This window comes from Solenopsis invicta, chromosome 3 (assembly GCF_016802725.1).
Source record: "Solenopsis invicta isolate M01_SB chromosome 3, UNIL_Sinv_3.0, whole genome shotgun sequence".
Taxonomy (NCBI): Eukaryota; Metazoa; Arthropoda; class Insecta; order Hymenoptera; family Formicidae; genus Solenopsis; species Solenopsis invicta.
Window position 1 is genome coordinate 27,374,377 of NC_052666.1, and position 132,623 is coordinate 27,506,999.

Consider the following 132,623-nt stretch of genomic DNA (forward strand, 5'->3'; position numbering starts at 1 on the left):
TACTTTCATTCTTGCAAATTTGCGAGGTCATTTACCTCGTATGTAAAATTGGAAAAGGTTATCAATTGGTTTGTCTCGCCAATTTTTCTCTCTTCGTCGCAAAAAGAGAAACAGAAGGCCACCATCAGAAATTCGTATTCGAAGATGTATTTTGAAACTGTTTCTTGTACGTTTCACCGACCTGACTGTTTTGCATAAAAACCGGCCAGTTTCCAAAGAGTTAATGCGTTAAATTTCACGGCAAATAATATTGGATAATGATAATAACTATAACTACGTCTGGACGAACGTAAATTAGTCCACAAGTCTCCCAGCATCTCGAATGTAACAGGATACAGCTCCATAACATTCCGACCGAATCCTACCACCTATCGGATCTCCCCTTTGAAATATAAAACGCTAGAAATGCAGGTCGAAAAATGTAATGGTGGCCTTCGGGCGTATCTTCTAGACGATGACAGAGTCTCTCTCTCTCTCTCTCTCTCTCTCTCTCTCTCTCTCTCTCTCTCTCTCTCTCTCTCTCTCTCACTGAATAACATCAAAGTTCAACAACAAAGTATTCATAACTTAAGAAATGCTTTTAATATTTTAATACTTTCTAATTACTAGTTGATTATTAGTAAAAAAATAATTTATTCACTGGAAGAAAAAATTGCTGTAATTACTGTAATTCATATTTATTTTCGGTGCCAACTATATTATTTACAATTGTTTTAACTATGCGAATTATATTTACTAATTATTATTACTACGTAAATAGTAAGCAAATGTTAAAAAACAGTTTTCTACAACTGTGATTGCATTTGCTGTATAAAAATGTTTATTTTACTTCTACCGTCTAAATGGTTTACTATATAATATTTAAAATCATATTTAAAAACATTATCATAATTTGTAGTGAAATTTTGTTATATACCTTGTCAGAACTATCAACACAAGGTTATTATTAACATTACAGCAGTAATAATTATTAAAATAGAGCTCCTAATCATAATTATTTTCCCATACAATTATAGTCACAAATACCGAACATTTTTTTCTCAGCATACATTTCTAGGAAGAGTCGTAGACTTATACCTAGCGATCACCTCGGGCGAGTTTCTCAATGGTAAATAAAATTGCGAGCGAACCAACGGCGAAGGTAACTATCGAGGACACCGCCGAGACGTTGTCAACCCCGATCGGCGCTTCTTCCTCGTGAGTGCATCTCATCGAGACAAATGGGTCAACGTACGACAGCTGACTCAAAGCGGATGAATCATCGTGGGCATCGGTTGTAGCCATTCGTCCTGTCGTACCGGGCTCTCGCTTCGCCTCTCGTACTTCGCCCCGAGAGGAGAAATTGTAAAAAGGAAAGAAGCAGAAGCACGGCAACAAAAGTTACGAAGCACGTGACTGTCAAAGTGACCAAGAATAATCACGTAATCATCTCAAGTGCACGTTACGTTCGACAATCGCCTTATCGTTGCTCACAGCCTTCGTTCTATGTCAATTTATAAGTTACGTTACATTTTCATCTTGCGCTACATTGATTGTATAGCGTTTCTAGAGAAAAATAATAGTGAAAAAAAAAACCCTATAAACATTACAATATAATATTAAGTAATGTTCCTGAAATGTTATATGAATATTATATAAGAAGTAAATAATATTATATAAATATTATATGAGAAATAAATAATATTATTTACTTCAATATTTTAATTTATCGGAAATATTATAAATGTAGTAACAAGTTTATGAATATTTTATACATAGTTTACATTAATTTTTAATCACAGTAATATTCGTAAAACATTTTCATGATATTCTACGGATATTGAAATACTATTCCACGAGTATTATATAAAAACGGACATATAATGTGAATACAATATTTCCACAATATTAAAATAATATTAAAAATATTGAATAATATTCTCGGAATATTATTTTAATATTATTTTAATTTTTAATAATATTCGTACAATGTTGTGGCGCTTATAGGAAAATAATAATAATTTAATTTAACAGAGCACTCTCTACTTCTGCTCTTCTGCTTTTTGTTTCGTACGTGTATTGTGTATATAAGATTATTGTATGTTTCTGCCAATCTCCTTTTCTCGAAACTTCAGGCAAAGCGAGCTGGTTTCTCTTACTTTTGAGAAATCATCTCGCGCTGCACGGCGATGTTGCATCTTTGAAAACCGTGTGCCTGCCCTCGCGAGATGAGGTCGGAGCATAAAATATCCTCCGCGGTCTCCGCTGCGGTTAACAGTTTGCCTGATGCTCCTCTTCGCGTTTTATACGAAAAATCGCACGAATTACGTTATTGGAATTTTATCGCGCATATAATCTACATGTATACAACTCGTCGCACATTAATGTAATGCGGAAGAAAGATGTAAATTAAATCGGTCCATTCACAAAGTATCAACTGGAATGAAATCGACATGCTCGTAAATCTTCAGGTTCGAAAACTCGTTTGTATCGTCGCCGATATTCCCGCGTGTCGCAATGATAATTTTAATTAAAAAATCATTTTGACAATTTAAATGAATATTTACTTCTCTACTTTGCATTCAGCAAACGAAATTAATGGATAAACTAGTAGCTCCTTATCTTTGAAAATCTAACAATTGACAAACGTAGAAGTATTCTACTTTATTTAAATAGAACAATTTTTTGTCACTGATAAAAAATGCTCGTTCGAAAGTTGGATGACTTATCCAAGCGGACGAATCTCGGAAATCAGGCTCCGGATAGGAGTCCAAGAATACCGAGTAGTCCAGATATCATCGTCGAATTTAGACAAGCGTTGTCTCGACTACCGAATACCTAACGGTAGTTCGCGATTTAGATGAAACGGAGCTTATCGACTATGACTTTAGTATCACAACCGCGCTTCAACATTAAAATTATATCAGTTTTCTCTTTCTCGTTAAAAAGGCGAAATTCGAAGAGTAATTTCCTGTCTTGAATTCGGGTCAGATTTTAGCTGAGATGCGAGAGCCCTACGTTACTACAGGTTGAGAATATTATTCCTTCGGGATTACGTTTCCAAATATGACGGCGATCGCGAGATAAGAGCGAGGAGAAACCGACCGTGCCGAGTACGACCATGACAAGCACTCCGCTGATCTCGCGACGAATTCCCGACCGCGGAACAATGTAATATACGTCGTGTGTGAGTACGCAGGAGATCGCGCGGAACAATGTGCGGTCCCGGGTCGAGGGTACATACGTAGCGGAGAAGGAAGACGAGAGGCAGAGCGAGGACGAAGAGGGAGACGAGGGAGGGTACGAGAGAGTCACGCACGTACGCCAGGGCCTTATCGTCGCGTTCACATCCGCCGACTCGAGGCGAATAGAGAGAAAGCGGAGAGGGCGGACGGAAAGGGAAAAAAAAATGCCGGATTCCCAGGATCCGCGCGGGCTCCCTCCGGGGGCGGCGAACGCGCGTACGCCAGTAATGCGGAAGAGATTTCGTGCGGGTTAACTTCGCCAAGTGTAGACTCGAGAGACCGGCCTCTACCTACACGGCCAATTTGTGCACCGCCGGCGCTCGTTGATTAATGCGCGACGCAACGTATCGCGGTAAGTTACGAGAAAGAAAGAGACGTCAGGAGCATCCGCGACGATCTCTCTCTCGTGAGGGAAAACGCCTGGTTCCCGGAAATCCATATTGTAATCTTTGCCTTTTCGTTGGTAATTGCGAACAAATGCAACCATTCCGATCGCTATCCGACAGCTTCCGAAGCATCTTTATGCTTAAATGAAAATTACAGAGTTTGCTTATGAGAAAGGAGCAACAAATGGAAATAACAGTTTTGATAAAGTGTCTAAAAATTTCTGAAAATAATTTGGATGGACCATCAAAATTATTTTCAGAACTGTATGCAGATAAATTTTTAGATACTTTAGCAAAACCGTTCTTTCCATGTCTAATAGAAAATAACAAAGATAATCAGGAAATTAAAAGGGAGAGATTGTTCAGGATACGATATCTCTCTATCTTTAGCCATTGAGTTTTTCTATAAAATTATATCACAATTAATATTTGGGTTTTCAATTGCTTGTACGACTAATGCTTAAATAACATTATTGAAATAGCTTAAGGTTCGTTGTCCATTAGACTCGCCCGTTCGATACTTAACGACAATAACAAATAGCGACTCGATTATTCAAAATGTGGCGTACGAATATGAAAGATGCGCAATACCAGGCGAGTCGCCAGGAAATGTCGCAGGCGGTTCTCTCTCTCTCTCTCTCTCTCTCTCTCTCTCTCTCTCTCTTTCTTGCTCTTGCCGCGAGCTTGTACGTTTTCAGGATATCTAATAAAGCTGACGCTAGGAAATATGTTATGCAACTTATGTGTAATGTGACTCTTTCTCCCCGTCTATGGCTAGACCCAGAGCAGATCCTATCGGTTTCCGAAGGTTGACGGTATCGCACCGCAAAAAGTAATATACCCACGGCAACTAAGTCGGGTCTATGGAGTAGCGCGTGTGTCGCTGTACATCGCATTAATGTCAGCATGCAATATGATCATTCGTAACCGTAAATTATGTTACGTTCTCACGTTTTTCCGACAAAATTGATGACTACTGTGATCACGCGATATCTCCGATCTCCGGGTGCACTTGGCAATGGAAAATAATCTTAAAAATTTTCAGAAAGAATGAAAGAGCGTAAAGCTTCCTTGCAGTTCTATTATACGTCGGTGTTTGTAGTAAGCAGCTTGCAAACGTATTGTTATTAATTTAAATGTTATTGACTCGTGAAAATATCTAAGTATTATTAAAGGAACGCCAGTGAATTTCTTTTATTTGTCGCCGTAGGCAACGCGAGCGTCATCAACGCGCTTCCCCACGGCTAAAACCTCAAAATGGCTTCAATCTATCGACTAGCTAATTAAATAATCCTCCTGGACGTGGTCGCGGCTCGTAGACGGTAGGAACAGGTCGATACATCTCATTGTAACAGGATAAACAGGAGTTGGGACACGGCGGTGGCTCGAGAAGCGACGACGAGGCTGGGTGGACAAAGTTGGAGGACGAAGGAAGCCGGAGGAAGAGAAGAAACCAAACGGTGGGTGGAGGACGAGAGGACGAGGACGAGGAGAGAAGAGACCGGGGGGACTTAGCTTCGGTTCGTGGGCCCACCGGCCGTTGGAATCCGAGATCGCGTCTGATCGCAATTAAGGCTCCGCTTCGGCTGCGGCTGTGAATATTTTATTCCAGTCGTTGTCTCCCTCTCTCCATCTCCTTCCCTCTTTCTCGTCCCTTCCCGCGCTCCTTTTCCCTTTTAGCTTCTCCTCTCGCTCCGAACCCTCTGTACGCCGGCAGTGTTACACACCGTGCACACACCACCGCTCCTCCGTCTCCACCTCGAGACAACACACTCGGATCCCTTCCTCGTAATGCGGAGGACCGCTCCATCTCCCTCCCGCCCGTACCCGCCTACGTACCCCCGGGTTGGGGGAGGCACCCAATTCGAAACGAGCGAATTTGAATACGGCCGGCCAGGTCCAGAAACAATGGGGACATCGGCGGACCACACGGGATGCGAGCAAATGGTCGAACAACCGCGGGACATGCGTTCGGGGAAGGATTGCTCCTTTTTTCCTCGAGGCCGCGAACTACCCACGAAACTATATCACTGCATTGGTGCTAATCACTATCATCAACTATCATCAGAGTGGCTCTTATCATTACAACCTATAATGTGTTACCTCCGATGTTGGCGGCGTTTGTGAATTCTTTTAAGAAATATTTAGATATTTGAATAAATCTTGCCGATATCACTTCAAAATAGAATTTAATTGATTTAATTATTTAATTAATAATAAAGCAACATTTTCTTCAAATAATTAAAAAATTCTTATCATAATTCTCATGACTTACTTCGACTTTCTGAAAGATTTCCAATTGTATTTTCCAACATCTTTTATAACATAATACGTCAATACGAGAAATGTAAGAAGAATAAGCTGCATTTAAATTTCATGCAGCCGCGTTTGTCTTCGACAAATAAAGTATCCTACAATCTCCCTGCATTTCGATATTCAACGAGGACCACAAATTCGTTATCGAGGGAGAGGTCGGTAATTCGGTGGTTCCTCGACAGGAAGGAAAGGACGAGAATCTCCAAGGGTACGCGAGAGAGACAGAGAACGAGAAAAGGAAGGAGCTTTTGTGAAATCGATACCGGGCGAAGATGGTATCGGGCGAATCCAACACGTGTAACGTACTACCGCGCCGCCAGGACGAAATCAAATTTATTTTGCTGTTATTTCCAGCGAGCTGCGGAGCCGCTGGTCCGCGAGGAAATATGGGAAATCGAACTTTCTGGTAAGCATCGCATCGGGAGAGGGGTCTTCAGGTATATTACCGCGGATGTAAGCGGTTACATCGCGATAACCGATGACGGCTGACAGTCGCTTACGAGGGCTGAGAATCGTACGAGAGCTGGAAATCTACTATCCGCACTACAGTCTGATAGAGTAATAGTAATTTAAATTTTAATAGCAATTTGAAAGTCCGGAAAATATTAAACGCAAAAAATCTGTACTAAAAGTATTGTCAAAACGAACTTTGTGAATTAAGTTTGTCGTAAAATTTTTTATAAAATTCCTAAAACGGCACAAAACATTTCAACAATGCTGCAGCAATATTGCAACGTTTAAATAATATTGCGAAGAAACGTTGAAAATGTTACTACAACATTGCTGGAATATTCCAACTATGTTGTATGGGTTTTTTTTTCATAAAAACTAATACTGTTAGTTTTTACGGGAATTTGCGATATTTTGCTTTAATATATCTCCAGGTAATATTGATTTCTCAGAAATTAAACATTTTTATCGTGACAAAATAAGTGCCTTCTTACGACACGACAATTTATAGACATGCTGAAAAACCGCATAATCGAGTAATCTTTATTTACCTAATTTCCTATGTGAGCGAGAGAGCGAATAAATGTATATGACAAATACATTGCCGAATTCCCGGTACGTTGCTGATTTACGACGGACTGTGTCGCGTCGAGTATCTTTTCCCACATTCGAACGAAAAATTATGTGCGGTTAGCGCCTGCAGGAGGATGCGGCTATAACCCACGGGAAACGTCTTACGGTACGGGAACGTGATGGGTCATGTGAAAGACGGGGATACCTGTCGGGTTCATGGGGTGGTCCCGTGTCACGAGTGATCGTCCGAGGCGAGTGAGTCCGGGAGAGGGCCAGTCACAGGCTCACTGTCGAGGACCACTGCCACTAAAAAAGACAAGAGATCGTCCAACGGGGACAACTCATGCGGAATCGCTAACGAGCCGAGCGGACACCCGAACGATGGATGGCTCGAAGGACCAGAACCTGAACTCTTCGGGCTTCGATATATGTCTCGAGAAAATTCCACTTTTTGGCGCGCCCCTTCCCTCCTCCCCCCGTCTTCCCCTCGGCGGAGGGATGCCTAAAATATCTCGGGGCTTTCCGCTTCCGACGCGTTGGAGAAATATAAGAAATAAGATCTAAAAGACGTTTCTAAACAACTGTTGTTTAATACGTTATCGAAATTATTCGAAAGGAAAATTATTTAACGATAAGGAAGAATTGTAAGAAGGGCAAGATTTTTTTTCATTAATAATATAAAGTAAAAACAAAGCACGAAACTAGAAAGCCTGTGTCACTCATAGCGGTTCTTCATGCCGACTAATAATTTTTTTTAATTTTTAATTTCCACAATTTCCAACTCTAAAAACTGCGCCCGCGTGGAATTCGAGAGATCCAGGTTCTAACCCTGGCTGAGATGTTATTTTTTTGCAATAAAATCATTTACAGTTTTTCTGGCGAGGAGGGGTATTATACATGCTTCTTATAGCATTAATATTACTATTCTAGCTTCATGACTACGTTTCAAGTCCGAATATGCGACGCGCAGTTCGAGTTGGAAATTGTAAAAATTAAAAATTACAAAATTATTATTCAGCACCAAAAACCGCTATGACTGACACAGGTCTTCTAATCTCGTGTTTTGAATTTCGTCAGTCCTATATAACGGACTAACGAATTATTGTTTAATAACAAAGCAATCAAGAAAATAAAATGCTCAATTTTTTTTAATACTTGAATACAGTTTATACATGTTCGGGCTGAACAGTCTCTTATAAGAGTTCAATGTTTCCACTTTTTTTATCAAAATTTTTAAAAATTTTACGACATTGCAAAAATTGCAAAATATAAATAATTCCAAGATATAATTGTGATACACACACACAACCGCTTCGAAAATTCGATCGAGAACTTTGATACGGCGAGCGTGCCGTTGGTTTCTACCGCAGCGTTTGACGATTTCCGAATCGGTTTCGATGTCTCGAAGATTATCGCGTGACTCTGGCTGGAGTTTGACCCCGGAATAACTCGGACGGAACGTACGGATGGGCCGTGGTGGGACAAGAGAAATGGACAGAGGGCATGGACGGGGAGAGACGGGGCAAGAGAAAGAGAGTGATACAGAGTCGATGGAGGCGGTTCGAGATATCAGATCGAGTCCGAGCTTCAACGAGAAAGGGAGAGAGAGAGAGGAAGAGACCCCGAAGAAAAGATGGCGTGTCGGCTGTAGGAAGGAGCCGGTAGCCGGTAGGGATGTTCTGGTGGGTGAGCACAGCGTCCACCATCGCTACCACACCGATTGATTGCTCCGATTGCTTACATTCTATCGATAAAGCACCAGCAACGAGTCAAACCAAAGGGAGGCGCACGTTCCTCGAATACCTGCCGCGGGTTGTTTCCTAAGTCGTTTGCCTCTTCAGCGTACCTTTGGTGCCAGTGATTGCTGATTGACGAGAGAACGTGCCGAAAGATGAATATCATTTCATTGTAGACCGCGAAAAATAATCGCTATACTTATATTTTTCAATTTATTTACAATATCGGAATATTTGATTAATGTGTCAAACATATGTGTCTTAATATAACAAAATATATATAATTATAATTAAAAACCTAGACTGTTTTTTTTTATTCTTTAATCTGTCGTTAATAAATTAAAATATGTAGCAGCTGTATATTATAATAAGACATGTATTATTTCATCTTATCGTACATATAAAATGAAGAATTTCAAAACACGAGACTAGAAGGTCTGTGTCAGTCATAGCGTCTCTTGGTGTCAAATAATAATTTTTTAATTTTTAATTTTAATAATTTTCAACTCAAACTGCGCGCTATACATATATTCGTCGGACTTGAAACACAATCACGAAGTTGGAATAGTAATATGAATGCTATAGGCATATATAACGAAGAATTTTAAGTTCACCAAGATTAACGTCCCTCGATAACGCATTCGCGCGAAATTTATGTGCGTTTCGCATTGTAATAATACGTTGTATAATTATCCGTCGACCGCATAATTAATCAGTCGTACATTATAAATCACGACTTCCCGTCTTGTCCGCGTTTCGCCGACAATTTTTCTTAACTGGGTTTAAGCCCAGGGTGTCCCGGTGCATTCGACGCAGTGTATAATGATGGCACCGGTAGCCGAAATGACATATTTCGATTCCGGTACGATCGAGCACCTTACCTACCGTGTTGTCGCTGCCAAGGAGTACAGTGATGGATCGGTTGGTTGAAGAAAGGTCTTCGGTTATATGCGTATACGGGGAATACCTTCGTGAGAGGAGAAGGTGGTTGTGGTTCGGTGTTAAACCACTGTCAGTGTCTCTCGTTGCAGTCTCTCATGGCAATTTCGAGAGCGAGTATTTTCGAGCGGGTGCCCGTAGCAGCAAACCGCCGCGTACCTAATTCGCCCCCTCCCCTCCCTCCTTCTCCCTTTCGTACATATTCTATCTTCAAAAACTTCCAACTGTCTCGAGACGCGCCAAAGTCTGAAGAAAAGAAATGCTGGGAGGATCAGAATCTGGGGAGAGTGATCGATCACTCGGACGAACTTGCGCGCGCCGAAACGAAGGATGGAAGTTTCACCCGGTCATGAGATGGCCGCGCGAAGACCCGAAACGTCAATGCAAGAAATCACGAAAGAAGACTCTATTATCGTTATTTTTTTTTACGTGAACGTATGCAGAATGTAAATGAATAAGTGTCAAATATTTCAGGAACGTGTTCCCATCGATCAAACATTAAAAAGAGTTTATACAAACATAAATTTAAAATGCTTGATTTTTGAGATAGAAGAAGTTTTATTATGAGACAGTAGAATATCTTGCAAATTGATTTTATGTTGAAATATCCTATCTGGAAAAAGTGCATTGCATCGATACTTGAAATCTCGAAGTTTATCGTAATTGTCACTTTTTCGATGTGCTGATTAGTTCTCATACAGCGCTTATTTCGTGAACGGGGCGTGTTTTGACCATGTGTATTGAGGGGTTAATAATGTAATATTCAATTTGTAATTTGTATGAAATTATGTAATACTAGAAGCTTTGGAGCGCACGCCTGTTTTGTCTAGTGTCAGAATAAAGCATAAAGTATTTTCATATCCATTTTCCAACTTTATTTTAGTATTTTTATATGCAGAATAATTAGTTGAATTATATTGCGTAAAAAAACATATAAATCTATTTTTTTTAATATAACCTTTATATAATTAAAAAAAAATCAATTCTTAATTAATGGAAAATTAATTTTTCCATTAATTATCTCTTTTCAAGCCATACAATTTTTTCATTTTCTTGTCAATTGTTCAAGTTATTCCATTGTTTCACAATAAAATTCCTTCTATTTCAAAAGCTAAACAAACGTTTAGTTTTCTTTCTCATGTTCATATATATTTTATTTTAATGTTTGATCGATGGGAATATACCTTTATTTAGCACTTGTTCATTTACACTCTGTATAAGGAAATCTTCTTGCTAACTACACGATTTTTTTTTATTAATTCAAGATACGTTGAGCCTTGTGTAAATTCCAATTTAGGTAATTTCCAATCTATAATATAATATCTATAATATAATATCATTCCAAAGTGATCGTGATCGTGGAATACGTAAATCGACATTAACGACATTAAAGGCATTAACATCCGGGCATAACGAGACGTTACGTACGTTAGATAAAATCACTTGCAAGCTGGCTACGACCTTTAGCTAGACATAATGCAGTTATGCGCGCGATGTGAGCGAGGGGATAAAAAAGATTCGTTCGTCCTTTGCGATACGTCCTTCCAACTCCCGACGCGACGCAGCGATCGGTTAGGCGAGAGCGCGAGATCCCGCGGAACAATGCATAAACACACCGGCACGTGATGCATTATGCATGCGTGCGCCCTGGCTTTTCTCGAGCACGGCGCGATGGGAGTGTCGTCAAATCAACGCCCCATCCGTGTCGTTCACGCCTTGCATGGCCTTCCAAATGTGGTTTTCAATCGTAATTACGACACGTTGTACACGCGCGCGTCTTCCTGCCCTCTCGCCGAGGCGGCGAAACGAATGTCGGAGGAATTAGTTACCCGAATCGCCTGTCCGGTCTTTGATCCCGGCACTGTCTTCCTACCCTGTGCTAAACAAACGTGATTCTAGCCGAGCCAAGGCCGAGGAATTCACATAAAATGTGTGACGCTCCACGTGCCGTAGAGAAAGAATAAATTATTCACGAGATGTGGCAGAAAAATGATATGTATGCGCGCTGAGAATGGCGGTTTTCGTGTAAAATTAAACGAAGAGCGATCTTATTACTTATGCACCACATTAAAGACAGCGCGATACTTCACGAGACGAGAGCGTGTCGCTTCCTTGCGCGTAGGTAGTATTAAATTGCTCGCCGCGCGTTTCGGAGCTTCGGGGATATCCAAGTCACGAAACCAACAGGCAGGAAAGAGCCCGCGAGCAACGATCAGCGATCCCGAGGCAGCCTCGTCCCGGTGTCCCGAATTACATAACAGTGACGTTTGCCTCGTTTATACGAGTATTCTTACAAGAATGACTTTGGATTATGTCGAATCTCGTCTTACCCCGCGGGAGACGGCGCCTAAACGGTCAAATTACAACTCGGACAAGGCGATGCTTGCAACGCGCGAGAGTCATCGAAATCGAAGTCTAGGTCCACGCGGCACGGGAACACATCTTTCGGGTTTAGATACAAACTTTCTCCCGGTGAGAGCGTTTTATTGTTCGCGTTGGCCATTTAATATTTTCCACCGCCCGTCACGGTGGCCTCGGTAAAACATGCACGACCGAGAAATCAATTGCACAACAGACTTAGATATTGGTATCAAAAATGAAAACGTTTCGTATTATTGCACGTTTCTGAATCGATATATAATCATGAAAGTAATTTATATTACAATGATAAACGTTATTGCCATCGAATTGTAGCTTTTCCCTTTTCACTCTGAATGCAACTAGCTGTTTCTCACATTTATCTGAATGATAATCGCGTTTATTAGAACGAAAATAAAGTAGCCACGTTTGGCGCGAATACGAGTCTGAAACTTTAAGAAATGTTTCTTGCAAATCGCGAGAAGATCTGTTCACATTCTCAAAAATTTTATTGGCGTATAATTCAAGAAGTTGATATATGTTCGGAAACTTCTCTCTCTCTCTCTCTCTCTCTTAGATAAATTTCTCTAAGATAAATTTAGACGATGCAAGGTCCTGCGTTTCCGTTCTCACAGAGGACACGTCTTCCCGATGTGTCCCACGAAATAAAAACGTCACCGTCGTCCAAACTGCTACCCAGGAGATCGTACCTCTTGAATCGTGAGAAGCAAAACGAAACGGTGCACAACTCGACTTCATTAAAAAAAAACAGTCGCGTGTCTCTTCGCATAAGTAGTCTCGCGATTTTTCATTATCGACATAACATGACAAAGCGTTGGAAAAGAGCGACAATTAATTTAAATTAAAGTTACGAAGATTCTTCACGGACTCAAAGTATTGAATGCTTCGGAATTATGGGGCAAAGTATCCGAAGAGAGAATAACATTTTGGATTTTTACTAAAAACAAAAGTGTCAGATGTTATTCTTGAGCGTATTCTTGAGATGATATTCGATCGAACTAAACGATATTAAAAAGTAATGACAATCCAATTGTCATTGATATATGCCATAAAAAAATGTAACGTAATAAAATTAAGTACAATGGAGCCAAGAAGAACCAACAAAGTGGCAGGTCGTCCCGACACGTGTAAGATGACTGTCCTAGCGTATCAAAAAGTATTCATGATCATCGATCCGACGTTCGGACGGGGCCACATATGAGTTTCTCACGTGTCGCACGCATCGAGATTCCTCTCCCGGTTGTGAGGTAGAGAGGGGAAGGATATGAAGGAGGAGAAGGAGGGGGAGGGCGCCTCCTTCGTAACAAGGAACCCCCCGTGGACGAACTAATTCTCCCGGATGACTCGCGAGGCTACGGCCCTGCGGGGGTCTGAAACAATGCGCGAGAAACGGCCCTTAAGGCCCCGTAAGACTTACAAGCCGCCGACTACGGCGTGCTCCTCTCTCCGAAACTCGTCGGCTATTCGCTGAATCACCTTCTGGATACTGTGCGCGAGATGCGTCTCGCGGATGTGTAGCAATGTGTAGAAGCGACCGCGGAGAGAGATCTATCGGTGGATTCAGCGAGATCATAAAACTCTAGCTCGTGGAACGAGTCCCTGATAGTGACGCGTGCAAATAATCGTCGATAGATGAGAATCTAATGAACGAACGCATTCACCTCTGCATCGATCCTATTAACTGCAGTGGGCTGTTTGTGCTACTCGAGAGATGCATACAGGAAGTAGAAGATTCTTTTTTTAATTATTTAAAATCATCTAATAAATCCAGAGGGAATCTTATAAATTACGAGTTTAGTTCGTTCTTCTAAATCTTTTCTCTAAAATAATATTATGAACAAAAGTAAAATTTCTATTATCTGGCTAAGTAATAAAGATAAAAGTCTTAAATCAAATCTCTTGTAATTGAGTAATTAGGTAACATAAAAATTTGTCAACTCCGTGGAACGCGACGTTCGCCCAAATTAACTGCAGTTTGAACGTTCTTGATCGTCATTCGTAGCCATCGCTAATTCCGCGTGTGGGAGATTGGACTAAAGACACCTGCCCCATGCAGAGAAGTGCATTGCCCTAATGGCCCACCTTGTAATTACCATTGTTCCTACGTGACCACCTCTTATTGACGATATCGAAAAAAGGAGGAGCACGGCGCGATCGATCGAACGAATGGCGAACATAGAAATTCGATTCCGCACGAATGAAAGTCAAACGGTATTCTTGGCGCATCGAACGTCAATGTCTGTCTTGGAAAGTGCACAAAGAGGTCGAAATAGATGCATTCGAGGCTCTACTCTATGATTCACTCGCAAACAATGCTTAACGGTACGATCATGAGTTGGCGATTATCTAAACAAATAATTTCTCATCTTATGTATAAAGGGAAGAGCGAGACTTATTAAGTGTAAGGGTCTCAACCTTGCGGAAAGAGTTGAATGGACCCAGACGGAGCGGACGATAGATTAAGGATTAATAGATCGTCCGTAAAAGAGCAACTAGTAATAATGAAGATGAGCTTAAGGACGCCCAGAAATGCATATTCCCAGACCTCTCCACTCGATCGCCAAATGTCGAGGGTAGGTCCAGGTTCCAACAAAGGGTGCAGCGTGGAGCCTGGAAACTCGATACGCGCACCATTCCGCCGCGTGCTCGCCTCTCATAGAGATTCTCATCACGTAAGGCGCATATGTACCTACGTTGTTCTAATCGTGAACGAAGATCTAGCCCTCTGCGGCCTCATTGGGGCCCAGTTTTCGCCGAAGCGGCACCCATCGGTCCTTCGACCTTCGCTCCGTATTTCGTCGCGCCGCGTCTCGCGCGCACGTCTCTTCGTGGTCATGGCACAAACCCTATGGATATATAAGATTCTCATAATTCTTCAGGACATGACGGGCATGACTCATTGATGTGACCAGACATTTCTAACTCGACGATGCGCAAATCCTCTTAACGACATATGATTTTTTAGTATTATTTTCGATTCTCATGAGAACCATTCCTCGAACATAACAGCGATCATTTCATCTTATTTATTCCTTCCCAAAGCATAACAAAGATAATGTGTTTAATGAAGAGAATTTCCAGATATAACTGTACCGCATGAAATAAATTGTCATTTTTATGAAAATGATTTTATATCATAAAATGTAAACCGACGTCTATCCCACTATCTAAAATGGATTATTACGTAGAAACTAATATATTTTTAATATTACTACACTGCTAATGTGACAACGGAATTCTATCTTATTTGAAATAAATTTTTTTCTAAGAACGTTACAGAAAATTTTATTAGAGCTGGATTTTATATTGCATAATTTCAGTCATTCAATACGTTTTTCTCCTCACAAGAAAGATCGAAGGTTCAAGCAGTTATTATCCGCGAATTATTCCGCAATAGTTGCAAGAGAAACGTTAACATTTTACATTTGTATGTGCGACACGTTTCCCTCCTGCATTCCTCTTATTTCATTCTCTCTTCTTTGTTTCGCTCTCGCTCTGCCTTTCCTTCTCGGAAGCTACGGAGATTTTGACGATAACGGGGTAGATTCAGCGGATCCACGTTCGCCCCATCAGCGATCCATAAATCCGACAATTTGTCCGGTCCGTCCGCGGTGTTTTGATCGAGGCCGATTCGAATCTGAGCGGGCCCCCACTCCCGAACTTCGCCCGGGACCAATTCGGCATGGGGCGGCCGCGGCCTTCGCATAATTATGCCGGATACGAACGTCGATATTGCATGTCAACGCGAGATTCGTCGCCCGATTGAGAAGTTCAAAAAGAACCGACGAATTCCACGAAGCGAATCAAAATGACGAAAGTGCAAGAAGAAACTGGACATGTGTATATTTTTCTCCTTTACCGCGTATCTTTTCTTTCGCGCGCAAATTATGGCACGACGACGTGCCGTAATTTTCCGCTGCGAGATAAGGAAGGAGCCAGCGCGGCCAAACGCTGACAATCGTTTCGAGAGCGTGTCGGCGACACGAGGCGCGTCTCTACGGCATTATAAAGCGGTTCACCAAAATGGCAGCGCGGTCGCTGAGGCGACCGCGCCGGCCTCTGCGGCCAAAGACGCGGTCCCTTTGTAATGCCCCGCGTGGAATTCCAGCGTCAGAAAAGCTACTCATAAGATGCTGCTGGCTCATACGCGCGGTTCCCCTCCCCCCCACCGGGGCTTCTTCGTATTTTATTAGGAAGACCTCCGCGACATAGTCGGCGCGTTTTGACGGGCCCCCGCGGATCGCATACGAAATCAAGAAGAGCCCGGCCTGGCAGCGCGCGCGCCACAAAGAGAAGTGCCCTGAGTTTTATCGCTCGGGCCACAGCGGCCCGGCGACCATGTAAATTATGCGTTACTTTCGGCCACCTCGTTAGGCATCAATTTCTGTCATCCCGACCGTGCGTCTTCTCGGTAAAGCGTACTTTCGGTAAAACTATCTCTCGCGACTAGTTGTCTCCCGAGGTCAAAGACACTAGAGATTTACGCAGAGGGGGTTGCCGCTAATTAATGATGACAGCAATCGATTAATTCAATAGAGGAGATCTAAAGTTTGTGCATTTGGACACACGCTACATGCGGGTAATATCTTTATTTGGCCTCGTTTAGAGCATAATTATATTAAATTATTCTTAATGATAAATCGTAAGCTTTTATTGGTTAAGAGCATATTCAAAATCTGTTTTTTTTTTTAGTATTACGGAAAAACAAGATCTTTTATTTGTAATTTATCATTTGATTTCATCCTCTTTTTCATGTATTTTTCCAAAATTGCACAGCAAAAATGGTATCAAAAATTAGTATCAAATTGATACTAATTATTCTATTTAGCAATTATTGTTATTTATTAAAAAAAAACTGTTTTCTCACTTCTGAATAAAACAATGAAAATCTTAAATATAATTTAATCTTTTTTAAAGAATTGAATAATCTTATCTTAAAATTCTGCATAATATGTTTTATACTTTTATTTCAATATTATAATAGACATCTAAAGAGCACGATACAATTATTTTGATAATAGTATTAAAAAATTTTTGTTTTTGAAGCTATTGTTATTTTTCTATCCTATATTCTTTCTCAACTTATGAAAATTATTGCTGAATAATAAGAATATATTTTTTCTTATACAAAAAATTATACAAAATTTTTTATGTAACAAGTGTCTATTTAAGGCCCTATGCACAATAGAGAAACACCAAATATTGGGAATAGAAACCAAAATTTTAGAATCAGTTTTCTTAATGAATATCAAACGTAACACACAATAAATACGAATAAATGTGTTATACAAGATGCAACATAACTTATTATTTATCTCTAGTGTTCACCGAGAAAACTGTTTCTAAAATTTTAATCTCAATTCCTAATATCTAATATTTCCTCCACTGAGCAGAGGGCCAATGTTACATAATCTCATTTCAATAACTAACATTGAAAAAAAATAAAGATATTCTTAAAACAAGCATGCTGTTCATTTTCTGTGTGCGAATGTGGAAAACTAGTGAGGAAAAATAACGTTCCAAAACGCGTGGATTGATATCCATCAAGAGGTTAAACGTTAAACCAGAGGGGGTGCAACTTGGCCGAGAAATCCGTGTCCTCGCTTCGACGACGGCCATCGGCGACCAGATCAGGGGGAGGGTCCTCGCGATCCATAAAGCCCGCGTATACATTATTTACGTAGCTTCGATGGCCTTGGAAAACGCTCTGGTCCCGCGTGCGATAATGCGCGCGCTAACGACTTTATCGCGTTATAGCCGGCCGCTTGCAAGCTCGCAAGCCCCGCGAGCAAGCAAACGAGGAAGGAATTATCGATCCGAGCGCGCGCGCGCGCGCGCACGCTCGCTCGCGCCCGCGCGACCGCGGCGTGGAGCACCGATGGCGCACGCGATAAATCTTCATAGTTCCTTCTGACACGTTTCACGTGGTGGCCGTAAGCGTTATCTTCGCCGCATGAAATATGTCGGAAACGCTTTTCTTTCACCGCGCGAATATTGCAAGCTCACGCTCGCCCGCGCGCGCTTCGGCACGGCATATTCGCGAAATGGCGCGAAGGGGGTGGGGGGGAGAGGGTGAGATACGCGGCGAGGTGGAAAGTCGACGAGGGGAAAGAAAAAAAAAAGGAATGGACGCGAGATTATGCGGCACGTCTGTCTTCCGACGACTGATCGATAGTACATTAGTAATAACTTCATTTCGCGTACAAACACACGAGGACACACGACATCGCGTGTCGCGGCCTCCGCCCTCTCCGCGCGTAGTAGTACACCCTCTTCGTTGCGTTTTACGCGAACGTTCTATTTAATATAAACGTAGCTTTATTCCTTTCATTTCTCGACCCAGTAACTTGAAACTTTATCGAGATATGTACATCGCAAAGTTGTAAGCAACTTAAATTAACTGGAAAAACTTTTCCTTAAATGTGCCTTATAATTGATGAAAAATAAACCGTTTGAATTTTCGATCGAATATCGGGGTTTTGAGTATATCAAAGTTTCGGGAGGAGAAAAAATGTCGAAGGAACTACCATTAACCATCCGTCTGCAATCTGGCTCTCTTTTCAGCACAAGCAAAATTTCACTATTTAAATTTCAATTTTTATTAAATAACCGAGTTAAAAGAACTAGTAATCAACTATTGATGGGCTAACTCAAGAGTAACCGCGGTTGTTGGTGCGTAGAATTAATTTTATTAATTTAAAACGGACCGCGGTTACTCTTATTAGCCCATTAATAGTTGATTACTTGACAATTTGAGAGTACTATACTTTGGTGTCTTTTATTGTAATTAAAAGAACTACTTGACAATGTAATAAAGATGTTGAAAAGTATAACTCTGAATTTTTTCAAATTTGTTGAAAGCCTAGAACAGTAAAGAGAACTTGAGCTGGAGGGACGAAAAATGTAAATTGCAAACGTAGGATTAAAATGGTGTGCTATTTGTCAATTAAGCGTTACTATTTAATCTCTGGAACATTTAACTGTTAACTATATTTTTGGTTAAAAATTTGAAGACCAATTCTTTTTCTATTTAAAAATTAAAAACTCGAGAAAAGTTACACACATTTTGTAAAAAGATAACCACACAAGATAACCACTCGAATATCAACGACAACTTAATAGCGAATATATCGTTATTATGTGGTAAATTGGTAGTTAATTAGCCTTTAGCTCCTAATCGAGTACATTTCTGCATGTTTATCACGTTTCTCAGAGATAATTTCACGGTTCAAGTAACCGAAAGTGTAGAGAAATGTGCCTGCGGTAAAAACTGCGGCACATCGCGGAGCGTACTTTTTAGCAGCAACCTCACGGTTACGGAGCGAGACGCCCGTAATTTGCCGGCACGTCATAAATCGACGAGCGCGACCCGGGGAAGGAAAATAAATTTGCACGAGTCGCGACGCACAAAAAGTCACGAGTATCCGTGGCCTCACGCGAAAAGGAGGATCGTTCTCTCTCTCTCTCTCTCTCTCTCTCTCTCTCTCTCTCTCTCTCTCTTTTTCTCTCATCGCGGTAATTTAATAACGTACAGCTTGTCGTTGCCCTATCGCGTTACTTCCGAGACTTATGCACCGCGACGACCGCGAATATGCATCGACCGGCGTAGCGTAGAAATTTAGGTGCGTGCCGCGTGGATATACGCGCATCCCAACGAAGAGTCGGAATAATGTTCGCGAACAGCTAATGATTCTCGCTCGCTTGGTACGATATTAATGACTACGCGCACGTACCCGCCTCAGTAAAAAACTGCAGAATGTTATCGGAAGCGATTATCGAATAGTTGCATCGATCGTCGACTAACGTGAAAAATATTAAACCAAGATTTTATCGCACTATCAATTAAAACTGGAACATCTACATCGTGCTCAGAGGAAACCGTTAACGTTCTAATTGCTCGCTGGAGCGAACTCTTGTTTCCATTAGACATATTAATAAAACTTAAAAAAGTGTCGATCGTTTCATTACTACAAGTCATTTCAGCTGTAACGAGATATAAAAAAAAAAAAACAAGTATCGCGTCGAGTTAGAAATCGGACGTGCGGATGCTTTCCCATCCGAAGAGATTTCGCCTCTAATGTTCTAATAATTCTTTCTCGGAGACACACGCGAATTTCGTCGAGCCGAAACAAGGGGATTTCACATGCACGGGCCCGTATAGCAAACGTTTAATATATAAATATGTAAATAATGCGCTGTGTGCCGCGAGTATCTCCCATGCGGCCGGGGACCAGCCGGTGGCAGTTAACTTATGGCAGGGACCAGGAAGACCGGCTACGGTTTGGTCATCCATAATGGTGTCCCTCGCTGCGAATCTATCGTCACGTTTCAAGCTCTCGTGCATACACAGTTGCATTCCCGATGCAATAAATGTCCCGAGTCACTTAGTACCTCATCCGGTTGATATTCAACGGCGCATTAATATCGAGACGTCCCTCATAATGCGATATTTAAAACGGATCCTCTTCCCTTTCCTCTCCGCGGCCTCTTCTGCCATTATAAATCGAAACCTATATTCCAGATGGTAAATGCCTTCGCCTCTGCTTCATTATGGACAAATCATAGCTTTGGACTGACTCATTGCGGGAATGTAAAAGGAGGAAAGAATTTCACGAGCGTCAGGGAGCTGGCGCGGTGATAGCCTCATTCTATCAAAACCCAGCACTTTTCCTATCGAACATGTCTGATAAGCGAATAAAAGGCGAAGTCTCGCGTGAGTGTGCGATTTGCGTGACGTTTGTAAGCACTACTGTCCGGCCCTGACCTATTCTTAGGCTCTACCCGAGTTTCGATCGTACTTTTAGCCAATGGAAGCTCGCGATTAAATATAAAATATAATTTAATGCTTTTCTATTCTACGCTCAAGAAATATTTCTCTCAGGAAAATCAACTGAACTCTGAATTCAAATAATAAACGGAGATGGAATTAAAATTAATACTGTTTTCCATTTCTCTTTATCAATTTAAAAATCGCAAAAGGTAACATCGAGAATAGCTTACACCGTGAAAAAGTGTAATTTAAGAGTAAGGATAGAAGCAGGCGAAAGACAGTCTTCGGTCTCGAATCGATGCGTCGAATTGTCCGAGGATCGAGAAGGAATCGACAGCGGTTGACAATAGTTTGGCCAGCACGAGACGATCCGACGTGCTCGAGGAGTCCGAGCGAGGGCCCAATAAAAGGTCTTCGACAGTGGATGTGACAAAAATGAATTGTTATATTGTTTTAACAAATGAAGGGGGAAGGAGGGAGAATGAGAGAAAGAGAGGCCGCCACTCACCCCGTTCCCTTACGTCGGGACGAAGAAAGCGGCCTCCTCTTTTTTTTTCTCTCCTCCTTCGCCCGCGGCCTCCTCGCCGTATTATGTATCTGGGCCCGCGCTCCACCCAGTCATCCCGATCTCCTCCCTCGCCACCTCTTTCTCTCGCTCCCTCCTTCTGATCCTTCGGCTAGTTTTGCGGAGCGCGCGCGAAGCACGTGTTTTGCCAGTTCCTATTGTTTCCTGTATGATAAATGACCGCGTGGACCTCTCGCCGAGTCCAGCCGCATACGCCTCGTTTCGGCCCCGCGATGGCTCGATAGATCGCGAGGGAAACGCGAGATCGCGTTGCGAAACTCACGGAGAATGCGGGGGCACATTTGGCATGACTAAAGGGAAACTTGAGAAGACGAAGTAGAAACGGTAATAATGTCAACTGGATGACAAGTTCTTCTTACTGCAGACATGCCATTCCTAATTCGATGTATCTAACGTATTAATGATAACGTACTCTTAAATCACGCTTTTGTAAATTAATGTCGATTTAATACGGCATTATGAAAATATACCTATGAAAAATAGTAAAGTGAAATTCAAGCTTTTGCTACTCTGACAGAAAGATATTTTTTTTTCAATGAAAAAAATACATTTTCTTAAAACCATATATTTTGAGTATATTTGCAAGTATATTTGTATGTTCTATTTAAGTAAAAATATTTACTTTTAAGTAAATAGACATGTTACCTTAAGTATATAATTTTGTATTTTTACACTTTTTACATTTAAATAATGATAACGATTTTATAAGTAAATTAATAATATTATTAAACTTGATTAAACTGTTTTCTTAGATTAAAAAGTGTGGTTATCTTGAATAGTCCAACAGTAAATATTTTCTAGAACTGCAAGAGAAAATTACACGATTGGAAATTATTTAATTTTATTTGTATAAATATTTTATTTAAGAAATTTTTAACTTGACTACAAGTAAATAATTTTTTGTGTTAAGTCAAATTTTTTTGTTTTGAAATATTTTCTCTCAGAGTGTAACAAAATCCCATGAGATCGAATTAACTACATTGTGATTAAAGATTAAAAGATCTTATATACAGATGACTTAAGAGTACTAAGAATATAACTTTTATTGCAAAAGCAGAACTGATTTTGCAATATCAATTGATTAGCGAGATTCTATTCAACGATATGTTATATATCGTGCGCTGCGATCGGAAGTCTATTAAAAAAGACATACGTTATTATATTCAATGGACTAGCAATATGGCTCGTCATTTTAATGCGGCACGCGAAAAGGCAATCTGCCGGTTGTTTTAGAAAAATATGGTTCGCTCGAAGAACTAATCGATTATGCAACGCAATTGCATGACACGGGCTATAATTGTACGTTCACAGTATGTCAACGAAAAAATCATACCTTTGCATAACATATTGTACGTATGCAATAAAACATTTTAATTATTACGCCTACCTAAAATGTAATTTTGCAGATAACGATTTAAAGAAGAATTTTTTAATTTTTTGATAACATTTATATTAAGTTTAAAAACTTTTGTTAAATTCACTCACCGAATATAGAGAGACACCAGTTGAAAGATTGTATCTGAAACATACAAAATATTATTTTTTTTATAACAACGAAGATAAGAGTGAACAAAATACGATCAGGCTTCTTAAAATCACGAACATGCAAATATATATTCTGCAATTTCTTTCCCAGAGAGGAATAGATATCTATAGACGTCTCTAATCGATTTAATTTGTTATGTTCTCCCTGGATTATTATTCTTCTCAAAGATTTTCGAATTAAAAACCTAAAAAAGCTTTCAAGTAGCTGAAAACTTACACTATTATGCGACAAATTATTTTCTTGGCACAATGTATATTTTTCTAGAACGATGAACCCATAAAGTAAACACAAAAACATTTCTCAATGGTAAAGACATATAAAGCTCGATTTCTTAAAGCTCGTTGATACAGGGTTATCTTTTGAAAGGGGACAAATGGAATTGGTGAACAGAGTCAGTTAAGACTGTCGACGGGAGCGGATCTCAATGCACCATCCGATCCACGGGAATATCATCGCCGGCGATAGCGTTAGGGCTGCGGGCGAGTCTCTTTTTCTTTTCGCGATTGGTGCAACTCGACGTTGCTACTGCAGCGGGGAGTCGCCGTAAAGACTCGCCGCATACAGAGACGCGAGCGCAAGCCACGCACGTAAACCACGCTCTGCTGTACATGTATGTATGTAAGTTGGTAGCTTCTGAAATCCGTGGCTGATGCGGGACCGATAGTGTTGGGACGCCCAGCGGGCAGTCTCAGCTACCACGGCACCCAAGGATCTATAGTCGTGACGAGAATCCACGGACCATTACAAGCTGAACGATGGACGTACGCGCTTCGAGATTCATTTCTGCCGAGAGAAGGCTCTCACGATGGGAATATTTTGGTAAATCCGAATACGCGCCGCATCTCTCCTCAATCCGTTCATCGTCGTGATAGCTCGAAAATGTGTGTGTACCAATCAGCGAAAAAATTTTGTATCCCAAGTAACTCACTTCCACAGTCATAACAATAATAAACAAAAAGAAGGGGATTGAGATATAATTCTATAATTAAATATAAATAAAGGAACCAGTCCGAACAGCAGTATCTCTTCTCAAAATAACCGATAAGAGTTATTATAATGTCGCAGCACATATAATATTGTATGAACGTTGCTGCAACATTACGTATCAATATTTCTGAAGCGGACATTTTGCCATTGTTGCAATGTATCTGAAACATTGCAGCAATATTTTGCCATGTTTTTCGCAGTATTGTGTGCCATACGAGTTAGATTAATTTTAATAGTATAACTAGCGAAAATTATTTTGTTTAGTTATATTATTAATATGCTCGCGATTGAGTATATTCATATGCATTGGCAGTTGTACCGTGAGAACCGAGCGGATCACTCGTGCCTTACGAGCGCGCATAAATTTAATGGGATTAAGCGGGGCGATATTTAGTCAGTATAACGTCGAGGAGCCTCGACAGCTACCCTCGGTCATCCTTATCTGCGCGGCCGCATCTGGCATGAGCGGCGAAAGAAAAATGGTCCCCGCTCGATAATCAAAAACGGTAGCTACGTGAGATCGCTGACCGGATTTCGCGAGAAAAAGAAAAGCGGAAGCCCGGCCTACGATTGATAGCGGCACAAACTCACGACATAATTCAAGCTCGCGCATGCCAGTGAAATAACTTCTTACTCTTTCGATCTTTCTGCTTAATATATCGAGATTCTAATGTATCACGAAGATAGATAAGTGGAGAAACACGTATGACCAGAACGTAACGGGGAAAAGTCGCGCTCGGTGACGAGGCAGCGCAGGGATTCAGTTCACGTACCCGAGAATGAATATAACCCGTAAAGCAGCGCGTGTTATCGCATCGTCATTGTATCCCGGGCTTCCTCGTTTCATCCCAGATGCGTTTAATGCGAGGAAAAAAAACGGCCGCGCCGTTTAAGGAAACGCGAAATTCGTGCCGGTGCTGTGTGTTGCAAGCGCGTTTCTACGACGGTCAGCTAATTTCGTGACGCGGAAACCGTGTGCGTGTGTATATGGATTATTATCAGAGGCAATATTGTTACCGGAACGTTTGTTAAACTTTATAACGCGCATCGTAAACTCGCTCTCCCAGCGACGGGTGTAACAATCTTGCGATGATCGCGCGACATCGCGTAATATATCGTGTGTAACTTATTAACATAATAGCATAAAATTAAAATGCGCTCCGTTAAAGCCATTAATCCCGTTTAATGACATTTATCGGCGCATTTATTAACACTTAGACCACTTGTAATTTATCGATCAAGATATACGTATGAGAAACAGCTAGTATAGATAATACGGACGCTAATAAGATAGCGGCTTGTTGAAGCGTCGAAATGATTGGCACGAGACGTCGCGCGCTGCGCGAGCAAGCCCCCGAAAAATCATCGGTGTACACTCGCGAGGGTAATATTATAGTATCCGCGAGGCCCGATCGACAGGATTGGACACGATAAATCTAGAGGGGAATTAATTGCCGTTTGGTCCTGTCCGGTCTGGGTCCAGTCCCCGGGTCCCATGCACCTCTCTTCGCTCTTTTACGTTCTCTCTACCTCGTCCTTTTCTATCTTTCTCTCCGTCTCTCTCTCGCCGATTCCCAGTCTCACATTCTACGTCCCCCCCCCCCTTTCCCGAGGCCCGCCTCGCCTGCGACTGGTTGACATCCTACAAATAAAATCAGCTCCAGGAATGCTCGCGACGACACGGGGTCTGTGGGACCTCTCAGAGACTTTCTTCCCCTCCGTCTATCTCTGGAGGGAGAAGGAGAGGACTCGAGCTGGACGTACGCAAGTGGGACGAGGACTACGCTGGGACCCCACGGCATGAGACGTAATATATGGTAACCTTAAGACAACAGTTTGGTATATCTTTAGGTATACCTGGGGATATCTCGTGCCCCGTACCTACTTTCGCCGGTATATCCACCGCTCCACCCTATACGACACGCTCATCGGCGTGTGCGTGAGTGCGAGCGCCGTTTCCCCCTCGCATACGCGAGCAAAGACGAACGAAAAGAGACGCCCGAACTTGTTGCAACTTCGACCGCACCTGAGTGGTCAGCCACCGATCGCGATTCTCTTATTGTCGCTCTTTAATTTAATTGTCGCTCTTCCAAGGCATCTAAGCCTCTAAATGAATTGCGTAACACTATTTCGCTAGATGATACTACGTTGTACTATTTTTAAGGATGCTTTGGCAATATAATACAAGTTAAAAGTTATCGAAATTTAAAAGCTGAAGGTTTTTTTAGGTTTATTCTTTTTTTTCCTAATCAACAACAAACAATTTTGATCACGGGATTTTTATCCTAAAACTAGTTGCAAAAAAGAAAACAATGAAAAATTTGATTTATATAAATGGTTTTTGCAGTGAAAATTACTATTTTGCTGCAGTTTTAAATAAATGACTTTTAAACGAATAAATGGATCTAAATGAATTTTTGCATAAATATTTATTAGTTTTATTATTAAAATATGTAAAAATGATTGAATTGATTTAATTGATAACGCTATTTTCCCAAGCAAATTTGCAAATAAGTACTGCAAAACACAATTTTTATGTAAGAATCAAGAATAAGCAAAAAATAAAACTTTTAAATCAGTAACAAAATATATTGTTAATAATAATTGAGACCGTGGGACGCTCTATATTTTATTATAGTTACTTGCATCTGCGCAAAGGAAAAAAAAAGAGAATTCACAACTGATTGAAGACGAAGAATCGGCATAATTGAAGAAGGCGAGGGAGGAGGGTGGCGCAGGGAGACAAAAGGAGCGCTTCTCGTCGCGCTGGAACGACGCGAAAAAGAAGGACCGAAGGCGGGAATGTTGTTCGGTCGCGGAGTTTGTCACCGTGGAACGCTACATTATACCATTAAGGAAGCCTGAAATAGCAGCGACGGCCAGCTCGAGTTTTACGTGCCACATTTGCCACGAAGACCGCGTGGAGTCCGCAAGGTGATTTACAGTTGACTCCGGACCGTCGTACGTCAGCGAACGAACCATCGACGCCTCTTCCGCAAAACTACGAATTGAATGTAGAGAGGTGAGTCAATCACGTCGTTATCGCTATCGAACGTTTCAATTTTGTTTTCGGCGTAAATTAGTAAAAAAAAAGCGATGATATCGAGAAGCTTAAGCGGCTATACGGGATTTTATATTCGGTATAGAAAAATCGTGCGGGAGCCAGCGCGATCGGCATTCACGGCAGGTTTATTCCGACGGGATTCCCTCCGTTTTCGCAGGACGCGACAAAAAATCCATCATACGGCGGCGAGACGTGGTGCCGACATGCCACACATCCAATTATCATAAAACGCTCCAGATGCTGAGCCCGCGGTTATAGCGACGCGGCGGCTTTCTCGTCGAATCCAGGACTATAAATTCTGCGTGCGTCCGAACGATACGTCCCTTTTAGAGCCGCGGACCCGACTTTATTCGTGATTCCCTCGGCGGAAGAACACGGGTTTTAAGGTGATCAGGCCCGGGGCAGATTCGATCGAGCTCTGATGGATTGACTCGGTGCGCCGTGTTAACGAACACGGTGGTCCCCGCGCGCGGCAGCGGCGGCGGCGACGGCGGCAATCGCGGAGAAAAAAATGTTGACGTCTCATAGAAGAACTCTCATCGAGATCATAACGTAATTTGTAACACCTCCGCCCGCGCTGCTCTATCGCTCAACAAAATTTCACTTCACCGTGATCGATCTCCGACATGTTTCACGCTATTGATCGATCGCTTGGCACAATTACGACCCTGTCTCTCTCCGCCAACTCTCGTATGTTTATTATAATAAAAACACACTCGAAAATATACTCGACTGAGCCATGTAGTTCGAACATATCGAATCGTTAAAATCATCGAAGAAATTGACCATTTCTGCAATTATTCTATGCCAGTATATCAGCTTTTAGGCTGATTGTTTCGTCTCCGGCTAAACTATGTGACAAATTATCTAATGGATAAATGTCTATGTATCTACCTGCGCGCGGATAATCCATTATTAATTCGTCACGTACATTATTCGATAAGATGAAACAATCGGCCCTTAATTCATATAATACGCTTTCAAGTAATTTTTTAACCGACATCGTTAGCGTTTGTGAACTCGTGTAACATTATTCCCAAAGCGTCGGAAACAATACTCTTTTCGCGAAGTAATGATTTGCGTAGAGGAGGAAGGTTTCCCGGTGATGAGTCATCACCGCGCCTTTACGCCGAAGAAGCCACACCGCGTCGATTCCCCGATTCGATGCTTACCTCACAGTCGTACGTAAACGGGCACGTACACCACCACGGGAGCCTTAAAGACCGCGGTGAAGCCGATACTTAAATCACTCCGGTCACTCAGCCTCGCGGCTCAGATTGATGTAAGGCCGTGTTTTACATTCAATTCAATTGGGCAAAAAACTGCTATCCGCTGGCGGGACGCGGCGGGCACCGCGTTCCCGATGCCGGCGCATTGTGCCGACGCGATTCGCCCCGCCGTCCCACCGCCGTTCCCTTTGGGGGGACCGATCTGCCTTCTTTCCATTTGTGCGGACTTTCCACCTCCGGCTCGGTGCAAGAGGTAAGAGGCCGCTCGTTAGAACTGTCCGCGGCACCGTCGACACGAAATTGTCATTATCTATCGCGCGCCGCAGAGCATTCGCCGCGGAACACGATTCTTCCCTTTTCATCCCTTCGCCTTCTCCTCGCGGCGAACCGTAACCATCGAGACAAGGCAAACCCTTTAAGCGCCGATTACTCACGAAGATGAGAAAGTATCTGCCTTATCGCGTGTTGTGTAAAATAAAAACTTTCTTATTTTGTAACTTATATCTGAGCTGTCGATTGAGCCTACTTGGGACTTAATCGCATCAACCGTTGAGAAACGATGATCTCAAGGACTCCCAAGTCGTCGGTTCGCGAATAAAGGTAGTACACCGTAGTCTCGCACTTGACGCGAGACACTATCGTATCTCTTGATTGTGTGTGAAAAGACATTGTATATACGTGGAATTAGAAGAGAGCGAAACGTGATGTAGATAATTTTGCGTTTTGCTTCGGAAATAAAAGGTTTTGGAAACATTCGCGCTATTTCGTTATCTTCCTCAAAGATGAGTAGATAAAAGAGAGATGCATAAATATTTTGAGACAATTTTGCGTTAATGATTGTTCGAAATTTCTGAAAGAAATTGTGAGACATTATTTGTTAGATCGCCATTTCTCGGGTTCTAAATAAACGATTGTGTCACTCGTGACGACGACCGTCGGAGGGTGCACCTTGTCCTGGCTATTTCCTTTTTTCTGCGTGAGATCCTAGAAAGGGACAGACGCGCGGTATTTTCCTATCGGGATCGGATCTACATAGGGGACATTATTCTCAGGACGACGTCGTTATTCGGTATGCGGGATTCCACGACGCCGCTTTTGACGTAAATTGCGAGGAGCGCCGGTCACGTTCCCGCTTTATTCCGCCGTCGTTTGCGTCGTCGCTGCCGAAGGACGTGCAGACATCCGACCATCGTCGCAGGACGCACGTGTCCTTCCCGCTTCGGTCTAGTCCACGCCCCGAGGACGACCAAGCGGCTCCCTCAAACCCCTTTCAGTTCTCAAGCGATATCCCTCGGAAGTGATACACTTACACGGCGACTATTATATTTTTTAAACTTAGATTTTCCAAAGATTATCGGTGGATCTGGATTTGAAAACGTGACGTGTGCGCTAAACGGTTTCCCCAGAGATGCAATAAATTTTATATATTATAAAGTATTCTCCCGCGAGTTTTAATAAAATCATTTTATTTCTAAAACCACACACTAAAAGCATAATATTTTCCCAACTAGACGGATAGAAGAAACACGTGTTGTTTAGACATGCAAAAAAAATTAGGATGGATCTATATAAATATTATTTTAAAAATGGATCAATACTGCCTAAAACAATCAGATATTGCTTATTAGACTTAGTATTAAGTGTTGATAATAATATTTAATGATATGAAAATCTAATAAGCAAGACCTGATCGTTTTAGACAATATTAACCCATTTCGAGAATAGTAACATAGAGATCCTCAGTCCTAAACTTTCCGACAGTAGCGTTATGTCTACTCTTACTCCATTTCGTTTGCATCGCGCGCGTTCACGAAATCTTCCATTTTCAAAACAAAATATGGAATTATCTACATCATGTTTCACTTCATTGAGCGTGCATTGATTCTTTTTCATGCAATAATTGCAAGTCAGCGTCTTGGAAGTCATTAATGATATTGCATCCGAATTATAATGAAATCGTGAGGCGATTAAAAGTGCGCTTATGCATGATTTGTCACTCCGGGCGACAGATTGACGTCGCGTAAGATACGAGCCTCTTCTAATCAGATTCGTCGACTGGTTCTTTCGCTACCGATTGGAAAAGAAGAAAACGAGACGGCCGCTAATTAGTGATTCCAAGAATCGAGACCGTTTCCATCCGGCGATCTCCTGCGTGGATCAAATCGCCAAAGGAAGATAGGCTTTTCGAAGGTGCGAAGGGTCGAGAAGAAGTGCGAGGCATTCAAGAAATTCGTCGAAGAAATCGATAAAGCGTGCATCGACTGTAAAATATCTTCTTCACTCTATACGTACGCGCATCAGTCAAAATTTAATAATTATCTGTATTACATACAAAGCCGTGTTAGAGCTAACATTTTATTAGACTTATTAGAGAAACGAAACTTCGTGCGTGTCTAACGAAATCAGTGTTTTAAAATATGTGTAGAATATTTTCTTAATTCAAATGTATTATAATTAAACGATGTATTTCAGTGTCAAACATTAAAAAACTAAGGTATTGATTACGGACGTGGAAGAGCTCTCCTGATGTATTAAAAATTATTCCTAGAGATAGGAGCAATTATATGACCGCTGGTCCACATGGAATTATACGAGAAGATGAAATCGTCATCCCGGGCGTCAATCTGTCTCTGATAGTAGGTAGACCCCGTGAAGGGGGACCAATGTCGCGGCCACGACATGAACACCCATTTTCAGGCTGGGGACGAGCAGCATGGGAATAAAACAAGGAGGACACTAATTAGCGATTCCAGGAACCGAGAACACGAACCGTAGCTCAGCACCGGACCTCTCTTCTCCCGTTCGTCGTCGAGGTCTACAACACGCCGTGTTGAATCCAGCTGGTGGGACTACGTGGTGTATGAGAGAGGCTCGGGGATATATACGTCGGGAGGAGGAGGAGGACGGAAGATCGAAGAAGGAGAGAAAACCATCCGAAACATTCGGGCCAACCATGAGTGTCAACTCACGGAATGCATTACCCTTGACCCCCATCCTCCTCCCACGTCCTTCCTTTCACCGGTCGGTCCTCTCTCTCTCTCTCTCTCTCTCTCTCTCTCTCTCTCTCTCTCTCTCTCTCTCTCTCTCTCTCACACGAACTCACGAACTCACCCTTGTCATCGAGAGAATTTTCCCCGGAATTCTTACTGCTCGTCGATACACCGAAATTAATGACACGAGTATCCAATGACCGACTTGAAATCTATACGCGCGATGTAGATTGAATTCACGATATCTAACAATGCTTTGTAAAGCGTTTAAAAAAGATCAACTTCTTGTTGCTTGCTTTTTAGCAAATGCAGAAATTGCTACTTTGAAATAGAGACAATTTTAAAGAAATAATATGAATGAGCAAAATAACAAAAACATTAACTTTTTACTATCTAAAATTGATAATTAATACTACAGACCAACGGATTGTACTTCGATCTTTATACTTTCGAACTTAAATGTCACATGCACAATAGCGAGAACAATAAAATTTGTCGTGAATTTTGAATACACTTAATGATTTTACTGAAATTTAATCAAACATTTATTTATTGCAGAATTATTATATTCTGATTTGTCACCATAAAGGTAACAGAATCATCGTGCTTTCAATTTACCGTTTTTCTTACAGTGATACAAAATTTCAAGAATAGCCTCGCGAAATACATCTCTTGTAGCACAATGCATCAGTTACGCGTGCAAGTCCGAAAATAATTTGGTAACGCAAAAGCGTAATGTCCATGCAATTATATATGAGGAAGGAATCAAGAGAATTATCATAGCTGACAGCAGGAGAATTGAAATCTTTTTGTACTCCCGTCAGCTTAACGATCCTCCGTGATGTATCGTTGCGAGCTTATTGTATCGCGCTGATATAAAACCTTCGAAGTCTAAACGCGTTTATTTATTACGCGGACAACAGTTATGATTACATGTGGATATTACACCTTCATTAATCAATGGCGTCATTTAATTCAATTAGCCGTTTTGCTTCATTTAATGATATGTAAATTGAGTCTCTCGATGAATAATCCACGAGACATTCGTCATTTGCGTCTCAGAAGAGAAAAAGTTACATCAAACCTTTTTTTTTTAAATACACGGCGAGATTTCTCGAATCTCTTTGCGACACTAACGGTACAATGTTGACGAAAAACGCTAATAATACCGTAGATAAAATAGTTAGGATGAAATAATAATTCTGATCTTGTTATTCGCGTCGAATAAAAGAATTCCTGATACAAGTCGGTTAGTAAAGCAACTCAAAGGCCAACCGAGATCCGTGTGAATCGTTTCGGGTAATAGTGTTATCAGACGCGACTCGTGTAGGACACGATGTGTTTCTGATACCAGGACCGAGCTACCTGAGCCAAAAGGCACCGAGAGAAGTGTTCGAGCGACGCATCATTTCGAACAAACGTAAAATAAATACAGACTTTTTTTCCACTCAGATAAATAATTCATTAACTAAAATTATACTTTCATATTGCACATATGTTTGTTTTACAAATATCTGTATGCAAAAGTATTTTTCCCAAACAATGACTTTATTGGGATAATCTGTAAAGACGTGTTATATAATCTTACACATAATGTGTTTTATTTTTCTCCTTCTATTTTATTTCAATTTTCATAAAATGTAAAGAAAGGGATATCAGTTGCACATATGCGGGATTGACAAGTTAATATATTTTTTAACTAAGTTTTTTTAAATTAAGTTAAAATTAATGGTTTGTAAAATTAATTTAATTACGTTAAAATTAAATTAACCCAAGTTAATTCAAAAATTAATTTTGAAAAATATTATTCATATTAAATTAGAAATCTGTAAATTTTTGAAATTAATTATTCAGAATAATTATAATACGAATCATCAAACAAACTTAATATTTTATTCGTAAATCAAGTTTATATTAAATAACAAAGAAATATTGTTTTATGTGGGAATTCTTTTTTTATATATTTTTTTTATGCAGTTAATTTTATAAAACTTAATAAAAAAGTTAATAAATAAAAATTCACATGTTTCAAAAATAACTAGTTAAAGTCCAAAATTAAATTTAAGATTAACTACGTTAAGTTAAAAGTTATTAACTTTTTAACTAGTTACTATCCAATCCTGCGCATATGTTTATAGACTTCTACTTCCTATTTGCTCACAGTTTACAGATTTCTCTACGTATATACGACTGTACACACGAGCCCCGAGAATTTCTTTCCCTTTCTCTCTCTTTCTCTCTTTGTCTCTTTCTCATGTACACGAAGTCACTAAATTCGAAATCCCGAACTGGTGAGGGTAAAACTACTGACCGGATCCAAGAGCGGTGCGGCGAACGCACGATGCCACGGCAACCGTTTCATTTAATTAAGACTTGTTTTTATTTCTGGTAAACTCGTTCGGGTATTTTAGGAAGCGATCTGCTCGGCTGCTTACCTCGCCTCGGACACTACGTTAAATTAATTTATTGGCTTGCCTAACACAGGTAGTAATCGCTACGTCGCGGACGCTAATTCGACAATGCGGAAAATCGCGCCGAGCAAAAAAAGAACAACATAAGGCCGGTACTGATCGTGACGCGTGAAATTTACACGAGTTAAGCAAATTCCACTTTGCTGCGATTTGCTGTTACCCGTTCGGTTTATCGGAAAATCAATCGGCGTGTAAATGACTGACTGTTCCGCGCTGGTATAATACGCGCGCGAGTCGACTTTACAATGCACAAGATTATTGATTTGGACACTCGAGCGCACGCAAGAAGCGTTGCGTTTATTCCAACGCGTTATTTGAACAAATTCAGACTTTAATGACTTCCTGTTTGTTCTCATCCTTCTCGCGACGCGTCGCGTATCTACAGCCTGAAGGAATACTACTGTAATAATAGCAGCATGTCGCTTTTATTTAACGTTTAATGCTCGTTGAGCGGATAGAATGTGAGAGAGCGGAGCGCGGCCCGGAGCGTTATTTCTTCTTAATAGTAATTCTAGAGTAGCAGCGAAACTGGTTATGGCGGTTACGGCGATACATAAAGAAGAACTATTGGATTAATAATCACCGGCGTGCCTGCTGGGGAATAGCTTCGCGTTCGTTTCTATATCTCACAACGAGATTGTCGAACAGTCTCGTAAAGAGTAATCGTCGCGTACCGATGTAAGAAACGTCTCTCTTCGAGATATAATCTTTCTGGGCGTTATGAGGGATTACGTTGATTTTGACTAGACAGATATAGCGGAGCAATTATATCTCACTCCTGGTTTAGATTGTTAACAGCAAAAATAACGAAAAAGTAAAATAAACGCTACAATATTCCTAGAATACTATACGAATATTATTAAAAATTAAAATAATATTAAAGTAATATTCCAAGAATATTATTCAATGTATTTAATATTATAGAAATATTGTATTAATGTTATATGTCCCTTTTATATAATATTTGTGGAATATAATGGAAACGTTCTACGATTTGAATATGATCAAAAATTAATGTGAATTATTATGCATAAAATAATCATAAACTTTATAATAATTACATTTGAAAGTTATAATATTCCCAATAATTTAAAATACTGAAGTAAATAATATTATTTATTTTTCATATAATATTCCTGTAATATTGTCAGAAGTAGATATATAACCACCTTTCATTAATATTATATAATATTTCAGGAATATTATTTAATATTAAATATTATTGTAGCGTTTATAGGGAATATCAAAAGTTTCATACAAATGCAGATGCGATTGAGGTGCTAATAAATACATTTTGGACTAAAATTCAAATATTTTTACAATCAAAATATCTTATTGATCATAACGAGATCTTAGTGCTAATACTTATTGTGATTGTATGTACCCTTTAAAGTTCATGAAACTATGCGTCGAATAAATTTTCAATCTTAAAACAGATAAAATATTTTTTGTATGAGAAGCGTTTTTCGCAAATGTTTTTCCCATCTAAGTTATCGCTCCTATAAATAAGCTTGTAGTTCACGCATTCATTGATCGACGTGCGCTAGATTGGTCAACGACCGACTCAAAAGCCTGCGATAAGGCAACGGGAGAACACTATTCGCGAAAGAACTTTTCTGGCGGAGGCAGTTCTCTCACGTTCGCGGGCGTTAAAAAGCGTAGAATTCAACTTGCATGGTGGTAGGAACGGTAGAAAAAAAAATACGAACCGGCGTCAGCGCGCGCGAAACAATATCCATCCGCGCCTCTCGGACGTGAAATACACTGTGGATTATTGCCGCGGTAGAAAGGACAGTAGAGAGAGAGAGAGAGAGAGAGAGAGCATAGGGAAAAAAGGAATAATGAAACGGAGACAAAGAGGACGATAAAAAGACGCGGCAGTGAAAGGACGCGAGAAAGGTGAAGGAGGTGGGAGGGAGACGGAGACGGATCCAGAGAGGGTTGCTCGTAGAGGTACCCGGGGCCAGGTACCCCCGATTCTGGGAAACGTGTTCTGCCAGCTTGTTAGGTGTCCCCAACAGTTCTCTAATATATGACTGGCACTCTCTACCCTTTTTCGAGAGAGGCGGACGGGAGAGGGCGAGAGGAAGAGAGAGCGAGGAGAGGGCTAGGTCCACGAGAGAGCGTCCAGTTAGAATGCCATCGGGCTTACCTGCACTCACGATCGCGGCGACGTTCCTGCGCGCCCGCTCGTTCCGGTCCCCGTTGTTTTACGGCGACAAAAAAAAGCGCGTCCTCCTCCTCCTCCTCCTTCTCCGTGCATTGCGCGATAATTAATGGACCCGTGCGCAGCGAGAGAATCCGTTCTCCGTCGATTTGATTGATGGTGGCTGCTGGCGATCCTTTAAAACGGTCACGTGGGTCGTGACCACGATACCGCTTCGGCATTTGTGCTTGCGCATCGCTGGAAAATGACGGACAATTGTTTCTTATTGTTACGCTCGAGAGTGGACGTGTACCGTTAAATTAATAATCTGTTAATAATGTAATCGCAATTTAACGTAATCATAAGGAGCCGTCAATCAGATGCTTGGTTGTCTAAAATCATTTCAGTAGATATGTTGCACACGTTTGCTGTTTAGCGAGAGAGATTCGGAAAAAAGGAAAGAAACATTAATGCACGAGTTCTTAATTACGTAATCGAGTTATTGAGTCCGAGAACAGCTGACGGACTCGTGTAGAAACGAGCGAAGGCGTTTACGAGATCGAGGAGCCGCGCGGAGGGACAAAGATCTATCGATCATCGCTGAAATCAATCGGCTACTCCGCGCGCGCTTCCCGACGAGGTCGACGATGTCTAGTCATAACACCATTGTTTCAATGACCCGCTGCCCCGCCCAGTAGGTGGCACCAGCCTTCACATACTAATGAGCCAACCAGTTTCAAAGATCATCAACGCACGCTAGCGGAGAGACGAGGTGTTGAGAAGGCCGGGCCTTCCTCTCGGGACAGGAGGGTTATCGTGATTCTTGTGAGATTTTCAACAAGTCTCACAAGCGGCTACACCTCCCGCAGGATTTGCAGCTCGCAGCTACATTCCCGTCGATCTCGGCTACATCAAAATTGATTTATTTGTTGTCCTCTTTGATCGTGATTTATCGGAAAAGCGACGACAACGCGGTAAAGGAAGTGACTTCCAAGTATCTAGAATATTGTCCGTTCCATTTGGAACGCCCAAATCGATACCGATCAACCGAGAAGTGGTCAAAGAAGTACAAAGTCAGCTGTCATTGAAAGCCTATCGCCTAACAAGTATCAAAGCGATGTGTTATCGCGAGATGGGGCAAAACGACGAGTGACGAGAGGCTGAGGGGTAGGGGGGCTTCATCGAGGCGGGCTTTAGGGGGTCCCGACGTAAACCGATCGATCGTACGTGCGAGGTATCGATACCGGCTGGAAATGAGGCAGCTCCGTGACGTCCGTAACATCCAGCGTGAATGAGGCGCTAACGACCAGTGATTACCACGCTCGCACGCGGGCCTCACGACCGTGCACTGCTGTAACGCACGCACGCACGCACGTAAGCACGCACGCACGCACGCACGCGGGTCGACGAATAATCACGCGAGTAGGTGAGGATGTCCATCAATCCTGGGCCGCGCGCTAAGCGCGGGACCTCCCGCGATGTTTCTCATCTTCTCACCGGGCCCGACGTGGGGCGTCGGTCTCTCGCCACCCCGACGAACGTCTCCGAAGCTCTCTCTCTCTCTTTCTCTCTCTCTCTCTCTCGGCGTGAGGGAGAGGCGTCCGTGGACTTCTGACAGGACGGACGCGCGAAATCAATGAGCCACCAGCGGCTACCACATCGCTCGAAGAGCGAAGACGCGTGCGAAATAAGGTGCATGGTTGAAAGGATTTATAACGCTCGTAAGAATCACTCGTAGAGATCAGCAAGACAAAGTGAAGAGTAAAATGAGTACAGAGTAGGTAAGACCAATAATCTACGACTAGTGACATTTGAGTAATATTTTAGTTTGATGCGTTTGTTTGTAAGGTACTGTATTTGTTAGCATTATATTATTATGGATGTAGCTTATGCATCTCGATCGAACAATCGTGGATCAAAGATGTTTTGGCTATACAATACCAGCTGAAAATTATCGAAATTTGAAAACTGCAAGTTAATAGGTTTATTCTTCTTTTCTTCTAATTAGTGACAAAAAATTTTGGCCGTGAATAAATTTTAAACGAGATTTTAAATAGATCCAGAACAAATTTATACACGAATATGTTTTATCAGAGTTTTATTAGTGGATGTAAAAAATTTGATTTAGTTCGTAATGCTACTTTCTCAACAGATTACAAATAAGTACTACGAAACGCGATTTTGCGTAAGAATCGAGAGAAAACAAAAAATTTAAATAACTTTTCAACATTGAGAGAATGTGCTCAAATTTTATACAGATAGATTTTATAAAGATACGCAAACAACAATAAAACGATGTGTGAAATTTTTATATTTTTGCTAATGCTTTGAAATGTGACACATCCTTAAAAATCGCATTACATTCGAAGTAGCTGAGCGTATCGAAATTTCCAGCGATACAATAGGCCCCACTCATGATTGGCGAGAAATTCTTTCAATCGACCTACTGTCCGCCCGTAGATTCGTGAACCACCTGGGGTCTCTGTGCTACATCGGTGAAAGATTAATACAGACCCGTAGTCTCTTAAATTAATATCTACCGTTAACCAATACCTTTCACAAAACACGTTACTTCGCAGCTCACGGCGAAATTCCATTGACAACCCGTTCCTCTCGCAAAACAAATTTATAAGCAGCTTTAGAGACACAGAGAGAAAATACAACACGTACTAAAAGAAAAATCACTTCAATATCCCTAATAGTTTGTGGATAGCAAAAGCACTTCTGAACTACAGTTTTCCTCCGCAAGAGAAAAAGATGAAACCCGAAGCAATGCGAGTAAGATTTTCTCAAGTTCGAGACGAATGTTGCGATTGATATATTCTCAGGAGCAAAGATGTAATTTTGAAATTATGCTTTCCCCAAAAGAATCACTTACGCTACTTTACGTAACAACGTAAAGATGCGCTTGTAGATTTAAGCACAGCGTGGCCTATCGGTGGCGAATCCGACGCGACGTTGTAAAAGTGAAATTACATCGGGGCAGGTAAGTCGAAGGGGATCGAGACGTAAGCGCAGGCATATAATGCGCGGGCCTGGAAGTAGACAATGGACACTTACGGGCCGAGAATGCGATAACTCTATACGCGATCGGACGAGGAGGCGAGAAGGAAGCGAGGAGGAGGAGGAGATAGGGAGAGAGAAAGAGAGGAGGCGTGGAGGATCACGATTTACCCATACAAAATCGCGCCGCGCGCGTACCGTACACGACGGTAATCAAACCCATAAATCCGAGGCATAACCAACCTCTGACACAGATTCTCTGCCTTTTTATCTACCGCGGTCCGCCTGTGTGCTCGGTAGTGCATCGCCGATTCCGCCTGATAAATCGTTCGTTTCGCACTCGTCGAGCCATTTCCTTATAATTATCGCTTCCCTCAAATATCTCGTCTCGCTCGCCGATAGCGGTAGCGAGATACGTCAGACGTGTAGCAATAATTATTTATAAATATACTTGTTATTCAGAAATTTTCTTTTTTTTATAAATATGCAAAATGAAATTTTATATCAATGGAAACGAATAGTCGGTATACATCGTTTCGTTACTGTAAAATAAAAAGTTACAGAAATTATAACTTGTATTTTATTAAGATATTAATTAATTTATTAAGATGAGAAAATATCTAGAATCACAAAGTTATGGATTGTAATTACGGAAGGGATATAAGCTCGACGAGAAAAAAAAAAGTGCATCGCGAATGCGTTGCCGAATTTTTTAAAACACTGTGGTTACGTACATAACTATCTTTTCGCTTCTTTTTTTTCCCCGATATTTACGATTATATGCTTTCGCGTTCGAGGAAGAGTCCCGGGAATTTTCGAGTGGCCGGTGCAGGCTCTCGGCGAAGTCTCGAGCGTCGTCGGAGCCGGTCTCGGAGTGTACTTTGTGCCTGGCGAGAAATTGCAGAAGCTTCGAAGGCTCGCTCGTACATCCTCTCGCCCTAGGGGCGAGAGAAATCCCCCAACGTGGCGGGCACACGGCGCTCGATCGAGCGAGGCTGCAGCATAACATTAAAGAGCGAGCCGGGGGTTCTCTCGAGCGCGGGTTAACGTTTGCGTTCGTCGTCGTTGCGAGCCTTCGGCGGCGAACCGACGCCGCGCATCGTTGCATCGGCGGTGCATCGCCGCGGCGCACGGCGCATCGAGGAGAGGTGCGCGGGGTATGCCTGCGTGCGCTCCGTCCGTCGCCGCCGCCGCCGCCGCCGCCGCCGCCGCCGTGTGCGCGGGATGGGCGTGGTGGTGCACGGAGCGCGGCTATCGAACTGCTCTATCGCTAATAAATCTGCGGCTCAACTAGAATCTGCCTCGAGTTATACGAGGCAGCGGATAACGACGGATCGACCACGCCGAGCCGAGCCGCGCCGCGCCGATCCGTCAAAAAACTCCGCGCTGCCATTTTTCTGATCGTTCTTCGACCGGCCGATGCGATGATGCTCGATGAGGCTCTGGGAGTTGCCTTCATTATTTCACAGGCTCTCTCCCTCGATACAGCGAGGCGAGCCTTCGACGCTCCTCGCGATCGATTGTCGAGTCACCGATTTGCGGGAGAACACCCTTAAGATATTGTATATTTTTTTCGTTTCTGTTAATCCCGCGGGGATTTATCAGTTTTATGCAATTGAGTATTGCACTGAATGCACATACAGATTTTTCATTTAAATGCTCACAGTTGGAATGCGATATAAATGTAAGTTTATTGTTAAGTTTTAGTTTTCTCATTGTTATGGGAAAAATATACAATCTTGTAGGAAAATCAATTAAAAATAATAAAAAAATTCCCTTTTCTGTAATTTTGATGTGATCGGTAATTCATAACAAATATTGCACTTTGATGCGACTGTAAAAACTGGAAACACGTACAGCAATTGGACGTTCCGATCACTATTAGCAGTACTAGCAGAACGAAACAGATGATACAACGTTAAAAGACGTACCACTAGAGTCATCTGTTAAGAACACCTGTAAGCTGTAGAAGCGCAGAGACATTAGCACAGACATTAGCAAAAAGAAGCATTGTATCCTGTCCCGCGGACAAAATTAAATACACATATTATTAAATTAAATTTTCAACATCGATGCCGATCTATCGGCGAGATTAAAATAAAACGAGACGATAAGCGAACACGTTTCTCGTCTAACAAACTGCGGCGAAGGATCGATAGCTGTCCCAACTGGAAGTGCTGCGCTTATAGCGTTAGGAATAGAATTCGCGGAGGGATCAATCGGCGCGTCTATCGACCCGAATAAATTAAAAGCGGCGCGGCGTAGCGCGCGGAACTCGTTGGATTTGTCATTGATTCCTGGCGGACTGCGGGTCAGGGTAGCACAACGCCTAGGAAGTGGCTGAAACGGTTTTGTGCCAGGACATCAATACTTCCACGAGCCGCACATTACCCGATAATAATAATGGCTATACCCGCGACGCGAATTACGCCGCGAACGTTATTACCCCGTGGCTCGCCCCCGGGAAAATCCCTCGCCTTTGATCCTGGATGAAAGCGTCCAGGCTGTCAAGGAATTCAGAAACGTATATCTGACGTTATCTCGCACATCAAACTTTCTACCATCAAACGCTCGAAGCGACGCTATTGATTCTGCGTTCGCTATTGATGCCATTGCAATTGCATTCAATCCGTCTCGATTCCCTCGTAAAAAGGACTTCCGTCATATTTACGTAGCTTAGTTGTGATTGAAAAGAAATCGAGGTCATTTGACTCTATGAAATTAATGGGAGATATCTGTTACGATCGGCGTTTATAATGGCGCGTGTTAAAGTGTTAACTGAATCGATGCCTTTATGTCGAGACGATCTTTCTCGCTTTCCACGGAGGCGGAGGTAAATGGAGCCGGTAAGGATGACGATATGTTCGAGATGAAAACGTCTTCCGGTAGCATCCGGGCGTTTCCGCTGCGATATTGCCGCGCGGTTGAATGCCGGCAAGCGTTTGTGTCGCGGCAATTTGCGGGACAGTTGGTAAGAAACTCGAGGCGATTGTCCCGCGGGTATTAATTGGCATTATTACCGTGTTGTATGTAACGCGAAGGAAATCGAGCGTGACGATCAATCGAGACGATTTGCATCACGGATAATCGCGCTACGCAGCGAAATACTCCCGCGAAATTGACAAGAACCTAGAGCACACAAGACTTTTTAAGTTATTCGAAGATATCCATTGTGTCATTAATTACGCGCATCCGACATGGCCTAAATTAAAGAACGTTTAAGCGCGAAACAAATTCGAGATTTCAGGTTGCATCGTCGGATATCTTGAATGTGGGAGCGTGTGCTCCGAGCGTACACAAAGTTTCTTTGCGGAGAGAAGCGAGCAGAAACAAAGAAGGGATAAGCATGAAATAACAGAAAAAGAGGGCAGAAAGAGGCGGAGGATAGGGAAAAATGAGGCAAAACTGTATCGGAAGATAATAACGGGTTATGCGGTGATCGGGTCCGTTCACCGAAGAAATGGAAGAGCACGATGCAACCGAGACACCAGCTAGATGCAGTTTGATGATGCTTCAGAAAAAATCTTCTAGGCAATAACTTATTTGTATTTTTTGCCTGTACACCTGCATCCTACCACGTTAACCAGGAACCTTCCCTAGAAACGATAATTACTTGCGCCGGCCGTGATATAATTAAGCAATATTTAATAGATGGGCGTTAGATCACCCCCAATATTTAATCAAAAATTTCTCAGCGCATATCGATAGCTTTCTACGCGGAAAAAACGATTTTGCTGAACCCTATAAGCACGCAATATTCTTAGAATATTATTAAAAATTAAAATAATATTCCGAATATTGTTCTATTTTTTTTAATATTATTTTAATATCATGGGAATGTGTTAATGTTACATGTCCGTTTTTGCATAATATTCATGGAATAATATAAAAATGTTCTACGAATATTATTTTTGTTCAAAAATTAATGTGAATTATGAATAAAGTTTTTAAACCTTATAATTATTAAATTTAAAAGTTATAATATTCCTGATAATTTAAAATATTGAAGTAAATAATATTATTTATTTCTTCATTTAATATTCATATATTATCAGGAGTGGACATAGATATAACCATTTTTTATTAATATTTCAGCAATATTATTTAATAGTAAATAAGTTTCTAAAAATTTAATTGGACACAGATTTGAAAATAATTCTGCTGGGCCATCGAAATAATTGCTGCAAAAAGTTTTGACATTCTAGCAGTCAGATTGAATGTCCAACTAATTATTTTGATAAGTTAACAAAATTATTTTCAGTATCCAACTAAATTTTTAGATACTTTAGCAAAACCGTTCTTCTCGTGTCAAATTTGGGGCAATTAGAAAGAGTCAAATTTTTTTCTGAAAATCTACCAAGCAGTTCAATTGCGACGTGGCAACATTAAGAACTTAAATTAAATTCAAAATCTGAATGTATTCGGTCGTCAGTGGTTGATCATACGTGCGAGAGGTGCCAGCGTAGTTTTCAAATTCGAAGGAGAAACTTTCGTAAAGAAAAAATTTTCAGGGCCAACCGCGAGTGACGAAACTATTCGCATGCCGAGTATCGCGTTCGCGCTCGCTGTCCGGAGCCAATAAATTTTTCACATAACCTGTACCAATAAAATGAGATAGCGGGAGTAGAGGAGGCATCGACGCGATCCTGAAACAACTATACTTATCGAGGATCGTGCCTCGCAGGGTCTGATGGAGCCCCGCGTTTTCAGTCCCGCTTCTGTAATTACTATCTTCCACACGTATATATAGGGATCGTTGCCTCTTTTACTCCGGTTCATGCCAAAAAACCGAAAACTTTCGGTTCGCATCGCACTGGCAATAATCGCGCGATTATTTCTCTTCTAGCCGTATTATTTCGCATTACCGCAAATTCGTCTAATTACATCGCAGCTGTATGGAGTAACGATAGCAACGACGCGACACGCCCGTATAGCTGTCCTCTCGCATTCCGAAAGTAACGTCGATATGAAGGAATCGTTATCCCGGGTTTTTTTTTCCCTCCCCTCTCTTGCGTCCGGTTCCCCTATACCGACGATCGTGATAAAACCATCGGACAATAATAAACAATGCGTGAAACGACAAGTACAGTCGGGCGACCGGGGGCATTTCGCGAGATGCTATCGTGTCCGGGACTCAGCCCCCGGTAGCGGAGCGCAATCAATCATTCGAACCGGATAAAATATAAAATACGGTACCGAGGCAGGCCGCGATGTGTGTTTGCCGTTTTATTTATTTGCACGGTCATGCAAGCTACGCGGAATTAACGTATTTTTTGCACGCGACCTCCTCGCCAGGATGACGGCGGGTCGATCGCGAGCACCGACCTAAGCTTTCGTTATCGCCGGCGCATTAAACCGGCCGCAATGAATATAATAATTTTTTTTTATCCCCCGCGCCATATTCGTCGCAGCCACAATTTTACCTGAGCGTGACGCAACGACGTTTGAAAAATAACCGTAGTTAAAAAGGATCTTTTTATAGAGAGGCGAACGGAAGATTACGGAAGGCCGGCTGTCTTCGGACATGCCGAAACGCTGCGAGAGGAGCACGATGGCGATTCACATCGCGTGATGGATGGTACTCGCGGTATCTTGTATCGTGGCATATCGTCGCCACCGCTCTTGCTTATTAAACTGTTCGGTATTTTTCGTGGACGGGTAACAAGGCAATGTCGCACGCTCGTGCGGGAAGAGGCAGCGCGAGCGAGCGGGCTGAACGAGGAAGATCGATGCACACACGCCCGTGTGTGCAACTCGGGACCGAAAAACTTTTAATAAGTGTCATCTTTGCTACCGAGGTAGTCAACAGTCGCCTCGTTATAAATCGCTGCCGTTCGTGTCTTTAAGCGCGCCCGAAAAATTATCTGATACGCTTAAACGACCGGACGAATGCGCCACCAGAACGCGCGTCGCGTTCGATTTTCCAATCGCCAAGAATCTCGAAGGTGTACTACTTCTTACCCGTGCAGAGGAAAGTCGCCAATGTTAGCTCACCCCTCTTAAAGCGGCACTCCCCTATTTCTCGGAAGCTATACGGAAGTTGCATTGTATTAATACTGATCTGCTTAGATAATTAAAGAATTAAAAATACCCATAGTTTGTACATACATAACTTTTTTCTATATAAAATCTGCTAAAAACGAATTCTTGAAAAACGAAAATAAAATTTGCATGATTTTCTCTTGCATAGTTGAAACAATAGTGAGCATATTGCAATATTAGATCATTTTATATGTTTGTAGCTTCCTAAAACTGTTTTATTTATTTTTGTTTTATATGTTTCTCGTAATGCGGGTTGAAACATAAAATCGCTGTACAGCGTAAAGTGGACCACCTTCTATGAAAATATATTATAACTACGAAATCTTCAATTACAATGTTGATAGATGTTTCATGAATTTTTTTATATTTTCAATATCTCAAGGTTTTTTGTTGAACATTTTCAACAGTTTTAGAAAAATAAATCGTAGGACGCAACGGATCTACTAATAAGATGCAAAAAAACGTGTATAAAGTAGGAAGATTCAATTCTGGCTTTTTGATTTTATAAACTTTGTTGTCTAGGACATCAAAATATATTTTATTACTTGGTTTATCAATTTATTTTACAGTTAATTCTTTGAATTCTTTTCTTATGAGAGACTTTGTTTGAATTATGCTATTACTGCCTAAGGGTGTCAGTTTTGGGACCCATTTTCTCAGACGCTCTTTTTGGATTATATGGTGCAAAAACATTATATTACAAAATACGAAATAGTATTGTAAAAACGACTATAGCATCTGATAAAAGACACTTTCTAGTTTGTACTTGTGTTTTTAAAGTTTTTAGTTCTTGTTTAAGAAATATTATTCAAAAACTAAATAGGGTGCGGATATTGGTGACTTTCCTCTATTTATTTCATATTGCATCACTCCAACATTTGATCGACGTAGATCTGCTAGTTCTTCTTCTTCCACCGTAAGTTTCGTCGGATGAAAAAATCGAACTACACGGATGTTTGCAGGTATTATATTTTCACGATAAAATTGTCGTGATCGCTCGATGATTCCAAGTATTTTCGTATTTGTGTACGGCAGGTGGTAGCGATTATTACACTCGTACGAGCAACAAAATATCCTCGGGAGAGAAGCGCCTCGATCTTATAGTTCTCCGCGGACACGCAGTACGAAACGGATGATTGCGCGCCGCGAACGCAACAGATCGCTACGTTATTATTTTCGCCAGTTATCGAATTAGATGTTGGCTTAACGGGTACGTATAGCGCAGTCCCCGCATACCCGTCTCATAGGCGTACGTACACGCGGCTCACTGCCAACTTCTAATTCGTAGAGCCTTCTCCGTTACATTTGAAAATGTTCAACAAAAAAATATTTAGATATTTTGACCACCCGAGATAAGCATTTCAATCACATTGAGAGCAATGTGAAAAATTCTGAACGATTAAGATACAGCAATTATGACACACACGCACACCTTGCTAGCTACGTTTTAATGCGCGTGTAAGGCAAAATAAAAAATTGCATTGCGTGCACAAAGAGAAACGATTTTGCTAAAATATTTGAAAATTTAGTTAGATACAAATTTGAAATTAATTTTGTTGAACCAAAATAATCATGGAAAGCTTGAGCATGATGCGCAAGGCTGCAAGAAGTCTTTTGACATTGTAGCAACTAGTTTGAATATCTGACACAATTATTTTGATGGTCTAATCATTTCCAGATTGTACTTAGTTAAATTTTGAAACGTTTCAACACACCAGCAAAATCGTTCTTTCCCGCTATGTATACCCGCCATCCAATCAGCAGACAATGTTTTTTAAATGTTTCTTGATTATAACGTTTTCTAAATATTTGAAAAGTATTGTCTGTTGATTGGGTATCCTGGCAAAAATACGATGTTTACATTAAAAATTTATAAGATGTTTGCTTACTATTATATTTAACGTTCGAAAAGTGTTGTATGTTATGGGAATGTTGCAAATGTTAAAAGGTGTTATAATAAAACATTCTCCGAACATTAAATATTCATAAACGTAACTTAAATAATTCCATGTTTAAATTTCCATCTCATAAAACACTTCAATAAACGTTTTAAAATTCCAATTAAACATCTACTCAACACTTAAGCAAACATCTTAAAAATTTTCAATAAACTATATACTATTTTCGCCAGGGCATTATACCATGTACGAAATGATCTCTAAACACAAGCAAATAATCCGCAAATTCGCGTGTTACTTATTTATCCTGAATGATCCATTATTCAGAAATGTTAATATAAAAATTAAAAAATTCGATCGAACTAGGCAGTCGTCTGTCTTTAAATATTCAAATGGCATACAAAGGACGAAAATCATCGTCCGAAGACGGTCGAAAATGATCAGTATCGTCGTCGGTGGCAATGTAAAATCATCGGCGAGCAAGGGCAAAACGCTTTCTTCGCCGGAAGGAAAAGCGACGACACAGCCAAGTCCGGTTTCTACTGGTCGTCGTCGTGAATGTCGATCGTGCTTTATGTCGCCCCTTTTGCATAAACGCGCTCAATTTGATCGACAAGACTGTATAAATTATGCCGATTCAGGAACGTAGCGAAGATGACGCCCATGGGCTCTCTCTCTCTCTCTCTTTCTGTCTCTCACCTCCCTCGTGTATTTCTCCCGTCCCTCCCTCTAATGTTTCAGCCCTCCGTCTCTCGATTTCTCTCCTTCTTCGCCTTGCCACGAACGCAGAGGAGGCATCCCCCAAGATTACGGCTCCACTCGTTACTACCTACAACGTACTTACGTTACTTTTAGAACTGCTTATTACTGTGATTACCGGCGCATAATGCGGCGACCAAGCCGTTCTACAATTTATTATTGAATTGCTATAATACGGACTGACCGGCATTGCCCGACGCGCTGACATCGTTATATACACGTTGTTGTGGAAAACGCGTAACGCGATTCAAGTTTCTCTACGCGCAGACAATTCGTGACAACAATTTTAATTATTCAGAATATTCCCCGTATTCTTAAACAAATTTATCATTGGTCAATTGGCCACTTAGAAGACAATGCAATTTGTCGCAAGAGTTTTAGTATTAAATATCGTCATAATTAATTATTAAATTTCAAAGTAGTTGAACTTCGCGTGGAATTAAATGAGAAATAAAATTTGGCTATTATACTTATAAAACAAAAATTAATTCGCCAAGTTTCATTCTTCACATCGATTGTAATTCTAGAATTATCTTAACATTAATTGCAGATTTATAGAATAGCGTGTTATTTTAAAAATTAATGCAATGACACGCAATTTGAAACTGTGCATACTTAATATTCTATTCAATATAATTTAAAGAAAGAATTTATTTTATAATGCGCGAGCAAAGAAGCTAAGAAGCACAGATTAAAGGGATGCAACATATTCACTTTTTTTTTAATGGAATTCTCTAATTAACATATTAATGAACACATTATCATTTTTAATTATATTTTATTGTAACTACGTTAATGAACTTCCTAATCAAATTTCCAAGCAATATAAATCGCATTCGTCTATTTTCTTCATCTATTTCAGCTTGCTTTTTCAATTGTAGTGTTGCAAAAAAAAGTTTTTAATCTAATATTGTATAAAACATTTAACGAAACGTTCTTTACTCCGTGTATATAACCGACAGAATGTTCCGAGGAATTTTTCCTCTTCCGACGACATGAAATGCGGAAGAGGATGCCTAAGGCGTGGACTCCGCGAATCGTACACGTGTATACACGCGGAATGAAACACACGCGCGTACACATGCATACATAGATGCTCGAACGCACCGGACAAAATGACCGGTCTGGCTATCTATCCGCCTATTTCGATGCTATTCATTGTTACTTTCATGCGTGATTGGCCGCACTCAGGTGGTTACAAAATAACACATCCAAATCGAACACCGTAAGTCGCGCGTGGGGAAGCAGGCTGATTTCTCAAGTCATGCTACATTATATTTTCTTGCAAAGTGTACGTGGCGATACATACGAGAACAATCATTCGAATAACACAAAAATCCATGGGAAATATGAGACATTTAAAGAATGTTTAAAGGATTTCAGTAAACTTTCTCAACCAGAAATAGGTGCGAAAGAAATAGGTGCGAATATTTTAATTGCTATAATACTGTCTTTTTAAAAATAAAAAAAATGAATGAATCAAATAATTTAGTACTAATTATATTATAACATTATAATTTAATAATAATAATATTGAACAAGACATAAACTTTCACAAACAAATGTAAATTATAATTGTTAATTTTAATTTTAATTGAATCTTGTAAAAGCAAAAAAATATTAGATCTGTTTAATATCAAAACATTTTCTTTTTTAATTATAATTCTAAAGAAGTTATCGCTAAAACGATAATATAAATTATGATATGATAAAAATAATTTGAAATCTTGCTAACTTTAAGTAAAACTGGTTATGTAGAAAAAATCTGATTTTAAATAATTAAGTATTTGAAAATTATAATTATTAAATAATATACGTATAAAAACTTATTTTTTATGAATAATGATTTTGTGCAACCAGAAAAGAAATAACACTATAAATTATTTCTTTCAGCTATTTGAGTTTTTGTTACTTCTTAAGAATTTAAATATATATATTTGTGAACACTATATATAAAAGAGTGCATTTAATAGAGCGAACAGATCTCGTATGCAATTTCGAACAAACTTAACTGACCAATCAACTCCAATGTGGAAAGAAAAAAGGAGAGATGGACGATACAAGTGATTCAGCTGAAAGGAACAGACCTAAAGCATATGGTGCACGTGGTATCATAACCTCCAATTGAGTGCGTTACCATTTGAAGCACGCTACTCGAAACAGTTACGGAAAGTTTTATAATTTCTCAACACGGGATACAATTTTAAGCGGTAAAAATGTTGCGAAGACAAGCACGATTACGTCGAGAATATCTGTACAGAAAATCCGTGCAAGAGAAGGTGAAAGGTATCCAAGAGAAAAAGGATAAATTGAGGCAGTGTTTGGACGAAAATGTACCGATCCATTCGGATCTGAGATCAAGCGCGTTGCATGTGCAGAGGAAGATCGAATGGGAGGACGCCGGTCCGCAAATGGCAATAGCCATGGGTACGGAGATGGGCGGTGGTGCCGTGGCAAACCACGAGGACGACGAGTATCGCTGGGCCGGCGTGGAGGACCCGAAGATTGTCGTCACGACGTCCCGTGACCCGAGCTCTCGGCTGAAGATGTTCGTCAAAGAGCTGCGTCTGATATTCCCAAACTCGCAGCGGATGAATCGCGGTAACTACGAGATGAAACAGCTGATCCACGCTTGTCGTGCCAACGATGTCACAGACTTCATCATCGTGCACGAACACCGAGGTGTACCTGACGCTCTGGTGATATGCCACCTGCCGTACGGACCGACAGCCTACTTCACCTTATCCGGAGTCATAATGCGACACGACATACCTGAAATTGGCACAATGTCAGAGCAATATCCCCACTTAATCTTCCATAATTTTAAGACAAAACTAGGAGAGAGAGTAATGAGCATATTGAAGTATCTGTTTCCTGTACCAAAGGAAGATAGCAAGAGGGTGATTAGTTTTGCTAATCACGACGACTACATATGTTTCCGACACCATACATATAAGAAGACTCATGGAAAGAACATCGAATTGACAGAGGTTGGACCACGCTTTCAAATGAAGTTGTATGAGATCAAATTAGGAACTCTGGACACTGAATCAGCTGCTGATACAGAATGGGCCTTGAGACCTTACATGAATACAAGTCACAAAAGAAGATTTTTATCAGATGAAGATGGTTGGCAAGAAGACAATATGTAATTTAATACTGATCTATGTTTATATCTCTGTATATATCATTTCATTTTTATAAATTTCATAAAATCATATTAATATTTCTATATTAATACATTCCTGACTGTATATATAATACTAGATATATCAAAATCTTTGAAAGAGGATGTAAATAGTAATATGCAATATATAAAAGATAGAAATAATTGTTTTAGTATTATATTTAATATCATTCAATATAACATTTTATCATAGCATCTCAAATAGTGATAGAATATTATATTTAATGATATTACATTTCATTATTTAAAGTAATGATATAAAGCATGTATTTTATAAAAACTTTATATAAAATTATTACAGTTCTTTTTGTATATTGAAAAAAATAGTAAAATTATTTTTGGATTTTTTAATTTTAGGAATAATCTAACTTTGAACGTAATATTTATAAAAGTCAAACATGATATTTTAGGTATTACATTTGTTTACACAATAACTTATTGTATTTGATGTAAATAAAGATATCATTTAACTAGAGTTAGCCATTTTATCATTTATAGATGTTCAGTTCACATTATTTTGTACAAAATTTTATTTTACACATCTATCGGATAAACTATAAATATTTATACTTTAATGGCATTTATATAAGATTAAATAATTTTATATATACTTTAACTAAATTAAGTTAAAGTAAACGGCTTATAAAATAAATTTTGTTACATGAACCAAAAACTAACTAGTTAAGTCACGTTAAGGTTAAATTAAATTAAAATTTAATTTTGAAAAACATTCATATTAAATTAAAAATGTGTCAGTTTTTGAGAAGTTAGATTACTCAAAATACATTATTTGGATTATTAAGCAAATTTAATATTTCTCTTTATTAAATTTATATGAAATAACAAAGAAAAATTGTTTTTATGTGAGAACGTACTTTTTCTTTTTTTACAAGTCTTTTTTTACATAAATTTTTAAACAGTTGATAAATTAAAGTTTATGTGTTTTAAAAGTAACTAGTTAAAGTTAAAAATTAAATTATTAAGAATTAACCAAGTTAAAAATTATTGGTTTTTTTTTAACTTTGTTTTTTATTTGACAAATTTGACTTTTAACTTTAAATAGTTAATACTCAACCCTGCATTCATATGAGTGACATGTTTATTGTTTATCCAATAGATATACATGTATGTTAGCAGCATATACAATATACGAAAAATTTATTTTTAGTTTTACAGAAAAAAATCAAAATTTTCTCACATACCCCTAGTAACAACCGCCGCTTTGTTCATCATTGCCAATGTTCTCGGTCTATCTTTTCCTAGGTTTTCTTTCTCTCATGCCCAATACTTGATAACTTTTACGTTTCCTGAGAAAAATGTACCGCAAACAGCTAGAACATAAAATTTGCCGATGAATAAGTGAGTCCTGCCGTTGGAATGTGTAAATGGCGGCGATGCTCTAGTTGCAGATTGCAAAAAAATGCGCGACCATGGGAGACAAGAATTTCATCGCATACCCAATTAACAACCACATGACAAACGAGGATCTCGATCCGGTCGTCGATTCCCGCACAAATTTCGTTTCTCTCGCTCGATTATTAGGTAATATTCGCGATCGCGATGCACGAGAAAAGTTTCATGCCACCAACAGAAACTTGTCGAAACAGGCGTCTCATTTGAAGTTAGTTGCGCGTGGGTGGGAGAGGAGGGGGCAAGCGAATTCCTGCAGGGGGTGCCAATTCTTTTATGACGAGTCTCGTGATAAAGATATTTCATCGCGTATCACTTGTTAGCAAAATTCGATGCGACAATCAAAGACCTCGAGCCAGTCCTTAATTCCTGCACAGATTCCGTTCTCTCTTTTCCGATTATTAGATAATGATCGCGATTGTGCGACAGGTGAAAAGAGTTTGCGATTACCGCTACTGGTGGAAACTTGTCGAAATTAGCGTCTCATATGAAGTTAGTCGCACTCCTCGAATTCGTAAATATGGCGATTTTTTTATGACAATAAAAATTCGCACGTTAATAAAATGCATAACTGTGGAATGAATAATAATTTCATTTAATTCAATCAACAAAGTCATTTCAAATATTAAAAATTATATCTTATTTTTTAATTTTTAATATTATTCATTTTTATTTTGTACAATATTAAAGTTATATACATTAACAATTTAATAATTTGATTACTTCTTTTGTATCGTTATGTAATTTGTAATAATAATAATTTACATTACTTGTATTCAAAGTTGGGTGTAAGTTAATATCTAAGCAAATCATGATTATTAAATTTTAATATTTATTTTTAAATTAAATTTATATGAAATAACAAATGTTGTCATTTATGAGAATGTTATTTTTCTTTAATAATCTTAATTTTTTACACCGATACATTTCTGATTCAGAAAAAAAGGTATAAACTTTAATAAACTAAAGTTTATATGCTTCAAAAATAGTTAATTAAAGTTAAAAATTAAATCGTTTAAAATTAACCAAGTTAAAAATTATTTGCTTTTTGACTAGTTATTACCCAATCTTGTATAAACGTAATTTAGAAATTTACGACATAACCCTAATTGAAATATCGCGCGCTGCGCCGACTCGTGTTTCGTGTGTAAGCATATAGCTCGCTTTTTGTTTTCGCAAAGTCCACGTAAGTAAATAACGCTTTTTACCGTTTTCTGCACGGAGTGCAAAGCGTATCGGCGGTTGTCGGTAATCATATTTTTGCGAAGTTTCTCGTGAGACCCAGCCATCAAAGTATTGTTGCGCGTGAAAAGGCCGATTGAACGTAGCGCCATGAGTGCGGAGAAGCGCGGAGTCGCAAAAGCTGCTGGCGCGCGGCGTCGGTGGCCCGGCGCGCGCGCACCGACGGCATCTTGGCAGCGGAAGGACGCTATGGATGTGTTCGGATCGTCGAGATCACGCGTTCAGAAGGGTGACGGTGAGCATCGGCTTCTTTCTCCCGCTGCTGCGGCTGCATCGGACAATAGAACTGTTTGCTTGCTCGCTGGTATCGCTTGCGGTGAAATCGCATGACCTGCCGCGCGTACGTAGACAATCGTCTCTCTCGGAGTTCTCGCCTGCAACGTTCATCTGCGTTTTGGCGTTATGTATACGGGGCGCCAGCGCCTCGGCGTGCGTGACGGATAATCGTCGTACTAACTGCGCGCCGTACACAAACGTCACGAACCACTGTTGTTTTCATTCAGTAATACGGAGTTTCAATTATGCAGAAATCGATTTAGCCCTGGTTTACGTGCCGGGTCACCTCTCTCTTTCTCTCTGTTTCTGTGACACTTTGAAAGTATGATCACTCCATTTCCATATGCTGCTTGAGCGTTCTTGCAACTTACTGCGCAATATCTAACGAATGGACGACTTGTTGAAGTAAACAATTAGATTAAGGATGTACAAACATCTGGGAGCTTTAGTCACCTTAAATTTGCTTACGTCTAGTTATCACCTTCTGTCCATCGAGAGTTTAATAGATATAATTGTTTTTCATAAAAACGTAACGCAGAATTCTCAAAGAAAAGAGGCGAAGAGAAGTGAAGTGCGAGTTGTACTACGACTGGCTGCCCACACCTTTAGTAGCTGATACGTTTGTAGCCTGCATAGAAGTAGTAATCTCTATACTGTGTCTATCCTGACTCTATAAATGTTTAAGCCTGGTAGTTAGCTATTGCAAAGTACATTGGAACCTTTCTTTTTTTTTGGCAAGGTGCAGTCTGCTTTATCTTTCAGATCTAGAGGTCACGGGTATTTCCCGTAGTGGCCGCGTGAGGAAGAAGTCTTCTAAGCTCGTTGACTTCGAATCTGACGATCTTACGGAAAATAAGCTCAAGCGACAGAAGGCGCAGCAGATACAGACTCAACAACTCCTGGATCAGTATGAGGTGCAACAGCAGATATCGCCTGCGCAATCTAGCCAAACGGGTAATGTTGGACAACAGAGAAAAAATTCGGGCTCCAATCATGTGCAACAAAGGCTCAAGATGGTGGAAACCATGTCTGACAATGAGGGACAGTCCTCCAGTTCGGAATCTGACGATCCCGCCGAGATAAATGAGGAAGAGAGATACAGTATGGAATCTGGAAGCGACAATGAGGTAGATCCTCTTATGATCGACGAAAGAGAAATGGGATTCAGGAAGCTAGAGCCACCAGCAGGTCAGGAAACACCATCACAAGCAAATAGTTTATATATGCTTGAAAAATGTAAAAAAAAGTTGATTATTAAGGATGGGAAAATTATAGGCAAGTCAAAGGCACAACGCAAGGATAAAGGGGTATGTAACTAATGAGGAACAATTTCAAAGAAGGGCCTTAATCTTTTGATATTTTTAGAAAACAAGATTTACTGCTTACATGCTATGGGCAAAGAAAATTAGACAAGAACTGCTAGAGCAATCTCCTTACATGGGTATCTGAGCTACATTCTTTTTTTTTTTTTTTTTTATAAGCTGATGAATGCATGCGATATTGTTTATTGATCGTTGCTATTTGTAGATTTTGCGGCAATTTCTAAGCGATTAGGAGAGCTGTGGGCAACAGTACCACATCTGGAAAAGTATAATTGGCGCAGACGTGCAAAGCGCTTAGCAGCAAAACCTCATTCTTTACCAGCAAGTAAAGATGAGCCTGTTTGGAAAATGCCACCACCTGCCTCGCGAAAAAAATTCATTAATAAAATTGGTGGGTTTATTGGTTTTTGTATATAGGCGATGTACGATATTTGTATGTTATGTTATATGGTAGTTTCTCCGCCTCTTTCTCCGTGTGCATGTTGCATTAGCCAAAAATATCAATAAAATATATATTTGTCTTGTGAGATTTTTGTAGTTATATTTTGGTTTGTCTCTCCCGTATGCATGTATCTCATTTAAACGTTGGGTACAGCATTAGCAAATTATTTGGTATACGTTGTATTTCAGGTAACGGGAAAGAAACGAAACCCACTTCTGCAAAAAAAACTATTCAGCTCGGCGTGCCGTCTGTCGTTGGGAACGTTCCAGTCTCACCACCATCGAATCGCACTAGTAAAGATCTAGTTAATGAGCCTGTGATAGGCACAGGAATGTACAAAGTCGTTGGAACGCAGCCGATCGATGTTGCGGCCCATCTCAAGCTACTTGGTGAGAGCTTGACGATCATTGGAGAACGTTTGAAGGAGCACGATGGTCAAATAGCTGTTTCCGGCAGCCTCTCTGTTCTACTGGATTCATTGCTCTGTGCCTTAGGTCCGTTAATTTGTTTAACGCAGCAATTGCCAGAAACTAATGGGGCTAGACCAGAAACACTTTCCCAAATGCTCGACAACATTGCTTATCTTATGCCTGGTCTTTAATGTACAAAATATGTTTATAGGAACATTCGTAATAATGTAAATACTTGTATAAGAAAATAGATATAAAAAAGGGATAGATTATATGAGCGTGAAAACAAAACTGACATTCATTTACTAAAAATTTAAATTTCAAATACACAGATTCTCATTATATTTCGTCTATGGTCAAACAGAAAGAATTATGTTTTATATAAATAATATATTTGTATAAAAGTAATAATAAATATTTAAATAGTTGTGCATTACGTAACTAACTGTACACAGTGTATAAATACATCACTATTGTTGCTCTGGTAAAATGGGCGGGCATGTACAAAATAGATTCTTATCACCGTATATGTCATCTATTCTTCCAACGCTTGGCCAAATCTTGTTGCTTCCTTTCACAAATGTCTAGAAAAATGACAAATTTATTATTAATTAATATGTTTGATATAAATGCGTATGATGCTCGTGAGAAACTTACAGCGGGAAAAGCTGCTAACTCTCGCGAATATGGTCGATTCCATTCGGTCGTTACCACTTGCTTTTGCGTGTGAGGTGCCAATTTCAAGGGATTCTGTGCAATGTCCAGTTTTCCTTCTTCGATGTCTGCAATCTCCTTTCTTATGGCTATCGAGAAATACAAACGTAAGTAAAGAAAAATCGATATGGAGATTTCAAGCGATTAAATTTTTTTAAAACTTACAGATTAAAGAATCACAAAATCTATCCAACTCAGTCTTATCCTCGGATTCAGTCGGTTCTATCATCAAGGTACCGGCTACGGGCCAACTCATGGTGGGCGCATGGAAACCGTAATCCATCAATCTCTTCGCAATATCAACAGCCTCAACGTTGGCAGTTTTCTTGAAATCTCTTACATCTAGAATGAACTCGTGCGCGATCAGCCCAGTCTCACCCTTGTACAACGTTTTGTAATACTTCTCTAATCTCTTGCTCATATAGTTGGCGTTAAGAATAGCTACTTGCGTAGCTTTGCGTAAGCCTTTCGGACCCATCATCTTGATATAAGCCCACGAGATCGGTAGAATAGCGGACGATCCGAAAGGCGCGGCCGATACGGCACCGAGATTCTTCAAGTCGTTATAGTCGTCGCCCAAATTTACTACGGGATGATTTGGCAGGAAAGGTATAAGATGTCGTTTCCTATAAATTATTTTTTTTATATACTCTGACAATGTGTAAGATTATGAGATTAAAACAATTACTTACACTCCAATGGGACCCATGCCAGGCCCGCCACCCCCATGAGGAATGCAGAACGTTTTGTGCAGATTGAGATGCGACACGTCGCTGCCGTAATCACCGGGTCGACACAAGCCTACTTGAGCATTCATGTTGGCGCCATCCAAGTATACCTGCCCGCCAGCATTGTGCACCATGTTGCATATGTCGCTAATCGTTTCTTCGAACACACCGTTCGTCGATGGATACGTGATCATCAGGCACGACAGCGTCTTCTGGTATTTGTTGATCATCTCCTTCAAGTGCGCCAAGTCAACTGAACCGTCTTTTCGCACGAGGATCGGTTCCACCTGCATACCCGCCATTTGAGCGGATGCGGGATTTGTGCCGTGCGCGGATATCGGAATTAAACAGACTTGTCGATGCTTATCGCCCTTCGATTCGTGATAGCATTGTATAGCCCTCAGACCCGCGTATTCACCTTGCGCTCCGCTATTCGGTTGGAAACTAATTCCGTCGTAACCGGTGATCGCGCATAGATCTCGCTCCAATTCAGCGAATAATTGTTGGTATCCTTCGGCCTGCTCAAGCGGAGCAAAAGGATGTATGTCTGTGAAACCTTTCAAACTGCAAGGCATCATCTCCGTCGTTGAATTCAACTTCATCGTGCAAGAACCCTGATAAACATTAATATTAGTAAAGAGGCAAACGTACAAGTATAATATTTTTGAAACAAAAATTATCACCAGTGGAATCATGCTATGCACGAGAGATACATCCTTGTTTTCCAGAGATTTCATGTATCTAACTATTCTCGTTTCCGAATGATGGCTATTGAATACGGGATGTTGTAAATATGAAATAGTACGATGAAAATCCGACTTATCCAAACTTTTCGTTAGGAAGTTTTCATCTTTGACCACTTCTTCAACCGTAATGTTCGCCGAAAATATCTTGAAAAGATCATTCACGTCCTCCGTCGTCGTCGTCTCGTCGAGAGATATTCCAATCTTACCGTCGTTAAAATATCTATAAATTTCGTTCGCAGTTTATTGATGAAATTATAAACTATTGTCATCTATTTAGAAAAGTACCTTAAATTTATTTTAGCCTTATTCGCATTTTCCTTTATCGTCTGGACAGAATCTTTTGGCGTTACTGTAATGGTATCGAAGAAGTAAATGTTATTTATCGCATTTCCAGCTACCTCCAGACCCTTCGCTAAAACTAGCGTTAAATTGTGCACTCTGCTTGCGATATTTCGTATTCCCTGAGGTCCATGATACACCGCGTACATCGCGGACATGTTAGCTAGCAACGCTTGTGCGGTGCAGATATTGCTGGTGGCTTTGTCTCTCCTGATGTGCTGCTCGCGCGTTTGGAGAGCCAGCCGATAAGCGTCCTGTCCGCTGGAATCTCTCGTGACGCCTATCATTCTGCCGGGCATTAATCGCACCAGCTTCTGTCGGCATGCGAAAAACCCGGCATGGGGCCCACCATACCCGAGAGGCACTCCGAAACGCTGGCTGGTACCCACGCATACATCGACGCCAAAATCACTTGGCGGTTGAAGCACAGCTAAAGCAAGTAAGTCTGTGGCAGCGCAGACAAGAGTCTGTAAAAGATGACATATGACTGCAATGTTTATGTTAATAATTATTTATAAAAATTACGTAGCAATTTTTTTTTTCTGTAGAAATATTTATATTCTTTATTGGCACATAATATATAATTTTTAATATCATACCCCATTAGCGTGCGACTTTTGAACAATGTCCTCGAAATCATGAATGCAACCAGTTGTATCGGGATATTGTATGAGAATACCAGCAATATCGTTCCCACTGGTGTCTACTTTAAACACATCTCCGACTTCTAGCGTTAAACCTAAGGATGCGGCGCGTGTCGCGATAACACTAATGGTCTGAGGATGCACTCGGTCGGAGACAAACAACTTTTTTCTTTTATTGTGCCTATATGCGAGCGCCAGAGCCTCCGCTGCCGCTGTTCCTTCATCCAACAGAGAGGCATTCGCCACTTCCATCCCCGTGAAGTCACATATCATGGTTTGATAATTCAACAGGCCTTCGAGTCGTCCTTGCGAAATCTCGGGCTGATAAGGAGTGTATTGCGTAGTCCTATGGCGAAATATAATGAAATTGTTTATACGACTTTCTTACGCTTCTCGATCAATACATATTTATCAATTTTGTTTAAACATTACTTACCATCCAGGATTTTCGAAAATGTTACGCATAATCGTGTGCGGTACGCAGCAGTTATGGTACCCCATGCCTATGTAAGAGCGCCAAACATAATTCTTTTCAGAAATTTGTGTGATTCGCTTCATTAGGTCGTACTCAGCTGCAAAAATAATTTATATTAATTTTCAATTAATTTATATATATTTATAAGGTATCTAAATAAAGTCTTTAATTTTATTTTTTATAAATTTTAAATAGAGCTTTAAAATTTCATTTTTTTTAACTATTAAAGTGTTAAAAAAAATTATGTGGACCTTATTCATCTCTTATAGTTGTTTACAGTTTAAAATTCCAATTATTATTTGTGTTGATTTGATATTATTGAAAAAAGGATGATATGTAGTATTATATAGTATTGCAGTATGCGAGACGTATCAGAAAAAGAATTTAAATATAGAAGTCTATATGAAGGCATACGATGAAGCCTATTTAAGACAAACACGTGTAAACGAGAGCAGACGCACGAGATTGAACTGTGACCTAAGATAACGATTTGTGTGGAGGGTTATCAGTATTAGGGCAAGTTGAATCGGAAAGTCTCGTGACTGTCACGTTTTCGCGGAATGACCCGTAGTTATCGTGCTGTATCTTGCAAAAAAAAATATATTTTGCTATTTATATATTCTGAAGAGAAACAAGATTTGCAGACAATAGAACAAAGACCTATCGAGGAAAATTACTCACTAACTGGCTCCTCGAGATTTAAATCTCCTTTGCGAAGAATCGTAGCTGGTACTGCCGTTTCCGTTAATTCATCAAGACTCTGCAATATTGCATCACAAATACAAAAGTTAATCCAGTTACGGTACATAAATATTTTCATTGTTTAAAAGATAAATGATTTCAGAAGCAAATTACCTTAAATCCAATTAATTTTAACATTTCTATCTGCTCGTGTTCCCTGGGTCCAATGTGCCTCGCTTGAAATTCCTCCTTTTGTGGAAGCAATTTATTCATGTTCTGTTTATTCTGTAAACTACTTAGTTGCAAACCACGCATATGTTGAGCCACAATATTGTGCTTATTTAAAAGTCTGGAACACCTTGCCATCTTTAAAGTGTACTGCATCGTATCTTTTAATAATAAAACGTGCACTTGGAAATTAGTAAGAATAATTAGACTGCGACGCTTAATATTTAATGCCACGGTCACTTGAGTATCTCCTTAAGACTAACAAGTGTTAAAGTTGACGGAGGTTTTATACTCGGGATAGAGATATCACACAATGATGTCACAACTCCTGATTACAGCTTGAACTCTGAGTCGTTCGACATCTAAGACAATATTGAGAAATTATTTTCGTCGTGACTATCTCATGACGCTGAGATTTAACGTTTGATCTAGTACAATCTAATGGAATTTTTTACTCGACATATAAACAAATTTTATCTTCATTTCACAAATGTTGTGCAACATAAAAGTTCTCGTGTAGCACAAAATAACTTTATTATAAGTCTGTTAATTTAATCTAGTCTAATTATCGATTTAGTATATTAATATAATTCAATTTCACATTTGAAAAGAATTACAATAAGATAAACAAATATATATTTCACAGATTTTTATTCATGAAGTTATTGTAAACATTTGTAAAATATTTCTATTTAAATAAGGTTTACGATTGTTTCCTTATAATAATGGTAAAATACTTTTTAATATTGCTATACTATATATACATTTACAATTTTAATTAATTTTAATTAAAAGAATAATTAATTAAAAACTTAAAATATAAAAATTTAATCGCGGTAAACATCTCATAATTAATTATTAATTAAATTAATTGTTTCTGATGGATATAGGTAAAATTAATCGTAAATTTTATTTCATAAATTTATCCTGATTTTGCGTAAGTATCTTAGCGGACGATTTAGCATCCAAGAAAAGTGCATTGACTTCCTCAATATCCTCCTTCTTAATGCCAGTTCTTTCATTGACCTTTGCTGCCAGAGCCGCAGGTGTTAGAAGTTGCACCACATATCTCAGAGTAGTTTTTGTGCCGAGTTCGCCGAGAGCGGACAGAGCTTCGTCATCGATTTGCAGTCCTTCCGTGACAGCTCTTAATTTTACTATCTGTTCGATTTCTTGTCTAGAATACGGAAGAGTTCTTATGATGAGAAGACGGTCTAATAAGTCGAGAGGTATGCCGTGTGGAGAGACGATGTCTTCGGTTCCCCTTATCACGCAGCGGCCACGATTCGTAGCGAAAATGACGATCGGCGCTATGGCACTCTCCAACGCGCGATGCAAATAAGTGAACGTTTCTATATCCAGCATATGAACTTCATCTATGAACAATACTCCTGGCACCAATTCAGCAATGCCTTGGTCGATATATTTATTCACCACTTTGTTTATCTCTTTCCGCAACTTATCTATAAAATGATTTATTTTGAATTAGATATATTTCTAATTAAATAATAATTGAACATATTCCTAAAGTATAACTAAATCTGAAATGTAAAATAAAAATATTAATAATAAAAGCTTGTCTTCAGTTACTTGACAACAAACAATATTATTTTTTTAATTTATTACAACTTGATAAATAGAGCTTATTATTTTTTTTATTTTGAGTTTTAGATTCACTTTCTAAAATATTGACAATTATGAATTATCCTGTACAATTAATGTAAGTTGGCGAGTTTTTTTGTTACCTGTAATTTCAGTTTTCTTAGGTTTCATCAATTGTCCCATCATGGACATTATGTCCTGTCCTCCCTGTGGTTTGGCATTGGCTACATCTAAATCGTGTAACGTTACATCTTGAATGACTTCCTTCTTTTTGTGTACATCACCTTTCGGTAAAGGAACATATTCCTCTGCTTCAAGGTCAAATTCTGTGGCAAAATTGTCACTTCGACCTTGTCTCTTTACCGCTCCGCTATTGGCTTCAATGTAGATTACATCGCCAGTTTCCACCTTCTCTTTTTGCAAAGACTCATATATGGAAGGGTCCAGTTTTAATTGTTTTGTGCCTTTGGAGGTCTTCAAACCAAGGACTACGTGAGACACAGTTTTACCATAGCCACCCATAGGATTCTCCGTTTCGACAGGTGTCAATTCAGTGACTTCACCCTCGTACACTTCTTTGGTCTCTTTGATCCTCAAGCCAATGGCTCTCCTGAAATTCTCCATGAGGACCTCGGTTTTCTTGATCTCCGAGCTGTAAACCTCTGAGCCCACCATAGGGCAGAAAGGCACTTTGTTACCGAGTTCTTGAGCGATGGCGAGCGCTATTGCAGTCTTGCCTGTGCCTGGTGGACCAGCCAATAACACTGCACGTCCTGCCATTTTCTTTGATTTTATCATATCGACGACAATGCCTGCGGCCTGTAAGAACAACCTTATATTTAGTGAGTCTGTTGTAACAAATTGTAATTTATTTGGAAAGTAATTAAAATTACAATTAAATTATTATAACATAAATGACTTAAGCCATCCCTAGATAGTCATGCAATATTTGGATATTGTACAATATTATTGATCGTCTGGTGGCTATATTGAATTTGTTTTGAATTATTTAAAGAAATATTGTACAATATTATTGATAATCTAGGGAGAAAAATACAGAGAACTGTGAGACGCGTTCTCTGATGACACAAAGACCTATGCATTTTATTTTATCAAGATTCCAGAAATTGGAGTTTCTAAATATCGTTCAAAAATATCGCATAACATAGTACAACAATACAATCTTTGCTGGAGAACATCCCATGCGATACTCGCCGCTTTTGAGAAAACTAACCTCTCGTGCCATTTCCTGACCGACGAGGCCGGCTGCGCTCTGGATGGCCGTGCCATTTTCATCGAGTCCGAGCCCCTTGATATGCGTGTGGGCGGAGATTCTCTGGGTCTTAGCAGTGCTCTTCACTTCCTCAATCTTCATCGTTAAGTTATCTTTCAGCAAAAATTAAGCGACGCGAACCGGCGACAACAAGCACGTTGCCAGAGCTATGTTTGATTGGATACGGTCACCTTTCCCTCTCCTCACCGTCGTTAGCCTTCTGATCCCTGTTAGTTTAGCTCAACAATTAACAATGATCGATATATTTGTTTACTACCTTGTTTATCTCTTTCTGCAACCTATTTAAAGTTATTTGTTTCTAGTTTTAGATGTATTTATAATTATAATTGGACGTATCGTATACTGAAGCGGAAGTAGCGTATGTGTAAACCTAGCGGAAAACGAACACGCGCAGCTTGCGCACTACCTTACGAAGCATAAGCATGTTTATTGATTTGCTCGTACGGCTCAATTATTTGTGACAAAATTGAGAGATAAGCTCAAAAATAAGGGCTACATTGTTAGTTAAAAAGGATACGATCGCGTCTGCAGAAAATAAAGGCGCATTCGCGAGTTGCCTGTCAAAAAGTCCGCGTCTAGGCGATTAATACATTTTTTGTAAACTAGATGTCTCATGGGATGATGGTTTCTCGTGAGTGCCACAGTAATACTGATTCTGTATATAAGAGCACTCTAGAAGAGCAACCGTCGGGTCTGATGCACCTGGGAAAAAGCTAACGATAAATCGTAACCTTAATTTGAAGTTGCCGCTAATTTCGAGTACCGTTCAACTATCTCAGCCCTAGGTGTGACGTCGACCCACTTTTGCTTCGACGTACGTTTTTTAATTCTCATTTATTTTCAAAATAAGCAATTATAAAATAACATCTGCAAATTTAATTTTAATTTTGTTTAATGAAGATTAATTATAATTACACTCCACAAAACATTTAACTTTTAATTATAACTTATTCATAATTATGTTACATTAATTATATAATATTTAATTATAATTTATATTATTTATAATAAAAATTGTAAATAAAATTAAGTAAAATAATTGTTTATTTAATTATATATTTGATAGAATTTACATAATAACCATGATTATTGTGTAGCTGGACGTTTTAAAATGAGGAACCATTTGAACAAGTTGAGTTAGAAATAACAGTTTAGTTCAGAAATAATAAATAAACGTTTATTGCAATGCAGATATTAGCGGCTTACAAAACTTATACATTATTAAGTACTGCAATTTATTTCTTTCAATTCCTTTGATTCTGTGTTTTTTAAAATGGAATCACACTTTATACAGAGGCTTTGTTTCCCTGTCTTCAAATTCCGGTACTATCGTCTGATTATCTTTCATCTGAAAGGAAAAATTTTTACATTAAATATAAAATATTGATGAAGAGATATCACGCAAAAGCTGAACTTACTTTGACATGAGCGTATAATATAATTCCTACTAATGTCAGAGTTATACCAATGACTTGATTTATTGCTAATGTTTCATGAAAAAGTAATGAGCCTCCCAGCAGCAGAAGGCAGAACTTGGAATGTCCAACCATATTATATCTGAGCATTTTGTTAAAGTACATAAAAGCGAGTTTGCCGACATCTTGTAATATAATATTAATGCAAGGATACGTTAAAGGTGAAGTCTTTCCTATGATCCAGTAGGAAGTTAAATTCACAAAGAAGGCAACCACACCTGACAATATCACCATAATCTGTAAACAACATGATCATTCGGTTCAAGATCTTCAGAAGATTCTTGAATCTAATTCAAACACGTACTATGTCCAACAGCGACCAATTGTGCGTGAACGTCTGTCCAACTGGCTCCAAAATTGGAACAACAATCAACAGCATAACAGCGGATAACGGTGCTTGATAATATAACAACTGCATTGGATCCATCTGGAACTCCTTCTGTTTTCTGTTTATCATCTGTAAAAAAACATAATAAATAAAATAATCAGACTGTACGCTCGTACCTGCATATTCCTAGAATTTGTACATAAACTCTAACTTCTATCTTCATCAAAAATAAGAGATAAAACGTACAACTTGATATAGAGATGTTACGAGTACTCCTAGCGCCGCATAAATGGTTCCAATGACATTGAATTGTATGTCGTAATAAAAATTGATGACGACTCCTAACGTAATCGGTATCAGTGTCAGTTTAACTAGCGTGCTAAAACGCTTCCTATAAAATATTATTTGCATCACTATCACGCAGGGTGTCGTCAGCATTTTCGCCACCTGATAAGTGCCGACCGTGTTATGGGCTAAGCTCAGGTTCGTCAGAACGACGAATCCACAGAACGTCATGGCAATCAACACCATTTCCTTGATGTCGATATCCTTGACGCAAAAGACATCCAGTTTCTCGCAGATTATCAAGCCGACGAACGTCATTAAGAAATGTATCATAGACAGCGTGACGTTCGGAAAGAGGGTGTGAATATAGAGCCATTTGTTCAGGAGCACAATAATAATCGAGAAGGCTATATTTAGCGTCAGGTAGAACGCGGTGACCACCTTCTTGTTCATCTTTGGAAACCCAATAACGTTGCAGCTGCGAAAAATCAATTAATTTCGTTAACGATAACGTTAACAACGTTTAGGATATCGGGTTACATCTCGCACACGAAGCGCGCACGAATCCTGGCTAGAGAATCATTAATAATACTATGACCGCTCCATTTGGGTTCATTTGTTGCTCCATCCGACAATCACATAATTCGCATATGTCGAATGATGTGCCATGTCCGAATGCCTCGATTATCCGCTTGCCAATCATTCAACATTTCAGATTACCGACCGCGACATCACGGAGCAATCACGGAGGACGCCATCATGCAAACCCACGTGACTTTTTTCATGATTATAAAGCGGGAACACACACTCTTGCAATAGATTGCGTTCAGAATAAACGTCCGGGTTGGTCCGGGGGTGCGTACTACGATTTCTCACCCGACTCACCGGATCCGGTTATTTCAATTTGAAAATGAAAGCGGCCAATGAGAATGCGAGCTCCACGGGAGTGAGACTAGAGTACTTCACCACGAGATGGCAGTGTTTCGCCTTTTTTGTGCGTCAAATACAGAGCTTTCATTTCTCCCAATTTCTCCTAATATATGTTCTGTGAATAGAACACGAGGCGAGCGCCAAAAACCGTTCGATAACCGCTCAAATATACGGCGGTTTTTTCTGTGATGTAAGTTGACGTACTCGTTTTAGTGTCTCCCTGAAAAGTATCGGAATATGGTAGAGTTTCCACTGGGGTATCGCGAAGTCGTACCGGATCAAACTCTGCCAGAGAAATGGAAGGAAATCACTCTGAACACAGGTAAGCGTGTTCTAACCTCCAGTGGCTTGGTTCGACCGCCCGGCAAAATGAAATTTCGCTCCCGACGTCACACAAAAATGCCGCAGGGAATAGTACACGACAACGCGCGAGCACAACACTCGCGGAATAATGTATTGTGTAGCATTCGCGAGTCGAAGTATCAGTTTTTGTGCACTTGTCTAACCTCCGTGTGTCTCACTCATTTCTGCATAAATTAATTTTGGATTTTTAACTCCGAAAATTAAGTGACACACGCGACTAATTTATGTGTACAAACATGTATGTCAATTTGTTGCATTTTGATAAAATTAAAATAATATAAAAATTATATATTATTTAATCAGGGTGAAAGTTATTATAATATATATTTTTTTAATTTAATTAAAGTTAATAACTTATAAAATTTAGTTATATTAAAAGTTTTGTTAAAACTAAGTTAAGTTAAAAGTTTTGAAAAGCATTTTTTGATAAAAAACCAATAGAGAACGATAGTCTATCACAAGAAAATAGAATTCTATTGTTTTGAATCAGGTTTCTTGTGATAGACTCTATTGTTCTTTATCAGTTTTTTTTATCGGGGTTTTATTATGTTATGTGTAATTTTTACATGTAATTTTACATTGTATTTTTTTTTTAAATTAGAGACTTTAAATAACAAAACAGTTACAATATGAATCATTAAATAAATTTAATATTTTATTTATAAATTAAGTTTACATGAAATGGTGTTTTATGGAAATTTCTTTCTTTCTTTTCCATAGATAAATTTGTAACCTGGGAAAAAAATTAATGAGTTCAAGTTTATATATTTTAAAAGTAACTAGTTGAAATTAACTTTTTTAAAATTAACTGAATTAAGTTAAAAGTTAAACAAACTTTTTAACTTAACTATCCAATTTTACATTTAGTTACATATAATTATATAAGATTTATAGTATATAATATTTAAAAATAATAATATATAATTAAAATTAAAATAGTATATTATTCATTAATTATTATTGCATTATTATATTAATTAATAATTAATTATTCTACTATTCTATTATTCTACTATTATCCATTAACAAAGTGCAGATAATAAAAATCTTATTTTTATAGGTGGAAGCCAAAGTACACTACAAGATATAAAAGTACCAGAGAGGGCAGGTGGCTATTCATACAAGGATTCTTCTAAATATTTCACTCGTAATCGCTTCATTTATTGGCGCATTTACCATGATATACTTGAATTGGTCGAACATAGCTTGGACATTAATCTTGCTAACTGTCGTGTGAGATACAAATTTACAGACACTCCGATTCTAGATGGAATTTCCATTCATGAGACAGTTAACTCTGTCGTTATCTTGATTGTCACTGTTTCCAGTGTTCACAAGCTTTCCTTCTCTCATCCAGATAAGATCCACAATCAAGTATGCACAAATTTTATTACAAATAACTTTGATGTCTATTTTATTACCAAGAGTTATTAACAATTATTTTTTTCAAGGAAAACCTATTGGGCACATACACTGACCTTAGTGTACAATCGATATTTAGCGAAGCCTCTGCACAAAATGCCAGAGATCCTCAAACATTTCATATTATTTCTAACGCTGGAGCTACGAGTAAGAATATAGCCTTATACAATACTTATAACAATATAATAAATTTACTAGGCGCTCACTTAACAATGCGTTTTTCAGATTCTCCAGTGCCTCATGCAGCAGCTTCGTGGCTTACATTGCCGCAAGAAGAAGCATTGTTCGCTCTCGCGTATAGTTCGGCCACTATATTACTCTTGAGGCTTGACACACTCACAGGTTTTGTGCATACCAGCGAACTGAAGCAAGACTCTATAATGCCCAAGTTCTTAAGTGGCATAGCCACTGCGTTTAGAAGTCGTAATACCGAAGCTCACGTAGCTATGTCTCTTATTATACACAGTTACGGCAGCGACACGTATCTGTTTGCGCTATGTCGCGAGGGCAATGTACGTGTATGGTCTTGCAACAAGACGCAGTGTATAGCCGTGACAGATGCAGCAACCGAAAATCGTATGGTTTCACAAGGTGCGCAAGGCCACGTCTTAAGGAAAGCTTTGGGAAACGATAATGAATTGTATCTTGGAACTTTCTTAAAATTCGGCACAGGATGCGAATTCAGCATTCTTAAACCTGTACAGGACAACGGCATATTTAAGTTTATGAGATTATGTACGTTATATGCGCCGGATGTGAGTACTTTAATTAATATATCTTTCCGTATGTTATTACTATGAAACAAACGTAACAAATTTATATTTTTGCACAGCAACACCTGGTAGATTTTGCATTTACACCAACTAGATTGTGGGCAGTGTGGAGAACTGTGGACATGGATGCGGTGGCGGTGACGCACGCACAGTTACCGTTAACACACCGCATTAATCCTGAATGGGAAACCACGATCTTGGAGCAAGCACGCGACAGAGATTATATCATAACTGAACCTGGAACGGATCCGAGGGAAGCATACATTAATTATATTTTTCACCCTGGACAGTTTTCTTTGACGGACATCACGAAAGCTCTGAGCATCTATAGGAGATCGAATGTAGTAGCGGAAATGACATTTTCACCAGCCGTTTTAAAAGAGAGAGTGTGTATGGCCGTGGAGGCCGAGATGCAGGCGGAAGTGATGGATTATGTGATTATGGACGAGGATTATCTCGAGATCGCTAATCGATGCTGGTCGAAATTCTACTCGTGCGTCGTTCAATATCACGCCAATGGTACTCGTCCCGTAGGTCTACTTTTACTGCCGAGCGTTTATGGCGTTGTGTTATTGAAGAAATCCTCGTTTTCGCTTCTGAGACCTATGGAAGCCTTGGAGCATTTGATTCTCTGCAATGATAAGTCCTATATTTCTCGATTCAAAACAACGCCTGTTTTATCGCAAGATGAAGACACGTGCCAAGATCTAATTATTCTGATGTCCGCATTGGTCATGTTGGGAGAACAGCTATCTGAAGAGACCAAAACGGAAATCGAGAGAGAATTGTACCATCTAAGGAGTCCAGATATCATAATCGACGATTTGTTATCAAAATTGATGTTGGAACCTGACGATCCGGTGAGTATTTTAATTAATTTCTATTCTTTTTTCTTTAAAGGCTGAAAATCACTCCATGTAACGCATGCACTGTTAAAAACAGCTGTCGGATTTTGATTTCCAATCGGAGCTTTGTCACAAATTGAGTAACGTTAAAGACATATCAGGTGCCATGGCTATGTTACTGGAAGCTTTAACGTACGATCTCGGGCAGCCGAATAGGCTGCAATTCGAAGACGATCACGAGACTTCAAGAGTCCTGTTGAACGTCAGTCATCTGTTCGGCAGTCAGCTAGGAATTTCCGCAGTAGCAGAAACCATAACGCAGATAGCGCTCTTGAGATTTTCCATCTGCAGAGATTTATTGATGCTGCAACAACTTGTATTACTGCGTCCCGAAATATTTAATTCCAGATCTTTGCATACTATAAGATCGTCGTTGGCACCAAGAACCGTTGTACTTACTCAAGCTTATTATGTCGTCACGTGGATATGCGAATCGACGGCGACGTATACTCCTTCGCAATCTTTACTGTAAGTCTTATTGTTTTAATATTGGTTAAAAAATATAAATTTATTTCAGATTATCATGCAATATCTAAACAGCAATATAAAAATTAAAAAAGCTATCACATTTCAGTGAATCCAGCACTCAGCGTCTTTCAACTCTTAAACTTGCTGATTCGCGAATTAATGTTGGACAGAGACAGCATCGATCTCTCTCGCTGTTAGAGCTGTTTATTCATAGCAGTGGTGCGAAACATGCTCATATTCTGATGGCTCAAGCGAATATGGATCCAACGACTTTGATACCTTGGCATTATAGTATGCTGACGCATGTGACGCTTATCGCGCAACTTGTGTATCCTTTAGCAACGATTTTAACACAATTTTTATATCAATAGTTTTTTATGTCAAGTCCAAATAAGTTAAAATTCATTATCTCTTAATATTTTCTTGAACGATGCAATTAGATGGCCAATATCCGGAAATTTTATCTTTCCCGAATGGTTACTCTCCAGTTGCCAATTCCTGCTTGTTCAGGAATACGTGAGACTTCTGAACACGTGGTGCGAGTGGAACAGTGCTTCGAGAAAATTTATATTAGCGGTTGCCTTACTAGAAATGGGAGAGATGCAAAAAGCGTGCGATCACTTTCTTCGTGCTTCCAACGGGATATTGACCGACGTGTTTTTAGTGGATGCCTTACTCAATTCTAATGTAACGTCAAGAAACAAGGATCTAGTTCATTATTATCTGAAAGTTATCAAATTATTTGAGGAACACAATGCGTCCGATTGTATTATAGAGATTGCCGAAACGGCCATAGCAACTGCCGACGCGGACGATCTGAATTTGCCTACGCTTCATTCCATAATATTCACACAACATTTGAGTCTGGGTCATCATAAGGAGGCTTACGATTGTTTAAGTGTAAATCCAGATCCTGTACGCAGAGTTGATTGCTTGCGGCAATTGGTCGTTACGTTATTCGAGAAAAAATTGTTAATAGATTTAATTTCTTTTCCCTATGTCGATATGTACGACGACCTCGAGAGAATAGTGGAAGGTAGAGCCAGAAGTGTCGATCTTATGGAAAACAATTATTATAATTTTCTGTACAGTTTCCATGTCAATAAACAAAACATGCGGAAAGGTGAGTTTCTCTTTCTAAAATATATTTTTTCTATAGTTAAGTATATATATGTACATATGGGTATCGTTGCTATATCGTTCTATTATATTTTTACAGCCGCATCCATAATGTACGAACAAGCTATGCGTTTGAGTCAAGAGCCTCACTCCGCACCGATTATAGCGAAACAGGCGCAATGTCTATTGGCGTGTATTAATGCTCTGCATCATGTGAGCGAAAAGTACAGGTGGATTGTAAGGCCTGTAATTGATCAAAACATTTTTAATGACGTAAACTCATCGAATCCACAGAAGAAGAGAAGCGTTGATGGAAGAGAGGTGTTGCACTACAAGATAAAAAAACAAGTCGAAGTTCTCGAATTGAATGACATCAAGAAGGAATATTATATAGTAGATGCAAGATTAAAAATATCGAAAGTGAATTCGGAAATGCATATAGTTGCACATACTGGTAAAAATCTTTTAATTATGTAATTTATTCTTGCAAGGAAAATGAAAAGTTTTATTATAATTTAAATTTTGAAATTATTTTGAAAATATGTGTATTTATATTTTTCAGAACTATCTGATCTTATCGTCACTTTATGTAGCACTGGTTTGTATGCAACGGCGCTGCACTTGTGCGATGAATTTAAAATCAGTAAAGCCTCTGTACTGAAAAGTTTGACTTCTCAGTGTATCAAATTGAGCCACCGCGAGGATCCAAATGCTTGGGACTGGCTAATACAGAATGATATATTTGGTATGCATTTTTATAATTTTTATAAATTATTACTTTAGAATATATATGTTTTCCAAGGGTCTGTTAATAGTAAATATTTTTTTTCCAGATATTGGAATATCTAATACAACTATTACAAATACCGTTTGGAGACTGTTGGAGTACTTCACATTGAAGCACGAAAACAGCGATAACTGCGAGCTACATAGGGCCGTTGCACAAAAATTACTACAGGATGGAGCCTTTCTGCCACAATGGTTATTAATATCGTATAAGGTAAGTGTTCGAGATTATATCAGTTCATATACTATGTCTACATTCAAAAAATATATTCAAAAATATTGTAGAAGCGAAATGCCTCGGAGCTTCTTCGTCTCATGCTAAATACTGGTCGATTAGTGGAAGCTAGTGACTTGGCGGTAGATTACATTAACGCGGTATTAGGTAGCGGTCAAGAACATTTTGGTCTTAAAATGCCATTAGTAGTTACCGCGCCGCCTACTTGGTTACCGCTTAATACCATAGAAGTACTGTTGAATGAATTACAGCACTTGAGTAAAGACTCGGCTCACACAGAGGTATAATAAATGTATATTTTTAAGTTGTATATTTATATTAATCCCATAATTCGTGGTATATGCTGAGATTTATGTTTTAGAGCTACGAGAGATTAAATTCAACGTTAGAGAAATACTTGGAGACGGTAGAACGCGTTTCGGAAGACATGATTAAAATGAAAATGATGAACGAACAATCCTAGTAGTAAGTAACATATCTATTTATTCAATATATGTAATATTGCCATAAAAATTCTTGTATATATCAGTTGTGAATTCTTAATTCAATGTATATGTATATGGAAGAAGGATGTAAGATATAATAGTCAATATATAAAATTATTTGGTATAAATGTATTAAGTATAAACTGGATCATGATTAAGCGACACTATAGTCGTTAATATGATAATAATAGTGAGCATTGCCGTAACAATCGCGGCTACTGTATGAGGACATCGTTTGAACAGTACCTGTAATTGTGGTTTAAAATTTCAAATTTTAATTGAACATTAATTTAAAAAATGATAATTACAATAAATTCATAAACATTACCATTAGCAAAACAACCACTGCAAGAATAAAAATAGATCCAACTGGTAGCAAGAAGGATGCGGCCCAATAAGGTCTCATTTCAGGTTCTATAAAGAAAAATAATTATTACTTCAAATTCTTGCACTAAAAAATTTTATTTTATGAAAAATGTTTTAATACATTGTTATATTTTTATATTGGATGCTCACCTATGCGCCAATTTTGGTTAAATCTATTATAAAAGACAGAAGGTGATTTGATTGTAATACTATTATATTTTGCAATTACAGAATCAAGCAAACTTTTTGTATCTATGGTTCGTGTATCATCTCTCAACTGGTCTCCTGCGATGTACATACTTATGTCAATTTATATTATTACTGCAGTAACTGAAACAGTATAAAAAAGTTAACATTTATAATTTTTCAAGTTATTTTGATTTTTTTTATATCTATTAAATAGTAAGCTTTCCATTATGTAATAAGGGAGTTTGTTTTCTGGTGATTTAAAGTGCCAAGAATGGATTGTAATATACTTTACACATCTTGTTAGAATACATCTCAGTATTTATTATTATTATTTCTATAGCTTCAATAGCTACAGAATAAAGTTAATTAATAGGAACTATAATGAAATTATAAGTACCTATGTTTTCTTATTTGTATATTGCAATTTCTGAAACCTTACCTCTTCTGTAATCTAACAATGTTTATTGTATACAACATTCTCATTAAAGACTGTTATTGATTTGCGTCATTTTGATAGCATAACATTATTACACATAATACAAAGTAATAATTTCTTCCATGTTTACATTAAACTTGAACATCAAACAATTTTTTATTGTTTACCACAAATTTTAAAAACAATGATGTAACTACATATTTATAAACTGATGTTTTTACTTCCAACTTTTATTTGAATCCTGTCATACTTGTCTAAAATAGAAAGTAAAATTTATTGACAGATTATTGACACAAGACAATCAACTGTGTAACTTTGAGAAAAGTTGCAGCATTATGTAGTCATAATGTATATGATGAAAACTTTCATAATTATTTAATCAAATATTATAACAGAAAGCATATCTCATATTTTAAATTCTTCTATATTTCTATATGTTTCTAATGCAATTATGTGCATGTAATTTTATTGAGCTGTTAACGATAGTTTTCAAAAGAAAATATCTTAATGCGAATTTATTGCCAAGTGAATTTCATACATGATTTGAAATAGCCAAATCAAATTTTGCAAAGTATCTAAAAATTTTGTCCATAAAACACTAGTATAATTATAAAACATTGACTGCAAACCAGCAGCAGGGGAAATTATATTTCTTTTATAAAATGATATATGCTGGTTGAATTCTGCTATTAGCAATTCATATTTACTACTGTAGATGAACTTTATATATTTTTGGTTTAACTTGCTCTTTGTTTTTCTTAATTCTTAGAATTATAGGAAAAGAAGGTAAACTGAAATTAAAGTTAATCTATACTGGTACAAATAGAGGTGACTTGGATCAAATTTCGATTAGCTTGTCAAGCAACATCCATACAATTTCAATACATAAAATTAATTATTAATTTGACACATTCAGAGAAAAGATTAAATAAAAAAGGATGGATTACAGTTAATTTACTTTAAGCGATTCTGCCGGCTGAACTGATCGCCGATTAAATTAAGAGTTTGGTCAAAGTTGCCCAAAGGTTCTACTGACAAAACAAGCATATCGCGGATACAGTTGATGCCAATTTCTCGAGGGTGCGTTCTCGAGTAAACTGACCAAAGATGAAGCGTGCGCTCTCGTTATATGCGCCATAAATTTTTTTTTCTACTGTCAACTATTTTGTAACGGACCTCGAGATATCTGATGCGGTCTGCTGGCTCCCCGATAACGCTTGCTCGTCAAAGCTGGTGATAAGTGATGCAATTGTGCATACATCAATTGCATTACGCGCTTACCTCAGCGCAAGTACATCCTCTCGCACGCTCTTCGATTATTACCATTGCTCACAAGGCAACATCTCACCGAGCACATACGCGTTCCAAACTGAAAACAAGACGGAGAACAACTGAACAAAGTCAGGACTGACGCGATGTCAACAGCATGCTGCGGTTGGCGCGCTCCGACCACTGCTGCTGCGAGTGCCGTGGTTATCCCCTCCACCGATTGCACGTTTGCTGCGAAAAAGGCTTCGAACTGACATCGCTGGAGCACCGTAACATTTTTATTTGTACGCACGGAAAGCGACGAACGAGAGATAAACAAGTTAAAAGTTCAATCGCGCCTCTCTCGCCGCACACGAGATACTCCGACTTCAATCGCCGCACATGATTCCGGCTATAGAGGGTACGCTCGTTCTGACTGCACTCTCCTGCACTCGGCGGGAATCCAATTTATCTTCTATTCTTGCTTTCAGTTGCGATTTTTTTTTCGTCTTCGCGAGGAGGACACTAGGACAGGACCACGCGCGGAGTTAGGAAAAGAGGAAAAGAAGGACAAAGTGTGATCGAGCGAACGGAGACTGCGATCTTGCATGCACTTGATCGTTATATCTAATCTGGTTCGTCTTCGGCCGCAGCTCCTGACGATTTCATCTACAATCATCTACAATCGCGAATGCGCGACTTGGACTAGACCAGACTAGACGGCTACATGCAGCTATATGGCGGCGTGCTGAAAAACCGGTTGTTTTGTTGACATTTTGTACATTGGCCGGCGGTCCGCACGAAATATCGACAGGATGATCAAGATATCGGCACTCAACGAGGAATCGAGCGAGGAGAGCGAAGAGGAGGATGTACCTACGATCACGAAGGAGGCGCAGGTAGGACACGTCGTCTGTTTACATCACGTATAACCTAAAAAAAGTATGCAAGCACGAACTTTCCGATGCTTCTCCGTCGCTTTGTATCGCTAAAGCATCTTAACGCGTTAGAGTGCGTCTTTTTGTTGACATTCATTATTCTGCCTGCATAACGAATATTTGAGGAGCTGAACAATTGAGTGCAAAGATCCGCGTTTCCGTTTCTCGTTTCACTGTTAAGTGTATATAATGTACTTACATATACAATTCTCCAGTGAAGTACACTCTAAATTTTTTATTATTTTTTAAATATTTTTTTATATTTATACATTTTTTTATCTAATCATCTGTTTATGTTCTTCCAAAATTCTTCTCTGTTACAATATCTCTACATGATTTTGTTATTTTAATTTGGCTTTTGCAAATTTTTTTCCTTTTTAATTCTGGTATTAAAATTTTATAATAGAAGAATTATTAAATAATCAATTTACTTCTCCTTCTTTATCTTTTATATTCTCTAAAGCTGGATGGGTCACAGATGTTTGCTATTTAAAAAAAATGGATCTTAGTCTATACAAGTGTTTGAAAGAAACCCTGCTCCAAATTATTATACTTTATAAGTTATATTATGTACAAGTAAATTTAGTGATAAGATTTAATTTGAGTTAATTATTTAATTTCAAATTTAAAGCATATACTTAATACATGTGATAAAATATGGAATAATTTTTTCCAGGAGCAAATTGCGCTGACTGAATACAATAAAGCCCTGGAGCTGTTGAAAGAGAATAAACAGGAGGAGGCGCTGGCTATCTTCAAGGATCTCCTAGAGACCGAGCTGTTGGACGAAGTGGAGAAACCCGAAGTGCCAGATGGCAGGTCCAGGCCAATGTTGTCTTTGAAGTATTCTTGCTTCAAAAACATCGGCGCCATTCAGACGGCTTGCGAGAATTACAAGGACGCTGTGGAGAATTATTGTGAGGCCGCGAACCTGGACGATTCAGACGTGACGCTGTGGTACAGAATCGGCACATTAGCTATGAAGACTTCCAATCTGGAGCTTGCTTGCTCGTCATTCAAACAGGGCCTGAGATGTAATTTTAATCATTGGCCATGCTTGGACAACCTAATTACTGCCTTATACGCCGTTCCTGATTATATGAACTGTCTGTTATATATTTCCATAGCGTTGGAAAGGGATCCTAATTATGTAAAGGGTCTGGCTTTCCGTGATAGGATATTCAAAGATATTCCATGTATGGAAGAATGTTACAAATTGTACAATAGCGATTGGCAATTAGATCCACCTTTGGATACCGAGTTTGATCACGTATTGGGTGACAAATTATTAGCGGAGGCGAAGGAAGTTTCGAGGAAATGGGCGGAGGTTTGTAAAGCAGAATTTACGCCGAAACCGTTGCCAGAATTGACTTTAAGAGTGCCCTTAACGAGCTGCACATGGTTGGCTCTCGGAGAAAGTCTAGTAGACATGCACAGATATATTACTGAAAATAATTTGAACTTTGTTAGTAAAATTGTGTTATCGATTCAGAAACCTGACGATAAGAGTACAGCGGGTAATGAAGGGGAATCTGTAAAAAGTAATGTAAATATAATGGAAGTGGATCAGCAAACTGACTCGATTACGAATGGAGAGAGTGATATCAACAAATCTATTAAGGTCGAAACGATAGATTGCGAGATGTTGGACGATAATCAAGTTTTTAATGCAGACACGACAATGGAAATTGAAATTGAAGATGATAAAAAGTCTTGCTCAAGCGACGTGCAAATAGTCGAGGAGGATGATCCATTGAGAATGTCTGATATAGATGGTTTGCAATGTGAGGAACAAACTGAAACGAAAAACATGGAATCGGAGGAACAAATGCACTCCGAAACAGATGCGAATATTGACAAATTGGAGAGTGACAAAGTCGCAGATGATATTTTCAGTATGGATAATGGAGTACCCAATGAAAAATCGAGCGACAAGGAAAGTGATAAATCTAGTGATAAGGCTTCTGAGAAAGGCGCTGAAAAAGCAAGCGACGCTATGTGTAAAGCAGACGCTAAAACCAATTCCGAGAAAGCTGATGGAAAGGAGGAGGGACAGAAGGTGAAGAAAAGACGCAGGAGTGCATTGTGCTTTTTGCAACAATGGGCCTGGAGCTGCAGCAGCATGAGACGATCCGCGAGAGTGAGAGGCTCGAACAGAAGAGAAGCGGAGAGAGACGACGTCCAGTTAGAAGAAACACTTAGAAGATTGTTCCCTAACACTTTGTTGTATGTATATTAAATAATTACATATATGTAGTTAATTTAAAAACTTAAAATACGATTTTATTTAATCGATCTTTTTTACAGACCCGACACGGTAAAATTGACGAAAGACGACTCAAACAAAAATCTTGACGATTCTATGGACACTATGGATATGTATCAATTATTTGCGAATCAGGAGAGAAATAAGAACATGGAAACGCTCAAAAGTTCGGAAAGTTCCAAATCGCCAAGTCCTGACACAAGGTATATGCCTATAATTTAATTTTTATTGGTGTAATGATTTTATTATGTTATTAATCTGATTTTTTATTTGCGCAGTCAACCACGGAAATACTTTGGATCAGAAGTGGAAACTACCGACGTGGACGCCTTTATAAATCAGCACAGCAGTAAAAGCAATTTAATGATAATTATCGCGAAATTTGCCGAATTTTTATGTACTAAATGGAATCAAGAATGGCCGAAAGGAATGCCGGATATCTATTTACAAGCATACAGCTTTATGAGGTAGGTTCACAAGAATTAATTTTTCATATTGTTAAAAGCGAGAAATTTGAATAAAAAATTTTTTTCAGACAACATATTCCACATTTATCGCCATTTGATGAAGACATTAATGACAAAGTTCTCAAACTGGATACCGAAACGACATTATTGTTTGGTGAGCTTCATACAGACAGATGGTTAAATAATAAACCGGATACCTTGCCGAGTCCAACGTAAGATCCTAATAATTTTTTGTATTATTAAAAAAAAACAGAGTTTCTTACATAAATAAAAATTGTTATTGCAGATTAGATAAACTTGGTACTGGAATGCCAGCGGAAGAATTGGGACACATAATATTTGCAAGTGTTAGACAGGATCTTTTAAGTGAAGAAAATTTATACACATTATTGAGAATTCTATGGCTTAAAAGTAATATTTTTCTGTGCCAAGGTGATATCGATGTAGTCATAGAAACATTAGAACTGGTAAGAAAGTTTAAAATTGAAGTTTAATAATTATCATTGCTAATCATATAGAGATGTATTTTTTATTATCATATCTAATAAATTTTATGTGCACACTAATATCTTGTGCCGATTCTTATAGGTCAAATTTTGTTTTCATCTATATTTGTTACAAAGAGTCTGTATTTATCAATTATTGTTTTTTTTTTCAGTTGCTAAACCGTTTGCATGAAATGGAAAGCAAGAATCTAAATCCATGTATCATGCTTTTAAATTGTAAGAATAATTCTCAAATCAGTACAAAACTTGTTAAGAAGAAGCTTACATCAATCCAGAGGTATTTTTTCTGTATTAACATATACGATTATACCTGCCAAGATACTATATGTATATGTATATTGAAGCGGATATTATAATTTAATTTTTTATAATGCAGAGGTCAAAAATTAGGCGAAATTCAACATCTATATGAGGAAAAAAAATATGCAGAATTGTCTTGCATATTGCAGGATACTTTTAAATTTGCCAAACAGAGACACAAATTGTTGGGAACTAATGAAAATATCGTCGACAGAGTTCGACAATTGAACATGTTACTTGACAGCTTGTGGCAACTTAAACAATACGAGGTAATAATATAATTATATACATATAATGTAAACAAAAAAAAAAAAAAACGCAAAATTTTCAATAATATCGAATACTTCAGGAATGTTACGTCTGGGCGGAAGCTTGTCTGAATGAATCGTGGCAAAATTACTTGAACTCGTCTGACGAAACTGAACAGAAAAAGTGGACGAGTTCTGTTGTAACGGCACTTGAGAAGTTGGAATCTTGTACGACTGAAGCCAGTGTATTCACTGGTAATAAATCTTATTATTAATGACATTGCTGCAATATATATAATATCACACTAATGTCTTAATTTACCATAATTCTAGTAAAATATTTATCAGAGACTCGTCTATCAAGATTGGTGCAAAATTTAGTTCACATTGTTTGTCATCAATTGGATGTACCAGAAAATGCTGTAGAGATGCCATTAGAAACTGTTCTACCTTGGATTTTGTTACATTACATTTTGCAATAGTAAGTTTATCAAATAATGCATATGCAGTATCGTTATGATATATATTATATAAAATTGACTTATTAATAGCCAAGAAGATAAGGAGAGAGCAAAGGTTGAGTCCCATTACAAAAATAAATCTCACAGTTCTCATAATTCCGAATCGGATGACGGTATAGATGAGGACGATGGTATTCCACCATCTATTATGATTTTATTCACCGCTCACGAGTTTATCGGTAGACATTCGTGGTGTTGTTTCAACGAAGCAAAACTTCTGTTTTTTATTATGAATCTTATTATACCGCAACTCGACACTCCTCTGTACGTTTCTATCAAAAACAGGCTCACAAAATATTTGGAGCAGATATTCTTTTGCCTGTACGGTCATCCGAATAGGGTAAATAAAACGCGACCAAAGCATCTTCAGGATCACGGAGTACCACAGATGGACTTAACTTGGGAGGGGGCTCAGCTGCTGTTTGATTTTTATAAACCAAAAGAGCTGCCGAATTTTCAATCCCCCAAAATTCTTTCTATTAGCATGGACACGGAGATACTGTTCAAAAAAATAATCAAATTAGTTCCGAAGGAAAGCGATCCAAATGAAATAGTGGACGAAATGACGGCGTACATAATCGGTGCGAGAGATAAGATGCCGAGCGTAATAAAACCTTTGCCGCACTCGATATCCACTATTTACTACTTGTTGGGTGATTTTTATTTCAAGAACAATAAATGGGAACACGCGTGCCGATATTATTTATTAGATTTATGCTTGTATCCAAAAGGATTAAATTCGTGGGCGGGTTTAGCTATGGCGACAGGCAGCATAATAGAAAACTGGTTAAACAGTTACAGACCTATGTAAGTATGTTGTTTTCTAAATTTCATTTCTTTACATGTATTATGTACTACTTTACTATTGTTAGAGGAAAGGATAAGTTTCTCAATAAGGCAAAGATAGCACAGTCGAGTTATCAACATGCCATCGAGCTGTCACCTGGTCATTCCGTAATTTGGACAGAGTACGGGAATTTTGTTTACATGGTTCATTCGTTTTGTTCGCGATTGCTCAAACAAGAAACGGATACATTGAGTATGGAGAGATTTGAAATTTTAGAAACTAGAAAGGAAGAAATGTTAGAGATTGCGGATCAGTGTTTTGAATCTGCTAATCGGATATGCCTGATTATTGAAGAACCATCCATACAGCATGATGAAAGATGGCTTTATCAATATATGCTTGGTAAAGTCGCAGAAAAGAAAAATCAAGATCCTCCTATATTCTTGGAACATTACGCAAAGGTTATTATTTTATTTATTATATCTTATTCTATTATATCTTCTATGATATCCTCTTTTTCTTTCTTTTTTCTTAATATTTAGTACTGAATAATGTCTTACTATTATCTAATTTTAGGCTAGTGAATTATTATATGAGAATAACGCTCAATATCCACGTAGAATAAGCCACAAAAGCCCGCAAAATCTATCTATAGAGGCCTTAGAAGTTCATTATCGCATCCATGCCAGTATACTGAAATATTTAGAACAGCATGAGGGAAAGCCATTGAAGAAATCATTGGGCCAGTTATTCCATTGGCATCTTAAAAACTGTTCCGAGGGGCCCTTCATGAAGTATCAGTCTAAACTTAATGAGAAGAAAAAAGACGAAAACGTGGATGAGAAAAATATGAAAGAACTGGACAGTACAGTAAATACGGATAAAAATATAGCAGTATACCAACGCTCAAATAGTATTGAAGAAATAGAAATCGTAGATAAGTCAAACAAAATTTCTGATATTAAGTCTACAGAATCGGGAAAGTCTGAAAGTCGTAAGAGATTTCCCGACGAACTATCCCATGATAATACAAAAAGAATGAAATTAAGTAGTGTTTCGCATTTACAATTAATGCAAGACGTTGTAGCCTTAATAGATGATTTAATTACTAAAGTTTGTGATACGGTGTCACAAAAGGACAAAACGAGTGGCGATGACATAATGATTATATCTAGCGATGAAAGCAATGAGTCGAAATTGCAAAAAAAGAAGCTGGAGAACAAAAGTATGGATAAAACAAGATCTCTGGCAAAAATCGAAGAGAATAAAAAAAGTTCGGCGAACATGTTAGCGGTCGATTCTGAACGAAAGACCGAAGATGTACAGGATTTAATGGACGCTCTCATGAAACAGGCAATGGAAATTAGTCAGGAGACTCAGCAATCTTCGGCGGATGACGAGGATACCAGAAGATTTGATGGTAAATGGTTGCAAAATGAGGACTTGCAATCTACTGTAAGTCTGCATAATATTTTTAAATGCTTTGTTAATATATAAATTTTTTACATTAATTGAAATATGCAAATAATTTTAGGAGAAAGAAAATAAAGATAAAATAGAAGAGAGAAGGAAAACGCAAGCCAATGCGAATGAAGAAATAACTTTGAGTAGGAGAGGTTCTCAAGAAAGCACCACGACTACGCAAACCACAACTACAACTACAGAGACTAATAATTCAAGCTCTAGTAGTAGCGAGGAATCTAGCAGTAGTGACGATAGTTCTGACAGTGATAGTTCTAGCGATAGCGATAGTGAATCGGTCGATAGTGACACGGACAAGAAGAAAAAAGATTCTGATAATGTGGAAGATGGTAAAGTATACAGCTGCTATTTAATTATTAGAGAAGTAACTAATTCTTATAATTTACAAGTATATAGTACATTTTATTAGCGTACAAAAATTACTATAATTTGCGTTTGACATTTATATTTTAAATTCTAGAGGAACAGATGCCAGAGGAAGAAGTAGCGACATTGATTGCGTATTGCTTAGCTGGTTTGGAACAGTGTATACTGAGGTTCGCAGAACATCACAAGTCGTTTTATAGACTTTCGCACTTTTTCTTTAATAACAAAAAGGCGAAGGATACCGTGAAATGTAAGGATCTTTTATTAGGAACATATACTTGTCAGTTTTATCCCGGACAAACTTTTCAAGGGCTTTTTGCGGAAAGAAGGAGTACCAATTTTTTTAACGTAAGTATTCTTTATAATTGCATGATATATATTTGATATACTAATAGAAAATTAATGATTTATTCATAATAATCCTTCAATTTGAATCATTTAGAAAGATATTTTAATAGTAAACGTTTAAATCTTGCTTTATCAAAGTATTCTATAACTCTTGCATTATGTATCTGGCTATTAGAATCTGTTACAAGTGAACCTCTTGCATCTCCAGTAAGTACTGGAATTAAGTTAGTGTCAAAAGATCGCATTATTATTTTTGGATGCAAAGCAATTGCCACGGCGATACTGTCTGCTGGCTGCCACATATCTGATTGTTCCAAGGCCTTTCTTTCAGCATTGTGCAAAAAATTTGCGATAGATTTATTCAAACCATTGAAAAGGTTTTTACGCTCATCCTGTTTAAATAAAGTTACATTATTTAAGGATCAATACAATACTCAAGTGCTTATAGATGTAAATATTATGACATTACTTTTGAAAAAGCATGAGACTGTACTGTATCTATCGGAACTATAATACTAGGTTTATCGGTGTTGTTTAACGCAATCCAATTACTTTCTGGATCTTGCTTAAAATTAAATTCAATCTTATTGCTATCAAGACTTCCTCCCATTATAATATGTTGCTTTGTTAAATGCAGGAACTTGGGTTCCAACGCAATTGCTGTAGCAATCGTTGTTAGAGGTCCAAGAGTGATTACAGTTATTTTACCTATAAAAATAAAACAGATATTTAAAACATAATAAATTAACAGAAATCTCATAAAACTAATGTTATGCGCAATTTTTTAAATAAAAGTATTATCAAAAGACATGATAGTGCCTCGCTTTTAATTATACCTGGATTTTGTTTTACTAAATCTACAAGAAATACAGCAGCAGGTTTTGATGTATCGATTTTTGCAGTTATATTTTCAGTAAAATTAAAATCTCCAAATCCATCACAGCCAAAATAATAATCAGGTTTATAATCGTTTATTAATGGTTTGCAGCTTCCAACATATACAGGGATCTGCCAAGTTTTGAAAAAATATTGATTACATATATTAGTCAATCAAGATCTTTAAATATTATAAAGTGTGAAAGAAATGGATATACAGAATATCTGGAATAATTTTTAAAATAAAGAAGAAAGAGTGGTTTTTATCAGAAAAATTTATATATTGTGCACACTCTACGAATGATGATATTCTGAATTTCCAATTCTGGCCGAAAATGTACTATGTAGCCCAGATATGTTTTAAATGTAATATGGTACTATTGTAGATTCGGATTACATGCAAAAAATAAATTTTTCTCTGAAACGTTTTTTTCTAAACGTGCCTTCTTTAATCTTAAAATAATCTTGAAAGTACAATGTATGTACAAATAAATAAAAGGTTAATAAAGACATTTTAAATACAAAATATGTTCGAGATAAAAATTATTTATTTATTTATTTTTATGTAATCTGAATCTGCAATAAAAAGTATCATATTTCATTCATTTTATAAGAAATGTATGATCTCAGATACCTTGTATATGTTTAAAATATTTAACCGTTAAATACTTACTGTTCTTTCAGCGATTGTTAAAATTTTTAATAAGTTTCTTTTTACATTTTCTAAATTCGTATTACCATATGTGACAGTTATGCCTTGAATATCAACATCCTCATATTTGAGAGCCAGCATTAGTGCTAGAGCATCATCTCCTCCAGGATCCGTATCTATTACTATTTTTCTTGTGTTCTTTCTACTATTAAAATGTTTTTATTATTTGGCAAATGTAACTTTATATTTCTATATTATTTTATTACACTCAAAATATTATTAAAAATTTTATGGAAAATCTTTTTATTTTATTATTTGCGATAAATTATTAAAAAAATCAAAATTATCATCAAAATTGTTATTTTAAAAAATCATAATTATTTATTTACCTCATAGCAAAACAAAGTAGATGCAGCATAATTATAATTTTAAACACGGTACAAATAGCCATTTTTCTTTAATTACCTATTAAAACCTGCAATTACAATATACGAGATTAAAGCAGTAGATCAATCATATGAAATTAATATGTGAAGTTATTGAAGCAAATGATTTTCTTTTCATGTACGTCATATTGCTGATATGACGTACATGAATATTCTTTAAAAATAATATTTGTTTTACAGGGGGTATGGCACATTCCAGTTAATGAAATTGACAGACCAGGAAGTTTTGCTTCGCATATGTCGAAATGCGTGACGTTACTCATGCAGGTGTTAAAAGAAAGCAACGATAGCCGAATGTTAATGCAACTGTGCATACAGCTCGGAAAGATACCAGATTCAGACAAGTAAATTTAATTAAATTTAGAATGTTATTATTCACTTGTCTGCTAATGGTGCAATATGACAAAATAGCAATAACAATAGATGAATAATGCAAATAACGCGTAAGTTTTTTACATGATATAATCTTATTGTAATATAATCTTTTTCTGCACCTAGGAAATACTTACGTGATTCTGAGAGAGAACAATTATCCCGACAAGCTCTGACACTTTGTCAACAGTCGCTTAGGAATAGAGTTCAGGCAATGGGCTCGGCAAGCACAATTGATAGTGTTCACCTCATTAGAACGGACGCTAGAACACAAGTATTACTTGACGTATACGAAATTTATCAGCTTGTCCAGAAACATTTGCAGGGCAAGGAATCGACTATACAAGCATTTGCGACACTATTGACAGATACGTACAAGATGTATATAGGAAACAAAGTGAGTATAGTAAATCCTAAAAAATATTGTTATATAATTATTAATAATTACGCTATCGGAATTAATGTTATCTAGGCGAATGTATTTTACAAATAGCTCCCAAAGAGAATTTTATGTATATACATATATATATGTGTAGTTTTATGTGTCTTATCTTTTATTTTTTCCTTCAACAGTTGTTAATCTTTTTTTTTTTTTTTTTGTATATTTGCACAACTGCTTTATAATAAGTTTAGCGTTGCAATAATATGCAAAAGGTAGCTAAGTATTTTTAAATAAAATAAAAGGTGTTTATTGATAATAAAATTCTGTTATCACAGGTCACGTTATAAAAAATGTCTTTTTTAAAACGCATTTGTTAGAATATTATTTGTATGAATAGCTTGTGTATATTTGTTATAAACTGTTATTTTTTACTTATGTTACAGTATATAATAGAATGTTACTTTACAACATTAAAAATTATATTATATTAATTTTGATATAAAATATTGTTTTTGTGGGAATGTTTTTTTTACACGGGTAAATTTTTAATTTAAAAGTTAATAAGTTAAAGTTTTGTGTTTTAAAAGTAACTCGTTAAAATTAACAGTCTTTTAAAATTAATTGAATTAAAACTTATTAATTTTTTAACTTTATTATTTAATTTTTAACTAGTTACTATCCTATATTATAAATTATCATTTTTTAATTATATTTATAACAATTACTAGATAATGGTCGCGATCATTTCAAGTATTAATTGTACTTTTATTGCTTTATAGAATTTGGAAGGAAACGTCTTAGACATCGCTATTAAGTGTTGCCAACGTCAAATACAAGCAAACAAACTCGCATCCATTAACAACAGTAATAGCTCTCATGTGCCACCTCAAATCACTTCGACTATCTCGGTAAATAAAAGCATCATCGTCGCCTCATTTGTGTAAAATTCAACCTATTATTACAATTTAAACTATTATCAATTTAATATTTTTGATTTTACAGACTCCCATGCCACAAGTGCCAATAAACTCGACGACCCTGCAAACGTTGCAGAATCGCAAACCGCATAGAAATCTGGCAACTACCGGACGTCCGAGAGGACGTCCACCTAATGTTAACAAATACTTGCAAAATGCGGTGCAACAAAGTGGCAACGTGATGGGCCAGTTTACTTCCAAGAGTAACTTTACGAATTACATGAGTGCGTCCGGACCGAATCGTTCTATGATAAATCCATATTTTATAAATCCATTAGTTGATGCAAACATGTTATCGGCTATTCTAGCCAGTGGGCTAAGTGGCAATATGATGGATCCTCTAACAGCTATGACTTACTTGAATCAAGTAGGAAGTTATCAAGACATACTTAGACAGTATCAGAATAACCTGTCGTCATTGACTAATCTTGCTAGTGGTTTAAACAAGGTTACTCCTGGTACCACTATAAGCAGCATCAGTAACGTTTCGACAATGAGTACATCCAGCTCTAATATCAATACTTCGAGTAATATCACTAATTTAAATAATCTAAAAAGTCCTCTAGACCCTATGACAGCGTCCGTGCAACAATTATTAAGCTTGAGCAATTCTACAGCATCAACTTCGCGACCGACACCCATGTACCATCAGGCGATGGCCAAGACGAGCACAACGAGCACTATGTCAATAACCAAAGATCGACCTAACATATCTATAACGCCAGTTACTACCCCGATAAATCAACAACCTCTTCAAAAAACAAAGCAACCCGTCAAGCAGCCGAGCTCGCAGACTGAGCCGGTATTACCCGTCCATATTCCTAAATCACTTCAAATATCACCAACGAAACCGGTTTTACACTCGTCCACCGCGACGGCGCAAGTATCTTTGCTCAAACCATCCATTATTCAGCAAGTGAAAAATAGCCCGCCGAAACAGATGGGCGCACCACAAATACGGGTTTCGAAATCGTTGACCGAACCGCAGCCCGCGCACAACCCATCATTGTCTCATTCTCCTTTGAAGAACAGTGGAAGTACCGTAACGACGAATCCGGCCGCGACTATATCACATATCGCCCATACATCCATGAACGCACCTAGTATTATGAAACAGCAGCCGACGTTGCCCATGAACTTACCGAACGTGTCACGTTCCGGTACATCGTTGCAGCACAAATTATTGTCGAAGAAGAACTCTCAACGATCTTACACGACGCAAACAAATGTGCAGAATCAGCCCGTGAGGAAAGCGAAGTCGACGGTTAAAACGGCGGCGATGACAGTGCCGATGTCTGGCAATTTTCCAAACTTACTAAATGCAATGCCATCGGCAGGTTCCGCCACGATGTCGCAATCACCTTTTATACCTCCGGAATTGAGTGGCATCTCGGTAAGTCCTGTCAGTTCGCAGCCCGGTGGTGGTATCAAATCCGCAGCCGCAGGCGCAGCCGCTAAATATCACAGTTACAAGAAATCTGTCAGCAAGCCAAAACAGCCTGCAACATCAGCGATGGAGGTGCCAAGTGCGTTACCGGCTTCGTTCTCTTCAGGCAGTTCGGTCGAAGCACTCTCAATGCTGTCGCAATTACAACAGCACTCTCATCTGGAAATAATACCCCAACAGAAGGCGCCGTTGAAGCCTAACTTGGACTTTGCGAAAACTCTCGCATCTTCCATGAACCTAGGTCCACCGAAAATCCCAGAGACTATGAGGCCGTCTACGACCGCCGACTGTATGCCCATGTACGATATAACCAGAGGAAAAACTACTAATGTTTCGAGCAAAAAGACACAAGATAAGCCTCTAGCTGATAATGTCGAAATTATAACATTGGATGATTAAGTCATTCAAACCGTGCACGGACGTGCACTTATTGTGCAATTGTTGTTTTGTAATGTTTTTTTTTTCTTTTCTTTCAAGGAAAACATGCAAAGTCTGTTTCATGATCTACTTCTATCGTTCAATTATTCCTTGCATTGGATAAATTATGTTATTTGTCTAATAACAATAGTATTTCAGTATAAAGTAACACTTTTACACATAGGTGTTGCCACTTATCATGCCACATTAGTTACATCATGTTGTATATCTATTTCGTATAAACTCGGTTTCGGATTATTTAATTAAATTGCAAAAAGTAATTGCGTGTAAAATTATCTACTGAATTTCAATGCAATGAATTAATTTATGTAATATATTAAACTTGTTTTTTTTTTATATTAATCCTTAGCTGACACACTAAATGTCGTCTCCCCCGGACTGTTTACAATACTGTCTGGCATTCATAAATCGTTCGCTTCTTCTTTTCTGAATATATTCAACTTCGATTTTTGTATTTATGTAGTCTTTTCCTTGACCTTCTGATGTGCCAATTTTAAAAAATTATTCAAATTCTATGTATTATCTACCGAAATATACGTAATTGAAACTGGTCGGATGACGTATACTCGTGTATGGCAAAATATTGAATCCAATATAGTGTGTCAGCTGAGGATTAATAAGAAATCATAAGATTATTTATAACAAAAATACCTTTAACTTTTGTATACATGAGTGTCATATTTCTTTACTATGAATTTTTTAGTTGCAAAGATAATTTTTTTACTAATTGTTAATGCTTTAATTAGTCGTATTTAATTTATCTACCAAATTATATTTACCAATTTTTTTAAATTGGAAGATATAAAGATTCTAAAAAATTTAAATTTACATATTGAAGTTGATTATCCTTTTTTTATAATTATTTTTTAATTTTTAGAGAGGTGTAGAGAAAGAGAATGAAACATTTTCTAATATTATTAAACTTATCAAATTTAGATAATTAACCTACAAAAAATTTTACATTAATTATGAAGTTTCAATTATATACGTACCTTTCATTAATCATAAGTCACAAATAATTAGTAATTAATTTATTATGTTCACTAGCACAAATGAAATAACGCATTACTTCTTCACTAATTCTACTAAGGCATTTCTAAAAAAATTATTTTTGTACAATACGTACTTGATAATGACACTTTTTTCTACCTGAACAATGGTCTACTGTAATTAGCTTCAGTAAACTTGAGCGTTTTCTAAAAACAATTTGTGTGTAACTTACCTCTGATATTAAAAGGATATTTGAAACACTATCAGTTTCTCTTAATTTCACCGTTATTAATTTTTCATATAAAGTTTTGCAACTTTCTCAAACAAGTTTTATTTACAGCTACGATTATCTGACGATAAGATAATAATAATGCCTCGTGATAATGTGAAATTGCAAAAAGTACTAGTTGTATAATTTCTTATCTGTTTAAAGATGGCAAAGCTTTCAGCAGTGTTCACAATTTTTTATTCAGTGATACAATATTTAGGAATATACAAATTTTTGTAAGGAGTGCTTTCAGACATACATTTTTTTTTTATTATCAATCTTTTTTAATCCATCATCACAAACGAATTTGCGAGAATTCCACGAACTTTTAAACCTTTCACTGCGAATACAGCACCAGCGTGAGGAGTCGCTTTTCGTTGTTCTGCAGTTAAATTAAAACCCGATGTAGTCACGTACAAAATGTCTAGTAGCGGACCGCCAAACGCAACGCTGGTTACATTTTCAGCCGGTATCTTAACTTTGCGTAATACTTGTCCTGTTTTAGGATCTACATGAATTACCTAGATAAAATATTCCAAGACTTTCATAAATTATTTGCTATATGCATAATTTTTAGTTACTAAATTTATTTATAGTATATTCAGTAAATTAAGTGAGGACATATCAAATCAATATCCAGCAAAAATATTACAAAGAAATGTATTTTAAGTTAATGTTGCAGATCTCAAAAGGGACATTTAGTGACTTTAGTTTTGTTGCAGTGATACTTTTAAAAAGTAATCTTTTCTTTAAAAGAATTACTTGTAATGAAATTTAAATTATTTTATATCTTGATTTTTTTATGTATAAAATTTAAAATGCTGTAATGTTACATATCATACTCATTAATCTTTAAATATCCTGTACTCACATGATGTCCTCCAAATAGTGCTATCCAGAGATTACCATCCGCATCTATGGTCATTCCATCGGGCACTCCTTGGAGATCAGTGTTATTAAGGTCAAATACAATCCTCCTGTTACCTAAAACATACAAATCACAAGTATAATATATCCCTAAATTTCTTAAACATATAATCTCTAATTTCTAGCTTTGAATTTTATTCTTCATGATTACTTTAATTTTCAGTTACATATATGAGAAAAATATACACTTGCATACTTTTTTTTAACATAATTTCAGGTGGAAAACTGAATAAACTTAAAATCTTACATATTGTTCCATTATTTGGATTGTAATCGTACGCTGCAACCTGACGAGTAGGCGAGTCAATATAATAGAAGGTGTCATCTTCAATATTCCATGCCAATCCATTGCTTATTGAAACAGGTGAGATCTCCTTCTCAGGGTGAAGATCCTCATTGACGCGATATAATGTTCCTTGATTGGAAGCTGCCACTCCATTGACTTCCTGACCCATAGTACCTGTTAAAAATATTAAATTGTTACCAGGTAAACAAATCGCAATTTCAATTAATCGTAACGTTCTCAGTTTACCGAGCCAAAATCTTCCAGCTGAATCCACCTTTCCATCATTGATTCTCGTTTGAGCCTGTGCAAAGTCAACTGAACACAACACTTTGATCGGTACCTGCGAATCATCACTGTCTCCATCCCACGTAACAAGAATAATATCTTTTCCCGAACCTGCTACCAGTTGGTCAGTTGTATCGTCCACAGGTACAACAACTCCTACAGGCCCGTGATCTGAAAAAGCGTTGTGGACCTTATAAGTGTGCTATCAATTCAATGGAACATTAGAAGAGCTCAAAGAAGAAACATGGTCCTACCTATGTACACGCTGGTCACAACACCTGTTGCCGGATCTAGCCTGCGTATATACTGATTATTTATGTCAACAAAATACAATTTTTGAGTGCGGTGATCCCAGTGAGGTCCCTCGGAGAGGCCATAAGCATTTGTCACCTTCTCGATTCTTACTTTTCCTCTTTCGCATTCTTGCCTGCAAATAGATAATGATACTCACACATTTTGACTTAAAAACTGACAGCTTTGATAATTAACAGCTTTGATAAATAATTAATATCTTGGATAAATAATTACATACATCAAATTATATACATATCATATAGATAACATGATTCAAGAATATGTGATATGCCTAACCCACATAGCCAAGCCTATAGATTTCATACAGCGCATAGTATCAATTTTTGACTGCAAATGATCTCAAATTGCACTCAATATCATGCGTAATACAAATTCCTGAAATCTCCTTGCTGAAATCTATTATCAATGACATGTCAGCAAATTGGCCGCAAAAAATCAAGCAGGATTTGCAGCTCGTGCTCGTTTTCCGTCAGATTATCCGCACGCGCAGATTCTGTATTCTGTGTGATTCTAGCGCCAACTTAATTGTTTGACACAAAGCTTGACATGGGCACAAGCAACTGTGAATTTTAGGATTTGCAGTCACCATCTGATCGAATTTGCTGTCAATCTGCGCGCAGAAATTGCTATCGATAATTTACTCACACATCTTTTAATTATAATTCTTTTTAAGCTCAATATCTTCAATTAACGGAAATATCATTGACATCATGTTTCTTTCCACCGTGATTGACATATCGCGTAACATGTAAACAAAACGACGTAAATAGCAACGTAAACGAGATAATTAGTGACATGTTAAGTTTTCAGTACAAGTATAATAGTATTTTTAATAAAATATTCCTTCTAGAGTTTCTATTATATTAAAACATAAATAGAGCTATTATTATCACTATCAAAAGCGTTTACTTTTCGGTTGCACTTACAGTTTACACTGTGCTCCAAATAAAACAATGTCAAATTTAAAGGGAACGGGAGAAAAAGAAGATTGCGAAGGAGAGTACAAACACCGCGAACGAAAGAAACAGATGTTTCACGCTGAGTGCACACTTTTTGCACTCTTCCATACTTTTAGATTCGCATTCGCTACGTTTTCACCGTGTGGAAAGGAGGTGAGAAAAGACGGAGAGCTATAATAGTGACATAGTGATGGCTGATGAACCGAATCTACCAAAACAAATTACGTAACAAGCAACGGGCCAATATTTACGTCGCCATAGTCTTCAGGAGATGCCTGTCCAGAACCAGTAGCGAGCTGAACGATCGAAGATCGAATTGTCAGATTGTTGGTGATGGATCGTCGTAGAGCTCGACTAGGATGAGCGAAAATCAATTGAAGCGAATGAGTTAAACTCGCGTGGGGACAGCTAATGGCGTCGATTGCCTCAAGTAACCTGGTAATTGTCGTCCCGACGACGACGATGGCACTGAACGACAGAAAACACGGCGACGGACTATATTTAATTAGTGCGATAAACTGCATCGATAAAACTGTATTTTTTTAGAATTGGGTTATCGTAATGTAACATGCGTTCTAGCCAAAGGGTTATCAAGACGTAACTTCGACTTTAACCGATAAATTCCGATTAATTCGACCGGCAAAATCGCCCGCAGCAAAAGTTCTGTTTGTTCTGATTTATTATTGTTTCTACGTTCTTTTCCAAGTCCAAACGCGAGATGAAAATTTTATATTCCTGATTCCATGTATTAACAAAATACCAATGGCATTGCTTGATAAGTTAATCGTCTAATCAAAACTAATACTTAAGTGTTGATTGTACGCAGCATTGTGAACACACACATTATAATTTTCATATAGAAATGTTGGATGAATTTTAAGGGAAAATTTATAATGAAGAATATGTTTTAAAAGAAAAGATACACTGAGAAAAAAATTGTTGACTAAAGTTTTTAAATTTTATTGAGTTTTTTTGGTTCAAGCATTTATGTATTAAAATTAAATATATAAATATTTAAACTGAAGTTTATTTTATATATTTAAGGCAAATGCATAAATAGTTGACCTGACAAAATTTAATCAAGTTAAAAAATGTATTAATATAATATAAAATTAATATATTTTAAATACTAAAATATTTAAATATATGCAATTTATTATGTATATTTATTGAGTCAATGATTAAAAAAAAATAGAAATAAAATATTTTTAACAATTTTAAATAGATTTTAGAATAAATATTGTTTTAAAGTAGAAAAAATATTAACACAACATTGTTGAAATGATATTTTGCTAATTGGGATAAATATTGTTCTAGCATAAGAAAAATATTGACGCAATGTCATATGTAATGTTACATAACTCATTTTAATGTTACTGATAACTTAAGATGTATGTATATCAAAGTTTGTTTACAATGATGTTGCACATAACATTACAAACTATATACTTTGAAACATTATATATTGTTAAATATCATTGTAGTAACGTTGTTAAAATGATATTTTGTTAACTGGGGAACAGCAATGCTTTTGTGGACAGGAAGCGGAAAAGGAAACGTGCAAGATATCATTTGTGTTACTATCAGTAAGAGTAAAAATTCTTAATGCGCTCGTGCAAATTCATGCACATGTTAACGCGTAACTTTCCCAGAAAACTTCAACAAAGAACTTTCGAGGCAGAGTTTTCTGCGAAATATAAGTGTCATGATAATTAAAAAACAAATTTATTTACGAGGCGATAAGGACAAGTTTTTTTTTAATAAATAATGGTTGTTATTTTTAAAAACTTCGAGATTACACTGAAAGAAAAAATTCCTAAATTTTAATATTCGAATAGTACAATATTAATGATATATTTACTTATGGCATATAAATATTTACTGTATAAAATAAATGATACTTAAATTAATGATTTTTGTATTAAATATACATTTAAGTTTAGTAAATATTTTTTTAGTACTATTTGAATAAATATTTATTAAAACTTAATAATTTTTCCCTCAGTGTATAATGTAAACAATTTGACTTGATGCACATTATATTCAAAGTTTTAACTGGTTTATCTCTTTAATTATACATGTTTCTAAGAAGATGAACAATAAAATATACATTTTAGCTGCGATTAACGCTTTTTTATGGAATGATTTTTGTACTGTAGCTATTGAAATGAACCATTTTAAGTACTTGGCATAACTCGACACTCTGTGGTTGCTTCGTCACATACATATATTATTTCTAACATTTTAAAATCCAGCTTTTGCCTCTCATTGTTTACGATGGGAAATATTAATGTCCTTTCACTTACCCATAGACGAGGACGAGGAGAACGCATACCGGGAACAAGTATTTACAAATAGCTCTTTTCATGACGTAGTGCTACGTTGTAGTAGTGTACGATTGGAAAGGAACGCTCTTTCAGGGTAGGCTGAAAGAGCGAGTAAAATCTAAACGCACTGGCTTACTTCTTATGTATATATATTGAGTGCTCCTACCTTTGCAGTTTGGTGGAAACTTGTGGAGGTGTGTTCTTACCTGAGCAGCTTTGAATGGTGAACATTGTAAATGATGTTGACCGGCGCAAATTACTTCACCCCATTTTTTTTCCTCCTGACAGTAATTCATGAGACTATTTAATGGCGTGTGAAAGTTGGATGTTTTAACGTGATCGATGTTATGATAATAATCTGTGACAGAGAAAGATATTGATTAATTTGTTATGATAAAGTACACTGCATATATCGTAAAGGGAGAACAAATATCCCAGACAGCACAAAATATTTATCATAAATATTTTGAAAATTTACTTTAAAAAATATATTAAAAATTTTATAGAAATTTTTTATAAATATTTTTGAGCAATATAGTACTACAATATGTAAAATATATTTTAGAAATTTATTGAAAAAATATGTTATATGTACAAATTTTTATTAGTCTTTTTGATATTTACATTTTCCGAATATGAGAATATGTAACATAATGTTTATGCATATATATTTAAAATAATATGCAAAATATAAATGCATAAAACATTGCATGCACAAAACATATATCAAATATTCTGAAAGTTTTAAAAAATATGTATTAAAAATTTTATAGAAATTTTTTATAAATATTTTTTAGCTATACATTACTATAATATATAAAATATATTTCAGAAATGTATTGAAAAAATTATTTATACATTATATGTAACAAAATGTTCATGCATACTTAGTTAAAATAATTTAATTTTTTTTATGAATGTTCTAAAAATATTTTGTGCTGTCTCAGATGTGGATGCTAATAAACATTTTTTTGGCACGGGTCATATGATAATTCTCTTATACTTGGTTAGATTAATAAAGATCATAAACTTTTTTCGTGGCAGAAATGGTTTTGCTTCAACAGGAATATGACTAAAAAAATGTGTTAGTGGGTGTAAGTATTATTGAATTACAGAGAATGAAATTATACATACAATTTTATCTATATTCGCGTACAAATCAGGCTTAAATAAATTGATAGAAGCTTTATAAAGACCATCTATATGATGTATCATTTCCTAATTTACTCTAATTAATAAGTAAAGTATAATATTTGATATTGTCAAGAAATGTAATCCATAAAAACTGGAAGAAACAAAATATTAATTTTGTGAAAAATTATAAAAAGATTCGATAATAATTAATAATATGTTAATATTTAGCAGAAATCATAAATATATAATTATGAATATATGCGCGTCTGTATATATGTAAATTATAAAAACGAGATAACAAAAATGATAATCAATTGTAACAATTAATCAATTGTAACAAGTCATTTGTTGGACAGGCTATACGTTTCTCTGCATAAAATATGAGCCCTTGACCGGTATATATGAATATTCATTCATGCGAGCTAAAAGAGAAACAGATAGCAAATTACGTAATTTATACTTGGCACAAAAATGTAACCAAATGTTATAACAAATAAAAAATTGAACTAGTCAATGAACATATAAATAAAATTTTAATACAATTGCATTTTTAAAGAAAAAATGATAATTTAATAAAATGTTTATGAAAATTAGATCATAAAAAATACAATTAATTTACAATTTATTATTTCAGAGTCTTATTATTTTAATACTTTTCTAAACATAGTCATATTTACTGGTGATTGTTTAGTGACTATAGCATGCAGGTGCAGTAACTCTATAGTTATTAATTAAAATCTCTTTTTCTGACATAAACTTTTTTGTTCTATTTACGTACTTAAAAATATAAAAGAATTATGAATGTATATTTATATTCTGGATAGAGCTTATCATCAAGTTAAGATTATTTTCGGGGTTTCGTAGAGCATACTCACATAATACTGCAAATTATATGTAAAAAAATGTATATGTGCCAGTTTATATGGCTACATATAAACTGGCACATATACATTTTTTTACATATAATTTGCAGTATTATGTGAGTATACTCACATAATAGATGCTAAGACATTTAATTATACAATTATATATAAAAATAATTCCAGAATTGCAGGCTTCTTATGCATTAAAGAAAACAACTATAAGATTTTTTTATAAAGTATATTTTTATTTTCTTGAAAAGCTATTGAATCTGAACCTTACGGCTATACAACTAAATTAAATATTTAAATAAAATAGCGATAGGAATTGACATGCGCGAAAGATTTCCCCGTTTTGTTTATACACAAAACTCATCGCTTTCCTCTACACAAAATCGATAAATTTGTCGAAAAACCTCGACAGTCGATAATGTGGTCAATTTATCTTCAGGGAACCTAATCAATAATTATTTACCTAGAGTCGGTGTTTTAACCATATAAAAGGTTCGCCATACCATCTAGTGGCAGGTAGTGGAAGCACGGGCGTTAGCGTGCCGGCCAACATCATCAGGTCACGTGACACTGGTATATTGATACGTGTCGGCGGGGTGAGCCACGACTCCGCTACGCTTTGCCAGTCGTGCATACGCGGCCGTGTTCGTGCGCTTGATGAGTGGGTACTTTGCGACGGTGTCGATTGTCAGGATCCCGTGAGGGTAGGCCACTCGATTCGCGGTGCTCAGGATAGCCGTATCGGTACAGGCAAGATGGGATGTGAGTATGCCCGGCGTTTACAGTCAGAAATAAACGGCTTTGCCGTGCATCGCGCGAACCTTCGACGTTTGCCGCAACCTCTCTATGCGACCACTCGCGCGTGTAACCTCTTGCGGAACATATTGCTGAGCGATGCGAATTACGCGCAGCACACGCGCTCCCGTCGTTCCCGGACGCGCTAAACCGCCTCTTCCCTTCTGCTTTCAGTCAAATTTCTCGAGGTGATCAAGCCGTTCTGCAGCATACTGCCGGAAATAGCGAAGCCGCAGCGCAAGGTAAGGCCCACGTAAGACGTCTATTTCCGTCTCTCTCGCGTATTTACAGTTCCGTGTACCGTTTTTCCTAAATTCCTCCGTCGTCCAAAACGTGCGTGCGTACGAGACCAGACAAGGTGCTCCTTACCATCTGTTTATGACATACACGTCCATGACACTGTAAAGGCTATTCTACGGTAGCGTACACGTAGTCGTAAGTGGTTATAAAGTGTTGCAAGGCATAGTTATATATCTATTTGTATCAATGTAAATTAACTTGAATCTCGGTTTTTTTTATTCTTTCATCTAGAATTAAAACAAGTACAAGGAAAATTGAACCGAGATTAGCTGTAATCTGCATCGGAAGAAATGGAGATAATAACTGCACCTCAGTTACGTTTACGCTATTGTAGAATGGCTTTCAAACAATATGAAATTACTTTTAATTAAAACTAGAACTTTTCCTAATATTGTTCTCTTGATAAGCTTGCTAATGTCTCCTTAATACCTCCACATATTTTGATGTTGGAATGAAATAGAATCATCATAGTAAGGTAGAATCAATCATATTGAGATAGAATTATAATCTCTGTATCTTCCTGTAGATCCAATTCAGAGAAAAGGTACTATGGACAGCAATCACGTTGTTTATCTTCTTAGTATGTTGCCAGGTAAGTCAATGGATCTTAATGTTGCTTGAATTATGCAGAATTTGCTAAAAATAGAGTTTAAACTTTCACAGATGAATGTAAATGTCTAATTTTGTTATTTTCAGATTCCACTGTTCGGTATCATGTCTTCGGACAGCGCGGATCCATTTTATTGGATCCGTGTGATACTCGCGTCGAACAGAGGAACCCTCATGGAATTGGGCATCTCGCCGATTGTCACTTCGGGCCTTATCATGCAGTTGCTTCATGGCGCGAAAATTATTGAGGTCGGCGATACACCGAAAGATAGAGCGTTATTCAACGGCGCGCAGAAACGTAAGTACATGAATTTTAATGTTCAAATTATCGTTCAAATGGAGCATAAAAGTAACACTTGTTTTTTTGTGCAGTGTTTGGCATGGTCATTACCGTCGGACAGGCTATTGTTTATGTAATGACCGGAATGTATGGAGATCCGACTGAAATTGGAGCTGGCGTCTGTCTTTTGATTATCATCCAATTGTTCGTCGCCGGACTTATCGTTTTGCTGTTGGACGAACTTCTCCAGAAAGGATATGGACTGGGAAGCGGAATATCTCTCTTCATCGCCACTAACATTTGCGAAACCATTGTGTGGAAAGCGTTCTCGCCAGCCACAGTTAATACTGGTAACTTTCTCATTTCTACAAAAAAAGCATATAATAGAAATAATATTCTTAATCATTTAAACTTTGAGGTTCGTCAATTAAAAATTATTAAATTATATTTATATATACATTTAATAGGTCGTGGTACAGAATTTGAAGGAGCTGTAATCGCGCTGTTTCATTTACTGGCTACTAGACAGGACAAGGTTCGAGCCCTGCGAGAAGCATTCTACAGACAAAATCTTCCAAATTTGATGAATCTCCTCGCCACCATTCTAGTGTTCGCTATCGTCATTTACTTCCAGGTAAATCTATAAAGTTTATATTACATTATTATTTCTAACTAACGCTGGTCTTCAAGCACGAAAGTATAAGTCGGACACGAATATTTGAACTCCAGAAATCAATTACTTTTATTGATTAAATTGTTATTTAGATTTAATTATATCATTAATTATATTAAATTTAATTCTATTTAATTATATATTTTAATATTTTTAGGGCTTCCGTGTGGATCTTCCGATCAAATCTGCCAGATATCGCGGCCAGTACAGTAGCTATCCGATCAAACTGTTTTACACCAGCAACATCCCGATTATTTTGCAGTCGGCCTTGGTGTCCAATTTGTATGTCATCTCTCAGATGTTAGCCGTCAAGTTCCAGGGAAATCTTATAGTGAATCTGTTAGGCGTTTGGTCGGACGTCGGTGGCGGAGGTCCTGCCAGATCGTATCCAGTCGGCGGATTATGTTATTACTTATCACCTCCAGAATCGGTCGGTCATATCGTTCAAGATCCTGTCCACGCTATGCTTTACATTCTCTTCATGCTCGGCTCATGTGCTTTCTTCTCTAAAACGTGGATCGAGGTTTCTGGAAGCTCGGCAAAGGATGTTAGTAGAACTTTTATTAAAAGAGATGGTATATAGATCTTGATGTGATATAAAAATTTACGAGACGCATTGTTGAACTTTTAGGTTGCTAAACAGCTGAGGGAACAGCAGATGGTGATGCGAGGTCACAGAGATAACTCCATGATTCGTGAACTGAATCGGTACATCCCGACTGCCGCGGCATTCGGTGGATTATGTATCGGTGCTCTCTCCGTACTGGCGGACTTTTTGGGCGCGATTGGCTCCGGTACCGGTATCTTGCTCGCTGTCACGATCATATATCAATACTTCGAAATCTTTGTGAAGGAGCAAAGTGAAATGGGTGGCATGAGCACGTTACTCTTCTAAACTTAATTCATCTATAGACTTGAAAAAGTGAACTTTTTTAATTCTGAAGAACTGAATAATAATTTATTGTAAAGTAAGAGAGTCGGATAGGCAGCTGTGTGTGTTTATGTCGGAGCTCATAGAAGGGATAGACAAACACACTGGCGCCAGACGAAAGTTCCCTGTTGTTATACATAAAGTCGCACATATTTAACTTACCATTGGTATATTGTTGATTCTCTGCTCAAAAGATTATAATGTCAATGATGTTTCTTAAAAAAAAAAGTCTATATGTGCTTCTTTTACACAGAATATATTTGTGTGACCATTGACACGCAAATTACTGTCGACTCTATCCTGGAAATAATACTATTTTACATTATACTTATGAGATCTTTGTTTATGTGTTATACTGAAAAACAAAAATGTACCCTTTATTTTTACATTAAATATTATTGATTCTACGCTGTGTCAAACGGTACACGAAGCATCAACTGATAGAGGCAAGATACATTGACAAAGCGTAAAAAATATATAAAATCGTGAATATAACGTTGAATGCTCGCGCAAATGCAAGCACGGGAGATGTTCCCCATCGTGTACACCACCGTGCTTGTATGCAAGATGTAATATCTTTCGTACAACGAGCAGAGCGTGTACATAGTAAGAAAGTAATTAAATATTTTCAACATTTTTTACTAGTGTTTTGGGCTCTGTGACTTGACGGAGCCACGTGAAAGACTCAATGGCGTACAAGTAAAAAATCGCGACATTTATATATATAATATATATGTATGAATTGAACCGATTTTGCATACGATTATACGAAATAATCATTTCAGTTAGGACGAGACACCCACCTAGGGTATTCGTGCAGCAATTTTCGAACAGCGTTCGTTCATCTTAGGTACCATCCATTCCTGTATCGATAATAATGCGAAGTAAATTAATATTTGTTTCTTACATATGTATTTAGGAGAGAATGTGCTTTTATAAATATTAAAACATATGTATATTTTTTTTTCGTCTTCCTTGTTTCATTCCTCATCATCACGTTTAGTTATGCATAATCTGTGCCATGCATAATCTCATCACAACTCATTGAATGATACTTTCTAAGAGTTGCTGAACAAATTTCTATTTATATTAATTGAGAATTATAACGGTCAATTTCTATCATATAAAAAGGATCCATGTATTATGTTACATACTTAAAGCAGAATGTATACAAGGAACTAGTAAAGATTACTTCCTATTTTATACAGTGTGTGTGATTGTCATTTTCTACTTTATATTTAGGGTTGTTATAAGATATATATATGAATTATAACTATTGTTATAGGATATCAATGTAACAGGGAGAAAACACTAAATGTCCAAATGTACTTACTGTTAATGGTGTTTAATACATGAAACCTGTGGAAATATTTAATCTTAGTACTTGTAATCTTGACACATATACTACAATACAACCGATTTCCTGAACTAGACATTTTGATAATATTGTGTCAATATTATCAAAACATGCAGCTTTTATATGAGAAATTATATATAACTATACATTTTTTATAGGTAAAAAAATTGAATAATATATTCTTCCATGTTATTTATCAATTATTATTATTATTATTATTACTGTTAAGTGCAATTGATAGTATTTACAAAACGTATACAATTAAAAATAATTTAAGTATTGTCCCAAAAATATATTGCATTTTATATTACTTATTTTCATTATAAAATAATGTTGAATATAAAGATCCTAAAGTATGAATATTTGCCAATAGCACTAAACGGAGAGTATCTGTAAAACGTGCGTTGGGCGATGACATATCAATGTCTCTCCAGGCTATATTGGCGCCCTCATTTCGCGTAAATAGTGCTGGAGATGGCACATTTTCGCGCATGTACGCCCACAGGCATTCCCTCATTATTGTATTTATCTGCAATTAGAACAATATTTGCAAAAATCCTAATTATATGATGATGAATTTAATTGAAATATTATCGCAGAATCGAAGAATATACCTGATGAGGCTGTAAAACGGGTAGGATATCCCTAATACTCGCCAGCGGCGGTGGTAATAATTGACCGAGTGCCATTATGTTGACGAGCAAAACACCTTCCTCTGTATTCCAATTAGCCATGACAGTTGCTGTGATACCTCTCAATAAAACAGAACAATACGCTAATGCTGGCCTGTACCAGGCGGTCAATTCTAACAACGTCCACAACAGAGGTACATCCTTAAACTTCCGGCGGATTTGTAAATCTCTTTCTATTGTGACCTACCGTGTAATCAAAACCATTATTCTATTGAGTAACGATTAATTAGATAATGATAGATAACTCAGTGATACAACAATCGCTTGTTAAGAAAAAGATTCAAATTTGATTTCCAAGTTTTTTCGCATTAAAGGAAAATTTTGAAAAAATATTTTACTTTGATAGAAAAAAGTTTGTTTTTATAAAACATGTAAATTCAATCCCAAGATATTCAAAGATAAACAAATTGTGATACTGTTCTTGGAGAGCAAAAACTTTCAATCAATTAAGAAGAGCAAATTAGAAATTGTGATGAAATAAGACAATTGTTTAACTAAATATGCAGGTATATATGTAATATATACCTTTGTAAATTCTTCATCAGGCCATGGTAGACCATTGTACATAACATCAGGTGATACTAGTTCAACTAATAACAAACTGACCATTGTCAGAGCATCCAAGTTAATTGGATATCTATCTGATCCCTGATTACTGCAACAAGCCTGAAAATAATTCAAATTAAATGTTAGAATACTTAATACATTTTAGGATCTATTAAATGATGAAACTTCATCGGATTCTCCACCTTTATAACATCAATTAATAACATATTGTTTAAAGCAACGACTTCCTTATTGATTAAATTTTCCGGCGGAAGTCTTCGCGGACCTTGTCCTATTACACCAGCATGAAATACCGATGAATGTCGCTGTGCTAACATGGTGCTCGTCACCTAAGATAAGATAAGATCATTTCAATTCTACATATTTCAGTCAAATAAATCCGATCAATATTAATAAAATTGCAAAAGATTTCATATATAAAAACACATTCTATGCATCTTAAATTATATACTTTTATAATGTTTTTTGCACAAATTATACCTGTCTATGATTCTGATGTAACAGTAACATTTCTTCGAAATAAGGCTTAAATTTTTCCTTTGCGCCAAAGTATTTTGCCTGCTCATTGTTGATGCAGTTTCCTAGTATCTCTCTGAGCGCCAGTACTCGCGCGGATGTAGAACAACCTCCAATGGATGTCAGATCCTTCAGTAAATGACATACCATTTTTATTCCTTGTTGCTTTTTCATAATATCTAAGAAAGAAATTGTCATAAATTTCGTTATTTAAAAGAAATCAAAGTCCATTATAGCATTCTAATTACCAGTTTGAGCAATGCATGAAAAGAAATACTGTATGATCGCTCTCGTTAATTTCAGCATAAGTTCCACATCAAGATTGTGATCTTTTTCGGATGTGCTTAACAGATCCAAGAGAGTAACGATATCATTCGCCAAATCAAAATCGTCGCTTCTCATCAACAAACAAGATATTTGATATAAATTGGCTCTGAGGGCTCTGCTGATCATCTCTGATTGCAATATCGTTACTTTATTTGATTTTTCCCATCTAAACGATAAAAAAAAAATTTAATTAGATACTAGTTCTTAAATTGCGCGCTATTACTTTCGATTTTAAAACATAATTTCTTAAATTATTAAGCCAGAACAGTAATATCACAATATTAAGTTGATAATCAACTTAATAATACTGGTACCAACAAACATTTATAAGTTTTTCTTTCCTAAAATTTCCCTACTAATGTTAACTATTTTAAGATGTTGATACTTGCTTCATCATTATAATGAGATTCTTAAATAACTGTTTTGATTCCTCTTTATCTATGGCATTTTTATAGTGTATTTCTCGAAGTGCCTGCTCCAAAACCTGTGTGAAGTAATCAGGAGAGGCAAGGACATTTTCGATTCCTGATTTATTCGTGGGAAACTGTACAACGTTATTGGTGATAAGACGTATTAAGGCCGCGAGGTGGAACATCGTTTGCGCCTTCATCAGCATGTAAGACGCTGTAGAGATGACTATATTTGGATTTTTACTCCTGAGAAAACACAACAGTCTGACGGCTGTTTGTACACGCAGTGGATTAGGATTCAGCAGCATCGGCACAATCAACGATATTTCCTGTTTAATAGAACTCAGCAAAAAGATACTGGTAGGCTGCGGTCCGTGTGTTCTCAATAAAAGATCAAGCTCTTGTAGAATCAATTCCAAGATTTCCCGACAGACATTTTTCACATTTTGCGCCGCGTTGACGCTATGATAGCCGACATTGCTCGTGTTTAGACTCGTATCCAGCAATAAATTGATTATTTGCGATGCGCCTTGCTCACATCCCAGCATCAGGTGTACTGTCAAGTCCATTAACGCCGCCGGTTGATTATCGAAGTATTTACACCAGTCTGCTGCAAACAACGCTAGCCGAGGTATGATGTCTGGCCTCACTGTAACAAACAGTTTTGTTTTTACAACTTAATAAGTAATTTTAATATAATTTCTATAAGAAACATACATATTTGTAACACATCGCTAGTTATCGCCTTTAAAAGAGTTTGTGAAAGCGAGGCCAAATTCAGAAGAAATGGTACTGTGGCCAATTTCTGCTTTTTGATATCTTCATCTAGATTTATGTCTTCTTCCAAACTCCACTGAAAGATTATTACAAATGTATTATATAATTTAAATTAAAAATATATATACACCGTGACACTAAAACTTATATAAGCTTGCCTCAAATAAGTCTAGCAGCGCTTTTCTGATGTCCTTGAAATGGCTACCAGCTAAATGTCCTAGTATGCCGACGACAGAATTTAATTTTGGGTTCTTAACATTATGTTTATAGCCCATGGCGCAGAAGTCTTTCAATCCGCATGATAGCACCCTCGTTATCACAGTGTTTGGAAAGCAGCTCCCTACGTGAGCAACTACCCAATCAAAGTATGGACTATGCAACACGCTGGTGTCTAACAAAGCCTTGATACAAGATTCTGTATCGGAATGCATAAGACACTGCAGACATTGAGCTGTGATGTCTATTAAAGTCCTCGTCGCGCGGCATGACATCCACAGCTGCATAAAATCATTGATGCCAGCATTGACAGGCAGATTGCCACGCTTTGAATAGTCAGACGACAACTTGCCTATAAAAGAAGTGTACTTACATAGCAGCAATATATTCTATACAATTGTAATGTCAATTTCCAACACTGTAGATTAACTTTGAATTCAATTTAACTTACTTTATCTCTTTCTTGCTCTAAGATAAAAGAAAGATAAGAATAAGTTAAGTGATACTATAAAAGTACCATAAACAAGAAAAAATTAAGTTATTCAAGAATTTCATTATAATAAAGCAAGTATTTACAGTTTAAAGTAGTCAAATATTTTATAATTTATTTTGATAATTAGAATCTTTTTCTACCTCATTTACATGAAAAAAAGTATCAATATTGTAGTCAGATAATTAGCAGAACTCTCCAAACTAATTTATATCAAATATAATGCTTATTGATAAGAAGCAATGATTTTGACTTAGCAAATGACATCGTTACTCTCTTAGATTGGTGGAAATAGACATAAATGAAGTATATATACCAAGTAAGTCCAAGGACCATGCTGATATGATAGGGGCCCAGGCTTCTGGATTTCCATTGATAAAGCTGCTTAGAATGGTGTGAATCTCAACTATAATGTTCTCTTCAGGTATTGGTATACTCTGATTCGTCTACAAACATTGTGATTCGTCGTTATTATGTTAATTGTACTTATATCACGCTACGTAAAAAAGATAAATAAACTATTGCACGACTTATCTACATACCTCAAGCTGGCGAACGTATTTCGTCACCGCGACAAAAAATACATTACAAAAATACTCGAGTACGGCGTCCCTCGCCGCGGGTACGTTTCTCAGCAAAGTCAATGCCGTGCGCGTCACATCTTGTGTGTTAACGCTGTGAGAAGGCCGATTGGCGCCGGAGATAAATTTTCTAACCTCGGTCAAAACGTCCTGAGGCGACAGAGCCGCCGTATTGTGCAGCATTTTTAACGACTTAATGATAATGCTCTAACTGAAAGGCATTGTCCAATTACATTTACATTTTCAGGCAAATCAATGTTAAATTCATCGTAGAATCGCGACGCAGGACACCATGGCTTTTCTCCCTTTTCTCCACAAGATGTTTAGTTTTCAGAATAAATTAGGTTATGTTATACAGAGCGCACGATGAATACACAACACACGCCTGCGCGGCGATCATATAGGCTTATGGCGCCGGAATGTGAACTAAAAGACACACACATTTTGCGACCCGCCGTTAAAAACAATGTTTCGTGAAATGGATGTATGTAGGTTGTTATCCGTGCTAATATCTATTTTACTGTCGATAAAAGCTGATGCGTGTAGCGAGTGCTCCGTATGTATACACCGTAGTATTCCGTAACACTTCGTAGCACTCAGGCTTATATTTCGAAAAATAAGTTTTATAAAAAAATGTTTCACATAAAAGTTATAGGGCATGAAATGGTCTATCTTCTGATTATATCAGTTTGACCTCTTAGGCTCCTCTCTGACCAAAGTAAAAATGACTCAGAAAATATAATGAGGAATGAGAATAATAATATATAAGTATATATAATGGGGGATTTTCCGTAGCGTCTATATTTATACTTTCCGGCTTTCTGAAGATTAATATCTGAAATTTATTTTGCATAACATGTAGTTTGTAAAATAATTTTTGATATATTTTTTTATTTAAAACTATAAAGTTTTTTCTATTAATCAATCTTTAAATTATAAAAATGCTAAAGATAATACACATAAGAAATGACGAATTATACATTGCTGAATTTCTTACGGTAACAGCTATTACAAACCAACTTTCCAACCTATTACAAACTTTCAAGCTTCTATCTTTACATTCTGTACTAGTGTATACATACGTAGGGCTATGACACTTCTAAGTTAATTTTAATTACTTTTACAAGCAAAAAAATTCTTAAACAATTCTTATATATACTTCAACTTATACTTCTCCAGAAAGTATTTGTATAGTTATTTATTTAAAAAAATGCTTTTATAATTGTACAAAAGATTAAAACAGAGATAACAGTTCCATGCTTAAAAAAGTAGGATTAAATTATATTTTAGAGAGATTGATATTACATCGTAATATGTTCATTTAGTAAATAACTTAAAAACAAACTGACGAATTATTCTAAAAGTCCAGCCTTTAGATGGTCGTAAAGTAAGAGAGTGGTATTTTCAGTAGAAACACCAACTAACAATAATATTATATCAAAATTATAATTTTCTTTTACATTGCAAATATCAAGTTTTGATTTAAATATAATTTTCTATTCAATAAATTACATACAATATATATTTTATTACGCTTATATTGTTCAATTGGAAATCATATTCGATTTAATGCAATTGTTAATTGGTATTTATATATCAGACCAATCACAGAGAATAACTTAACGCCTCTTCTTTTTCTCCTGTTTTCGTGGTCGATGTGGTCTTCTTGGTGTCACCTGAGGACTGTTTTCAGAACATTCTACATCACTCGGATCATCCTGCAATTACAATTATATGCAATATCCTGCAATTATGATTGTAACAAAACAATTGCTATATAGATCAAATAAATTTAATATTTGGAAATTAAATTTATATAAAACACTGATTTTTTAAAATAAGGAAATACCTTTTCCTTTTATAATTTTTTTCTTTTACTTAAATTTTTAATTTATGAAAAAAGTAAATAAGTTAAAGTTTATACTTTGGTCGATTCTGAATCAAACAGATACTGACTATTACATCAATATTTATGAATACTTCCTTGTAAGATGTTATTCTAAATAACCTGAGACAACCATGGATTAAACTTTGCCTTCTTGCATGGCACATTGGCAAAGATTACAAAATTTTGTCTCATTATTAACAACAATGAGAGAAAAGGATAAAAGTATTGTTAATAAGGAATATGATATAACTGTATCTTTTTGATACTTCTATGTTTTGTTTAAATATCTTACAATATAAGTTTCTACTCAATAATATAATACAACATGCGTCATATTTCTTATAACATTGAGTGGAAAATCATTGATGTAATATCTTTGTTATTGTTTACCAACAGCTCTTAATAGTTACCTTTAAAGCTGCCACACCATCGGATGGACCAGCCTGATACACAACTATAGCTAATAAACACATAATTTGGAACACCGCACCTACATAAAGGCCAAATCTCAACAACTGTTCAAACAGAGTTTCTTCCGCTGGCAGTAAAAGGCGTTTAAATTGTGGATCCGTGTCAGCCATCCCTATACACCAGTGAAAAGCACAGACATCAAAATAATTTTCGTCTTTGATATGTCAGCAGGGCATGAAATTTATTACAATGAAAAGGCGATGTGTTTCTATATAACATATTTCTGAACCAAGTAAGCTATTTTTGTATGTCATATTTTTTTTAATGATCTGCAGAAGTATTTTGAAAGTCAACAATTGAAACTGTTTCAAGCCGCACGCCGTAATTGAATTATTTAAATTGCATGTCATATTATATAAAACTTGTGAACGTGTATAAGGTAAATGCTTCAGTGATTAAACATATCCCTATATCTATTGTTTACAACGAAACTTATTTTAATCTCAAAGGTTTCTTCTTAATATTCTTAATAATATTAAAATTTAATTGAGGCGGTCTTGTTAACATTTACCTCAATTTAATTATATAATTAGATCATTTTATCATGAATCCCTACAAAATTTAACAATCCTGCTCTGCAGCGACTGTAGCATCGTTACACATCCGGTTTAAGGACATTTACCTTGTAATTGTTCGAAACATCCAGTTTGTTCACATGTTTTTACTCAAGGCTCCCCCAACGAATCATTCTTTTGTTTTTTCGTTCTTTTCTCTCTCTTTTCTCAATTCCATTCTGGAGTTCGGAGTTCTCAACGATTCCAGAATTCCCCCCTTCGTCGCGCAAAAAATTTTCCGCGGAGAAGCCTTCTCGCAATCCACCACGGCGTCAAAACGAGTCTCTCGGTCAACGATACCTGCTCAAGCACATCGGCACATGGTGTGCAATGTATCCCGCGATATTCACGCGAGGATATATATCTACTACGAGGCGTGGAAATCAATAAGCGAACGGTGATGATCGTCGCCTCGTAGTCTCTCGCGCGTGGCGATAGATAGTACCAACATTAGAACGTTCGTCAAACGTATGTTGTATTATGTACGCACGCTACGTCCCTTCCCGACCACCACCGCCGCCGCCGCGTCACAGCGATCGTGATGTTTCGTGAAATGATAATAGCGGCGGATCGCGCGACTTTCGAGAGATCGTCGTTGGAGCACTCGTGGACTCGGAGCAACTCGGAAACGCAATCGTGACCCCTCGGCTCGTTTCGGCTCGCGCGCCGAACTCGGCCGAAGTTCCGTCGCGCTCGGCGTGGCTCGGCCGAATTCGGCCGGCCTCGGCCCGGCAGCGGCGCAGTTCAGCTTCCTGACGTTGGTAGCGCACGTCGTTCGCCGCTTACCGTGATCGTCGACAGATGGCGCCGCGCGCGAGCGACGCGACATCTTCCCACAGTCGCGGTCAACTCGCACCTTCGGTCAGTCGGGCGTCTGTCGTTCGACGGATTTACGTAGATAATTGTTTCTCGATTGTTTTTTCGCGTTCGCGTTTCTCACCGCTCAACATCGCGTCATCGAAGATCCCGTTAATCGCGATCGCCAACGAAGCAACGACGACGGTTGGAAATCATTCGTGCGAATTCGATTAGTTTGAATCGCGCGGCGCATCGCGAATGCAGGAAACGCGCTGGGTTCGAGGCTCGCTCGCTCGCGAGTCCGTGGATGTGAACCTTTGTTTTGTACAAAAGTAATGGCTGCCATCTCTAGCTTTCGATTGAATGTTTTCCGTGGAGAGACCGAATTCCCGTGTTTACCGCGGTATTTAATAACGCAGGAACGCTCTGCGCAACGCGTCGGCGTCGACCGCGATGTAAACGGTGTTCGGACACACGTCGTTTCGGCTGCCTCAGTGTCATTTCCGCCGAAAAATGCCTGTGTTTACATCTGAGTTACGAGCGAGCTTCTGTGGTCCTGTCACATTAAGGTAAGCGACGCTTTTTCGGATCGCGAATCAGCCCGGCGGCGCAGAAGAGTCCTGAATCGCGGAAACGCGTCTCGAAATCACGATCCTGCGATCGCCGACGGGGACGATTCTCGTCTCCGTCGGCGACAACGCTCGCTGTTGATCGTCGTCCTTTTTCGCGATTGCTTCGCGTTTCGCTCATCCCGCTAGTGTTCATAGTTGCGGGTCGCGTTGTATTGCGCATCGCCCCCTCGGCTCTCGACTGGAAAAATTCTTCCGGGTGTCCGCGAAACCGTCTGGAGATGCGAACGAGTTCGCCGTCCGTCGTACCTTAACCAAAAAAAAGTTACGTCCCCTCCGAGAGATGGAGGACGAGGAACACGGGCTGCCGTTGATTCCTGGGCCTCTCAACCTGGTTGGAATGGACGATCGGGACGAGAACGTGGTGCGTCGCGTCATCGGGTTGCCGTGAAATCATAAAAGGGTAATACTTGGATACGGGGCATCTTAATTCGTGCATATGCAATTTTTCGTCCCGGATGGTGGCAACAATGGCTGGTAAAATGGTGAGCGAGGGCAGGTCAAGCGCGCACACATCGCCGCGAGAATTCGCGACTCGTCGCTTCCTCCGCGAGGTACAACACGTTTTCTTGATCACGATGCGATCGCGATCGCGTGTCCCTTCGATTTTACTCGATTTACGCGACCGATCTTTCGAGAGGAGAGTGAGAGAGAGAATCCTTCGAGTCGCATCTGCTACGCGAACTTTTGCGCTAGACGTCATACAATTCCTGAATTGAACCACTTTCTAATAATTTATCGTTTCTTTTTTAAGAACGATGGATAATGTGCTTCTATCGCTTATTTTTTGCACCTTAAAATATGTCGGGGTTAACCAAGAAATGTTCACTTGTGTACGTCCGTCTGTTTCTTCCTCGCTTCGAGGAATTTGATTTTTTTATCAAACTTATTTCATTGTTTTTTTTTTTTTTTTCAAATCTGCGGACCTCTCTCGAAATGATAGTCTTAGCGGTCATTTTAACTATAGTAAAATAAAGCTTTTTGCAAAAGGAGCACTGAGAAGTAAACAAGATGCCAATGTAGAAATGATAACTCGCAATATTTTGCTGCAGGATTTAAATCCCCATAAATACTACATTCACAAAGAGAAGAATATTTTATATTTATGTTCAATTGTCATGTAAGCATTTTTCCTTTTGCGCATATTTAAACCTCGAAGATTCGTGGAAGATCATCATCTGTTGTATTAAACTTCATTAGCAGACAGCGAGCTGTCGAATAATAACGTCATATAGTAATGAGGTATTTTTCGTAAAAGGAGGTACTACGCGAAAGGATACCGTTTGGGGGCAACGCCGAGCGCTGTTTACACCGTTTTGCGTCGATTTATAATTCGCACGGACGTCCGCGTCGATAGAAATTAACGATGGGGATTTGTAAGCAGATCTTAACCTAAGCCTAAGCGATCGAAAGTGAGCAGCGAGACGACGGACAGTCGAGAAAACCGCTTCGCGGGAACGGAAAAATGTTTCCAGGCGGCGCTTCCCTCGCTCGCTGGCGGCCATATTGTTGGTCTGGCCTTCCTGCGACCATCCCCCAACCCCCTCGCGCAGCCACCCTCTGCCCCTCCCTCCCCCTCCCACTCCGGAATCCCCCTTTTCACAATCTTTTCACGAGCGCGCGCGATCCCTTCCATTCGTACTCTCGTCTCTTCTATTTTCCCTCTCCTTTCCTCGCCATCGCCCGATTTTCCTCTCTGTTCTCGCTCGCGTCAGGTTTCCTCGCTGCCCGCTGTGAAAGCTATACGTCGTCGACGCGAACGGCGCGAGCGCGCCCATACGATACGTATTTAACGAGGATTAGCGCGACAGAGGTGAAGAATGAAGCTTTATCTCGCGGTAGTCGTGGATACCTACACATCCTCGGGAAGGGAAAAATGCGAGAATTAGCCGCGGGATCGATGGCTCGCGCGAGACGACTCGTGCCTCTTTCTTTTTCCTGCCTCTCTCTCTCTTTCTCTCTCACCGCGAGATTCCGTTCGCGAAATTTTCCGTTTTGGACACGCGCGGATACGCTCGTCACCCGCGAACTCCTCTCGGATTCTGCACACTCGTAGATCTGTATCCTATTTTTAGACAGCGAGCGCGCACGGCTGACTCGGTTGGACCCCGGTGCCGCGCGCGATACCACGCAGCCGGAAGTGAAATATTAACAAGCACGAGACGACGTGGTGTCCAGCCGCACGCCGCACGCGTGCTATTAGCGGTGTAATTAAGGGGGAGCCGCGTGTCGAACGGGGTAACCCAGCGCGCTCCGTGTTTCCTTTTCTTTTCTTTTTTTTTCTTTTTTTTTTATGCACGAAAGAGGATGCGATCCTTAGGATAGGAATCCCTGGTGAAAATTTTGAGAAAAATGTTTACACGAATCGAACACTTTTCGGAAATACTAAGAAAGTCTGCGTTTTTCCTTAGAATTTTCCGTATATGAATTGTGTGAAATATAAGATTCGAATAAAAAAATCAGACATTTTCTAAAAAGTTAGAAAATTTATACAGAAATTTATCAAAAATTCTGTGAAAATTTCTCTTGGAATTTTCATACACGAACTGTAACACTTTTAGGAAGTACTGAGAAATTCTGTGTTTTAGAATTTTTCTTGTATGTGAATTTTGAAATAATTCTGAAGCTCGAATAAAAAATATAAGACATTTTCTGGAAAGCTTACGTCTTTTCTTAGAATTTTTCATGCACGTTAATTCTGAAATATAATCTAAAATTCTATTCGAATAAAAAATCTGAGATGTTTTCTAAAAAGTTAAAAAATTATACAAAAATTCTGAAAAATTATTAACCCGTGAATAATTAAAGTAAAAATTTTTGAGAGAATTTTTGTATAAATTTTAGATTTTTTCAGAATCTTTGTATCATTTTATGACTTTTTAAAAAATCTCAGATTATACGAACTGTAGAATTCATATGTATATGATAAATTCTAAGGAAAGATGTAGACTTTATCAGTATTTCTGAAAAATGTTCTATAATTCTATTCATATAAAAATTCTGAGAAAAATTTTCACCGGGAACGACTCGGAAATAAATTTCAAATACGGATGCTCGTAATCGCTTCGTGACATCCGTCAGCGAGCTCTCGTTCGCGATTCGCGCGCAATGGTTCTCGAGATGGTCCGGCAGATTCGCGATTGATCTCCATCGCCGCCGTCATTGCCGCCGCCATCGGGATGCGGAAATCGGGTGGTTAATTGACCGATCGGCGCCACCACATCGCGTAGCATGCGTTCGATTAAAACGCTATTGCGTTTGCCTAACTCCATTACGCATCGTGCATCCATGCACGAATCAATTATTGATTGGTTTATCCGAACCCGCGGGCGCTGCCGTGCGCAGGTAACCGGACAGGTAACGGCGCGAACTCCGCTTCGATATGCTGCTTCATAACGCCGAAAGATTCGATTCGCGACGATTTGCAACCGACCGGAGGGGGTAAAAGCAGCAGAAACAGCGAAACACTTTTAATCGAAATGTTCGTGAAAATGTAATGGAATCGCTTGCTCGCGCCGCCCGGTCGTTTCGCACGTGTCTTTTCAGACGAATCTGCGATTTTTTTTTTTTTTTAAGTTTTATACACTATGAAAAAAAATTTCTTGGAAAACTGAAATATTGAGTCCAATTCGTTCAACTAAACATTGAGTTAATTCAACAGTTAAAAAAACAAAAGATACAGTTCATTCACACGGCAACCATTAATATTTTTTAAAATCAAGAATAAACTAAACCAAGTCAGTATTTAATTGAACGTATTGGACTGAATATTTTAGTTTTTCAACAAATTTCTTTCTCAGCGTACGCAAACGGTTTCTGGAAAGTTCGATTGTCTGTTCTTTCATGGAGAACAAAATCCAGTTGTCTTTGCGTGGGCGAACGAGCGGCCGGCTGTTCGTCGCGAAGTAAAATCGTATCGACCGCGCGAAGGAAAGGAAGTCGCGCGGATTGACGAGCGACGCGCCTGTACACTCGGCAAATTGATTGAGAAACTTTTCACGATGGATGCGATCTTGCGCTCCGCTCTATTTATATTCCCGCTTCACTCGCGAATGCATAAAAATATACCTAATATTTTAATCGATTGAGCCGCGCTATTATTAGAATGATTCCGATTTAAGAATACGATTAAGTTTGATGCACGCGATCTTCTCGGAGGCCAAACCGGAAAGTCGACTCTGCTTTCCATAAATTTCAGAATCGATATCGAAACACACTGTTTATAATTTCATCAATTTTTTTTACCTTTATTTATAAACAGTTCGACTTGCGACAGATTCGTGTACACATGCGCGCGCGCGCACACACACACACACACACACACACACACACACACACACACACAATCGGCATCTCGATTGATTGATTGAAATGCTTTCGTATTAAATTTAATCTCTCTAGATTTATATTTCCACGCTTGATTTACGAGAAAGCATATAAATTAACTAATAATTTAAATCAAGTAACGGTATTAATGTGTGATGTATTCAAGAATACGATTATTAAATTTGATATATACGTTCCTTTCTAAAGCTAAATTCCTCCGCTGCTTGTAACTTTCTTAATTTCAGTGTCAGAGCTCGCGATGTAGAATTTTCTTTTCTTACACTGAGAGATGTTTCTAAATTTTATTAAATATTAATTCGGACAGTACTAATATTTATTTATTTACGGTACATAAATATTTACCCTATAAGAAAAAAATGTTTAAATTAGTTTCCCTAAGTGTACTTCCCTTCTTATCTTTATTTCGTGAAACCTAAATAGTTTGGCTTCCGAAGAGAATCGATATCATCTCGAGATTTCGAGAGACTCGACATCAATCCCGCCTCGGTGGTGAGACCAGAATTGTCCGTCACTGACATACGACGATTATACGTCAGCAACGCCGGAAGAGGAGGCGGCCGCGAAGGGCATCGCGTTTTCCCCTATCGCGTGGGGGGAGTTTAACCTTAACCCGCGCACACACCGGGCCGTTTCGGCGTGTAGCCGGCGATCGATAAGCCGCACGTATTCCGACGGGAGACCGTCATCGACGCTCGACGGCCGTCCGTGTCCGCTCGCGTGTGCGGATCCTAATTGCAGCGCGACGCGCTGCGCGGATTGACTTTTAAAAAGCGGCCCGTACATAATTCATGAGCCGTGTAAATCCCAATCAGCGCACCCCTTTAGCCCCTCCCCCTTTCCCCTCTGTTAATCCGATCTCCGCGATTGGCCAATTCGCTGGACGAACGGGTTAGGTGATGGTCGCGTGGGCGCGCATTGTCCTCTAGATACATTTCTTTTAACGGAACCCGAAACGGTCTTTCTTTCAAGAGGTCTGTGTTTTATCACTGAGCTAGATTTTTGTTTGAAATTCGACAAAAGCGGAAAGGCGCATTAGGAGAAAGGTGTTTCATATTTGTGATAAATATTAATATAATTGAACGATAAAATAAAATTAAAGTAATTATGTATACGTATACCGAAAAAATAATTTTGCTGAAATACAGATTTGAAATATTGTGTTAAACCATTTAAAATACGATAGCGGATGTTTAACTTGGTTGCCAGAAAATGTCAAAACTGTTGGCAGCAACATTATCATGCTTGGGCGTTCTACATAATTATTTTAATGGCTCAGAATAAAATTATTTTCTGATCTACACACTGAGAAAAAAGTCAGTTAACTTGACTAAGTTTTTCAACTCGATTACATTTTTTCAGTATTTATGTATTTGGGTTAAATACATAAAATACTTGAACTTTGGTTTGAGCAATTATATACTTAATTAAATATATATTTAAATTTAATTACATAAATATTTAACTGAAAAAAGTCCATTAAATTGAAAAATTTAGTCAAGTTGACAACTTTTTTTTCTCACTATTAGTGTAGCTAAATTTTTATAGAATTATAGATGCTGCAGTAAATTTTTTTCCGTGTAACATAATTACTACAAAATAAATAACTGTTAAAATGTATGGTCCACCCTACCGCAATTATTTCACTGTACAATTATAGTCACAAATACGAAATAGTTTTCTTTCCGTACTGGTACAATATAATCCAACAATGAGAAACAAGTTTAATCGGAGAAACAATCAAAGTGAAAAAGAATCTAAGAACATTCAGATTTATCTCGTAATCTCTCTATAATAAAAATACCATAAGAAACTTTATACTTACATTTACTACAGTTATGTACTTTTTATTTTGATAAATGAGTATTGTTTCCTGGCAGATATGTATAATACAATTGATAGATCACAATATTAAGGCTTAATTGAACGATGGTTTCGACGAAATATTTACTGAAAATCCACCTCAGAATCGAATATAATCTCTCTATCCACGCACTAAAAAGGGATTTGCCAACTGTTACCAAATACACTGAGAAAAAAAATCAAAGTATTAACAAGCAAATGTTATTTATAACGTTTTCTTCTATATTTATTAGTTAATAAAAAAATTTGATTATGATGACGCGACATATACATTTTTGTGAAATATATTTTATTTTTTTTATTAATTGGCATATTCGTTAGAAATAAAATTTTATTTCGCCGTATTTAAATATTCATTTTAATGAATCTTTATTTAAATTTATCCCACAAATAAATTTTGAAGTACCTTTTTCTCAGTGTAGTTTTCAAATTATTAGTACACTGAAAAATAATTCGGTTACTATTCAAATTACAAGAATGGCTATACCAATTGAAAGCAGGTCTTAATGTTCAATAATAATTGTTTAGGTGAATTTACAAACATGCAAATATGCGGTGCGCAGTTTGGAAAATATTGTCAATGTTTGTAAATTCACCTAAACAATCATTGAGCGCCGAGATCTGCTTTCGATTGGTAAAAGACGACGAACCTGCAATTTTGCGGATCATCATCCGTCGCGAGCGATCTCAGGGTCACAATGTCGTGCGAAATCACGACGTCATGCGGTGGAAGCAACAGAACGGGGCCTGTTCATTGGACAACCGATCGTTACCGTCGATTATCTTCGCGCGCCGTAAAGCATCGGCCGTTCGCCGGAGTTAACGAGACGCGCGTACGGTTCATCAGACGGTGCGTCTGATATTCCGGTACTCGGTCTAATTAGAGGGATCATTGGGATCGATTCGCCTCGGTTTTCACGCCGAACGGACTTGGGATCCGTTAGCTCCGATTCGGCAGAACGTCCGTTACTTTCGTCAAACTAATTCTGGAATCGTTTCAATAATTCTCTGATTCTCTACGAAGAGAGCGGATTGTCATTTCTTGGCTCTCTTCGGTTTAATTTTGCAGCGTCGAAAAACTGCGAGGCTATTTCTAGATTTTCCTCGAGTCGCGCCTTTAATCGCGTCTCCGAAACCGGCTGCTATTCGCCTCACGTCGATAATAAAACGCTGCATTTCGTGTCGAACGTGGCAGCGACGGGTTGCATAAACGATAAAGGACTTTTTTTCTTATCGAACATCAGACGTGTCGATTTCGCAAGGACGACCGCGATCAGTTTACATCGCCGCTGGAGCATCGTCTGTCGTGCGCCAACATTATCGCGTACACCACGTCGCACCAATCTCCCCGGGGCGAAATTACACGATGTTTCGAGCATCTTGCATGCCGCGCGCTGGACATTATCGCGACTCGTGCGCGAGGATTAACAAACGATCTCGTTACGACCGGAGAGGAAAGCGAGACCGGGACATCGCCAAAGAGCGCGGCCAGTTTTATCTCCCCGGCGCGATATTGGTCAATTCCTCCGACATAAACAGACGCGCGCGTTATCGGCGATCCTCAGTTACGGAAATACAACGGAGAGAATCGGCGTTCGAATCACCGCGGGTGCTTGCTTCCTCCCGCCCGCCGCGGATGCGCCGATTCTCAAAGATCCGATGCGTTTCTATGGGATGACGTCAGAGCGTATTAACGGCGCATGGAATTCTGACGTTTCGTACAATCCGAGTAACGACGAGCGGCGCACGTTGTCTTTGGCACGCGAAACCAACTCCGGTACGTCCCTACCTTGCCTCCACTTCCGCCCGACCGACGACAATATTTTCATAACCGTTTACACAAGCGAGACGCGATTATGTGCGCGTTACGTTCACGTTTCTACTTTCTTGTTTTTCGAAATAGAATACACTGAGGGAAAAATTACTAAATTTTAATAAATATTTATATGAACAGTACTAATGAAATTTACTAAATGTATTATTTAGTACAAGAATCACTTATTTAATTTCATCATTTTTTTGTAGAATAAATATTTGCGCATTACGAGTAAATATTTTATTAGTACTATTTGAATAAGTATTTGTTAAAATTTTGGAATTTTTTCTGTCAATGTAGAAATATTAGAAAAAGATAAAAAGTAAGTTCAAGCAAGATTGAAATTAATTTTTATTCGATAAAAAGTGGACATTAAAATTGGGCGATTAATCCTTTGCGATCCAAATCAGGATTGTCTCGTATAATATATTTCAAGATTACGTCTGCACATTGTTTTTTACGTAAATAATACGTGATGCTTACACAAACCTTTTTCATGTAGACAATACAAATCATGTAAAATATGTTAAGTATTGTTAAATTAGATAATATAGAACAAAGTATAGAAAAAAGTAATCAAGTTTTAAAATTGTCAATATGTTTGATTTTATTGTATTAATAATAAAAATATAATATTAAATCTATAACATTAAAAATTAAAATTACAGAAAATATTAAATTTTTATTATATTACGTATCAAGTTTAAATATAAGTATCAATTCATTTTCTATTGTATTTAATTTTACGTTTAAACGCAGAAATGATTTCTCGCAGACGAGCGAGTTTTCCATGTTGTCTAAAAAAAATTCTAATACGAATCTGAGAATTTTTATTGCTCGGAGTTATTTGTGGAGATTCTAAATATACAACACTCGCTTATCACGTAATCGTGCATTGATTCAAATATTTGAAGAGCGCGATAGCATTATCGTACGACATTATCGAGTCTGATTCGATATTGGACTCAGGAATATTAATCATCCATCGATATCCGCGCGCGCCTAATCTATTATTTACTCGTCCAATCATTTGCATCCCGGAAAACGGTTTCTCCCTTCGGCGATCGCGAAAGCGATCGACTAACGCTCATAGTTAAAGCACGTAGTTAAGCACGGCATCCGTCCGGCCATGTATTATCGATAACGTTTCAAGGTATCATGGCGGCCTCGTTACGATAATAAAGAGTGAAAAGTGCAATAATCTCATGCACTGTACCCCGCGATAACGGACAGTGTTTTCAACGGCGAACGCTCGTGCATTCACCCTGCGGTGATAACAATCGTAATGCATCTGATCCTTTGTTACAGAATAGTCATGTATATGTACAAAGTTGAAATTACATGTCCATGCACAAGCGCTTTTATCGAGCGTTGTAGCGTTAAGAATAAAGGCGTTTCACCGACTCCGATTAATGTAAAACAAACAGGCTTAACTTTATGAATTGCCAGCTGTAAAACTTAAAATTGATAATCCCTAGATTACTTTTTTAATTATTTTAAAAAATTAATTATTAATTAAAAGTATTGTATTTTACAGGCGTAAATTATAAGCGACAGAAAATAAACAAGGAAAAGATTATTATTCGATTATTTTTAAGTTTTACAATTAGTTTTGCGATTCATAAATTAAATTGACCCTAAGTTAATCATACTGAGAAAAAGAAGTTGTTAAATTGACTAAATTTTTCAACTTGATTAAATTTCTTTAAGTCACATACATGAAATACTTTAAGCATTTAAATATTTAAACATCTATACATTTAACTTAAATACATGAATAATACTTGAAATAAAGAAATTTAATCAAGTTGAAAATTTTAGTCAAGTTAACTTTTTTCTCAGTGCAGAGTTAATGAAATCAGCCCAAGTTACTAAAAGAAACTTTTTCAAAAACTCGAACGATTTTATGTATATTAGGAAATGTAATTAATAGTTAAGATACATATTCTCATGTAATTATTCATTATCATTATTCATCATTGACAAATAGAAGAGAATAATGTCATGATACGGACCGTGAAACGCAGAAATGTTAATACAAAACTGTATCAATTACCACTTTCTTGGACATATCGCTTGGACATTTAATCAAGCGAGTGTTAATCAAATCTTATGATGTCACGAGATTTCATCTGTAAAATCTCTTTCCGACGCCACTGCGCGTCATTGAAGTAGCTTAACTGTAAAAGTAATTAACGCTTGACGCAATTAGCTTTTATCATGCGTGATTTAAATTCTCCCGGTGGTCTTCGCGGTTGAGGGTCGACGGATCGCTTTAGAACACGCAATGCGGATCAAAACGAATTTCTCCTGATTATTAGTGAAAAAATTGGCGAAATTATCACGACGAACGCGTTATTATTGATTTTTCATACAAGTCCGTTTGTCGGCGGTCTAACCTGACATTAGTTGGCTGTTTGTCCAACGCGAAATGTTCAATTTCCTTGTCACGCGAGTGATAACGCGAATTGAAATGCGTATTCGTGAAATCGCAAGACAAGACCTATGAAAAAAAATATCACAATTATATAGGAAAAAACATTTTAAGCCTAATCATAAATAATTAAACAAATAACATTTTATTAAAATAATAGATAGCTTACTAATACTGTTAATATTGTTATTAATATTAATCTAGACTGCGCAAGACAAGACCTATGAAAAAAAATATCACAATTATATAGGAAAAAACATATTAAGCCTAATCATAATTAATTAAATAACATTTTATTAAAATAATAGCTTATTAATACTGTTAATATTGTTATTAATATTAATCTGGACTGCGCGCGGAGACAAAAAAATTCGTGCTTTACATTATTTGTATTATATTTCGAGTTCTGTAATATCCAGAGAATAGAGTGCGCTGTTATTTGTAGTTACGTCGGCGCAATTACTTTAATCGCAATTACCTCATAAATTAAGCTGTCGACTAAACTACGTCTGACGGAAACGTGGAGGACAATTGCTGTTGTTCGTCGTGCAGAATTAGCCGACACTTTGCCGCGGATTATACGTGCCGCCGTTAAATTTAAGGAAAAAGAAAGAGGAGGGAGAGATTATTCCCGCGACGACGCAATCGTTTGGCGGATTGCTCAATGCTACGTCCTTTTTATTAAGCACGGTTCGCAGCACGCGTAAGGAGCGCACGTTTATTGCGTCGCACGCGTAACTGGCCGAAGAAATCACGTGCAACGCGTTGTACACGCGTGCAGGATGCATGTACACGTGCACGCGCCAAAGACCGGGGAACAAGAAAAAAAAGGACGTCGCGCCTTCTCGTCGACGGAAGTTCTCCCGCGCGGTTCTATCGCTACTTCTCTATCTCTGTCTCTCTCTTTTTATCTATGAAACGAAGAAAAAATGCACACGTTCCGCGATTGCGTAACACGTTCCGCGATTGCGTAAATAAAACTTCCTTGCTCCGTTTTCCGACGCGCTGCTGATAAACTTGGCGTCGAAAACAAGCCTCGCAACGCAACATTACGCTGCGATATTCGGAGCGTATTCGGTAAGCGCGGATGACGCGTGCGACTGCTCTACCTAATTGTCGCTACTTCGCTCCGATTCCGGTCTCATCGAATTTCAGCCGACGATCAGGTGTCGACGCGTTATCGAGACACGTTCGAAATATGGTCCGCGTCGCGGGATAAACGGCAAACGGGGGAGCCGATGCACGCGAGAGAACGGTGAGAGGTAGACGAGAGAAGAGTTTACGACTAGTCGGGGGTAACCTTGGATGTAATAGTAGAGGCGCACAATGCCGGGTCGTCGTCTTTCACGTCGTCCCTCCGTTCTTCTGGGACACCCACGTTAACGTGCCTCCGGTCGCGCGATATCGAACAAACGTCAGTTCCCCAATGGGAACGACATCCATTCTCGAAATCCTACCGGTGTTTATCAAGGCGCGACTTGTCGTCCGTCGAACGTGCATTTTAATTTTACATAGGCGACATCCGCGAATAGAGCGCGTGTTAAATTATACGTGGAATCTCGGAGTCAGTTAGGAATCGTTCGGAAAGGTCCCTCAAACCGTTCGTTCTGGATCCACACACAAAGAGAAAAAAGTATTTTAAATTTTTATCTGACGCAAAAAAGTCAGTCTCTACGGTGGATTCTAACAGCTTTACTTGGAGTTAAAAAATTAAAAATTATTTAATTGAAATATTTATGTAAATGAAGAAGTAATTTTTAATCAAGAATTTTTTTCTTGCAATTTTAGAAAATATTTATTGTTAGATTATTTTTATATTCAAGTTTTTTTAATCTAAGAAAATAATTCTAACCAAGTTTAATAACATTATTAGCATATTTGTAAAATCATTATTTAAATGTAAAAAATTAAAAATACAAAAACGTTTACTTATTTTTATTTAAACAAATGCTTCATAATATATGGTTTGAGAAAAAATTTTATTTTTTTTATTTAAAATATTTTTCACACACACATACACACACACACACACACACAGTATATTTAATCTTAATTACTTTCGCGTACACAGCCTTCGACCCAAAGTTTTCAGATTGGAAGATTTTTTCTCTAAATGTAGGTTTTGTTACTATAAAAAGTTTAGAATTTTTAGAAAAAATATATAAAGGTTTACAATATTTTTATTCGCTCAAAAAATTTATGGTGATAATAACAATTAATAAAACCAAATTTGGCAGGAAATTTCTCAAATCCTTGGCAACTCTGCTCCGGTTCTTCCTCGCCGCGTGCTCGCAGTCCTAACTGATTAATTTGTGAAATCGCAGGTCGTCGACTGGAAGAGGAAACGTCCGTTGACGATGCAACATCCTTTGTCGAGCATAATGTATCGTGGTAGATTAATGAAGTCACTAATCGCTGTCACAATCGACGTTGATGATCACTTTGTCTTGATTATACTTAAAAGTCGGTCTCTCTTCTTTTCTTTCGAAATTGATTACATAATGGAGACAAAGTTCACTCCTAGCTTCGAAATTTGCATCTTTTTATTAAGTTATATGCACTTGTGGTGACAGGTTAAAGACGATTGTTGCTTATCTATCGCAATTAACGGATGGCTATTTGAAATAATCGATATCCGCCGTTGAGATCAGTAATTAAATCGGAAAATTTCAATTTCCTCTACTTATTTCATACGGAGACAATCCATTTCTGCCAGTGCTTACAGATTAATCAGCGATTAATTCAATCGACCGATCGAATTTTCTAAAGCAAAGCTTAACTATGTAATTCGTCCGAAGTGAAACCTTTTCGCATATCGAGCAACAAAAAAAGGGGTAATTCTATCCACGCTAACAAGGTTGCGCAGTTATTGCTTGACGTTAATCTGCGAGTGAGCTCGATGTCCAGCGTTTGGTCATATGGTCACTCCTATCCATTTCTACCAATGCAGATTCCTAGAACTAGAATCCCAGCAATTTCTAGAATTAGAAAAGGCTAAAAAGTAAATTAAACCGAGATTAAAGTCAATCTGCTTGGTAGAAATGGACCAATCCGGGATCCACTTAACAAGCGATCAGCTTGACGAGTAACACACCTGTTTTAGCTAACGCGCATGGAATGCTCAATTTTTTTGCTCGGTCAAAAAAAAGAAATTAGATTAGGGACAAACTTCCCTGTGAGCAGCTGCGATCGCCGAATCGATCGCCGATTAAAGTTAATCCATGGAAGTCGCCCTTGGACGCGTAGCAGAAGATCGGCGTTGCGACGTCTATGCGCGCGCGTCGAGCGCGAGGAACGCGGCCATCTTCCAGCGGTCGGCCGAAGCCGAGCGCGTTTATGCGTCGCTGTTCGTTGCATATCGACCGTCGCGAGAGCACGAGAGGAGATTGCGAAAACGCCAGCGGGCGCAGTGGCGCAACGACGTCGTGCAGATGAGTCGCGCGTTTATTCACTTTTCCAGAGAATACGGAGTCGCGGATTCTTCCTAGTCGCCAACGGCGAATTCTCTCCGGGCATGCCTCTCCGTTGTCCTCGTAGCTTGCGCATTCTTTGAAAGAACGGACGAGCCGCGCGCGAATGTGTTCGCGGCTCGAGTGCCACTCGAATCTCGAGTCTGCGTCGCGCGACCGTGTTGCAACCTCGAGCTTGAAGTCGCGTTAATCCCCGTCTTCGTCCCTCACCGGAAACAACTGATGGCTATTTGCGCTGCTTATATCCATTTTTACCTATGTAGGTAACTTCAATCTCGGCTAACTCTGTGTCCATTTGTAATTCTTGGAAAGCCTTGGAATTAGGGATGAGTGGGAGGGGGATGAGTAAAGTGAAATTACAGGTAATTGATATTAACTCTGCGTGGCCCAATTCCGGGAGGATTTGAAGACTCGGATGAATCTTTAATTTTGAATTGTTCTACTTCAAATTCGTACAAAAAAAAAGTGAGAAACGTTTTGAGTCAAACAATTGTAAAATCGTATTCTAGAATACAGAATTTTTTTTCAGAATTTTTTCAGATTTTTTAGAGAGAGGAAACCCTTTTAAAAACACTATCGGGCACGGTTGGATTAGGAAAGCAGCGAAAAGAAATGTCAGGGTGTTAATAGCAATGGACGAATTAAATGACTGTTTGAAATTGCAGGTCGCGAAAGAGTCGATCTTACGCCAGAACGATTGAGCAACAAATTCGTGCTTTATTCCCCGGTAATATCTAATATTGGATTCCGTTTGAGTTTGGCTATCTTGACGTTGACGCGGAACAGCTTTTAAGTATGAATACGCGGAGCGCGATTTTCGCGCGGTAACGTTGGTACTTCTCTCTCTCTCTCTCTCTCTCTCTCTCTCTCTCTCTCTCTCTCTCTCTCTCTCTCGGCATCGCGTTGCTGCTGCCCTAGGAGTCTCTCACCTAGCTTTACCTCCTACAGCTCTCCGCTTATCTTCGATCGAACTCCCCGCACAACTATATCATGAAAACAACCTCACGCGAATGCCGGAACAGGCGTCCCCGAGAACGCTCCCGTCTCCTCCTCTCTCTCCGGCTTGTATATTTAAATTTCATTGAACAAGAAGCTAAACGCTGTATGATTCTATAGTTTGCACGATTATTAAAAAAAATCTCGAGAATTATCGAAACAATGAATTATTTCTTTATAATTCAACGTTGATTCAACCATTTTTGAATTTTTAACATATGTTTTACAATTATGCATCTTTTCTTTCTTCTGTTGTTCTTTTCTTCCTTTGCTTCCAGTTATAGCTTCTGCGATTGCAATTATTGCCGTTTACTCATTTCATCGCGTCGCGGTCGAAGTGTTAAATAGAACTAATTAAATAAATACGGTTTCTCTTTCCTCTCTCTCTCTCTCTCTCTCTATTTCTCTCTATATCTTCTCTCTTTTTCTTTATCCTTCCTGTAGTAGCATCAGTATCCAGCTCGCGTCACATTGTCTCCCGTATCTCGATACACTTCCATCGGCGCGTTTGTTCCCTCCCTTTCCTCCCTCACCGCTTTGCCGCGACTTTACTCCGCCCCTCCCCTCCTCCTCCTCCTGCATCTCTACCACCTTCCTCCACCCGTCGCTCCGTGAACCCGCAGCGAAGACAGCGTAAAAGTGAAGAGAGGGCAGCGAGATACCGGTTATTGGCGGGGACTGGCATATTTCACCGGGTGTCCGGCAATCAGGCCTTTGTGTACGGCTCACTGCATGCCATTGCATACCCGTGCGCGTGCTACGAGGATGGTGGGAAAACGGCGGGGGGGTTGACGAGGAGATGGCGGTTCGTGGAGGGGGGCGGGGGAGCGGGGACAGGCAGCTGGGAAGAAGTGAGAGCGACGAGAAACGGAACGTTTATTCAACGGCGTGGAACTAGTCATAGGTGTACTCGGTCGGCGAGAGGAAGGGAGGATGGGTCGCGCGGGGTGCACGGGGTACGCGGGTAGCTGGATACACTATATACACCCGAAAGTGTCTAGATGACGCGTATCTACCCGCGTATCCGCGCAATCGATATTTTCCGGCGACCGCAAGCTGCTAAAAAAAAAAAACCACACCTACCAACTTTCGAGCGACCTGCAGTCTCTCGAAAATTTTTTCAAGAATCTAGATGTCCCCTCGAGTCTTTGGGGAAAAAAGAAACAAACTATCAGGAATGACTGGCGAAAGGGAGGAAGAGATGGGACGAAGAATTAATTCTTATTTTCCAATTTATTTGTAATTAACAATCGTTATTAATCAAGTCGTTCATTCCGTTTGAATCTGAATGAAAAGTAAGGCGAAAGTTATTTGCCTCGGCCATGATGCGCGGGAGGATCTCGATGGAGATTATTAAAAGTGCTTCTTAACTAATGTATTAACTTCTTAACTTATGTAACTAGGATAAGCGCAAAGTTCATCTCGGTTTGCGGCTAAAACATGAAGATGCTTTCGAAGTAAATTCGAAACACTTTTAATTTGTGAAAGTATCTGCGTCCAGAGCGTGACTGGATATTCCGTTTTGCGATGTGGGTGCTCCAGTATCACATCTTTAACGTGGCACTCGCCGTGGAGCTGTCATTGGCTTACATTGCCCGCGTTTGCCTGTGGATAATGCTGGAATCATTAGAAGGTCCAGGCTGACATGCGATTTACATGTATATGCGTATTCGCCATTAAGTACCTCTCCTCTCGCTCTCACCCGCTACGCCCTCTCCTCTCCTCTTCCTTCCCGTGCCGTCACCCATGCTGTGAGCACAGGAGCGGATTCAAACATCCATATACCCACAGATGAGACTTACCTTAATACTCGTTTCATTCGATTTTTTAAAATCAATATATTTATCCATCTATAAAAATTCTGCTACATTGAGAAAAGAAATTATTAACTCGATTCAATTTTTTAATTTGATTAAATTTCCCTAGTTCAAGTATCTATATATTGAATTCGAATGCATAAATATTTGAATTGAAGAAATTTAATCAAGTTGAAAAATTCGGTCAACAATCTTTTCTTAGTGTAACCGATCGAAAACGTAATCTGAACAGAGAATGTCTCAGACAGCAACGTTCCAATCTAAAGACATAATGATTTACTCTCCATTTTCTGTATATACATTACAAGATTAAAAGAATTTACAAATCGCATAATTTTCAGAGATACCTCGATTTAAGACATTAAGGTATATACATTGAGATCTTATATTTAAGATCGTTTGAAGTCTGGTCTCAGGCGGTTTTAAGGTTTCATTCAGCCACTGAGATGACCGTACAGCATCTCACGATCGTAATCTTAGCGGGATCCTAGAGCACATTAACGACATTTTTTTATTAGAAAATCCAACCGCGAAAAGTTGACTTTCGCGGTTGTATTCAAGATAATCCTAAAACAAATTACCAACATTTTTTTTACAAAATATCTTTGAATTAGCTTTATAGAATTTCAAATTCTTTTACACGCAGAAAAATAAAGGGCAAAGAGCGATTTCGTACTAACAACAACAATTTTTTTCTTTATTTTGCACGCACTTTAATTGTGTAAAAGAATTTGGAATTCTGTAAAGCCAATTCAAAGATATTTTTTAAGAAATTTATTAAAAAGTATCTTTAAATTTTGGTAATTTTGCGTTAGAGTCCCCTTAAACATAAAATCGGTGCACGAATGTCTTGGGTGATTCGCGAGAGAAGTTGGCTGCATAGAGTCCGATCCTGCATCCGTGACGTTTGCGCGGCAGTTACGTCGGCCCCTTACGATCAGGCTGGCTAACACGGCGGCGGAATGCACGCCGCGGAGCCGCGCACGCGCGCGAGAGCAACATCGTTTTCCTGTAACGTCGACCGTCGGGAGAGCAGGCCCGAAGGGGTCAGCGGAAGCGTTGTGCGCGACCCGCTCGTTGTAAACGGCCTGACGACGAGGCGAGCGAGCGTCGCGAGCGATTGATAGCGCCGCGGTCGTATAAGGAGATGCGATCCATTTAAGTTCTCAAGGCGATCTCGGCCAAACTCCGATTAACTTTAATCGGCGGAATTACTCGCGGCAAAATTTCTGCTGCGATTTGTCGCTCTTACACTGAGAAAATGATGCCTAAAGGTTTATTTTGAAGGCACAAATTTATTTCACTGAAATTAATTTTTTTTTTAAGTACGAAATAAAACGTTTTTCCTAACAAATAAACCAATAAATTGAGAAAAATGTGATATATGTTTCATTAAATGTATATTTTGTTATTATACATAATCTAAATTTTTTTTATAACCAATAAAACGAAGAAAACAAGTGACTCGCTATACTGAGAAAAAAAGTTAAAATATTAGGAAGCGAATGTTACCTATAACTTTTTTTCGATATTATAAAAAATTTAATTGCGATGAATATACATTTCTGTGAAATATATTTCATTTTTTTAATTAATTGATTTATTTGCTAGGAATAAAATTTTATTTCACTGCATTTAAATAGATTCGTTTCAATGAAATAAATTTATATTCTGCAAATAAATTTTGAAGTATCTTTGTTCTCAGTATAATTCTTCTTTCATGTCGGACAAGGAAGAATTAATAAATAACTTTAATAAAAAGTTAATAAGCTAATTAAGTTAATTGAAGTTTGACCAAAGTCACTCAAGTCCATTTCCAGAAAGAAAACTCTTAATTGATTGTCGAAACGAAGATCACGCAATAATTCAGAGATTTTATCATAACGTTTTCTGTTTTGACGAAATAAAAAAATTTCTGCTTGACGATGATGGTTAAAACAATTTTTTTTATCATTGCCAGATCAAAGCAGGAATCATTTTTATGTTTCTTTAAGTGCATATCGGTGTAATACTTAAATCTACATATATCGCACGACGCGTAGCAAAGAAACAAAGAAGTTTCCGTGCGTGATCGTAAATAATTCATAGTAACGCTCGACACGATGAGGTCATTGTTTCCAGCAGATAAATGCGTAATAGGCGCTCCTTCACCGCTGTCGTACGCCGCGCCTAAAGAAATTCACGTAGCAGAAATGCGACTGCAGTGCCTCGCTCGGATGCCGACGCGCTCGCTTCCGAAAGAGCTCGACTCTTCTCTCGACAATCACGAAGTTCGCTGTGACGTCGATCAATGGCTAATCCGTTTCGATATTTTTTCAATTTTCAAAATATTTTAAATTCATATAAGAATCTCAAAGAAAAATTCAATCTGATCTAATAAAATTCAATCTGATACATAAAGATTGATTTTTTTTTTGTAAACTTTAGAGCGGAGAAAGGATGCTGTATGAGTTACGGCAGCTCGGAATGTTGATTCCTAGACTGATTTAAAAATACATTTAATTTCTATTTTGGAAACGCGCACGAGAAGAAGCATTCATCAGAGGAGGGGGCGGGGGGCTGATGGTCGAATAATAATCGCTCGGAAATAATTTTGGTTCGAATCGATGCGTGAGGGGGTCGAGGTACGCCAAGTAGGTCGCTGCGGATTCCCATTGCTGCCAACAACGAGACGCCACCGCCGCCGCCGCCGCCGCAAAGTGCAACAGCGCGCTGCATCTCGCCGCGGGCCCCCTCGAGGACTTGTTAATTCCGCGCGCGCGACAACGTTCATCACGTTCGAGTGGAATACTCGAGGCTAACTAAGCGCGGTACATTGAGCGAGAATCGATGATTCCTCCTCGCGCGGTACCTTGAAAGATTAGTCGTTAAAGGCTGAAACAATCAGGACTTTCCGAGCTCGATTCACTCGCTCGCGGCTATAGTTACTCGCATCTTTAGATATGCACTTCTGTTTAATAGCACGCAGAAAAGTATCATTTCTATTGCTAAGAAAAGCGATTACTCAATTTACTTTTTTTTTCTTTCTATTAAAAACGATTATTTTTAACAAAGAATATTTTCTTGATAAATGTTTAAAATAATATTACAAATTTTAGAAAAAAAACTTGTCATGCATTAAAAAAAAAAATTTTTTTTTTGTATTCTTTTAAAGAACATTGTACGTCGAAAAGAAATCAGAATAATAACGAGTTGACTTATTATTTTAAATTAATATTGATTAAAATATTAAATTACTAGGATTTAGAATATATTTTATATAAATTAAATTTATGATAAGTTTGTAAATATATGAACTTACGAAAGATATTTGAAATAAGTAGATAATATGCATATACTTGATTTTTAAGTATATATTTTTTTGTATGAAAACAGAAGTTTTATTTTAAGTAAATAATCATTTCAAGTAAATGGCGAGTGCATTTTAAGAAAATATTCTTTGTGAAACTAAGCAATTCAACTACAGAAACGTTGAAATTAAATGTCATTGTTTTCTTAATTAGGTTTTGGTTAGCTTGCTGAAGTAAGAAATTTCGACACACATGGAAGTTGAAAATAACAAAATGTTATTTAACTAGCAGTTTAAGTTTAATCCTTTATTATTTAATAGCGATATCAATAACTTATTTTAAATCCAATCTGATACTTTCTCCCGCCATTGCTGGCGTGCGTTTCGAGGCGTTACATATTGTTTGCCGCGGAACGATTCTCTGTCTTTTTCTCTCCCACACGTGCGCGCTGCGAACGAACAATACGTCCGAAGTCGGTCACGAGAAAGAGAAAAGGTCTGCCGCTCTCGCAAAATCGGCTCTTTAAGGTCCACCCAGATGCAATCTCTCACGCGTTCGTCCGCGAGAGACACGCTGAAAATCACGGGGAACTTTCTAATTCCCTCCTCGCGCGTGTCGCCTTCGATATCGACGGCAAATTTTACGTTTGCCTGCGTTTATTCGCCCCGTATTCGCGGCAAGCGCGCTTTTACGACGACCACGCTCGATCCTATCGACGACCAAGACTCGCTGCGATTATCGATCGTTGTGTGGCGGTGTGGCGATCGGTGTCGATAATAGCCGGCCGCGTTCATGTTTCAATTTGTTTTTTTTTTATTTTTTATTAACCTCTAACGTCCAGCGAATCAACGTTTTTCGCTTCGCGACTCGAACGTTACGAGACTCTCCATCGGATTTATGTGGCAGCGAAAATTTCGCTCACGCGGTTCGTTAATATCTAAAAACGCATCAGGAACGGGAGACCGGCTCGCGGATTTTCCGGCAATTTCCGCGATCGAGAAGGAAAATATTTTGTTCGGGAAGAAGAAGAGGCGAGTGATGAAATCCGGAAGGGCCTCCGGCGCGGCTCCGGAATACTCCACGTGTCGCGGGTGACAACTGACAAGTATAAATGCGCGGGATCGGCGGATCCCCTCTCCCCGCCGCACGGTCGGTGTATTATATTTAGTAGTCGGATGCGCGCGATCGCGATCTGCTCGTTTTTTCCCCGCCGGTCATGCCGCGGATCGCGCCGAAAAGTCCGCGCGCGATTTCGCGGCCATTTCGAATAATACCGCGATGATTCATTTCGCGGGTGCCGTTTAAAATTAAACACCGCGTCGACGACGCGGCGCGCAACCTCGGTTAACCAGCGCGCGCTTGGCCGTTTCAATTCCAGCGAAGAATTTAAGGCCATAAAAAAAGTTTTAGAAAGCTCTTACGTTTTTATAATGCTCGACTGCGATCAATCTGCTTACGGCCCACAGAAAGCAGAAAACAAAAAGATATGATCGGAACTAAGGC

The 132,623-nt window shown here is 38.1% G+C and overlaps 14 protein-coding genes across 26 annotated transcripts; 5 read left to right on the forward strand and 9 right to left on the reverse strand.

Moving 5' to 3' along the window:
- Window positions 1–49,545: 49,545 nt before the first annotated feature.
- Window positions 49,546–50,714, forward strand: LOC105207871 (U3 small nucleolar ribonucleoprotein protein IMP4). The gene has a single exon (XM_011177528.3). It carries the CDS (start codon window positions 49,711–49,713, stop codon window positions 50,644–50,646), a length of 936 nt encoding a protein of 311 aa, XP_011175830.1. The 5' UTR covers window positions 49,546–49,710; the 3' UTR covers window positions 50,647–50,714.
- Window positions 50,715–53,419: 2,705 nt separating this feature from the next.
- On the forward strand, window positions 53,420–56,224 carry LOC105207869 (HMG box-containing protein 4). 8 transcript variants are annotated; one of them, XM_011177520.3, is made up of 6 exons: window positions 53,420–53,568; window positions 54,372–54,797; window positions 54,885–54,916; window positions 54,975–55,050; window positions 55,137–55,322; window positions 55,562–56,224. In XM_011177520.3, exons 1-6 carry the CDS (start codon window positions 53,424–53,426, stop codon window positions 55,972–55,974), a joined length of 1,278 nt encoding a protein of 425 aa, XP_011175822.2. In that variant the 5' UTR covers window positions 53,420–53,423; the 3' UTR covers window positions 55,975–56,224. The 8 variants fall into 8 exon arrangements, with proteins under 8 accessions (XP_011175822.2, XP_011175819.2, XP_011175825.1 ...); XM_011177523.3 differs by adding an exon at window positions 54,148–54,298 and having other exon boundaries at window positions 53,441–53,568; window positions 54,372–54,916; XM_011177526.3 differs by adding an exon at window positions 54,148–54,298 and having other exon boundaries at window positions 53,441–53,568; window positions 54,378–54,916.
- Window positions 56,102–60,821, reverse strand: LOC105207870 (glycine dehydrogenase (decarboxylating), mitochondrial). Of its 2 annotated transcripts, XM_011177527.3 has the most exons (10): window positions 60,285–60,821; window positions 60,111–60,189; window positions 59,391–59,526; window positions 58,910–59,300; window positions 58,257–58,777; window positions 57,909–58,191; window positions 57,190–57,839; window positions 56,663–57,123; window positions 56,441–56,586; window positions 56,102–56,367 (listed from the first exon to the last, which is right to left on the reverse strand). In XM_011177527.3, exons 1-10 carry the CDS (start codon window positions 60,492–60,494, stop codon window positions 56,254–56,256), a joined length of 2,991 nt encoding a protein of 996 aa, XP_011175829.1. In that variant the 5' UTR covers window positions 60,495–60,821; the 3' UTR covers window positions 56,102–56,253. The 2 variants fall into 2 exon arrangements, with proteins under 2 accessions (XP_011175829.1, XP_025988918.1); XM_026133133.2 differs by having other exon boundaries at window positions 57,190–58,191.
- A 151-nt stretch (window positions 60,822–60,972) lies between these two features.
- Window positions 60,973–63,613, reverse strand: LOC105207868 (ruvB-like 1). Its single transcript, XM_011177516.3, has 3 exons — window positions 63,175–63,613; window positions 62,084–62,759; window positions 60,973–61,801 (listed from the first exon to the last, which is right to left on the reverse strand). Exons 1-3 carry the CDS (start codon window positions 63,313–63,315, stop codon window positions 61,248–61,250), a joined length of 1,371 nt encoding a protein of 456 aa, XP_011175818.1. The 5' UTR covers window positions 63,316–63,613; the 3' UTR covers window positions 60,973–61,247.
- A 776-nt stretch (window positions 63,614–64,389) lies between these two features.
- Window positions 64,390–66,112, reverse strand: LOC105207867 (solute carrier family 35 member E3). The gene is made up of 6 exons (XM_011177515.3): window positions 65,915–66,112; window positions 65,284–65,800; window positions 65,014–65,166; window positions 64,864–64,946; window positions 64,653–64,791; window positions 64,390–64,582 (listed from the first exon to the last, which is right to left on the reverse strand). Exons 1-6 carry the CDS (start codon window positions 65,926–65,928, stop codon window positions 64,514–64,516), a joined length of 975 nt encoding a protein of 324 aa, XP_011175817.1. The 5' UTR covers window positions 65,929–66,112; the 3' UTR covers window positions 64,390–64,513.
- Window positions 66,113–66,347: 235 nt separating this feature from the next.
- On the forward strand, window positions 66,348–73,773 carry LOC105207862 (nuclear pore complex protein Nup160 homolog). Its single transcript, XM_011177508.3, has 14 exons — window positions 66,348–66,574; window positions 67,676–67,989; window positions 68,067–68,184; window positions 68,263–68,792; window positions 68,870–69,670; window positions 69,753–70,183; window positions 70,290–70,511; window positions 70,624–71,306; window positions 71,403–71,756; window positions 71,865–72,047; window positions 72,136–72,302; window positions 72,374–72,604; window positions 72,685–72,788; window positions 73,406–73,773. The coding sequence occupies exons 1-13, from the start codon at window positions 66,490–66,492 to the stop codon at window positions 72,784–72,786; spliced, it is 4,221 nt and encodes a 1,406-aa protein (XP_011175810.2). The 5' UTR covers window positions 66,348–66,489; the 3' UTR covers window positions 72,787–72,788; window positions 73,406–73,773.
- On the reverse strand, window positions 72,784–75,286 carry LOC105207863. Its single transcript, XM_011177509.3, has 4 exons — window positions 75,081–75,286; window positions 73,325–73,504; window positions 73,137–73,222; window positions 72,784–73,054 (listed from the first exon to the last, which is right to left on the reverse strand). The coding sequence occupies exons 2-4, from the start codon at window positions 73,470–73,472 to the stop codon at window positions 72,941–72,943; spliced, it is 348 nt and encodes a 115-aa protein (XP_011175811.1). The 5' UTR covers window positions 73,473–73,504; window positions 75,081–75,286; the 3' UTR covers window positions 72,784–72,940.
- Window positions 75,287–75,724: 438 nt separating this feature from the next.
- LOC105207865 (calcineurin-binding protein cabin-1) lies at window positions 75,725–90,119 on the forward strand. Its single transcript, XM_011177512.3, has 19 exons — window positions 75,725–75,946; window positions 76,662–78,211; window positions 78,293–78,454; window positions 78,530–78,718; window positions 78,787–78,930; window positions 79,005–79,185; window positions 79,377–79,501; window positions 79,601–79,793; window positions 79,874–80,027; window positions 80,106–80,253; window positions 80,324–81,100; window positions 81,166–81,541; window positions 81,657–82,535; window positions 82,615–82,891; window positions 83,023–83,276; window positions 85,431–85,594; window positions 85,749–86,019; window positions 86,784–86,912; window positions 87,007–90,119. The coding sequence occupies exons 1-19, from the start codon at window positions 75,863–75,865 to the stop codon at window positions 88,825–88,827; spliced, it is 7,878 nt and encodes a 2,625-aa protein (XP_011175814.1). The 5' UTR covers window positions 75,725–75,862; the 3' UTR covers window positions 88,828–90,119.
- LOC105207864 (probable uridine nucleosidase 2) lies at window positions 83,278–85,885 on the reverse strand. 2 transcript variants are annotated; one of them, XM_011177511.3, is made up of 6 exons: window positions 85,760–85,885; window positions 85,194–85,279; window positions 84,826–85,006; window positions 84,113–84,284; window positions 83,746–83,984; window positions 83,278–83,668 (listed from the first exon to the last, which is right to left on the reverse strand). In XM_011177511.3, exons 2-6 carry the CDS (start codon window positions 85,253–85,255, stop codon window positions 83,363–83,365), a joined length of 960 nt encoding a protein of 319 aa, XP_011175813.1. In that variant the 5' UTR covers window positions 85,256–85,279; window positions 85,760–85,885; the 3' UTR covers window positions 83,278–83,362. The 2 variants fall into 2 exon arrangements, with proteins under 2 accessions (XP_011175813.1, XP_025988943.1); XM_026133158.2 differs by having other exon boundaries at window positions 84,826–85,009.
- Window positions 90,120–90,384: 265 nt separating the features above from the next.
- LOC105207866 (regucalcin) lies at window positions 90,385–95,378 on the reverse strand. Of its 3 annotated transcripts, none has more exons than XM_011177513.3 (6): window positions 95,203–95,378; window positions 91,877–92,049; window positions 91,584–91,793; window positions 91,299–91,511; window positions 90,996–91,108; window positions 90,385–90,645 (listed from the first exon to the last, which is right to left on the reverse strand). In XM_011177513.3, exons 1-6 carry the CDS (start codon window positions 95,262–95,264, stop codon window positions 90,409–90,411), a joined length of 1,008 nt encoding a protein of 335 aa, XP_011175815.1. In that variant the 5' UTR covers window positions 95,265–95,378; the 3' UTR covers window positions 90,385–90,408. The 3 variants fall into 3 exon arrangements, with proteins under 3 accessions (XP_011175815.1, XP_011175816.1, XP_025988942.1); XM_011177514.3 differs by lacking the exon at window positions 95,203–95,378 and adding an exon at window positions 93,148–93,397; XM_026133157.2 differs by lacking the exon at window positions 95,203–95,378 and adding an exon at window positions 92,155–92,173.
- Window positions 95,202–97,821, reverse strand: LOC113003506. The gene is made up of 2 exons (XM_026133161.2): window positions 97,693–97,821; window positions 95,202–95,581 (listed from the first exon to the last, which is right to left on the reverse strand). Exons 1-2 carry the CDS (start codon window positions 97,733–97,735, stop codon window positions 95,313–95,315), a joined length of 312 nt encoding a protein of 103 aa, XP_025988946.1. The 5' UTR covers window positions 97,736–97,821; the 3' UTR covers window positions 95,202–95,312.
- A 21-nt stretch (window positions 97,822–97,842) lies between these two features.
- Window positions 97,843–102,020, forward strand: LOC105207861 (protein transport protein Sec61 subunit alpha). Its single transcript, XM_011177507.3, has 8 exons — window positions 97,843–97,991; window positions 98,199–98,266; window positions 98,851–98,916; window positions 99,021–99,231; window positions 99,306–99,563; window positions 99,681–99,847; window positions 100,044–100,433; window positions 100,518–102,020. Exons 1-8 carry the CDS (start codon window positions 97,985–97,987, stop codon window positions 100,779–100,781), a joined length of 1,431 nt encoding a protein of 476 aa, XP_011175809.1. The 5' UTR covers window positions 97,843–97,984; the 3' UTR covers window positions 100,782–102,020.
- A 336-nt stretch (window positions 102,021–102,356) lies between these two features.
- LOC105207860 (integrator complex subunit 5) lies at window positions 102,357–107,165 on the reverse strand. Of its 2 annotated transcripts, XM_011177506.3 has the most exons (11): window positions 106,712–107,165; window positions 106,486–106,615; window positions 105,622–106,031; window positions 105,404–105,539; window positions 104,666–105,335; window positions 104,198–104,442; window positions 103,914–104,128; window positions 103,616–103,762; window positions 103,392–103,532; window positions 102,789–103,049; window positions 102,357–102,703 (listed from the first exon to the last, which is right to left on the reverse strand). In XM_011177506.3, the coding sequence occupies exons 1-11, from the start codon at window positions 106,931–106,933 to the stop codon at window positions 102,482–102,484; spliced, it is 2,799 nt and encodes a 932-aa protein (XP_011175808.1). In that variant the 5' UTR covers window positions 106,934–107,165; the 3' UTR covers window positions 102,357–102,481. The 2 variants fall into 2 exon arrangements, with proteins under 2 accessions (XP_011175808.1, XP_039302665.1); XM_039446731.1 differs by lacking the exon at window positions 106,712–107,165 and having other exon boundaries at window positions 106,313–106,615.
- A 765-nt stretch (window positions 107,166–107,930) lies between these two features.
- Window positions 107,931–110,283, reverse strand: LOC105207859 (protein anon-73B1). The gene is made up of 3 exons (XM_011177505.3): window positions 109,732–110,283; window positions 109,049–109,221; window positions 107,931–108,468 (listed from the first exon to the last, which is right to left on the reverse strand). Exons 2-3 carry the CDS (start codon window positions 109,217–109,219, stop codon window positions 108,370–108,372), a joined length of 270 nt encoding a protein of 89 aa, XP_011175807.1. The 5' UTR covers window positions 109,220–109,221; window positions 109,732–110,283; the 3' UTR covers window positions 107,931–108,369.
- Between the last annotated feature and the right edge of the window lie 22,340 nt (window positions 110,284–132,623).

Bases quoted from the DNA above. Each gene is read 5' to 3' on its own strand.
- LOC105207871 (XM_011177528.3), top strand. From the start codon at position 49,711: ATGTTGCGAAGACAAGCACGATTACGTCGAGAATATCTGTACAGAAAA.
- LOC105207869 (XM_011177517.3), top strand. From the start codon at position 53,424: ATGAGTGCGGAGAAGCGCGGAGTCGCAAAAGCTGCTGGCGCGCGGCGT. The intron at 55,051-55,136 runs GTATCTGAGCTA...TGCTATTTGTAG, and splicing joins AGAGCAATCTCCTTACATGG to ATTTTGCGGCAATTTCTAAG. The intron at 55,323-55,561 runs GTGGGTTTATTG...GTTGTATTTCAG, and splicing joins AAAATTCATTAATAAAATTG to GTAACGGGAAAGAAACGAAA.
- LOC105207870 (XM_026133133.2), bottom strand. From the start codon at position 60,494: ATGCAGTACACTTTAAAGATGGCAAGGTGTTCCAGACTTTTAAATAAG. The intron at 59,527-60,110 runs GTGAGTAATTTT...TTATTTTTGCAG, and splicing joins AAATCTCGAGGAGCCAGTTA to CTGAGTACGACCTAATGAAG. The intron at 57,124-57,189 runs GTAAGTAATTGT...AATAATTTATAG, and splicing joins GGCATGGGTCCCATTGGAGT to GAAACGACATCTTATACCTT.
- LOC105207868 (XM_011177516.3), bottom strand. From the start codon at position 63,315: ATGAAGATTGAGGAAGTGAAGAGCACTGCTAAGACCCAGAGAATCTCC. The intron at 62,760-63,174 runs GTTAGTTTTCTC...TTGTTCTTACAG, and splicing joins GTCAGGAAATGGCACGAGAG to GCCGCAGGCATTGTCGTCGA. The intron at 61,802-62,083 runs GTAACAAAAAAA...ATCATTTTATAG, and splicing joins TAAGAAAACTGAAATTACAG to ATAAGTTGCGGAAAGAGATA.
- LOC105207867 (XM_011177515.3), bottom strand. The intron at 65,167-65,283 runs GTACGTTTTATC...GTTTTTTTACAG, and splicing joins TAACATCTCTATATCAAGTT to ATGATAAACAGAAAACAGAA. The intron at 64,792-64,863 runs GTATCCTTGCAT...CAAAATGCTCAG, and splicing joins GGAAAGACTTCACCTTTAAC to ATATAATATGGTTGGACATT.
- LOC105207862 (XM_011177508.3), top strand. From the start codon at position 66,490: ATGGTAGAGTTTCCACTGGGGTATCGCGAAGTCGTACCGGATCAAACT. The intron at 67,990-68,066 runs GTATGCACAAAT...ATTTTTTTCAAG, and splicing joins CAGATAAGATCCACAATCAA to GAAAACCTATTGGGCACATA. The intron at 68,793-68,869 runs GTGAGTACTTTA...ATTTTTGCACAG, and splicing joins GTACGTTATATGCGCCGGAT to CAACACCTGGTAGATTTTGC.
- LOC105207863 (XM_011177509.3), bottom strand. From the start codon at position 73,472: ATGTACATCGCAGGAGACCAGTTGAGAGATGATACACGAACCATAGAT. The intron at 73,223-73,324 runs GTGAGCATCCAA...TTTTCTTTATAG, and splicing joins TAACCAAAATTGGCGCATAG to AACCTGAAATGAGACCTTAT. The intron at 73,055-73,136 runs GTAATGTTTATG...CCACAATTACAG, and splicing joins CAGTGGTTGTTTTGCTAATG to GTACTGTTCAAACGATGTCC.
- LOC105207865 (XM_011177512.3), top strand. From the start codon at position 75,863: ATGATCAAGATATCGGCACTCAACGAGGAATCGAGCGAGGAGAGCGAA. The intron at 80,254-80,323 runs GTAAGTTTATCA...ACTTATTAATAG, and splicing joins TTACATTACATTTTGCAATA to CCAAGAAGATAAGGAGAGAG. The intron at 86,020-86,783 runs GTGAGTATAGTA...ATTGCTTTATAG, and splicing joins AGATGTATATAGGAAACAAA to AATTTGGAAGGAAACGTCTT.
- LOC105207864 (XM_026133158.2), bottom strand. From the start codon at position 85,255: ATGGCTATTTGTACCGTGTTTAAAATTATAATTATGCTGCATCTACTT. The intron at 84,285-84,825 runs GTAAGTATTTAA...AAAACTTGGCAG, and splicing joins TAACAATCGCTGAAAGAACA to ATCCCTGTATATGTTGGAAG. The intron at 83,985-84,112 runs GTATAATTAAAA...TTATTTTTATAG, and splicing joins TTTAGTAAAACAAAATCCAG to GTAAAATAACTGTAATCACT.
- LOC105207866 (XM_011177513.3), bottom strand. From the start codon at position 95,264: ATGAAAAGAGCTATTTGTAAATACTTGTTCCCGGTATGCGTTCTCCTC. The intron at 92,050-95,202 runs GTAAGTGAAAGG...ATCTATTTGCAG, and splicing joins CTCCTCGTCCTCGTCTATGG to GCAAGAATGCGAAAGAGGAA. The intron at 91,109-91,298 runs GTAAGATTTTAA...TGTATGTTTTAG, and splicing joins TCCAAATAATGGAACAATAT to GTAACAGGAGGATTGTATTT.
- LOC113003506 (XM_026133161.2), bottom strand. From the start codon at position 97,735: ATGGTATGGCGAACCTTTTATATGGTTAAAACACCGACTCTAG. The intron at 95,582-97,692 runs GTAAATAATTAT...TCTCTGTCACAG, and splicing joins GGTTAAAACACCGACTCTAG to ATTATTATCATAACATCGAT.
- LOC105207861 (XM_011177507.3), top strand. The intron at 98,267-98,850 runs GTAAGGCCCACG...ATCTTCCTGTAG, and splicing joins TAGCGAAGCCGCAGCGCAAG to ATCCAATTCAGAGAAAAGGT. The intron at 98,917-99,020 runs GTAAGTCAATGG...TGTTATTTTCAG, and splicing joins TCTTCTTAGTATGTTGCCAG to ATTCCACTGTTCGGTATCAT.
- LOC105207860 (XM_011177506.3), bottom strand. From the start codon at position 106,933: ATGCTGCACAATACGGCGGCTCTGTCGCCTCAGGACGTTTTGACCGAG. The intron at 103,763-103,913 runs GTATAATTTGTG...ATCTTATCTTAG, and splicing joins TACATCAGAATCATAGACAG to GTGACGAGCACCATGTTAGC. The intron at 103,533-103,615 runs GTGGAGAATCCG...AATTATTTTCAG, and splicing joins TATTAATTGATGTTATAAAG to GCTTGTTGCAGTAATCAGGG.
- LOC105207859 (XM_011177505.3), bottom strand. From the start codon at position 109,219: ATGGCTGACACGGATCCACAATTTAAACGCCTTTTACTGCCAGCGGAA. The intron at 108,469-109,048 runs GTAACTATTAAG...TTGTAATTGCAG, and splicing joins ATGGTGTGGCAGCTTTAAAG to GATGATCCGAGTGATGTAGA.